The sequence below is a fragment of the Melozone crissalis genome, unplaced genomic scaffold, assembly GCF_028551555.1.
Source record: "Melozone crissalis strain CALT ecotype California unplaced genomic scaffold, PUWL_Pcris_2 ptg000007l_1, whole genome shotgun sequence".
Lineage (NCBI taxonomy): Eukaryota > Metazoa > Chordata > Aves > Passeriformes > Passerellidae > Melozone > Melozone crissalis.
The window spans coordinates 12,194,725-12,338,903 of record NW_026535785.1 but is presented as its reverse complement, the minus strand read 5'-3'; the positions used below and the strand labels follow the sequence as shown (position 1 = coordinate 12,338,903).

At 41.4% G+C, this 144,179-nt stretch overlaps 1 protein-coding gene across 1 annotated transcript; it reads left to right on the top strand.

The window, feature by feature from the left end:
- Positions 1-26,370: 26,370 nt before the first annotated feature.
- On the top strand, positions 26,371-136,695 carry NKD1 (NKD inhibitor of WNT signaling pathway 1). The gene is made up of 10 exons (XM_054269319.1): positions 26,371-26,705; positions 26,846-26,878; positions 27,135-27,292; positions 94,765-94,822; positions 113,597-113,703; positions 116,205-116,300; positions 124,546-124,693; positions 125,680-125,764; positions 129,495-129,625; positions 130,362-136,695. Exons 1-10 carry the CDS (start codon positions 26,681-26,683, stop codon positions 130,934-130,936), a joined length of 1,416 nt encoding a protein of 471 aa, XP_054125294.1. The 5' UTR covers positions 26,371-26,680; the 3' UTR covers positions 130,937-136,695.
- The last annotated feature ends 7,484 nt before the right edge of the window (positions 136,696-144,179 follow it).

Below are 144,179 nucleotides of genomic sequence, written 5' to 3'. Positions count from 1 at the left end.
TGATATTTCAGGCTCCCCCACAATGCAAAACAGGATAAAAAAGAGATTGCTGTTTGAAGAAATTCAGGAATAAAAAGAGTCTCTAAAATAACTATATGAAATACTGTATCCCTTATGTTAATAGTGTTTCTTAACTAACTTTGTCATACCATAATCATGAGTTATCTACTCATCAATAGCCTGTGAAAAAGGTGCATTGTGGTGGCTCCTCTGGGGGCTCATTTCCCATTAAGACCTGCTCCCTTTTATCCATTGCTCTTGCCTTTTACAGTAAGCGTGCCACTAGACGTGCTGAGATATGTAAAGAATATTTGCACTGTATTTGAACTCTGACTTGGGTGTTTAGAGACTAACTTAAGCTTTGTTCTTCTCACTTCTTACAGGGCTTAAACTACAGTATGTGATGTTTTAAATCTGGTCCCTGAGCCAAGTAGTTTCCTCCCTAGAACATGCGTTAGGCATCAGCTCTCGCCCGTCATTTGCTGGGATTGATAATGTGCCAAGTCTTGAAGTCTTAACTCAGTTCTTACTCTGACAAGACTCCCATGGAAATCAATGGAAGTTTTGCCTGATTAAATACTTCTGGAGTCCTCTCCAAAACACTTGGCTTATTTATATCAGGCACGTTTGGAAAAATCCAACATTTTAGCCCCTGTAAAGTAGGTTTATCAAAATCTTGACTGATGGAGGACACACTGAAGGCAAAATACCCAGGGGCCTGTTTTCTGGCAGTGGAGCACTGCTTATGTTTGAAAACCAAACCAAAACAAACCCAATACCTTCTCTAAAAAGCAGTTAAATTTATCTGGGGTTGAACTTCAAAACTTTGTAAGTTAAACTTACAAACTTATTCACATATGAACAGTATGAGATGACAGTGGCCTCTCCCGTAAGTCACTGTGAGGTGATTGATCAATGACTTGTGTCATTCAGAGTTGCTTTAGGATTACCAATGAGACTCTATAAAGTTTTAATCCTTTTTGTGAAAATTAGAAAACTAACTGGGCAATAGATTCATACAGAAAGATGTACTATAGTTTAGCAAACATTTCATTGAAATCAGTTTCAATGAATACCACAAAAATAGTTCAGGATTAACATAATTACCAAAAATAAACAACTACTAACTTTAATGAGCAACTTCTAATGTAGGAGTATAATCCAAATCTTATTTTTTAAACAAGCTTAGGTGTTCATGAAACTTGGCATGCTTTATGTCATCTGTTGCTTTGAAAACAATATGTGTTCTGCATTTGGAGAAATAAGCCATCTGGGAGGTATGGGAAAAAGTAATGTCTATTCATTCTCCATCAGTCTGCAATGGAGTAAATCTACTTATTTTGAGACACACAGAACTTTCATTTCTTGGTGAAAGCAAAGAAGTAAAACACAATTTTGAGACATAGTAGGATATGAAGGAAGATAGGAAGACATTAACAGCATATGAACCTAAATAAGATGTAATTTTAAAATTTATTTTACTAAATCTGTGCCCCACTGTGGAACATGAGAATTCTGATTTCCCCTCAGTCCTGGTGGTAGGAGCATCCCAGTCAAGCTCTGCAGTTCTGTAGGATGATGTGCCTCTGCTGTGTGTTCATTTGGAGCAGGAGTGCACCCTTTATGTGCCCCCAGGTCCCAGTGTAGTGTGCCCTTGTCCTGCAGTGCAGACACAGCATGTTTGCAACAGCTCTGACACTGGGAACCAAGGCCTGATTCCTTGAATTGCTGGAGAGATGCATCAAAGGAGTAGGGCCCTGGATTTCTGAAAGAAAGCACAACATGTTTCTCTCCAAAGTCCTTCTCCAGCTGTCCAGGAACTGCAGAGTGAGATTGTGAGATTATGTCTGCACTGTGACACGAAGAGTTGCTAAAGCCTACTGAACCCTGTGACTCATGCTTGCTTTCCCAATGACTATTAGCCCAGCTGCACTTTTGACTTAGAGCATTCACATATTTGGGGAGAGTTGGCTTGTGCTATCTCTTGGCAGCCTGTTTTGTAGCATGCATGGTTTGCTTTTGTCTGGTTCATCCAGACTTATGAACAATAGCTTGGGTCCATGTTAAAATACCAGGCACATTTTAGCACCTGTAAGGTGTTTGCTGCTCCAAGTCCAGCCTTTTATTTTCCTTTCTTTTAATATCAGACAAAGCTCATGATCTCAGAACTGATTTACTGTTGCTGTGTAATGTGCACAGATGTTAGGGTTTCTTGTGCCTCTCAGAAGTACAGAGTTTGGGCTGAGACAGATTCTTGACATGGGCATGAGGTTTTCACTATGAACTGGTGGCAAGCCAAGCCCTGATAAGAAAGGGCAACAAAGCTGCCTTTTTGGCCTTGTGCTGTGACAGAACATATGGAGGGTAAAAGCAAAACAGAGCTGGATGGGGCAGGGGGAGTATTCTTTGGGATGGGAGTTGCTGAGTTCAGGATGCCACAGGCAAGAGCCCAATGTGCTGCCTGCAGGTCACTGTTCCTGTGCCTACAAGAGCAAGCTGGGAGGGAATCTGCCTCCAGTCACCTTGCAGCTGTGCTTGGAACCAGACTGCACTGCAAGCTATGAATGCATCTTGCTTTAGTTCCTGAATGGTCAATTAATAAGGGGAAGATATGTGTCAGAAGGACAGATGCAACAGTAATGAACTGTTCTCTAGACTCTTAATGTTTCCTTACAAAGAGGGTAGTCCTGAGGTCTCTAAAAATCTGAGTGTGATTGCACCGTGCAGTACGAACAAAGCAACCTTCTTTGAAGCAGGGCAACATATTAAAGTTTTAATTCTATTTTTTACCAGTTCATTTTTCTTTTTACTTTCCTCTGTAATACCTCTGTAGAGCTCTCTACTTTCACAGGGCCCATGGATGCTCCACACAGGCTAGCATCACTCCCAGCCAAAACAGAAAAAGTTAAAAAGCTTTATGCTACTTTCATTCTCTGAATCTCTTGGAGTGAGTCTGTTTTATCTTCTCTGCCTTTCAGTTTGTATGCTCTTTTGGCAGAAGCTGTTGGCCTGATTCTGATCTTATCTGAAGTGTGTAAATCAGAACAAAGCCCAGTGTTTTTGAGTGAAATACTGGAGCAAACACCCTGCTATGGTGTATGCCATTGTGTACCGCCAAGAATTCCAGTCGGATTCGCAGCAAAAGGGAATTCTTAACTAGGTTCAGTTTATACAAAGGGCAGTTTGCTGCTACAAAGGGACTTAAATAGAATGACTCAACACTGAAACAAAAGTGGTGGGTAGGGATCACAGTAGTGAGCTTTAAAGGCATTTATTGGAAAGTCTACAGAAGGAAAAAATTGAAAAAGCTGCTAAGAGACAGTTCAGCACCAGCATGAACAGTCAGTACAGACTCTTTTTTTCTGGAACATACTAAGCTGGTATTACACCTGGTATTTCAACTAAGGTCTAATTATTGTTCTTTCACTGTAACTATACTTGAACTCTTGGGAAGCAATGGACAGATGGTAGCATCAGACTGGAGGGAGGGAAACCACAGCAATAAAGTCAGCATAAGTAAAAGCATCATTTTAAGAGGAGAATTTTTCAATTTTCAGGTTCAGCATTCTGACCAGGAGTGCTTTCAACATTAATATAGAAGAGACCATAGAAGATTTTAAAGTGATTAGTGGTTTGGACTGACATAGCTATGTTTTTCTTGGTAATATCTTTGCAATTTGCCTTTGATCTTACAAGTGGGCAAGAGCTTGTCCTTTAGGGGGAAAATAAATCTCTATTTCCAAGTTTATTTCTTTCTTTGCATTGTTGCAGACAATCTTTATGTACATGTATAGATTTGCCAGTCAATCTATAATATATTATGATATCTATATTGCTGCAAATCCTGGGTGAGCTGGCCTATTTTGGAGTGTCTTAACATGAGAAATTACACTAGAAGTCTAGAGGAGAAACTTCATTGTGATAGTCCTGATGGTAAACTTTATTATGCAGAGAAATTCTCAGATGGTGTTAACATTTGCTATCTCAACAGTTTCCCTGAACTCTAAAGTTGGAAAACATCCTTGAGATTCATTGCCACTGAAATTGCATAAATCATCCAGAGAAGCCATGCATCTTTGTCTCACTTGCTTCCAATAAAATATTGCTAAAACTGGGAGAGCTCGATTTGCTTCACTTCAAGTGAAGAAAGCACTTTTTCATAATTTACAAGTCAACTGCAGCACTTTCCACCATGGAATTTAGTGGAAGCCAAATAGATTCCAGAAATCTATACCTAATTAAGCATCACTGCTGGGCTGCAGACTTGGGCTAAATTTCCACTAGCTGGAATCAGGAAGGATGATGGAGTTAATCTGTACATGCCTGGTTCTTCCCATAGCAGCTTGTAGTTCTTAGAAACATGACACTGAATCATTCACTTGACAAAGTGCTGCAGGCCCTAAATACTCATGAGACTCCTCCTGGAGATGCACAGTGAAAGGCTGTGGTCACAATTTGCACCAAAGGAAATTCTGAACAGATAGAAAAGTTACGGAGGTTTGGACTGGATGATCTCCAGAGTTCCTTCCAATCAAGATTAATAAACAAACCTGTGATTATCAGACAGCAATGAACTTGGCAGTATGTCCAAACCACTGCTATTGCAGGAACTATACCCCTTCTGTCCCTTCAGTGTCTTGCACAAGTTGATGAAATTCCTTCTTTAAAGAAGTTGTTAGGGTCAGTGAAAAAAAAAAATAAAAATCTAGGGAGTTTTCCAGCTCCAGCTTCTGTGCACTGCTCTATTCCTCCCTGGGGTTAGATCCAGACTTTGTAATTGAGATGGCAATTACGTCTCCTGGTTTTGCTCTTTGTGCAGGACTCAGGATCATCAATCCAGAGCCTGTGTCCTTTGACCCACACAGCTGGGGATCCCCCAGCTGAGGAGACGTCTCTGTAACTTATGAGTAATAACGCTTTATGACACTGTATAAATCAAGTGATATCTAACTACATATACTTGCAAAAATAAGACTTCAGTAAGCCTACCAGAAAGAGATTGGGACCTTTTCATTACTTTCCTTGCTTTGTCTCTTCACAAACATTGAAACTAAATTCCTTTTCCTTTCACTATGCCTTCTCTTCCTTGATTACCAAACTGAGGAGCCTGTCCCGCCTGCCAATGCTCCATCCCAGCACTCACTCTTACCTCATTAGGCAGCTGGATGAACTCTGCTTTGCTGAGACCCACAGCTACTCAAGGTTCTGCAAAAATGCAGATCTCAAAACATATTTCTCCATGGGGAGAAACCCTATAAAATAAATAGTATTTTTTGTTTGTTTGTTTTTAGTCTTAAAGCTGCAGTATGGTTTGCAGAACTCAAAATGTTCCCTTAATATTGTTCACCCGGGAAATATTTTACTCTCGAATTATATTTTTTTTCAATTGTCTTTATTCAAGTATTTATAATCTAGGATTATTACAGAGGTGTTTACTTGAAAGGAATGTTTCATTTCAATACAGTCTAAGCATTAGAATTTGTTTTCTTTGACATGGGTCATCACCTTATTGTAGTTCACAAAGTACAGAAATCTATTTGCAGTACTTTAGTTCATAAACTTTTTATTTTGAAAGTCTTAGATACTGCAATCTGTACTTAAATCACCAGAACAACAACATCAGTCTTAATGTGCTACATCTGCTCTGTCCCTCATTGCTGATTTCTGGTTGATTTAATTCTCTTTCCAATGAGCAATTGATCCCTTTGTCCCTCATTTCCTGTGTGAGAAGTGACCCCACTAATGCCCACCCTCCCTGCCCAGCCCGGCAGAGCTGTGCTGTGCACAACTTCTCTCTCACAGAAATTTGCCTTCACAGGAATTTCTCTCATAACCAACATTGGTTGCAAGAGAACAGACTGGGCTCTCCCCTGTGGGTACGGAGCCACTAGTTTTGTTTTCATTTGTTGTTTGGGTTTTTTTGTGTGTCTGTCTTCTACATATTTGGCCTTGTCAACTGTGTTTACTCTAGAGTAGAAAAGGAGAAGCTGGTCAGAAAATGACAAAGCTGAGCAGTTGTCGAACTGCTGGTTGTATCCTTAACGGGGTTATCAGCTCACATTCACAAAGCTGAAACTTGGCATTCCTACTTTAGAGGCACAAGGAGAACTTCTGGTTTGAAGTGTATGTTCTCCATATCTAACTATTTATTTGCCATATGCGTCTTGAGATTTCAAGAGGAGGGTTAAATTGGAGTTTTATTTTGTAGCTGGCTTTAGGCTTTATGTGTGCTGTGCCCACTCACCTTGGCATGGACCTTTCCTGTGCCAGGGAAGGTCCTTGAGCTCTTCCTCCTTGAGCTCTTCCACAGCCCAAGGAGCCAACTCCAGCTTCCAGTGCTCATTGTCAGAGTGCACCAGCATTTCTGCCTCTCTGCCTCTCTCATGTGTGGAAGTTGGTCACTCAGAGAAGGCTGCCAGAGAGTAGAGGACAGCAGAACAGGAAAAATACTGCTCTGAAAATATCATCTTAATGTTGTGCCCTAGTGTTAAAATTCATGTAAGTAGCTGTCAGTGTGTGCAGAGCTGGAGCTGAAGCTGTTTGTGTGCTGTGTAACATAGCAGGGGAGCCTTTTGATTTACTGAGCAGCTTTGTCTAGCTCCATAGCTGCTCCTTTGCATGCTTAATATTATCTTTACAGTTCTAAGAACAGATAAGCTGTTCTGACCCTCAACAGGATCATCAGATAAATCTTCTTAACAGCTATTATACTGATTGTTTTTTAAATAGCAAATGAACTCACAATTTTGCATTAACATTGGGATTATTTTCAAGATACAAACACCCCCAGAAGAGCCTTCAGAGTAGATAGAGCTATTTTCCCAATTTGTTAACTTTATATCATCAAATATAATCTGGCAACAAATTTATTTGCTCTGATCATCCTCTCAAGATCAGTTATTATGCCCCCACAGTTATGGGCTGTCACTGGCTGGGTACACCAGACTCATCTGGAGTGCTTTGTGGGTATCAGCATTTTGCATACTTGCTGCAATGCTTTCAAGCTTGGGGAGTGTCCAGCAATGATAGATGGGTAATTTGTGATTTTATGGAAGCATTTCTCTGGTTAACACTTTGGGCAAGCATGACTAACTTATTTCCCATCACCCATTTAGTGACCTACGTGAGGAGCCTCATTAACCAGAGATCTCTCTCTGTTATGAAAATATCTGCTATCTGATCGTGAGCTAACACTTTCCATTTGTTCAATGGCCCTACTTCGACATGTGACCCTCATGATAAACACCTGGATTCCAGTCAGCATTACTGCTGTGAATCTGTTCATTGCTTCATCCCAAGCATGTTATACCTGAATCCAGTATAGAACCTTCACCCAACACATTCTAGGCTCTTAACTAGCTTAGGCAACTCCTTCCACATAACTTCAGAATTTGTTTAGGCCTGCTTCTGAGTTAGGCTGTTGTACAGTCAACTAAGATTATTTTACAGCACAGTTCATTAGTACAGATGACTCTTTTTTACCGTTTACCTCCAACTGGTTTTCCCTTTCTTTCCATTATGCTCAATGGAAAGATGAACTCATGCTCTATATTTTGCTAGCTGAAGCTATTTGGAATAATTATAAGCAATTCTTTAAGATTAATAGATGTTTTTAAGGAATACAGTTAATGCAGGCAGGGCAAGATGGTATTGTAGCAGGAAAATGAACATTGCATGGGTAGTGTGAACTGTTTTAAAAGGGATTTGTTAGGCTTTAATTCTTTAATTAGGCTTAGCACGTGGGTTTTCTTCCTGTGATGAAAACAGGACCTAAAGAATTGTATCTCTGAATCATTGCTATCACTTCATATGGCTAAAACTTTTGGGAAGGCTTTGAAAATAAGAAGGAAATGGAGGAGGAAAGGGAGGTTACTTGTCTGTAAAGCAAGTGAGGTGTTAGCCCCCTGACAGAGGCCACATATTGTGAGGTGTTAGCCCCTTGACAGAGGCCCCATATCGTAGCAACTTTTTCATGTCTGAACTGTGTAAGTGCTTGTCTTAAAGATACAAAACTGTTAAAGTGTCCTAGAAATGTTTGTTTTAGATATGGGGCTAGCAAATCAGGTGCATTTCCACTCTGCATTTGTTTGTAGAGGTTCAGGATTGACATCTGCTTTCCTTTGTGAAAGGACCCCTTACCTTATATTTGCTGTAGGTGTCTTTGTTTTGTAATCACACAATAGAATGAACAAATGGCTTAAAAAAAAAGATTGCATGAAATATTAATTGTTGGTCATTTAGAAAAATCCATGATCAGGGTTCTGTAAACTAAGACACAACATGGATATTTGTCAGCTTGCAGCTTAGAGACTCATAATAGCAACAGCTTCAGCCAGAGTAATTCTGCCTCTTAAAAGGCCCAGTAGTAACTTGTACATTGTTCCATATCCCACATCTTTATTTCAATTTGAAATACCAGGATTTTCTTCTGTGATGGAAAAAGCATTAAGCATGACTATCTGAAGAAGAGCTGCATGCTGGAGTGGAGTGCTTCATTTACCAGATGATTTCACTGTGACACTCTGTTCCAATACCGCATCCCTCTCAGGTAAGTATTTCAGCACCCTGTAGGCTATTACTGAAAGAACAAATCCATTGTTCCAGTCAATGAAGTGGGAACTTTGTCAGTTGTATAAATTCTGGGTGTACTCATGCTTTTGATGACCCAGTTCTTTCAGGCATATTAACAGGAGTTAACAGAGGCACAAGGGGCCATCTGGTTTTTGTCTAATGTACTTTTGTTTGGATGTCTTTACCTGGTAGTTGCTCTGGTTGGGAGAGCATTTGCTGCTTTTTCAGTACAGTAATAATGGACAAAGCATTATTGCCATCCCTATATGTAAGCCTGTTTGTGTTAAACCTATAAAGCTATGGCAGCAATACGTGGTTTCCCCAGATGATAAATTTGTTCTCTTGAAAATTCAAGTAGAAATGTCCTACTGAACTAAAATCTATAGCCAGGAGGTAGAGCACTATGGAACAAGAGCATTCCCTGTTCCAAAGCACCACTCATAGTTCTGTTACCGGCTCAGCCTCCATCACCGGGCTCTGTAAAAACTTAACTTATGGGCAGACTAGAAAAGGAGCAGTCCTTGTGTGTGCATTATCTTATGTGTGTGGAAGGGATGAATGAACTCCTACAACTTCCCAATTACAGTTTGCTGACCACTATAAGGGTTCTTCCTTCCCATCCAAAGTACGTTGAAGTTTTCACTTTCTGGCAATTTCACAAATCAGCTTCCTACACCTTTTAAACTTCTGTGTGTCTGTGATCATCTGGGGACTTGGCCAGCTCGTTTTAGGAGAAAGCTTTTCATGCCAGGAGGTTTAATTACTTCATTTAATGTTTCAGTTGTTCACATTTACTCTTTTTCTGCCAACTGAATTGATTGCTGTAGAAATTGCACAGAAACATCTCAATACACCTCAGACTTCTGCTTTCCCAGGATCAGGCTCCCACTTGTGCTGTCTCAGCTCACAATTATCAATCAGCTGGCATCTTTTTCAGCTCCAGTTGCCTTCCTGTGAAGTTCACTGCTGAGAGGAAAAGGGAAAGGGTCAGGTTCTATCAGCAAATCCAAAGCCTCCTGGAATGACTGTTGCTTCTTTTCTCCCCTGATCTTGATCTGCAAGTCCAGATGTATCTGAGTGTGTATAAACTGGTTCCTTGCCTGTTTATCCTGGAAGACCTTATGAGTTCTTGAATATGCCAAAAATACAAATTTCCTCATGTCCTTTGCCAGTTCAAGTGGGGTCTTTTTAGTCCCTCCTGACTTGTACATCTTAGTGATGCTGTGGCCAGTTCTGGCCCATGCTGGCTGGTTCCAGCATATCAAGGGCTGCTCCTGGATTGGAATGATTGGAGGGGAAAAAATTTTGGACCATCACTGGTGCTAGATCAGACTAGGTGACTGCTAAACCTTCCTGCCCTTTCTGACCGTCCTGTGAGCCATTCATTTGAGTTTGACATTGAACTGAAAAAATGCCAGAGCTTGCACTTTGGCTGAGCAGGAACAGCAACTTGAAATTTCTGTACTTACACTTCAGATCTCATTGCTAACACCACTAATCTCTTTTTGACCTAAGGGGCTTGCCAATTTTAGCTTGTTTCTGTTAGGAGGAGAAGTTGGCTATGGAGTGAATTGTTTTCTCTGGGACAAATCTGTTTGGTCACAAGGAATATGCAGAGCCCTGTTTCCCTGAGCATAGCTGGGATTAATAACAGCACCCACTGACCCAGGCTTTTGTCCATCCAGCTCTCTGCCCTAAAACTCTTTTTCTTATCTCTTCTCAGATCATGTTGTCTGTTTGCCTTGGGTTTCTTTTCGCTGTCTTCATTTGTTCTTTCACATGTTTGAAAATGCAGCACAAAAATTCAGTACAAACGCCTCTGTGATTGCATTTTTGATTGAAACCACTTCAACTTCTGCCTGCAAGGATCATCTTATTCCAAAATTTCCCAGGACTTCTTTTTCTTTCAACTGTGGCTTAACCAGAGGAAAACTAATGGAAATTATCTCATATTCAGGAGAATTACTTATTTGTCTGATGCCAACCAGGGAATTTTGGAACAAGAGTTCTCCACTGAAATTCACTAGAGAAAACAGACAACAAAAGGAGCCACATTTTTGTGGGCACGTCCTGGAAGCTGGTGTGTCCCCAGAAATATATCCATTCAGGAATTAACTGTGATTTTGGTTTTATTGAGGCAAAAATCCCAGACAAATGCCTGGCAGGGGAAGGAGTATGAATGCATCACTACTGTTCACCTCCCAGGAGAGGACTTGCCTCAGAAATGGGTGCCTGTGACACTGAGCTGGGAGTGCCTCTCTCCGGACTCTGTTTCTGTGCTGGTTTCAGCTGGGGCAGAGTTCATTTTCTTCAGAGAGGCTGGTACAGGGCTGTGTTTTGAATTTGTGCTGAAGAAACTACAGTTTCTCAGCTATCTTTGGGGAAGAAGGTGGAGGAGGATGTTCTTAACAGAGAATGTTGTGTCAAAGATTATGTCCTGCTTTTTTGCATCAGCTGAATTGCAAGTACAAAGTGAGGATGAGCACTGGATTTTCAGCTGTAGTGGATAACCTCTAAAAAGGGGTAGAAAAGAAAATCCTGTGCCCGTTCAGCCTACAGCTCTGGTCATCTTTAGCTAACTTGCAAACTAATCAAATACTTGGTTTGTCTTTAATAATAATTTAAAATAATTTTTGGTGATTTCACACCAGAGAAAGCAACAGGTAGTGGCATCAAGAGCACAATACAATGGTGCTGTTTTAGTGGTTGAAATCATGTTTCATTTGACTTCTCAGTGTGAGCAGTGCTTGTCCTTCCCTCAGTGTAGGGCACTTGCTGGTTCCCATGGTGGAGAGCTGGAGCTGGCACCTGCCAGGCAGCTTCTCTGTGCCTGACCAAACACAGAGTGTCTCACATTCAAATATTACATTTTTATTTTGCTATTTTTGCTATTATTTTTTACATTTTTATTTTGCTATTTTTGCATTCGAAATGCTCTTTTTGGGGAGCTCATAGGAAAGTCAAGGTTCTGCCCATGATAATTCAGAAATGTTGGGGCCTTTAGTAGTTACAATACTCTAGAAAAACATGTTTAGTGAGTAAAAACAATAATGAAGCGTTTAACTGTAGAAACAACAGGAAATGTGCTTTTGATCCTCAAAGAAAATCAACGGAAGGTGAAAAGAGAAAGAATTCTCAGACAAAACTCCATTTTCTCCAGTTTTGTGCTCATATTTTCTAAGTTCTTGACATTTCTCTACTATGAAATTTTAATTTAGGTTGAAATAATCGTGGGGTTTACTCTCTGAAAGATGATTTTTTTTCACTAAGAAGGTTGAATAACAAATGTCAGCCAGCCTCATTTAATATTTTACATATGTAGCTGTGACCTAGGTTGGTCCTGTTCAGCATACATCATGTTTCTGATGCAACCCTAGAGCTTTCAAGGATTTAAATCACTCATTTATAGGAAAAAAAAAAGGAAAATTAAACCTATTTTCTCCTGGGCATGTTGCTATTTAAAAATCAAACTGAGAAGTAGTACACACATTACTTGGGAAGGAGGGACTCTTTCAAAGTGTTTAGGGTTTGGAACAGGTTCACCAGGATGTACCAAAAAGTGCTGTTTGAAAAGTGGTATGAACAAAGGAACAGTTTTTGACGGTCCCCATGATTATTTATTTCAGTACTATTTCTCACTCAGCACTACTTCCCCTGGACTTCTATGTTCTTAATAAACATAAAGCCACTCCTATTTTGGGCAGCAGTATGCTTTTGGCAATCATTGTTATAAAATGTCTGTCAAATTGGTCGGAGAAAAACCTTATTTGAATTAAAATTTAAATTAATTTTTTAAAAATAAAATTTGTGGGGCACCTTTTAAATATTTGATCTGTCCAGCAAGACCAAGGCACATAGCTTTAACCAAATGCTGCTTGGGATGCTTTGAATAAGGATATTCAAATTCTAAATCATAATGGGGCTCATTGTCTTTCACCTTGTCAGTAAAGTGATTAGAATCTACATGAGTAAATAAAGAAAACAAAAGGCAAATATGTTGGGGAACACAACCCTGTCATCTGGAATCCATCCAAACATCTCAAGTACCTGTCCCCTCACTCCTCCTGAGAGACAATTCAGACTTTATCACTGTTTCAGACCTTTGTGAAAACAACCATAAATACATGTATTTGGGTGACAATCATAAATATGTGAAATGTACTGCCTACTTTGAAGTCTGTAGTTCAGTCTCTGGGAAAAATAAAAAAGCTACATGGAAAGAGTTTATAGAAATGTAAGAGCAAGAGAAGGAATTTGTGCTGAAGGCAAAATCTCCAACTCCATAAATGTCTGACCATTTAAACTAGGAGAATCACTGTAAGTGCTTCATGCTCCCTCACACATCCATTCTCATATTGGATGATTTCTGTAGGCCTTTATACCCATTGTGGCAAATTGCCAGAAAAAGGCATATTTTAGCTGCTCCTTATTGAGAACAGCATCTGAGGAAAATTTCTGAGAACTAGACTTTCAGCTGTATTTCTTCTACATTTTCATGTTCTTAAAAAAGAATTTTCATTGCTGCCAAAGGATCTTCAGCACAAATATCTCCGGGTTTGAAAGCAAGAATGGAGAGCATTGTTTACTGATCATTTGTAAAGTTTTGTGTGAATTTTAGAGCACATTTTCTGTGCAGGGAACGTGCACATCTGCCAGCAGAATAAGGGCTCGTGTCTGAACTGCCAACAGCAATAGACTGCGCATGTATCAGGAAGGGTTTGTCAACTGCTCCCTTCTTTTAATTTGCACGGTTAGTGCTGTGAGGTTTATGCAAGGCAGCTCTCAGGGGAGGGGACTGGAAGTTCTTTGAAGTCCTTTGTGGTGGCTGTCTAATCTGGAGAAGAGGATTACTTTCTTTCTGCCAGAAGCACATGACAGTTTGGTAATTAATGAGCATCATAAAGTTCTCTTTTTCTATTAGATACCCATTAGTAAACCTGGGTGGTTGTCATTTTGGACAAAACCATGCATATCCTCATTTTATCCCAACATCAAAGGGGATCTCCTACTGTCTGATGCTGAATGCTCTAATTGTGTTTGTGTTTGGTGGAGTTGGTGCAGAATGCATCTGAAACAAGCCTTGACATAAACTGTGGGTCCTGTGATTGGACACACAGCCTGAGCCTTCCCAGAGCTAACAGCTTAAATGAGTGGTGGGTTTCTCTATTATTTTAAACATACTGCTCTCTTCCTCTCCTGTCTGTCTGTTTATGCTATTTGTTTTCCTTTGAGAATACGGGAATTAACATACTTTCCACATCCATATCGTGCTGAAAAAAGGAAAGCACTGTGTTGGGCTATTTCCCTTTCCCCTTTTGATATAGTATTACAAAAAGTCTTTCTTTAGGATTTAAGAGCATTTCAGGTATTAAAGCTCTCTTGGGTTGTCTTTTTCACATTATTCTGAAAGTACAGAATGGTTTCCTGTTCTTTATATTTGGCTCTTTTATACTGAAACAGTTGAAAAGTCCTAGTCTGTGGACTTTTTCTTTCTGAGAAAATGTCACCCTTTCTTCCAAAGGGTCCAGTTTCTGAATGCAGTGTAGTTTCTTCAACTGCATTTAATCTCCTTTAGAAATAAGAAGAATGGCTAAGCAGCCTGTTTTATATATTCTGAATTTAAGATTTTTTTAAAGGTCAGATACTCATCCTATACTCGAAATCTGTGCCGAATGCAGGCTGGAAAGAACTCAAGGATATGCAGCTGCCTTTTCTATGCACAGGGCTGGACCAGAAAGCTCCACTGTAATGAAATGTGATGGCTTCAGAGGGACTGCTCAGTTGTGAAGCCTAAAGAGGAATATACATACTTAAGATTCCTTTTGCTTTGTTTCTCTTATATTATTTTATCTTTTTAATAGGATTATGTCTGTACTATTTGGAATATCTGACGGGCCCAGAGTTCTTGTTCAGGGTCAGGCTGGATGCTGTATGTTGTGACTGTTAACTCAGGATTAGCAAAACAAAGTATTATTAATTTTTGCATCTCATGTGGTGAAAAAGCCCTGGTGTCCTAACAAAGGAAATGTAAAAATCTGCAGTATAAAAACACATAAAATAAAGCTAACTGGCTTTAACTGGCCCAAATGTTTAGCATAATCAGAGGCACCCTGCAGTACGGCTGTAAAGGAAGCTGACAGAAATAAATGTTCTTCCTTTACAGCAAAACTGAAATAGAGACACTGAATTTCTGAAATGAAAGTGTACCTTCCTCACTAAAATCCCTGGGAAGATGAACCTAGGTCAATAAAGAGTCAGATTAATCAGAATTGGAAAATGGTTTTTTTTTCAGAAGATATCTTAAACCTTTAAAATAAGATTTAAATATATATATTATTACTATATTTGTTATATTTAGGACCTGAATTTTTTGATCATGTTTTTCTGAGTCATCCTTGCTCTTAGAAGATGAAAGGGATAAGTGATACCATTGAAGATACAAAGCAACTTGTAAGCATAGTCTCTGTATTCTTCCACATTTCAAATTGGAACTGGTCAGAAAATTTATCATGGACCTGCTCTTCATTGCAAAATGGCAATCCATATAAATGCTTCACTTTTGACAATGCTCTATGTATTAAAATACTGGAGCAGAATATTTGAATAGACTTGAAACAGAAGTTCTTTATATTTTTGGAAGAGAACATTATGGCCTTGTAAAGTAGATTTTTAGCCCATTGTTTAAAATGAAGAAGACAAACTCTTTTGTAATTAAGAAAAGCCTAAAAATCAGAACCATCAGTTTAAACCTAAAAAGAATGTTGAAAAATGTATGAAAATAAATAAAGAGTTTTTTCCTCATTTAGAATGAAAAAAGAAATTACGGAATTTCCAACATAGCAGAAAACCTACTTTCTACACAGCTCTGATCCCAGCTGTAACCATGAGAAATGCTTGGACCATTGTAACAGTTTGAAACTCTTTTATTTGCTTGTAATATTTACTTTTGTCTAATTTTCTTTAAATTAATACAGAGAATGACATCTGGATTCTTTTAATTACTGAAGTGAAAATTATGGATGGCTGGAATAGTTTGTGCTCCTTGCAAAATCAGTCTCCTGCCAGTTTGTACACAAAAGACCATTCCATGTTTACTTGTGAGGCTGGTACATTGAATTTGAGATTGGCTCTAGACACAAATTTCAGTGTTCCACACTGCAAAGTCCAGCATCCCAGGCAAATGTGGGGTTGGGGTTGGAAAAGTCAGAGCCCAGCTGATGTCTCATTAGGCCAGGCCTGGGAAGGGCAACAGACAGGGGTTCTGCAAGTGTATCACAGGTAAAATGTGGGTCTGCTGCTGAATGAGGAGGGGGCTTGGTGACAAAGGACACAGAGAAGGCCAAGGTGCTCACTGAGCTCTTGAGCTCCTTCTCTCCTGGTAAAACCAGCCTCCAGCTGGTTCCTGGGGCCGGTGAGAAAGCCTGAAGCAGTGAAGACTCACCCTCAGTGAAAAAATGTCAGGTTAGGGGCTGCTCCAAGAAGCTGATTGTACCAGTCCATGGGAACTGATGGGATGCACTCATGGGGGAGCTGGCTGAGATCTCTGAGAGGCCACTCTCAGCTCTCAGTGAAAGGTCACCACTACTGGGAAAGGCTTTCTGAAATAGCAAATGTGACACATATCTTCGAGGAGGACAAAAGGGAGACTCTGAGAGTTACAGACATGTCAGCTTCACCCTGATCCCAGAGAAGGCAATGGAACAAATGCCCTGGGACCCATTTCCAAGCCCACTTAGGACAGAAGGTGACTGGGAGTGCTCAGCATTGATTATGAAGGGGGGAAATGATCCCTGGCAAACCTTTCTGTAAGAAAGGTGGATGTTGCAGAGGACATCTTGACCTCAGTAAAACTTCTGACACTGTCTAACACAGTACCATCCTTGCTGACAGAGGATGGAGGAGGGTCTGGATGGAGGCACAGGCAGCTGGGCTGAACCTTGGCTGAACTGCTGGGCTTGGAGCCTTGTGATCAGCTGGAGGCAGCCCCAGTGCAGTACCCAAGGAGCCAATACAGGAACCAACACTGCTAAACCTCTTTGTTCATGACCAGGGGGGCCGATGTCAGCTTTAGTTGTTAGTCCTGTTTGGCCTGATTTAAGACTGATACACTTAAACTCCTTAACTATTTGCCAGGGTGCCATAATTCTGAGTATGATTCCATTGTGTGGAAGATGAGCTATTAAAATATTAGACGTTATAGTAAAGAGAATATAGAATTTATAAACAAAAGTTCTATTATCTGTCTCACTGGTTTGTGCTACAGAAAAGAATTTGTGGAGAACCATAGGGTATTCAACAATAATCCAACAGCAGGGAAGAGCTGAAGTATATTCTTTTTCCACAGAGATTTATGCTGATTTGTAGAATTTTAAATCCAGTTTTATTAATGCCTTCCCACTCTCAGTAGGAAATACTCAGAACATATGAGGAAACTGTCTTATGAAACAAGATTTTATTTTAATAATGTGGATATTATTGTACAGCTACTCAGACATGAAGAGACTGAATAGTACCTCATGGGTCTCTTGAAATCAGTATGGAGCCTCCAGACCAGCTCGGTGGCTTAGCTGAACTTGGTGCAAGAATTTTCTTCCTCTCTTCTATGGGGACTACACTAATTGAACTTCTTCAGTTGGTCTGAAACACTTATGATCCACTTTATTTTTTTGTGGTAGGCAGATCAAGAATTGCTGAACAGGGCACTGGTCTCTAACAGTGACCAAAAGCAGATGCCTGGGGAAGAATATAATAGGGTTAACATATCATGATATTTCCACTTAATCATCTCTCAGTCTCTCACAACTTGTTATTCAGGGAATTCTCGAGTTCGAAATTATTTCTCTGCATTTAGAAACTGTCACTGGATTTCCCTTATGTTGGTTTGCCCAAACTTTCCTTGATCCTGTGTAAGCCACAGTACTTCCACTGATGAGTTGGCTAGGAGTACCAGAGGAGCAGAGATTGCATAGCTGCTCTTGCATGTGTTTGTCTGTTTCAGCTTGGTGGGAATGGCTGATCTGGTCACAGCCTTTTTCTGGACAGTATCTTTCTACATAAGAGGGGCTGATTAGAGCAAGCCCTAGGACCGAAGCAGTTAGAAACTTTTTGTGCTGACATTCTAACTCCTTGCAGAAACAGAAAACACTCCTTGAAACATTCCAGAGACCCACAACTACACCTACAAGAATGGCCTTAACACACCTGTAACTCACACAGTGACTGTGTTCAGTATGGTGACAGAGTGAGATCTCTCATGCTTTTGTACATCCTAATTGAACCTTGTCCAGCATAGCAGCATTTTGTTCCCTCTGATCTCCTGAGTGTTTTACAGTGCATAGCAAGCAGGAGTAGTCTTTTTGTGTTTAAAAAAAAGGAAAGTCACCTCTCCCTTTGAGACCAGGAGGAAAAAGAACCTTAAAATCTTGCTCCATATGCACAAAGTAGAATGCATCTCAACTTTAGCTATCTACAATATCTTCATTTGATCTGGTCACCTGGTCTCCCCTATAGCCAAGGGAGGGGAATAACCTGTTCATCTGACCTATTTTAAATGTCTATATTAAGATGAGACAAATCATTCCTAATAGGTACTTTTAGAAGATGATTCATTTCAACTTCATAGACATATAAAATAGGTCACATGAATCACCCATTTCTCTCCATTGACTGTAGAGGGAGATAAATTCTACCTAGTATATGTTCAGGAATTTGTATTTTTTAAAATCTAAATTTGGATTAATAAATAAGACACTGTTCTCTTATTGTGTGAATGTGGTATAAGCAGCAGTGACCCAGCCACAGTCCCATACCTGCCTCATGATACTGAAGGAGTCTTATAGGGAAAGATTCTCTTAAGACATTGCAAGAGCCCTCTGTAAGGGAGGCTGTGAGGAAGTACAAGGTGTGTGGTTTATGTGCCTGAGTTCTTTCCCTTGTCTGCCCTTTGGCTGCCAGAAGAGAGGCAAAAGGGAAAGGCTGCTATGATGCACCCTGCCTTTGCAGGACGCTGGCAGAAATGCTGCCTTGGTTAGACGTGGTCTGGCACTAGTTCAAAACCACCATGGCAAAATTATGAATGCCAGCAGAAGAATTGAGGGCTTGTTAGTTTTATGCAAATCCCGGAATTCCTGTAGCTTCTGTCATGTATTTGAAAATGCACAATGTAAAAGGACATAGAAAGTAGAACAGAGCAGCAAAGTGGATCTCCATGGGTTATCTTCATTCAACTAATGCAGCCTATCTGAATGCAATAATTATGTCATTAATACCATAACAAAATGTTGCAGAGGCCATATATTGAGAACACAAATTAAATCAATGTGCAGTGTGTGTTTGGTAGAGTCTTGTAACACTGATAGTTAATGATAAAAGAAAAGCCAAGAAGTGTAAATTAAATGTTCAGAGTTTACTTGGTTGTTTTGTATCTGTCCATCTGCCAGTCCTTCAGAAGTTTCCATGTAGAAGTGAAGTAGACTTTAATTTTAAGTTCATTTAAGATAGTGTCTTATCTATATGAGTCAGTTTTGTGGTTCCTTTGGATGCACCTTGTAAGAAAAAACTTAAGTAAATTTCGAAAACGGAGCTGTTTTCCACAGCAAAGTTTAGAGAATATAAGTAAGCAACAAGGACAATTTAGATCAAGCTGTGTGTGCTGTGCTGGTGGCCTCAATACAGTTGAACTGCTTTAGTGATTTCTGTTTTCCATGCAAGGAATTCCTTGCACACAGGGCTCTGTCCATGTCTCGTCACCCGCAGCCTGCGTGTGTTGTGCTGGGCAGTGCTGACACGCTCTGTGCTCCTGCTGTGTGCCTGCATCTCCCTGGGTCTGGGCCTGAAACGCGTCTGCTTCTGATTCCACAGCCTTGGTAAGCTGCACAAAGGCTGAGCACTGAGCCAGCACCGTGCTCAGCAGTTCACAGCTTGGATCTTTCTGTTGTACTCAGGGTAATTCGTCCCCAAGACGGTCTGTGGGCTACAGGCAGCTGGGCTCTGCTGGGTGCTGCAGAGCAGAAACTCACACAGGGAAATGCAGAAGGGCAGTTTCTGTGCCTCAGCCCCTCACCTGTGCCAGCCCCTGTATTCCTGCTGCATCACAGGCTTTGTACCAACACCACTCCTGGGTGTGCACAGGGTACCTGTGGGGAAAAACAGCAGGAACATGATACATCATTCTCAATGTGTAAACAACATGTAAAAAACCTGATTGCTTGTTCTGCTAAATCTTAACGTTCAAAAGAAGGCATTCTTTTATAGCCAAGTTTCTTTTAGCATGACAAAATACTTGTGGCAACTTACTGGAGCCAGATTTGTACAGTGACATGGTGGTCCAGGCAGTTTTTAAAGTTTTTTTCCCCAGTATGATATGGTTATAAGGGTTTGCCAAAACACTTTGGAATCGTTCTAATTCATGCAGAGTTTAAAAGGTAGTTTTATTAACATTTTTCATCCTTTTCAGATATTTATTAAGTTAACACTTCTTACACTTACTTGTTTGTAAGCACAGCACCAACTGTGTTTACTATAGCAACAGAACTTCAATAAACTTTATGTTTATTTAAAAAAACCCAGCAAAACTAACATAGAAGTGCTGTGCTGAACCACCATACATTGAATTCAAACCTTTCACGTTTCATGAGAGTTTTGCAAATGCTATCATATTGGAAATCAGACCTGGGTAACTGTCAATGTCTGTAGTTTTAAATATGCTGAAAATACTCCAGAGAGGGAACCTAAATACAAAGTATAGGTGCAGATCCTGATTCTTACATTTTCTTCCCAAAGATCATGGATTTGTCAACATGTGACAGTATAAGACTTTACCACCCCATAGCTGTAAATAATGAGACAGTGATCAAGCAACTTTCTCCTTCCTCCACCCCTTGCTGTGGGTTGCCACTTTGTCAGAAGTGACTTCTACACAAGCAGTGTGCTTTGTGTGTAAGGTCTGACTGGTCCCACTTTGTTCCCATGCCAATTGTTTTCCCAGCAATAATTTCTCCTTTTTTCAGAAAGAAAAGCACCAGTGAGTTACAAAATGAAAAATGAAAACAGAAATCCAGCTTCTTACAGTTCAAAAAAACCCCAACAACATTGAGCAAGTAGCAGCAGAGTGGAGGAGCTCAGCTGGCTTATCTGACAGTAGCCATTTGCTTTAATGCAAGACATGTTTCTTTTGTCCATGTGCAGTGAGTATCCTCTAGAATGGATATGAAAAGTAATAGGGAATTGTATGATTTAATGGTGACCCTCGGTGCCATGCTTTGAACAGACCTATGATGTCTGTGTTGTCAGCTGTGGAGTGGGGCTCTCTTCAGTCATCAAAGCGTTTTAGTGCAGTTTACAGTCTGTTGTTTACGTTATTGGCCAGTACTTTACTCTCCTGAATACAGTTTAACTATTCCGCCCCTGTGATGAGTATTCTTTTCGGCAGCAGCAGTCCTCACAGCCTTGGAACATTGTTTTTGGACACAAACATACACAAGTTATTAGAACACAAGATCAAAGGAGGTGTCCCACTGTCTTCCTTTCAATGCTCCCATTGTGTTTGTATGCTGAAGCCTGCTAGAGAGTTAGAACCAGAGAAGGGGGAGAGGGGGGGAGGAAACCTTTGTACAAAGGTACTTGTCACTGAGAGAAGCCCATAAAAGATGATGTGAGAAAAGACACCAGGTGGAGTATAAACCACCCTTATTGTTAAGAAATGCAAATAAAAATCCTCTCCTATATTAAAACTTTTTTACTTGTCATTTCTTAGATGCTAAAGGAAAGATTCTGATTATTGAAGTCATGGCAGTACTTTCTACTTTGTTTTTTTTTCTTTTTATGTCTAGTACACTACACATAATGTGGAAAAAAGTTTTTTTTCCTCTTTCTCTGCATATTGTTACAATTGTTAGCAAATTTCATCTCAGCAAAATATCCACTGGAAAAAGAAAACTCAGAAAAATCACACTTTAAAATATCTCAATGATTCCCTTCTATGGGAGACATCCATAGTTTTTGATTAGTAAATAAAGTGTAAGTTCATTTTATTTGGATAGGAACAGTATTTTCCTTGGGGAAATGATGACAGAAAAAATCCTCCTAATCTTATATGATCTTTGAATTTCTTCTGGAGAATCTGCAATCGGATTCCAAGCAAACAGATTCTAGATCCAACACCCACTAAAATATACTGAAAAAGCCAATTGCTTCTTAATTGCTGAAAAAGCCCTGGCCCAGGTTCCTCAGCTATAGAGAGATACATGGTAGAAGGAGTCTCACTAGTTGTAGGCAGCATCAACTGACTTTTTCACCTTTCTACTTTTCTGGTGAGCTGAAATTTGGATTACTGAGTTAGTTATGCAAAGGTTTTTGAGAGAGAACTTGCAGGACAAAACAGGTGACAATTAGGAATTCACAAATCAAAGCATTTCTAAACTCAGGCCTTCACTGAAGGCAGTTGCTGATGAGGACTTTCAGAGTAAGAGATGGAGAAATCAAAAACTAACCTAGCATTAACCTTTATACTCATCATCGTGGATTCTTCCGTTTTAGGACTTCTAAGACTCATTTTCCTGAATACAATGGAAAGAAGAGGTGGTACCACCTGAAAAGGAGTATTTTAGTGGGGGCAGTACAAACGACAACCAGGTGTCTACTGGTGGTTGTGGAAAACAGCTCATCTACCAAATCAGCACTTGTCACCCTGAACTACCAGCCCTTAAACTCAACATCCATCTCTATCTGATGGTTGTTCTTGGCTCTGAAGAGAAGAGAAAGAGAAATTACTTTAATCATGGAAACTATATCCACTGGAGTATGGAGACACAGTGGTCTTACAGTCTGAGACTACAAAGTTTGCCAGGGTTTTCCCCAATCTTCACAGGCTCTCAGAAGATTTATAGGAGTAATCTTGAAGAAGGCCTGGAAAAATTTCTCATGGTACCTGAGCATGTGCAATATTTGGCAGGTGATATAGTGAATGTGCTCATTTGTGATAGACATCTTTCTGCTGCACAGACACTGTTTGAACTTGCTGATCAGTCTTTCTTCCCCCTCTAGGGTCAGGGCAGTTGCTGACATCCAAGAAAAACCCAAGGAAAACCTGTGAAGCAAGTATGTTTGGAGTTGAAAGGATGCCACAGTGCAGACTCATGCCAAAGCTTTGAGGCAATAAGCAAAGGCTGCAAAGTTGCTAAAGCCAGGAGGTGCTAACATGCCTGATTGCAAAAATGCCTAAGGCAAAAGTGCTGAAAAAACTGCCAAGACCAGAGGTACAAGGACAAAGGCCCAAAAGCTAAAACAGTCTCTTGTGACAGGCATCTGATTTATGTGTTGGGAATGAGCAGGCAAAGCACTCATGTGGTCGCCAAACCAAAATTTAAATGTTCATAAAACGGTTTGTGGCCCTAAATGCATCAGCAGGGTAGTGATTGAGGCAACTGTTGGAGAGGTATCATTGCTGTGGGCAATTCTTTGTTGATGGACTAAAAGGGATTTGGTTGGAACGTGGTTGAAATGGAGGCTGAGTGTGGTTTGTGACCATCTGTGATTCTGAGAGTGATGAGGCTAAAAATTCTGTATCAGCTGGATCCTGGAAATATTAAGAGCTTACATATGATCCATTGTCCCTGTAAATGCTGCTGAGAGTACATATATGTTTTTCCTTCACAGCTGAGCAACATTTTCTTAAAACACTTCTGTTCAATATGGACTTAGATTGTTTAATGTAGAGGAGGAACCACACAGTTTGCACTTTACTGCTTCTGTGTATCTTTTTTTTTTTTTTTTTAAGGATTACTTGGGGCTTTTCAACTTTAAAAAACACGTATCAACCCTCACTTATTCTGGAGGTGGTGTAGCATGACCAGCATGCCACTTCCAGGTGGAAGAGAACAGCACCCACCTGAGACTGTGGGAGGCCAATACCAGCCTTCTTTCATCTCCAGCTGGAGAAAAGGAAGAAAAGGAAGGAGATAAAGCAGAAGAACTGGAAAGCAGTATCTTACCACTACCCAGACAGGAAAATCAGTGTGGTGCTTTCATCTATCAGGTAACTCTTGCTATTGCAAGTATTGTCATTAATTTTGCTATGCTATTGAATATTGACAATGAATTTCTAGAATGGTCTTATTCACTTGCTCCTTAGCTAAGAAGCATTTCATATCATCAACTGCTTTATAGTACAGCAAGGTTCAAAAGGGTTTTCCATCTTCTGAAGAAGTGGAGTGTAGTCAGCCCTAATGAAAGGGCAATGAATAATACTCTATCTCATAGCTTTCGAACTTTAAGAATTCCACTGAGGTCACTGGGTTGGAGATCCTTTAATCATTAGTACTGTTCTGTGAATGGTGTACTTGACTCTCGTATTTTACTAGACGTCACTACTTAACACACTTCTGGCCCCATGGAAGGAAAACCAAAAATCTTTGTATGCCTTGAGGTCCCTGTAGTTTGAGGATCATTATATACTGAGTCAAATCTTGAGGTTCCAGTTTAGTTGTTATACCATGCTGAAAAAATCTCCTGAAATCAACCGGAATTTGATGTCTGAGCAAAACCATGCTAAGAATCGCAAGATTTGTCACTTTGAGAGTGGCTAAAACTTTCTCCCAGGTGGAGGAAGAATTAGCTGCAGTTGTGATTCATACCCAGAGTAACGTCACCAGCTCATTATTGTGTTAGTCCTGTGCCCAAGCAAGTCATGAACCCATTGCACATGGAGTCAGCTACTGACATTTGGGATTCTTTTGTCAGATTTGCTCTCCTGTGTTGGTTCTGCAGGGTATGTCATCGACTGCAATGAGAAAGGGCTTGCTCTAAACTCTAACAAATGTTGCGTCTGCGAAGGCAGTTGTGCACAAGAGTGGCTGTGTTCTGAACACAAGTTCCTCAACACAAGTGGACCTCTGTAATCTGCTGTGAAAGAAAGCCAGGGCTTCTTCCCCTGCCCACTTCAGCAGACCTGCTGAACTTGAGACATTTCTAAGGCCTTGTTTTATTCCCAAGAGCTGAATGTGAGCACCATCTCACAAGATGAATGGATAGGCTCATCCCACTTGGGGTCACTTATGCTAAGCTGTTCTCTATTTCTCACAAACAGTGAAGATAAGTGATATTCCAAATAAAATATTTGCTGATGAAGTTTTAAAGGATACTTGTGTTTATGCCAACCTGAGGTATCAGGATTTAGAACTTCTTCATATGGATCAGAAAATTTTTACAAGTTTTCACAGTTCAAGTGAAGCTCATGCCCCCATGAACCTGCCCCATCTAAATTATTTTCTTCCCCTCTTTGACCTCCCCAAAACAGGAGACAATATTCAGAGGAACAAACATGTCACCAAAATACTCAGTATAAAAAATGGGCCAAACAAATTATTAAAATACATAAAAAAGAAATTCACAAAAAATGCATGTTATTAGCTATTTGACAAGCAATGATGCTGTTGCAATGGCTGCATTTCACAATGCAAGGGTTTTCTTTTCTAGACAGATAAATAGTTGGAATAATGTGAGAAACGACTTTGCAATCATCCAAAGAACAATTTGGGTTGAAATGGTTCATTTAATGGCATTGCATTGGCTGTGCTGTGCAGTTGTTTCATACCAGACCTTCACCACATCCATGTGCTTTGGAATTCCTTCTAAAAATGAGCTCCAAGCCTGACCCTCCTCTCCCGGTCCCAATTCCCTGCAGAAGTGTTACTACATATGCTTTGAATCTTTTTTTCAGATGAGCTCCCAAGTCTAACTCCTTCCTCCCTGTGCTTGAAACATATGGATTTGAAAGCACAGATGTGGCCTTGAAGTTTTTTGGACCAGGCTCATCTGGGTCAAACCCTACATAGTTTGACTAGTAGTTTCTTGAGTTAAATTCTCAGAAGTCTTCATTTTTTCTTGTTCTGAATCTACTACGTACTCCCTTTTATCTCTCCTAGCTGAACTACAAGGATCTCCAGGGAGATGTGATTTTCATAAACAGAAATATAATGACCAGCCAGAGGAAGAAAGCAAATTTTTAATGACTGTGAGAACTATCTTTATGAAACAGCAAGTTTTCTTTTAGTTTATGCTCTATGTAAAACCCACACCATTCATAATTTGGAGAAGCAGGGGAGATTCTTTGTAAATCTCATCTACTTAACTAATAATGAAAAAAAGCTGAGAGAGACTTTGTCCTCCTGCTGCCAGCATTTTGAATCACTGAGAAAGGGTTCCGGACCTGACCCCGAGAGCTGCGTTTTGGCATTAACAGTGACTTCATTAGGACCACTTGTGTGCGAAGGGATGCCCGTGAAAAACAATTTGCACGACTAAGTCAGCAGAACAACTGCTTTTCCAGACACGCTGGCTTCCTCCGCGATCCAGACCGGCGGAGCGGGGAGCGGAGGGGCTCAGCAGCGCGCGGGGTGCGGGAGGCGGCGTGCGGGGTGCCCGGAGCCCCGCAGGCGGCGGCGCGGCCCGAGCGGAGCCCGGGGCCGGCCCGTGCGGGGTCCGGCGGCTGCTCGGGGGCGCGGCCCGCGGGGCTCGGCGGCTGCGGAGGGCGGCGCTGGCGGCGGGGCCGGGCCGGGCCGGGCCGGGGGGCAGCGGGCGCCTTGTCCGCCCGGCGCCCCCGGGGCTGCGCGGAGCGGGGCCGGCCCCGCCGCCCGTGCCTGGCTGGAAGTGAAACGCGCCAACGCGCCCCGGCTGCTCCTTTTTCTTTTTTCTTCTTCTTCTTTTTTTTTTTTTTTTTTCCCTTTTCCTTTTTGAGCCTCCAAAAGGCTCACTCGCCCCTTTCATCTGCCGCCGCGGCCCAATGGGAAGGCGGAGGCTGCCTGCAAGTGGTCTAATCTCAATGAGGTGTCAATCATGTTCCCCGGTGGGTGAAGTAAGGTCTTTTGTAACCGCCTCTGTCTTTGGGAAAGAGAGGAGAGAGGAGGAAGGCTGGAGCGGAGAGGGGGACGCCGGACCGTGCTGCAGGAGAGGAGCTGAGATTTGAGCTCGCTCGTGTGTTAGCAGGGAGAAGCGGAGCACATGGATTTCTAAACACGCTGGGATTTTATATATCTACAAAAAATAACAACAAGCGAACCTGACCCTCCTGAAAACAGTCAAATGAATCGTAATTGCAGATCAATGCAGAGAGATGGGGAAACTTCATTCGAAACATGGTTAGTTCCTTTCACTTGCTACTTCCTTAGCCCCTTCCCTTTATTCGGATTTTACTCGGTTTGTTGCTGTGATTTTATTCTGGTGTCTAACGATCTTCCTTTATTATTTCCCTCACACACTTTCCTCCGGATCTGCCTAGCTGCCGTTTGTAAACCCAGAGAAAGTCCAGAAGGTAGGGATGGCTCCTCACTGTTAGTAACTTTGAACGCCTTCCCCCGGTCCGGCCGGCTGCCCCCGGCCCCCTGCCCTCTCCCCTCAACTTTCCGCCGCGCTTTGCTCTGTGCGCGGCCGCCCCGCTCCCAGCCCCGCTGCCAGCCCCAGCCCCGGTGCCAGTCCCGGCTCCAGCCCCAGCCCCAGCCCGGGATGGCCGCGGGGGTCGGGCGGGCTCTGCGGGCGGCTCAGCGGCGGCATTGTCTCCTCTTTTCTAGGTGATAGTTTTGCGGTGAACGCCTCTCTGGCTCGCAGAGGGCTGGAGGACTGGATGGTGAAGCAGAAATACTCCGGGGGCAGCAGCAGCGGCGGCAGCAGCTCGGGACTCCAGCACGGCTGCCAGCACCGCGCCGTGTGCAGGCTCTCCAGCGCCAGGGTATGTCAGCTTCCTCGCTGCCCCCCCGCCCCTTCCCTTTGAAATACTGAAAGGCAAAAGCTCTTTCTACATCCCTCTTTCCCTCCCAAGGGGCGGTTGTGCAAAGGAAGGTTTTCTTTGCCCTAATGTTGCTCCGAGGCGCTGCCCCGTGGGTGGTTTCCTTCAGTCCTTTGATGAAGTTGGAAGCTGCAGAGCAAACTTGGTGAGGGTACAAAAGCCAGAGGAGTAAGGGAACCTGACTGCTGGTGTCTGGGCAGCAAGATTAGAACAAAATCTTTCACAAACAGGAACAAACAATATTTGGGGAAAGCCCAGCACCCAGCTAGTGTGCGATAGCTTGTGAACCCTGATTAGTGCACAACTTTGCCTGTGACATTTTGGCAGTCAAGGAGAAGTCCCCGAAGAGTTACTGTTATTTATTTGCTCTTTGCTAATAACGTGAGGCTGACTTTCCCCACCAGAGTTACTGTGCCAGTTGCTTGTCCTGGCTGTTTCACTGGTCACTTTCCAGCCCTTCTCTTCCCTTCAGTCCTCCCTGTAAAGCTGGGCTGGAGGAAACATTTCAGTTGCCGTTTTCTTTTATTTATTTTTAATGTTGTCTCTTTAAACAAAGAGGCATGATGGGAGGCAAACAGACTTAACATTACTTAGATATGGTCCTCATAGTGTTTCAGGGTGTGATCCAGAGCTTATTGATGTTTACTGAAAGACTTCCATTGACTTTGGATCAAGCCCTGAAAGTTTCATCACTGGAAAGGTAACCTGAGAGATGGGGAGATTGGAATCTGTGCTTCCCAGCAAGCAGTGTGGCTTTGAAAGCACAAGCAGAGCCAGGGCCACCAAACCTCCTGCAGGCTCTTTGCTTTGTCAGCTACCAGTTGTATTGTCAGAAGCCTGGACTTCTTGTGTCTCAGGAAAAATTCACTTGCAAGTCAAGAATGCTTCATTTTAGGTGGGATGTGAAAGTGAGTAGAAGATGTGTAGTATGGGAAAAGCTAATGATGACATTTCATATTCCACCAGTATTGTATTTTGAGGAACATAAATTGTGTGAGTGTCACTAGAAGTAAAGACAAAGGGGTAAGATATTGATTTGTTGTAACTGATGAATATAATCACCTTCAACTTGCAGGTATGATTGGTTGAAGTGATATTTATTGTGCTTTACTAGGAAACAATATGTTCAAAGAAAGAAGTTCTCATTAACAAGAGTATGTACTATGATACAGAGGCAAAGAGTAAGAGCACCTGTTTTTAATTATTTTCTAATTATCCCAGTTTTTGTAAGTCACGTTTTTTACGTATGTTCTACCTTTCACATGTATGTTTTCTAGAAAAGAAGCCCAACTCATCAAACTAAACAAAGATTTAATATAAAGAGTTAAAGCTGAAAACTTTGACTTTAGTTTGTGAAATGTATTTTCTTCCACAAGGGTGATTTGCTTTCAGAAAAGAAGAAAATATATTTTGTCAGAGGTCCTTTCTCTTCACAACCCTCTTCAGTTGGTGAGGTCTGCTCAGCTGGAATGGCAGTAGAACAGTATTTCCCCTCTTACTCAAGAGGAAGTCCTCCTCTTGATGGCTCAGCAATTAGCAAGCCATTAACTAAATATTAGTCTACAGTTTTAGTACATTATAAAACTGTAAATAGGTTTAAGTGTGTTAAAAAGCACTGTTCCCATGAGGCCTTTTACTGTCATCCTTATTGAGATGTTTCTGAATGTTCAAAAATATTTGCCATTTATTGCCTAATGTGTAGGTAGTATCTGTGTGTATAGCCTGCTTGTTGATTTAGTTTAATTGTCATCCTGTCACAGGCACACTGAGACAGCTACATTTAAGTTCCTTTAAAATACGAACTTTTGGAATATGGAAGGATGCATTTCTAATCCTACATTGGAACCAGATGTGCCATATGTACAGTCATTTTGACAAGGATTACGGAGTCACAGCTATTGACTCCATAACTGAGACTGCATGGCTGCTTCTCTTCTGAGATCTCTTTGATCTCTTGTATAATTATACCAAGATACAAAGGGAATTGTAGCTGAACCTCTTGGTTCTTTGGTCTCCTCAGGATGTACAAATAGTAGTTTCTTCTGCTAATGGTTAGTCACGGAGTCGTGTGGGACAGTGGTGTAGTCCCCAATAGTGTACTAGTGTTGCACTTTAATATACCTTACTGCACTTGAATCTTCTCCTTACTGCTTCAAAATTCATCCTAAAATGTTCAATAAGCTTACAAGGCTCTGTGGAATGGTACGGTTTTATTGTGTCACAGCTGAAGCTGTGACTTCTCAGCAAAACATAGTTTTTCCCCCCAAAATAGATCCCAAGTTACTGTGTTTGTGACTTATGGCAGAAAGAGCTAGATCAGACACTGATGAAAATACCTGCATTCACAGAAACATACATAGTAGGAATTCTTAACCAGAGCTTTGTTGATGATGGTTTTGTTAGAATGTAGGGCCTGAATTTGGTGAAATTCAGTTTACTTTCAAAGAGCTGTTGATGGGAGAGGAGAGCACCTAGCCTGAAGAACTCCCAAGACTGAAAATTAAAAATTTGAATAATTTTAATCAAAACTTGGATGTGATAGTACAGTTTGACTTATTTTACTGTCTGCAAGCCAAAAGTCCTGTCTTGGTTGTAGTTGGAAGTCTGTTTCTCTCAAGAACAGACAGTGAATTGTTCTGCTAAAGTTAGTCATCCAGGGGAGATGACACTGAAGTTCAGGCAATTCATGCAGTATTTTACAAGAGGAATGAGTGACTAATACAGGAAAGCAGTAAAGTTTCATTTGTAGTCCTCTCTAGAGTGATTGAATTTACAATTGTTGTGGAGGGGAGGTCTTTACATCACTTCACTCAAGGGAGAGTTCCATTATACGACACCTTTCCTTCTGAGAGTCTCGGAGAAGACTTCCCTCAGCTGATGTGTTGTCCCTGTCGTGTCCTGTCCATCTGTGTCTCCCCTCCAGTTCACCGATAGAACAGTGATTAGCGTCCGGCTGTTGCCAGAAGTGCTGTGGGAGGGCTCTGCTGGTGGATGGTGGGGTGAAGGCGTGGGCAGGGAGGTGCTGTGGTGGGCGCTGAGCTGGGTGGGAGCTCCGGGCTCATTAAAGCATTGCCACCCGCCCGGTAGGGGCTGCTCTGCCCCAAGGGTTTTCATGACTCTGCTGGCCTGCAGCTTCCACATCGTGGGGGATTAAAGGGAAAAGGAATTCTGTTGCATCCATGAAAAGTATGAGGTCCAGAGTCATCTTCTGGTTTCAAAGCTAATTGAAACCACTGAGGCTGTAAATCTGCTAGCAACTGAATACACTTGTTTTGCTGCTTTATGAATGAGTTAACTTGTATCCAGAAAGGTTTTTCTGATACTGTGGATTATCCTGTATAATTCTTACGCTTAAATTTATTCAGTGTGTTTACTTTTACAAACTATTTTTGGAAATCAACATTGTTTGCAAATATTCATGTATTTATTTATTTAACTGAGAAATGGTTCTATGCTAGAGGGGGGAATATTAAATATGACATTTGCTTAGTTCCATTTACTTTTATCTTCAAAGCCATAAGAAATTTTACTAGGTTCTTGTGCGTCTCATTGACATCTGTGCTTGGGAATGGAAAAAATATCCTATTTTTAATTAGATTTCAAACCAACTCTCAGTGAACCACATTGTAGGTAATCATTTTAGGTAAAATAGAAATGACTTTAGCTTACCACTTCCACTGGGCTTGTTGGTACTAGTGATCCCCATGTTCAACCCTAATTGATATTAATTAGAGTTGAGGATCTGGTTTGGGACTGACACAGTATGAAATTCTGAGGCGCATCAGTCCTTCAGAGGTGGGGCTTGTTCTCCATTTGTTCTGTGCCTGTAACTGCCAGTGACATTAATGGGCATTCCTTGCATGGCTGAGAGGAGACAACACCAGTGTCAACTTCACTGCTTCTCTAGTGTGATCAATCTTAAATTAAAAAAGAAGCCCTTCCCAGTCCCCCACTGTTAAATTGTGTGTGTGTGTGTGTGCATATTAAAAATACATCACCTTACAGAAGACACAGCTCTAGGTCATTCAACCAAAATGAAAATAATAAACAGAAATGAGATTTTTTTTTGGTGTTATGTAAATAGTATGGCTTAAAGGCTGTTGAAATGCAGGATTTAATTGTAGCACTACTTTGGGGTCATTTAGTAGGTAAAGTGACATTTGAAAGTCTGCCTTCTTACTGGTATGGTGACAAGAGCAATGAAGGTTTCCTTGGATGTTATCTTGAGTGGTTGCTTGAAGTGATTTTTTTTAACTGAAATGTTTTCAAGTCCATTAATGTCAGTACTATAGAAATAATTATTTTTGTTGACTCTGAAGATTAAAATAAACAACAGGCCCAGCAGTTCTTGATATTAGTATGACTAAAAAGTATTTTAGTACACAAAAATATTGTCTATGGCATTTAAAATAAAATTACCAAACTTTGTATTGAGGGAGAGAAAAGCAGAATCTTATTTAGTGTTGAAATTTGGTGCCAACAAACCAAGATAATTTAATTAGTGGCGTACATAGTATATCTTGACAGCTCTGGTTTGGGAAAATTATAATATGAATATTAACAATCAAAGAGTCTCTGCAAGTATTAGTGCCATGGTGATGAGATTAGTGAATTGGCCAATACTGTAGCAGAAAGCTGGATTCCAGGGGAATTATCCTTGAATGATACCAGTTGGTGCAATTAAAAGCCACAATTCAGTTGCCATATGGAAAGTGTTAGGCATCCTTACATGGTTTCAAAGCTATGTGCCAGAGGTTAAATTGACATATGAAGAAAAGCATAAATTAAATATTTTGTGTTATGAAATTAAAAGTTGACTTTGCCTGAGCCATATGGAGGAGGTAGATGGAAGACTGTCTGTATTTCATCAGGGCTTGTTTTATAGGTGTTTCAGATTTAATGTGGTGCACTTTTAATTTGGCATGTTGATTGGAAAGCCGAATGGCCCATGAAGTTTCTGCAAACAATCTCATTAAAGGAACTCTTTTTTTGATCTCTAACAACCCTCTTTCTCCCACCCCCCCCCAAAGTGGAATTACTTAGGTTGGTGTTTGTAAGAAGAAAACATATTCTCTGTAGTAGCTGGGTCAAGTCCTCATCTGTGTCTCTTGAGCTCCTGATAGTCCCTGTTGGCTTAGTGAAACTTTAATTCTTCTGAATGAGAAGGCCTTGGTTGTGGAGTGTATTCTCTTCTGTAATCTGGGATGAAAAGTAACAACAGTTCGTTATATTCTTTAGTATCTTAAATGTAAATAATGCAGTCCAGACTTCACGCTAAAACTTTAGTTATAACAAAAAAGAGATGTTTAGAGCACATGATAGTTGACATAGGGGAATGTTCTTTACAGCAGCATTCACTAACAGAAGGGTTTTCTGTAGGTTTTGGGATCTGTAATAAGACCCAGGAGCAGCTCAGTAAGTAGCTATTTGTATGCACCCTTCAGAAGAAGATCTCAGTTGACTTTTATGGTTTCTTTTGAGTTGAGTTATGAACAGAGGAAAGAGAAGTCTCTTGAGTACTGAAACTTTGTAGGAGTTAGTTTTTCCAAAGTTGGGGAAATAATTGTTCGGCGATGATATTTAAATCAGAATGGAACATTGCTCCCAGTGCTGCAGATGTTGGCCTTTATAGAAATCCTTGCAGACGGATTTTGCTTCGTGAATGTCAGCATCAAACCTTGGTTGGAAAGCAAATGGTAGATGTTCAGACATATGAAATACTTGAAGTTGTTTTTTGTTTTTGTTTTTTTAATGGAACTAATTTTTCTTCATATCCCAGTTACTTTGAATACTTGAGAGTTATCTATAAATATCACATAGTTTAAAATCTTTTCATGGAAAATGAGGTAAAGTTTTAGTTAAAAAAATTAATGTGAAGGAAGGGTCAAATATACTCTCTCTGTGAATTTATTTAGTCGTATCTGCCAACATTGGCAGCAAAACTAAGCCTGTATTTACTCCTACAGAGTAACTACAGCTATGGGAGACTGAGTTGGACTGTACTGCGTTCAGGAATTATTAACAAAGTTCCAAATGCAAAATCTTCATTGTGTCTGATTTTTGAGCCAGCAAAGCGTGTTTGTATTGCAATATCTCATGACATTTCTCATTGCAGTGGTGGAAAGCCAGTGGTGTTAGCTGTGGTGAAAGGGCTGTGCTGGCTTTTAGTGTAAGCTAAGAGAAAGGGGAAATGGTTTGTGTACCTTCAATCACTGCTCCCCTGGTCTCTCTGCAAGGGGATCTGTTGTACAGGGCATTCACTTTCTGCAGGCTTCTGGATTTATTGTCATCAGAGCAATATGGCATGTTTTTTGTTGCCTTGTAACTTACTGTCCACTGTTTAATAAGGTGATCCATTGGCTTGCCGTGGGACTTGGCTTTCCAACAGGCTTTTGTCTGTAAGCAAGTGTTCAGCTGGATTCCCAAATCTCTTTGTTTTGTGATGTGTCTCACATCACCTGATAGGTGCCCATCATACCTCAGGAGTACTTGTGGTTTAGCCATACAGAATTTAATTGTTTAAGGAGTGCTGCAGTGTCTTTTGGGCTGGTCCTGTAGCACTTTCAGAAAAGGTGGCTGAGAGGGGGCCTCATCACTCTCTATCAGTATCTGGAGGGAGGGTGTCAAGAGGCTGGAGCCAGGTAGTGCTTGGTAGTGCTAAGTAATAGGAGAAGAAACAACTGGAAGAAACTGATGCACAGAAATTTCCACCTGAACATGAGGAAGAGCTTCTTGTGCAGTGACCAAACCCTGGATCAGCCTGTCCAGGAGGCTGTGGAGTCTCCCTTCACTGGAGAGATTCAAGAACCTTCTGGACACAATCCTGTGGCCTGTGCCCAGGGATGGCCCTGCTGGAGCAGATGACCCAGATGATGTGGTCCTTTCCAGCCTGAACCACTCTGCAATTCTGTGGTTTGGCCTGTTGTAGAGCAATAAATGATCCTATTGTTTTGGTCTGTAAAACTTTTGCTGGTATAAATCTTTTTGCTCCTCTGATGACCTGACAGTGGCCACAGGAGACTGAAATGCTATCAGTGCCTGAGAAGCTCCTCAATGGCCAAGAAGAGACCTGTAAAAATACACCTAAAGGGTCCCAGCAGATACCAACCCCTCAGCAGGGGGAGCAGCAGACCCTGTGGTTCCTTGGTTCAAACCAAGGTCCCTGCCAAACATACATAGAAGGTAGTTGTTCCTTAAGCCTAGGGCTATTGTTAATTAAGTGAACAAGACTTATCAGGCAAGCAGTTTTTCTGCTTTTTGTCAATGTTCCAATAATTTGGTAATTTTGTCCAATAACCCTCCTCAGTCTGAGAATTCAGTGGACTCTGAAACTCATTGAGTTGGCTGATGGGGTGTGGGTGTCTCGATTACACCTTGAAAGGGGACATCTACCACACTTGCTTTCAGTTTGAGTGGGTTTGGATTTAAATGCAGGCTCAGTGGCTCTTGTTTCTTTGTGTCATTTGCAATGAGAATGGCTTGAGAATGTGAGATCCTCCCTTAAATGTTCAGTTATGTTTTGAGCAAAAATTTGCAGCATAGGACATTTCAGGTGTCTGGAATTTTTAGCCATGTATCCTTGGACTTCTGACTAACAAATGCAGGCAGTGTATGTTGCTTTAGCTCAGAGGTGGATTGGCATGTGGTCAGAACAGTCTGTGTACTGTCCACCCAGAGAAATACTTTGTATTTTGCGATTAGGGTGGAATTTAATGCATTTGGGGGCATTACTGTGGCAGCTTTAAAGGGATTAAGTATATTGAGGTTCCTATTAAAGTATAACATTGTGATTCAAGATCTGTGAAAGAAAATCATGCATGGGTGTTTGATCTTGGGGTGCAGCCACACATGCTGTGAGGCATAAAATAAGGGGATAGGCTCAGTAGGGAAGTGACAGAACAAAGTACCGTCTTGCAGGAGAAATGGGATTTGGGAGCAGCCTCGGATCTTTTGATCCACACTCTGATGCGGATGATGAGTGGTACGGAGGTGACAGATTTGTCTTGGGGGAGGAAGGAGAACGGTGGGTAGTGTGTCACATTGCCCTCGGAGATAGTTTGCTGTCTGATTCCCCAAAGGTTTGATAGTGGTAGGTAAGGACTAAGCTGCTTCTTGTCCTATCTTAAAAATCTTTCATACTTCCAGGACAGTTAGTTTCAAGAGAGTTGGGTAAAGAGGGTAGTAGCTGTAAGGCTGAGCCTTGTGCCTTGTGTGAATAGGAAGAACAAATGCCTGTTTGGGGGAGTGGGGATTTTCTCAGAGCAGAGTCCCAGCCCTGAGCTCACAGAATAACAAGCAGTCTCTGTATTGCGTAAGATGCTGCGGTTAAGCCTGTATCAGTGTTGTTGTAATAAACTGCTCTTTTTGAAACAATAAATAATAATTTTGCCTGTGAACTCTCCAAGTCTCTCTCTGTTCGTGTAGTGTACGTGTGTATACACTACGGACACTCATTCCCCTGTAAAGAGAGAACATCACAGTCCAGCAAACAGAATATCTGTCATTCCAGCTGAGCAAAGGTCTAAGGCAATAACCCAAAATATCCTGGAAGAAATTCTAAAAAGCATTGAAGAAATCAATCGTCTGATCCTAGAGGAAGGTCTTTGATGTACTCCTGGTAAGTTTATACTGGGAGCCTGCCTATTTATGGTCAGCCATAGACTTTCTATATGAAAAGTGGATCAAATAATTTCATAAGCTCCTGCTGTAAAAAAAGATGGTTGATAATTTTCTAAAGCGTACACACTGTTTAAATGTAGATTGTGGCTTTTAGCAGAAGGCCAGGTGGGGAGGAAGGGCTTTTCAAAACAAGTACCTACAGGAAAATAAATAATACTTTGATATTTTTTCCCATGGAAAAACTGTGCCTCATTTAGCCATCCTGAATATTTAATTTTATTTTGAGGATAAACTTCATAGGTTATCTCAGTTAAAGCCACTTTTATTTATGCAAAGCTTATGTGCAAGGTCTTGTTCCTGATGTGGATTTATATGTAAAAGGAGTTTTTTCAAATCCCATAAATAAATTACATTTAAATGTATATTTTTAACTAACTAGGTGCAGTCAGGTAAGACTGTTTCTATAATTTTTAAAAATCCTGCATTATTTCTGTGATGCTTTATGCAAAAGTCCTGCTGTAATAGAGGGGAAGCTTCTCATTGGTTTTAGTGGTTTTGTATTGGGTTCTCTGCCTCATCAGTGGAAGACGAGGGAAGGTTCACGAGACTAATATTCTTTTATTCTGGCAGCTACATTGCTGGTGTAATGGCAGTGTATTTTCCCCTGCAGATGCAGTTTATCTGATCATTTTATGACAGGTTCACAAAAGTTTTTCCCAGCTGTACTGCCACTTAAATTCCCATTTGTAATTAGCAATGTAATTTTCCAGATAGGTTTAAAAAGCATGTTTTGAAAGAGGCTATTCCCACAGCACTGCTTAATACCCATTAAAATGCCACATTTTTATTGTATGAAGGTGTTTTTTTATCTAATTAGGTTGGTTTGTTAAAGTATTGAACCACATCTCATTTTTTTTTTCTTCTACTCTAAGGGTGTTTTCAATCATTTATTTATGACTAATAGGAAGCACACAAAATCTTTAACTCTGGACTAATGCACAGCATAAAGAAGTAAATGAGATCTCTTCCTATGAAAGCTATTGTACAGGGCTTTACTTTGAAAGACAGTTGCTCTCAGACTGCAATGTGGTGATGTGTAACAAAAAAGAAAGAAAAAAAACCCATAGCATTTGGAAAGGAAGTATTGTATTCACTGATGCTATATAGACTTCACTGGAATTTGGTCATCAGCCTTACCATGGCACTCTTTTCCAGATGAGTGTTTGGTTTCTTTTTTTTTTTTTTAATGCCATATAGGAAAAAAAAAAAAGTTGTGAGAACTCTGTACTGAAATTCAAAAGTAAGGCACATTGAAGTAGCTCTGTGTCCTTGGGCATTTGCCGCTATCCAGGAGGGACCAGCTAGACTGCAGCATGCAGGTGTTTGTGCTTATTCATTAAACATACACGTGTTCAAATACAGAACAAACCTCTGCTAAAACAATCGGCCCTGAATCTGTGGCCACCTCTGATTTTCCCCATTTTGGAAAGACAGAAAGCAAAGGCACTGCAGTGGGAAGACCCCTAGATTTGTCAGTGATTGAATAACAGACAATGGGTAATGTCCTGTGGGAGAAGCAGAAGGGCCGTGAGGTCCCTTATTAGTGCTGCCAGGGTAATCTGACCCTCCTCATGTGTTTCTGATGGCAGCACTGGCAGTCCTGCCTCCTCAAAAATGAGGGGAATTTCACCACCACTGGGGAAAGTAGGAAAGCTTGTCAAACACAGAAGAGCAGAATGGTTAGATGAGAAAAATGCTAATGATGTGCCTTTAGGGGTATGTTTTAAGGAAGGAAAGAGTCCTGGCCTGGTGTGCAGTCTGAGTGTCTCCTGATAGCAGCAGGAACCCTGTCCAAAGGCAGGGTGAGGCTTGCTCCTTCCACTGTCTCAATGGACATGGGCTCTAGTCAAGCTCATCTGCTACTGCACATCAATTCCAGTATCCAGCAGAGTGAGGATTGGGCAGCCACTGCTGCCTTCAGTTAGACACTCTTCTGAGAGGCACTCCAGCCTGAGAGTGCCAGATCAGGGGGTGGATGTGCTTTAAATTGGGCTGGCACAGCTCACTGCTGCTAGGGGGCGGGGTGCTAGTAGCTGATGGCAGAGCTGGGCAGAGGGAGCTGCCTTTGCTAGAAAAGTCTTCTGATGTTCACTCTTATCTGTGTGTAGGTGGGAGAGGAAAAACCCCTTGTGTTACCTGGACTTAGCCTTCCACAGCCGAGCATCTTCCTTCTCCTGCCAAGGGTGATGAGCAGTGTTCTGTGTCATGCCTGGTGCATTCCTGACTGTGTTGTGCCTTGTGCAGCTCTGCAGGGTGATGCCTTCCCTCTGTGTCAGCACTGCTGTGGCCAGGGACAGTGGCCTTTCTTCTGCTGACCAAGGTCTGCTTGTGGCTGGGTTTCCCCAGACTTCGCTTGCTGGAGCTGCCTGCCTGTGCTGTACAGAGAGGGAAAGGTGCATGCTTTGCCACGCAGTTTGTGACTGTGCTGTTGATAGGAGGGATTTTGGAGCGAGTGATCCTGGTGGAGTAGAAGGGGTTACGTTGTTGAAGTTGCCCAGGCGCCAATCCGCTGGCACACCGCAGGTGATCGCGAGTGAATGTTGTTTAAAGCGCCTGTCCCACGGCTTCACAAATGTGCTCTGACCAGAGGATGTTTTTCTAACTTCAAAGGGCTTCTCAGGCTGGCTCGGTGCCTCACAGACTGAGTCCACAATTCCTCTCTGCTCATGATGTGTTCTAACCATGTGTGATTTTTTTGGTATGTGATGTTTTCTTAAAGAGGCATTGACCTGTGTTCAAGTGAAACTTGCTCTTAAGCTTGTAAACACAAACTTGTCATGTGGGCAGTTTTCATCTTAACTTGATGTGTGTATTTTTATTTTTTTTTTCAAGAGCAAGAATAGATATCAAAAGGAGGGATAATTTATAGGGAAGGAAAAAAAAACCAAGAAATAAACTTGCAGCAGCCTTTTGAGTTGCACCATCCAGAGTCTTTTCCTTGAAGATCAAAGCGTGTGTCCTTTGCTGGCCATAAGGAGAAGAGCGTGTTCCCACCTGGGCACTGTGAGTGTTACAGTGGCTGCTTTGTCTGAAATGTGCCTCTGCACAAGGAGAGTGCAAGGGGGAAAGCAAGGCATACAGGGGTAGAAAGCAGAAAGAACTTAGGACACTTGTGAATGACCTGATTTTTTTTCTTTTCTTCTCTCCTTCTTTAACAATGTTATATTAAATTAAACTTTTAGGAACATGTTTGTATGTTTTTAAATATTTAAGGTTTCTTTTCCTTCTGTAGTACTTTGTAGTGGAGTTTTTTGAGGGGGACCACATTTGTTTTTTAGCAGTGAGAATTAGAAATGGCTGAGATTTTGTAGGCCAAATCCTTTTGCTATTGAAGTTCAGTAACTCTCTGTTAATTCTGCTGAGAGCGGGATTAGGCCCTGAAATATCTTCTGAGGTACACTCTGCTACATTTGCTGTGGTTGTGGATCTGGGAAGGTTTAGTGCTCACCTAAGTTGCACTGGTGGACACTATTTTTTGCAATTTTTTTTGCATTTAGTAAGTCTAGAAGAAGTAGGCTAGTTTGAGGTTTCAAAGTAATAATTCTTAGTTTACCATTACTGCTATTATTGATGTGTTTGAGTTATTTATAAAACCCCAAAACCAACAAAAAACACAGCAGCAAAACAAACTCTTTCTTCAAAGAAACCAATACCTTGTAAGCCAGACCATAATGCTTTCTGTTTGGCAAGGGATTAGGACGTATCATCTGCTGTGGGAGTAAAACATCACACTGTGAATGGCATGCCGTGAACAATATATCTCAGCTGTGCAATGAAGGTTTGCTCCTCTTGAGTAACAGGACTGCACACTAGCACTTAATAATTAATCCAGCTTTCAGATGCAGCTTGATCCCAAAGTCTTCATCCAGATGAAATCCTGGAGAAGTTAGTGATGTGTGGGACCTGAGCCCTGGCAGCAAATAACCTGTGCTGCCCTGCCATCCCATGGCTATCAACAGGAACCATCCCACCACGTTTATTTTGGCTGGTTTTAAAGCAGGTGGCCAGAATGAGTTCCTAGTTTCAAAGTCACAGCTGCTGCTTTGAAATTGTGTAAGAAGGGCTTTGGTTTCTTAACACAAAATAACTGAGCTGCTGTTTAGTATTAGAGCATCATTATTCTGGGAAATGCACTCTTCATTTTAAAAATATCTTCCCTATGGAAGTTGAAAGCTTATACCTCATGATTCTAAGGTCAAAGAGCTGAAATGGTTCCTTGTTTGACTGATGATTGTAAATACTTAAGAATTGCTCAGTGACTTGAAATGAGTGAAGGTAATATTAAAATTGATAGCAGTATTAGAAACACAGAATTCACTCCAGGGATCTCTTCTTTGTTGGCATTAAGTAAATTAGGGGAGGACTGTTTTGTGCAACTATAATTTAAGATTTTTCTCCTTTAACTGGATGTCTTTGTGAGAGTCATCCTCAAAATATTATATGTTCATCATTAAATCAATTAAAAGAGCAAATGGACTTTATACCATCTCAGTAATGATGCAGTGATTAAGTAGAAGGAAATGTTCCATTACAAATCCCCATTTTGTCTCCTTGTAAAATTTTATTTTAAAATGAACCATCTTGGGTGACTTTTTCAGTAGCGTCAGCAACAGTGTCAGCAGAATGGTGAATTTGTGTCGCTGGAAGTATAAAGAGAATTCATGAAGGAGTTTGTGTTAAGCATAGTTTTGTTTTTTATAAAAAAAGGATTCTATTCACTGTGGGTTTTTTTTCTTCTTTTGTATTCCTTGCCACCTTATGATATTATAATGTTTTTTGCCTACTTTCAAAATTTCAAGATATATATTTATAAAAAATATATGTCATGTAAGCCTTTTTCTAGTGTAGGAGAAAGTACATTTTATGCAAGGTACACAGCATGGGGCTTTCTGGGCCTTCAATCTCATTTGATCCTGTCTCACAAGCAATGCATCAAACAGGAAAGAGCAAAATGCAATCCCCTCAGACTGGGTGAAAATGTTCTCCTAACAAAGAAGATGAGAGAGGGCTGGTGAGAGGAAAGGCTTGACCTCTCCTCTGAAGGGAGGCCTGAAAGAAGCAAGTGGACAGAGGAGGGAGTGCATCTTCAACTTATGTAAACAGGCTTGGTAATGGATGGAAAGGCAAAATCAGGATATTGAGGACACAGTTGAAGAAATGAGTTCAATTTGCATGCATATAACATGCAAACAACATGCAAATATAACAAAATCATTGACTTGGTTGTTAAGGGGAGGAGGTGAGAATGGGCACATCAGAAGTACAGCCAGTACAGATGGGATATCTGGGCTGTGCCCCTTTTTGTTTCAATCATAAAATAATTTTTTGTATTTTCTTGGGACTGGAATTTCTAGTAGTTCAGTCTGCTGGGAACTGCATGTTCTAGTGCAGCACTTCTCAGAGTTATCCATTTGCACGTGGAGCTGGACCATGTTTTATATTCAGGTTTGTGTGGCAGAAACATCCCTGGGGTTAAAGCTGTCTTTGGTTCAGACACAGGCTCTGATAACAGCATGGGCCTCTCCTAACTGGGCTGCTGGTGATGCCCCTTGGGTCTCTGCTTAGTGGTTGGGATTTTCATGGCTAGGATGTCAGCCCTGTGGTACTTAAGGAGGTGGGGTAATAGGTTAAACACAGCTTTCTTGAACTCCCTGGATGGCAAGGCAAGTAGGCTTTGAAGTCATCTGAGATTAGCAGGCTGGTCTGGGCTGGGAGGTGTTTGTGATGTGGGTGGCCAGGGATGCATAGCCACTGCTGTGGTGCTGCCTGCTCTCTGAAACTCTGAATTTACGGTTTAGGAGTGAGATCCAGGGGCCATGCATTCTAGTCCAGATCCTAGCTTCAAGTGTCTGTCTTTTCTAAGGTTGCTCATATCTTCACAGGGATACACTCTTCACCCAAAATAGCTAAACACTTGCCACTCCTTTAGTCTCATTTGTCTTCTCTTAGAACCTACTGATTTTATCCACTTTTTCCCACCTTCTCCATCAGAGAAATATTTATAGTTCATTAAGAACTTCAGTGTCAGCTGTACTCTTAATTCATTGCTATGTTTTTATGAACAAGCCGGGTATTTATCACCTACTTTCCTGAGCAAAGTAAGAATGAAAAAGAATGTTTGAATTCTCCTTGAAGTTTATATAATCTCCCCTTGCAAAATAGCCCAACCTCTTACATTGTTTCTTTTGATCTACAGTAATCTTCCTAAAATGTTTCTGAAAGGGGCCTTTCTGAACTGTCCAACTCTTGTTACAATCCCGTGGCTCAAGAAGTCTAATTCTAAAAAGTTTTTCTTAATCAAAGCCGTTCTGACATACAGAGAGAAAAGATATTTTACTTCTCAGTCGTGCTGATGAGACTTTGGACAAGGGAGTAGAAGGTGGTGAGAGGGATGTGTCTTTCATGTATGAGCTGAATCTCCACTCTCATGGAGGCCTGTCCAAGGATTTGTGCATACAAGTGATGTGGACTTCTTGCTTTTTGCTCTACCTTGCTCGTGGTGATGCATATAAAATCAGGGCAAGATTAACAGGAATATAGGGATGGCATGTGTGTCTGTTTATACCTAGAATAGGTATAAAATACAGCATGAGAAGAATGCCCCACTTCCACCACTGTTACTAAATGAAACAGATTACACAGACATAACTAAATTGGGAAGGAAAAGGTTTGTTCAAATTCGAATGAGGACAGGCTCTGATGCACCAGTTCGACTGGAAGCTTTGCAAGGGGATGAAGTTTTTCTGGTGTTTGCTTGAATAATGAAATTACCCTCTCTTGAAGGTTATTCTCTGGAGCAGCAGAGTTTGTACATGAGTGAAATGCATGTCAAAATGTTTACAAAGAACTGAAGTGGGGTGGTGAGTCAAAGCAGTAGGCTTTTCTTTGCACTGGCTTTGTAATGGAGAGCCTTATAATGAGGCTGAACTATGCCTCCAATCCGGCGGCCCTTTGTGCTGTGTGGAGCACAAAGTGGGGCAGGTTTACAGGTTAATTAACACCTCTTCCCTCCTGCTTTGGTGCTGTCTGTGATGCATCACCCACGGTCATGTTCAAAAGGCCTGATGGTGACTGATGGTTAGTGACTGATGGTTAGTGATGGGTACTCCCTAGCTTTTTAGTTGGTCCTGCTAAATTCTCTGCTGCGAATGTGGTTTGTTCTTTTAAACAATAGAGAGCACAGCTAAATATATGGTGCTGAAGAGGCACTCATTGTCCTGGCAGCAGTGAGCACAGCCCCAGAGCTGCATGTTGCAGCCAGGCACATCCCAGTCTGGAGCTTCCCTGCTCCCCACTCCTTGTAAATATGGAGAGAATTCAGGGATATTCTGCCTGTCTAAAGAGGATTTTATGGCATCTCAATCCCTATTATTATGTATTTAAGGATGATTTCTCTGAATATTGAATTGTAAGGATGGTTTTAATCTAGGAGCTCTGTGGTTTTGGAGAATTTGGTCAGTCTGGCTGGAATCAGGATTCTTAGTCTGTGTGTTTTTATTGTTGTTTTCAGGGTTTTTCCCCTCTCCCTTTGGACACTGAAAGCTGTCTTAGCCACCTATGGCTCACAGATCACACTTTCTCAGTCCTTGCCCTGTGCTTCCTTTCCCTCCCAGTTCCTCAGGCCTCAAAATGTGTTAGATGCTTCTATTTTAACAGCTGTTGCCTTTCCTCTAGCTTGATTTAAATGCTACATTCTTCAGAAACTAAGTCTTGGGGGAGAAACAAAGCCACGTGGTGGTCTAACTAGCAGGGTGTGCATTTGGTGTGGAACACCAGGAATCCTTCGCAATCATGTCTTGTCTAGCACACCAAACTACCAAACTAAGGCTCGAGGCAGGTACACACCGTATCTACTGAATAACCACACCTTGCTCTACTGTACAGATGGCTAACATAAAACATGTGTAGCATGTGCATATTTCTGGAGCTTAAAGAATTTCTCCTCAAATCTCCTACTTCCTTACTTGCCTGGTTTTGAGTGGAAAGACAGTGGAGCATAGCCCAGCTCATGAGCAGAATCATTTAGGGAAGAGGACAGTGCAGAGGCAGTGCTGGCTGTGTTACTTGAGGCAGAGTGGAAATTGGAAAGGAAACTGTGATTCAGTGAATCACAGTCATCTCTCAGACAGCCCCAGGCCAGTGCAGCTCTCTGCTGCTGCCTTGCTCACAGTGGATTACAGGGTCATAATACAGCCCACTATGCTGAAGCAGAAAAGCAGTAAATTCATCCTCAGGAGCTGCTTTATGTTGTCTAGAAATGAGGAATTCCTCTGCAAGAATGTAATACTTTTTATCCAACTTCCCAATTCCCATGCTTCAGCAGTATATTTATCTTCACCGTTTTCATGCTGTGAATAGAGGGAGGCCAAGAAACTTGTATAAAGGACTTCCTTTGCAGCTAGTGATATATGCACTGTAGCATCCTATAAAGTTAACAGGGATTAAGGTGAATGACCATGTGAGCAAGGGAGGCATCCCATCAGGAAATATGTCTATTTCTGTGTAGCAACTAAAGCAATACTATCTACAGACTTTGAATCAAAGGTTTGGACAGCTAAACAAAGCTAATCCCCCAAGATGTACTATTAAACTCATTTCCTGTGTATGGAACAAATATTGTAGGAGATTCTAAAAGCATTTTCCAGCCATTGTTAAGAGAGGAGTTGGGGTGTGAGTTATAAAATTCAGATCTGCTTTCAGACTTTCACCATATTTGTGGTTTTTGGTTTGAGCCTGGGTCTAGTTAGCAGGGATATAAACGTTAAAATTCACCCATGTGGCTTGGGAGATGTTCTCTGCTAGTAGTGCAAGTCTCACTTTTTCAGCATGTCTTTGTTTTAGAAAGATTTCTTTCTGCTGCAGTCAGATCCTTTCTTCTACTAGGCAAATTCTGAATATTCAGGCAAAAAAGGACAACTAGTCTTGTAGAGCAGAAAATGTACCATTAATTGTCTGTTAAAAATAGTACTTCTCTCATATATTCTCTTGAAGTGAAAACTTGTATGTTCTTACAGAGAAGAAAGTAAATGTCCTGTCATGCTGTCTTCTTAGGAAAGCTTTTCTTTCTTTGTTTCAGTTTGATAGTCTGATATATTTCATTGCTCAAGTAATTGAAATTCACTGTTACATGGTAAAGGGTTAAACTAAACATGAACATCCTTGGTTTTTGAGAACTTCAAACAGGGAAGAGGAACACTAAGAAACTCTCTAAGCTGCCTGCTCAGATCTGTTAAGCTGGGTCTGACTCAGTGATGTGTTTGTAGAGGGGGAGGTTAGGAATTAAATCAGAATTCTCTTCAGAAGACATGCTTTATGAACGGCAGTGAGAATCACGTACCCAAAAGTGAACAGGACAAATCAGCCAGGCACAGAAGATGCTTTCCCCTGTGCTGTCACCCATTGTGTCTGTAGCCTGGTGTGTGACACTCAGTGTAATTTCAGACTGGCCTTGCTCTGAGCAGAGGCTGATAATGTGTGAACACGTGTGATGGTGCTGGGATGGTGGGCAGAGAGTCCATGGCCCTGCAGGGTATCTGCTTTCAGAGGGGCTTTAGTGCTGACTGCCTAGAGTCAGGCTCTGGCTGTTATAATCATGTAGCAGAGAATATTACAGAACCAGCGATCTCTCAAATGCTTGGCACTTTGTTGCAAATTTAATCTATTTACATATTTCCTGTGCCACTGTACAAACAAACCAGTGGGCAGAGTCCCGAAACCATTTTCTCAGGCCAAGTTCCAATTGATACCAAAGAGGTCAGAATTGAAAGTAATCACTCGTTTAGAAGCATTTGAATGTGACCTTTGGAGAAATCATTTTCCTTTTGTGGACTTTTTGCACCCCCCATTAGGGAATTACTGAAAGTCAGTAGGAAATCTGAATGAGTGCAGGCTACAACCCTGGCTGAGTTGTTACTTGCTGTTCCTTTTGGAGTATGGCAGGGGACATCACTTCTTCAGAAACTGGCATGGATCTAAAGTTAGATCCATGTTACTCTGCCCTCCCCTCGTTCCTTGTGGAGTTTGCAAATGCTCACCTTGGCCCTATGAGATCTGTGGGTGCCAGTGTGTGTGGGGATGCACACTGGGCTGTACTTGAGTGTGGATGCTGAGGCAGTCCAAGGCTGGTAGCGTGCACAGGCAGCGTGCAATTTGTGATCGTCTGCCACCATTGTAATATCTTTTTGTTCCCAGAAAAAAAACAAACCAAAAACCAAAAAGATAATGGGCAAACTTGAAGTAGTTCACAGAAGAGCTAAGGGTGGTTGAACCGAGAAGACTGAAAGGGCAGATTATTTACTGCTTGCTTATGTAGGGAAGCTGATAAGACCCTTTGTTATAGACATAGAATGAAAGAATGAAAAGTGCTTTTATTTGTCAGTAATTAATGTGCTTACTTGTGCAGACTTTTATTGTGATACAGAGTGTTTGCAGAGCAGCTTTTCTGGAATACCTACTGCAATCTGTTTCCATGTGTAAACATGTCAGTAAATACTGAATTAGAGACTGAATGAGAATTTAGTCTATATTGTTTGATGCCTGAAAAAAAGGTTACTCAGATCTGTGAAGGAGAATGATGAGGAATAACAATGGGACTTGGGAAAAATTGGGTGTAAAGACATGGCAGTAGCAGTCTGTTTGAATGTGTAATAATTATTGGAAAGTGGTGCAGATTTTAGTTCCACTCAGAATTGTTAAAACTGCAGTTTACATCTCTTAACTTTCTCAAGTATGTAATAGAAAAGGGTCTTCAAAGTTCAGTTCATTGAACTCTGTCCATTTCTCTTTCTTCTACTGAAAATACAGAATAACTGTGTGTATCTATGCCAACAAAATTGAGATGTATGGGATTTTTTTCCCTTTCAATGAATATATTTTACATGATACCGTTCGACATAGAAGTGTTGTTACTTTAGGCATGGCTTTAGCAGTTTATGCTGACAGCAGTTAGTTATAACTCAGAGCTCTGTCCTTTATAAAGATTAATGATCCTTGAAATAATAAATATATTGGAAATGCCAACCCTGGAAGTTGTTTTCAGTTCATAAATAGAATTGTTTGTGTAGGAGCAGACATCTTTGCCTGCTATTTCCTATCCTAGAGCAGTAAGGTTTCAGTATCTCAAAGGTGCTGTTGGAGAGAAAAGATCCCTTCATGAGGAATATATGTGTTGGGAAGGGCAGGAAGAGGGTGATGACAAGCCATTTTGCAGTATCACATTTGCTTATGGCTTATGGGGAGTGCTGCAAAGAGCTTGACGCTTTTAACACATCTGAGAATTGTTAACTTTTATTCTGGTTGCCATCATTCAGTAGGCAGAAAGCAGCTCAGCAGGAACAGGGACCAACAGCTTGGCTTTTGTGGGTGGGCATTGTTTCGAGGGAGAACCAGTAACTTAAAAATAAGTTTGTTACAATATCGTTCTAACAGTAAATTAATCATGACATTAAGGGGGAGTGTATGCATAGACATTACTTCACAGAGTTGACATAAATTCTGCTCTTGCCATATTTTAATTTCCAAAGCTTTTGAATCTCAGACAAGGTGCTATGGATGTAGTTATTAAATTCTGCAGAAATATTTTTATTGGGTAAGACATTGCTTGATGATGTAGCTGTGAAAGGCAAATTCAGAGACTAGCAAAAGGTTCTTTATCCATGCATTTAGGAGTAAAAATACCATTTTGTAACACTCACTTATTATTGAAATACTTGTTTTAAATTTGCCTTCTTTTTCCGGAATGTGTGCATATATATGTAGTCACAGTCTTGACAATGTGGGGTTTATTCTCTTTGTTACTGGGTCATCAATAACATTGTCACCAATAACACACAAGTGAAAACACAGCTTTGGAAATAGTGAATTTTACTCTTGTGGTGCAGAAGAAAATTCCTACTGTAGAGTCACCTGAGGAGATGTTGCCCTTTTCCAGCTTTTTTGAATACTCTTGAGAGAAGACACTGGTAGGATATAAAAGAAAGAAAATGTTAAAAAGTTTACACAGTGTATTTCTTTCAGTGCAGAAGTGATTGTAGGTGGAGGCTGAGTTAGACTAAATATTGCTGAGAAAAGAATATCTAGTTCCCTGCTTTTCCAAGGTTTTTCCTTTGTGTGCCTTGAAAGGGAAGGCCACGTTCTCTGCACCCTTCTGTACCAAAACACGTTACTAATTATTTGGTTTCTCCTAGGGACTGTTCTTTTGGATGGTGGTTTGCCATGCCCTTTAAGCCTATGGGGACAGCCAGTGTCAGAGGGACCTTAAAATAGGTTGTCTGCACTGAAGATGTTTGGCAACCAGGCAAAGAATGGAATGGTGGTGCTGGGAGAGGTGAAACCCCCTCATCCCCTCTTATCCATGTGGCAAACTGTGCCTGGTTAGGGGGGAGATCTCAGGAGCAAGTGCTTTGGAGGCTGCTCTGAGAGTTTGGTTGCAGTTTTGGGCAGATGGTCTCTGTGTGAGTCAGATGGTGGACACAGCAATAACTGGCTGCTCCATGGAGTTGTGTCTGCATTCCCCTAGACCCCACAGTAAATACAAGGTAATTTGCGGCAGCTTATGCCTTTATTTACCCCAGCAGAAGTGTTGACACGAGCTATTACTGTGGAATGCCTGCCATGTAGCCATACTCTCAGATGTCCTAATGTTGAGAAACTAGCCTGAAGCGCTTTGCTGAGGTCCATCCAGTAAAATTTCATAGCTTAGTCATTTGCTCCATAAACCATGATAGCAGAGTTGTATCAGATGGCAAGGTCCTACAGCTACTAGCTTCAAACAAAATTTAAGAGTTGTTTTGAGTTTAATTTGATGCAATAATAATTTATATAGTGTAAACACACTAGACATATATCCCATTGCTGGGATTAATCAGGCAAAACTCTTGTAAGTAAAATTCTCCTCTTTTAAAAACACAAGCTCACTCATGGTTCCTGTTTGCCAGCACTGGTTAAATGAAGCCTTTTACCACAAAACAGGTGTAAGCCACTGTCCTGCCCTGGCAGCACACCTTGGTCACAGCCTGGGGAGCCAGGGCTTGACCTGTCTGCTCAAGCTGCCAGTTGTGTGTTGAAGGCACTTAACAGAAACTGGAAGTGAAATCCCGATTTCATTCAACATTGGCCACCTGTTGGATAATAGCTTTCAGCCACCATTAGACTGGGCTGACTTTGGAACAGCAGCCTGTTATTGAAAGACACCATTTTCCTTTCTGATCTGCTGAGCCAGCTCGTCCTCCAGAAGCATTTGAAAAAATGTGAAGGGCGGGCAAGAACGTGAAATTTTCCTCCCGCTACAAATGGGTTCGCCTGCGACTCATTCTCACACAAGCTGTTTAAGTCTTCAGTTCACTGTTCAGCCTATAGCTCTCAGGTGCCATTTGGCTTCAATTTCTGTGTAAAGTTTTTGGAAATCAGAGATGATTTGGAAGCGGACAAAGCCCTGGAAGACCCTTCCTGAAGCAGGCAGAACGTTTCCTTTCTTGTGAGGAGCAAGTGCGTGTTCAGAGAGCCAGCTTTGTTCCTCACTCCCTGCTCTCGACACGCACGATCCAGGACACTTCTGCCAAGAGTTTTACTTGCACTTATGTTAGTGGAAATATCCCTGATAAGAAGGAGTTGTTGTTGAAGTCTTGTGGCTTCAACTGTGAAGGATTTTAATTTTTTTTTTGCACGGAGACCGCTGATCCATTTGTTGTTACATAAAAATGTGAGTGAAGGTTTATCTTTTCCTTTGAGATGTATGGCACTAGCTCTGGAATTGCTTCCAAGTTTACAAAATGAGTCTGTGGTTTAGACCTCTCTGATAAACATTTTTTTGTTGTTGCAAAGTTGGATCAGATTTTTGTTGTCATAATGGTTGGTGCACTTGGCAGCTTGCATTTTAAATAATTAGGAGATAAAATTGGACTGTACTGGAAATCCAGCATGTCTGGTATTTTTTTGCTTTACTTAGTGATGTTTCTAATCCCCCTTTTAACTTTGAAGACTAATGTTAGGCAGTTAAGAACTGAAGGTTGATAATTTTTTTGTCATTTTTGAAACCTAGATCCAAGCCAGCTTCTCTTGCAATATTTCAGTTTCAACCTCCCAGGATGCTTTGAGATACATCAGTGTCTTTATCAAGAGATGTAAGCCTTTTGTGGTGGTAGCAGTGTATCATTAAATATTCATTCTAATTTGCAGAGTTGAGACAATTATTTTGAGGTTCCCAACAAAGTTTATTTTTGAATTTGAAGCTTTGAAAATATGCTGCTTGCTTAATTTCAATTACCAGTAGCCAGTGATGGAGTTTAATACTCAGATGTGTCAGAATCGAGATGTTTTGAAAGACATACATTGAGGAGTTGAAGATTTGGTTTTTTGTATTTTTTTCATTTTAACCCTCTTCTTTTTGTTGCCCACAGTGCCATAGGAATGGTGAGGGAGGAAGCAAAAGATAAGGCTAAATTGGGAAACAAGTTTCCACCTTAAAGAGTCTTTCCTGTATGAAAAGTATACGTTGAAAATGTCCTACAGAATTTTGAATTCACATTTAGGAAAAGGATGCTCACTTGCAATATTGTTCTGCACTTTTTTGGAGCTGTTCGTTCCAGTTCTGGCCTACAAGTGGCTTCATCTTAGCAGCTGAAGTAGTAATTCACTGTATCATTAGCATCACATTCTTAAAAAAACAAACAAACCCCCACAAACTTGGTATAACTGGTCATAATTTCACAATTACACTCTGCATTCAACAGAGGATTAACAAGACAAAAGTTGTGTGATATGGCTTAGGCCATATCTGCTATATCCAGGCTTGGGAAAGGAAGTGCAGTTTGGCATTAAGAAATACACACTGCAAGCATCAGTCTAACTCCTATGCAGATAATTTTTCTTTTTTAATTATTGTCTTGATTTTACTGAGTTAGCCTCTTTAGCCCAGAATAAATCATGTGAGGAAGGAGAACTAGAAGCTAGTCCTGGCTGCAAATACTTCCAAGAAAACAATTTTTGTTAACAGTCTACCAGCTATGCCACAGGAGGGCAATTGTGGCACCTGCTCTCATTTCAAATTCCTGTAGTCATCTTCAAACAGAAAGCACAGAAATTGAGGGACTTTGAATTCAACTTGTTTCCTTTGTAGTAATGGTCCCTCAAGTACAGAATTGAACATGGCACCTTGCTCTTGTCTGAGCTGAGCCTGTTCAGAGGATAAATTGACTACTCAATCTGCTTTCTTTCAAAGGGTCTAAATTCACTTTAGTGTTTTTACAGTTGATTTTCTGTAAAGATTAGGCTTCTTGGTTTTTTCCTCTGGGCAGCATATGGGAGGACATCCAGATGCGTGGGCAACTGGCAAAGCAATTTTGTTCTGCTGCTGCTGGTGGCCTTAATTAATTATGTCTAGATTAATTAGCTGATCCATCTGTGAATGCGGTGTTTAGGGAAGAAAGTAACTGGGAGCATTGTGAGCCAAGAGTTATGGCACTTTCTCAAATATGAGTATGAAAACATATTCTAGCTGGTATTCTCAGAGCAAGTGGGCTCCCTCTTCATATTTCCTCTACTTAGAAATACACAGTTTTTAATGGTGAAAATAGAAGCTTAAAAAAAACCTCACTGAAGTTTGAATGGTAAAACTATATACATAAAATCAAGCTGTTTCTTTGTGGAATGTGACTTATGGAGAGGAACACCCAAGTTTTAAACTTCCTCCTTCAAAATTTATGGAAGCCTTAGAAACTTTCCTTTTTCCCCCTTTTTTTTTCCTCCTGTTTTTAATATGTCAGAATCTGTTTTAAGATTTAACTTTTTTTAAAACACATATTCCAAAGTATATTTCACAACTTGATTTAATGTAGCTTCCATGTGTCTTGAATACAATAGTAACTTCTGAAACCAATATTTCTTTAGAGAGCAGTAAAGTTGTTTCTTCATGACACCAGTAAGTAGTTTTCTTGCCAAGAAGTATATTGTAAGATTTATTAGACTCTCCATTGCCCTCCCCCAAGTAACCCAGATTTTAGCTTCAAGTAAAGCAAACATGTTCAAAAAGTGCTCTTTAACTTTAGGCTAGGCGGATACAAAATAAAATCCTCCAGGGGTATATTACAACTAAAAGATTCACAAGCCCTCCAGGGGGTTTAACTTTTTAAGTAGGCATTTCACAAGTATTTGTTGCATAAACCATTATATGCTCCAGGCTGGGGTTCTTGTAGAATTTTATTTTTTAATTTTTTTTTTTTAATATAAGGCATTCAGCAATAAATGTATTTTTGTGAAAAATTATCATCTTATCTTTGCTTAGAAGTGATGTTATGTTCTGTTCTTCAAAGCATGTGTTTGCTTCATTTAATATCAAATCTCTTGGACTGTTATTTTAGTCCATTCAGTACCTTGAGGTGCTGCTGAGTGGAAACGGGGGTCATCCATTCCAGTTTACTCCTTTCACTCATTTTTCAAAACCAATTGCTTTTGGTCTGCTGCAACTCCATCTTTGGCACTTGGAAAAACAGATTTTGGAGACTGCAAAAGTCAAATGACAGTTATTTATGTGTTGGTCTTTAATAATTGAATAGTTCAGATAGGCACAAGTGCCCTGGGAACGAGAATATCAGAGAGAGGAGATAGGGAGCCTTTCAGCTCTAGGAGATCTGGCCTCTCTGTCTTACAGAGACTTCCTTGGAAGCTTGGGCAAGTCTAGTGTCTGTATTTTGCTTGTTCATCCTTCCCACAAAGATAATGATCCTTTCTCTGTTTCTTTCCATCTCTAACTCCTGGGGCAGAGCCCCTCTATTCCAGAGCTGTAATGTGCAAACCTCTTCTGACAGTTTCGTCAGGACCTCTGAGGGCTACTGAAGTGCAAATGACAAAGAAGTACATGAAGAATGGAAAGAAAGTAATGCAAGACACAAAAAGAGTCCTTTTAAGATTGTAACAGGAGCAATATAAGAAGTTTAATCCAACCTTGGGTCTTCCAGAAGTGAATGAGGAGCTGTAATTCAAAGAGATTTTGGAATAGAAGCCCTTGAGTATTATAGGCTAGCAAGTGACAAGGAAATGTAGGAAAAGGAGTCTTGATTATCTTTTTAGACAACTTGTTAACTGAACTGTTGCATTTAAATCAGAACGATGATCAGTTCGGAGTCAAAAGAGTAACAGAAGCACTTGTAAGGAGGGAAATGATGTGTCTGTCAGAACAGTGAGATTCAAATATCAGACATGAAGGATAAAGACAGAATACCAAAAGCTTCAGAAAAACAGAAAGGGAATATAAATCCCAGCAAATTTCTTCCTTTCTAGATCAGAGGCCCTTACAGAAGAAAAAGGAGAGCCCTGATACCTGTAAGAATGTCTCCTTGAAAGAGGGGCCGAGCCTGATGTACTGTGTGCATCAGAGTTGAGAGTCATGGAATAGAAAGGCTCTTTGATAGACTGGAGAGGGGTGGGCAGCCACTGTCATCTTGTATCCAGAGATATTCTGAGATCCAGATGGAGGAGAATAATTGCTAGACGTTTCTGAAGTGAAACAGTACTTGTCTTGAGACTTTAGTGCTGGCAAGGCACTTGAAAACACAAACTCTAAAGTGGTCACTCCCTATACCTCCATTTCCCAGAAAAGCCTAATTCTGCCTGGTTTTTGCAGCAGCATCCTTTTCTCCAACAGGAGCTCATCAAGCTCTGGCAAGAAGACAGATATGTTTGTTTCTGCCAACCACTGCTTTCAGAAATGTAATCCAAGAGCAAGCCTTCCCGCGTAAAGTTCAGTGCTGTATTGTCTGATTGCCCAAGGACTCTGCTTATGCTGTGCCTCACACAGGAATCTGAAATCTGTTCATGAGAGAGCAGATTTACTCAATTATTGATTCATTCCACATGCTGTGTGATTTTTAAGTCATATTTTGCATAAAAGCACTCAGCTGTCACAATCACTGGGACATCAGTAGTTAAACTACCTGGCATCATATCCTCCTGGATTTGTGCACAGCATAAATAAACTGCTCCTGGTGAGGGCATGTGCTGGTTAGGGAGGAAAGAGGTGGCAGTAGAAAGTTACTATTAACTGGTTTTGGGGTTTTTCTTGTAAACAGAGGCATGCTACTTGTGATAATTCTCCTTTTTTCCCCCCCATCCTGACTTCTGGACTCTATTTTGCCTTTCCTGCACTGGAGGAACTAATTGTATTAACAGGCTTGTCCTCATTTATTTTTAAGTGTGTTTCTCTGTAATTTCTGTAAGTATTTTGATGTCTATTGCAGATCCTCTTTGAGGTTTTAGTGCTCTGTCTCTGTCATTTCCATTTGTATTCTTGCATTTGGACCTGACAAATTATACGCATTTCTGTTGTGGTTTTAGCTGATGCTGGTTTTCCATATGGGCCAAATAAGCTTCTTGGATTCATATGTGCAGTCCCCATTTACTTCAATCATCTATATATTTTATTTATAGTATTTTTTTTTTCTCCCTCATGCTCAAGATTTCAGCATGAGAGTAGTATCCAAATGTTGCCACCTCCTGGTCTTGTGTGGCCTAAATAAAGTGAAAATGAGCCAAATATTTTTTCATGTTTACACTTTGAGAGTGAATGTGTGAAAAGGAGAGTTTTGTTTCAGTGTGCCTGAGGCCTTTATGCCTCATCCTTGTTGATACAACTTGTGCAATTTTTGCAAACTCTAGCTGCATTAATTACGAAACAAATATGGTTATTAGGAAGCAGTGCTGCTAGTCAAATAATGTGCGGGAATGAGATGGTTGGCAATAAAAACTGGTATTATTTGAACCGTGTCTCATTGAAAATAACTAAAGTGAAGTCTAAATTGTATAAATAAAACTGCTACAGGGCCTTTGAGGGCATCATTGTAACAGAGCAGCTCATTCATTGTTCACCTGGAATGGACAGGAACATTTGAATTTGAGAGGATTCTGTAATTCAACATGTCTTGCTTCACAAGTAGAAATAAAGCACAGAGACTGTTCTGCATGTTTAGATATGCATTTCTAGTGTCTTAATGACTGTCTAAGAGTTTGTTGGTTTGGTTTTTTTTGCTTGTTTGGTTTTTTTCCCAGATTCTTACTAGAAATAAACGCTCCTGATAAATTCACTTTGCATTTAATTTGTTCATGACAGTTTACAGGGCAAACAGTTCTACAAACTGGAGATTTAGGGCACAAGGTCAGATTTTTTCCATCTGTGGGAAATTCATTGCAAACTTAATATGAAAAGAGGAAAACTACCTTAGGTGTCTTTCTGGGGAATGTCTTCATTTCCGTGAATTACTCTCTGAAACAGAAGGAAGCCAGGGTACATTTGCAGCCAGAGAGGTGCCTGGATGCTGCCCCAGCCTGGGCTCCTGAGAGCTCTGCTCTGCACAGTGCCCTCTTGGCTGGGACAGGCTGTCCTGGCAGTCCATGGAAAATGTAACCCAATTTGAGATTGCATTATCTCTCCTTGGGGACTAAAGAGGATTTGGAATGGAGGCAGGATGATGAACCTCATGAGTTTTCTTTCTCCATGGGTTTCTCTTGCTGGCCATGTGACATGAAGCATTTCCTTACAACTGCAGAGCAGCAGTCACTGCTGTGGCTGCAATGGAAACTCATTTTTGTGTTGCAGATCCAGCTAGACTCCTTTCTACATTTACTTACAGGAGGAAGGGGGAAGATTAACCTCATTTCCCTGCCAGCCTATTACCTTGAACAGTCTGGACTGAAATCTGAACAGTGGCTATGGCTGAATTCTTCCTGGCTGATTTCTATGGAAAGCTTGCATGTCTCGTTTAATTTTTCTTCATTTAAAAAAAAATTTCCCGTTGATTCTTCTTTTTTTAGTCACTTGAAATAGGGAATGTAACTTGAAACTGGAAGTAAAAAAATTGCTTTGAGAGATCAAGAGTCTTTTTAAGTAGCTTACTGGATCAGCAGTTGCAAAGTTATCATGAGGCCTGAACTCTTTCTATGGGTTTAAGGGAGGCAGCACAGTGCAGGAGCAAACATCACAACTCTGTATCCTCGAGGGAAGACTTAGTGCTTTACACATACAAGCAGAACTAAATACTGTACTTTGATGTACTCCTCTCTCTCTTTTTTATTTTGTTATTGGTTTCAACCTGTTGGGAGCAAGTTTTTCTGCACTCCTGGTTAAGATTTCCCTTGATGTTTTGTGGATCTCATGTACATTATATAAAGCTGAAAAGAAGGACACTTCATGTAGATAGTAAGCACCCTAATAGCTATTAGCTATGGATTTGTGTCAATGTGAGCTTTATGCAGTCCCACATGTAAAACAGAGTCACCACGTGACAGAGCTGTTGCAATGTGTAATATTTGATGTTTTCCTGCCGCTCTGAGCAGTGTTTGGTGGAAGCAGAGTGGATGCCCAGTGTCCACTCCACTGGGGTGGGTGAGATGTTCCCTGTGTTGAGTAGACCCAAAGTGTCTGTGGTCAGGTTCGTTACCAGGGCCCAGTTTTCAGACCTGTGTGTGGGTTTCCTACAGCACACTGTGCTTTGTCCCTAGTCAAAGTTTGCTTGTTTGTATTGTATGTCAAATCTGGATGTTGGCAGTGGGCATCACTGCAGCAGAAGAATGTTTGTAGAACTCAGAGGTGTGAGTTGTGTGCTGTCTGAGGGTGGGGGCACAGCAAACACAAGGTGCTGCACAAGGAGCTCCAGCTGTGCCTGGGGGTTGGCCACACAAGGTCAGCCCCAGCCAGGGGTGGCTCTGTCTGGTTTGCCAGATATTCTAAAACCTTCTGTCTCTACCTTGAGTGTCACGTGCGCATTAGAAAAAATGAGGCAAAATCGAGTAATCCTCTGGGTTCTCCAGGTTATGCCGTGTGGTTACAGCCAGCCATATAAGCACATTTATAAACTGACTGAGATCCATTAAAATAAAATAACCCAATAATGCTGCAAGGGTTTGGATTGCTTTGGGGGGCAGGGAAAGAGAAGATTTCCCAGTTTTTCTGTTGGAAAGGTTCCTCTTTTCTTAACCATTGGGTAGCAAACTATGTCTAATTTTAGCCTAAGTTAGTTATCTCGAAAGGTAGAAATACCTTTTTAGCAGGAAAAATAAGGCCTCAGAGAAAGAAAACTAATGACTGGTTGTTGGAAGCATCGGGTTTCAACCACTGAAATGCCCTGGCACAAGAGATCCAAATCCTGGCAATGTCTCTGTCCTTCAAAGGTAAATAAATTAAGCACTGTGGATTTCACTGGCTGGAAATCTGTCACGGGAGTGTAAAATTTCCTTTTGTTCTTTTTCTTTAAGACTGTAGGATAATCTCCTTGATAAATACAAATTGCCCTGCTGTCCCTAAATTCAATTTTCTCTTTCCTATTCTTCACTGTGTAAGGCATGTTGAAAACTTCCATGATGTGGAAATGGTAACAGCTGAAATACAGATGTTTATGTGAAACACAACATAACAAAAAGGTATTTTAACCTTTTTCAGGGTTAGTTTCAAAGGGAAAATTTTATAGGAAAAAACTCTGTGTCTATCCCTTGTGAGGTTCTGCAATATCTGTGGTGCTTCTTCACATGCCAAAATCTGGACTCAACCAAATTTTCTACTGAAATCAGCAATCTTGCTTAAATAATGTTACTAAAGAGAGTGGGATATCCCAGAACTGGTTTGGGATCTTGTGGTGAATTTCATTTCCCAGACAATGTAATCTGTCAAAATAGACAGACTGTGTCACCAAAGTTATTTTTAAAAAATCTGACATTTTATTCAAAATTGCTCAAACATCAGATTTTTACATGCTTGAAACGAATCTTTCCTTCTAATGTTTTTATCCTTCTTTAAGATGTAATTTTTCTGAAGTTTTAAAAGTTCTTGTCCAGCTGTCCAAGTTTTTTGGCTCACATTCCTGTGGGTAAATTGTGGGATCATCACAGAATGGTTTGGGCTTTAAGGGTCTTTAATGACAGTCCAGTTCCAACCCTCTGCCACAGGCAGGGACACCTTCCACTGGACCAGGCTGCTCACAGCCCATGTTTAAAGTTGGCTTTGATCTTTCCTGGTGTATAGGACTGTGTGCTATGACCATTTTATAGTTTGTTTGTTACCCAGGGTAATTGGGACCTGCAGTGACTGAGAGTGCAGCAGCTCTGTAGTGGAACAATGCTGAACTCGCCATGTGCAGCACAAATGTTGCCTCAGATCCAAGGGCTCACGTGACAGCTCCTCAAGAAGGTTTAGCTGCACTTGGCTTTAAAGGGTGTCTTAGCTAATTAGTGTATTAGAACTCATGGGCCACGGCTTGTGAGTTCAGAGCTTCTGCTAATTAAGTTTTGAATGTAATTTTAGTTAAACTATTAAAGCTTTGTCCCAGGGCTGTTCTCATTAAGCAGAACTCCAGCTCTCCTGGATTTTCTTTGTTCAGAGCTCTCTTGCAAGTGCGTGGAGGCACATCTGGTGTTGGCTATGGCATTCACATGGGTCTAAAACTGCTGCAAAAGAAACAATGCAATGAAATTTATCTGGGAAAACAGTGAGATCACAGCATAACATTTCCCTGGAGAAAAGCCTGAACCTTTTTTATGATCTGTCTTAGTACTTAGTACAGCACTTTTAACCATCAAACTTCAGGGCGTATGAAATCCCAAAGGGTGGAAATGGAAATATTTTTTTGTTTAGTGAAGGCTAAGTATACCAAGATAATTATTTCATCTCCTCTTCCAGGAAACATTTAGGGGCACTAAGCTCCAGTGTGTAACATATACAAAAAAGTACAGTACGTAGTTACTGCAAAGGGGTTCACGGACTGTGAACCACCTGTGACTTGAGTTACATTGAAACCTCTCAAAACTGTTATATTTCTGGTTTCATAATATCACTTTGTTTACCAGCTTTGGGCTTTTAATTAAATTTTACAGGATACTTGCCCACAATATGGATTAGGCCCATTATGCTACTTGGGGAAAAAAAAAATATTATCAAGCAAAAGGCTTTAAATTTGGCAGTTGCTCAAATTTATTTTTTCTAAGGCTTAATAGGCATGTCCAAATGAACATGGCAATTTCTTTAGAATAGAAATGAATACTGTGTTTTGTTGTATCTGAGGTCTGTGTAATGGGCTGTGACAGTTCCTGCTGTGATACCAGGTGAAGCCCCCTCTGCAAGGGCCAGCCCCTGGCCATTCCCACCGGGGGCAGCTGCTCCCTGCAGCACCCGGGGTGCAGGTGGCTGAACCCCACACACACAGGGAGAGAAAACTGCCTGCACAGGCAGGGAGAGAGAAACCTGACACAGACAGGGAGAGAAAACTGCCCGGCACAGACAGGGAGAGAGAAACTGCCCCAGACAGGAGAGAGAAAACTGCCCAGCACAGACAGGGAGAGAGAAAACTGACTCAGGAACTTGGAAGCTGATGTGCTGTGCAGGTGAAGGGAAATAGTTAATTCTAAATAGAGGCAAACTTTCCCCCCTTTTTTTCTCTCTAGAGAGCCCTGTGTAGCAGAAGATACTTGTTGCTGTTTGTCTTCCTTTTCAGCTCTTGTGTACTCTAAGGTTTTCATCCCCCTCTGTGCCTTCTGAACTTGTTTTCTTTCCTTGTTGTTGTGCAGTATGTCTTATTCTTGATTATTATTTTTGTTCCCTCTGTATCTGCCTTTCCCCAGATCATTCTTTTCCCCTCTGCTTCTCATTTTTTATTTGTCATCTTTCTGTGTTCTTGTGGAGCGAGAAGCTGCTGGAGTGGCAGCCCAGGGATTGGGTGGCTCTGCTGGGGCTGCAGCTGCTGGTTCATGCAGTGGTTCAGCACCTGCAGGGAGCTGGAGGCAGGCTTCCAGGTGGGAAGTAGACAGGGAAGAGCAGAACCTCACCTCACTTGGTTTGCCACACCAAATGTGTGGCAGCAAATGGTGCCCAGCATCTTTGTGGGGTGATCCCACCCTGGGAAATGCTGAGAGGCCATTGCCTGTCCTGGGGTGTTCACCTGTGTTTCTGTGTGTGTGATGAGTGAGCTTTCTCTCTGTTGTTGAGTTTGGCTTTGAGTCCCTGGACTGAGGGGGAAATGAACTTTAGAAGCTGCTTTCCTAGGAAACCATAGCCATGACTTTGTTTTATCTAAACAGTGGCACCTCTTGGAGAACCTTTGTTCATGTCCAGTGATGATATTAGCCCTTACGCCTGGCTCAAGTGTAACCTGTTACCTCACCTGTTCACTTCCCTCGATGTGAGTCACAGTCCTACCAGTTCTTTTTGAGGCAAGAACTCAGCCCAAGCACCAGCAGCATTTCAGATTCCAGCTCTTTCTTCGTGTTGTTTCTCTGACAGCGCTTGTTGGGACTGTGGCATGTTCTACTCAAATTTTGGTTTTCTTTTTTACCAAGGAGAAACCACACCATTCCCTCAGCTGGCTTGGCAGACTACCACAGGAAGTTAGCAGTCTGAAGCTCTTTGAGGCTTCTGTTACTGCCCAAATTTTGAACCCTTTCAATTATTATGTGTCCGGGAAGAGTTGTTGCTTCTGAGACTGCAGAAAGATAGCTCAGCTCTCATCCTGTGAGCTGATTGTCTGGTTTTGCACATTTGCTTCATCTAAAATGGTAGCATTGAGAAACAATATTGCACATAAAGTTTATCTATTTCACCTTGCATTGTTTTTTCTCTTCACATACCCCAGGTTGAATATCAAAAAGAAGATAATGTCTTGTGGGTTTAATTTGTCATGTAGCAAGTCTGATCTTAACTTAGATCTTTGCTGTTAGTAATATGTGATACTTTTTGGGGGGCAAAGAGGTTTTAAGGATGAGTAGAACTTGGTTAATGTGAGACCAACCACAAGGATAGCACTTGTCCTCTGACAAAAGAGATGTTGGCTTAACAGACGTATTGTTGTATTTATTGGATGTTGCCCTGGGATGAGAATGCAGCACTTGGAGGCAATGAACCTTTCCTCTTGTCCTGTCAAAGATTAGCACCTGATGGATAGCAAAAGCAAATGCACCAACAGATCTATGTTTTATGTAAAATATGGTTATTGAATACTTTACTTTCTCTGATTGTTGATCCTGAGGAGTGTGATGTTCATGTTGAAGCAAAACCTCACATTAATTTGGTGTGAGATTATTACTACTAATAATAATTGTGTCTAAGTGTTATTTGACGTGATAGCCTGAAACTGAGTGGTGTGGATGATTAGAATGGTGTGGATGGTTAGAATGGTGCTGTTGGCAAAGAAGATATTCTTTGAATGGTTATAATTGTGCTCAGAGCAGGTCAGTGTACACCATCAGACTGAGGGGAACTGCCCTTCCATGGGGAGAGAATGAGCTGGAGCTGGGCCTGCTTCCCCAGGCTTTTCATGCTCCTGTTCCCTCCCTGCCCTGCCCTGAGACATTGCCTCCAGCACCGTGTCCAGGTGTTCCCACCTGCTCAGTTCCTGGGAGCCTCCTCATTCCTGACTGCTCCGTGCAGCCTGGTGTATTGGCATGCCACTGATCAATGTGCCAGAGGAAAGGAGAAGCTTCCCTGGAGTTCTCTTGAGAGCCCAGTATTAAGAAGAGCTCTCCTAAAGCCATGGACTAATATTTTGCTTTTGCTTAGCCATATTGAGTCTTTTAATCAATATTTTCATTTTTTGTCTCTCGTCCAGCTCAGCCTCTAACCTCAGCGTGTCTTGGACATTAATTTTTCTCTTCCTCTTCTCTGACTGTTCTTTCTCTCCATGTCTTGGTCTATGTAAAACAGCAAAATTTCTTCTGTGTCCTAGGGCAAAATTTTACCATAAGAGGTTTTTTGCTCCAGCACACCAAAGCTGCACCTGAGTCTGCCTTTTCTCCCTCTTCCTTAGAGGCATGAAATATCCAATATAGAGATGTGGGAAAGAATAAAAATTTCACTTTTCTTTGCATACGGCTAAAACTGCCTGGCATTGTGTCTGTGTCAATTCAAGAAGGATGACAAAGCAAGTATTACATGGAACATTTTATTATACTTCTGTAATTATGTACAGCCTCAGGGCCATCATTCAGGAGATGGGATGGAAGGACTTCCACACTATTTTCAATTCTCTATTGAATCCTTCTGTGACTGGAAATAAGTAGTTTAATTTCCTTTGGATCTTTTTCTCCAGTACAGTGTTTACTTTAATGTCCCTCACCTCCTAAGACTGTGTATGGCAGAATAAATCTTCCACTTGTGTTTATGAGTGAATACTTGGATTTTTAGACATTTCCAAAATGCAACTGGTAATTTCAAAGTTTGCTTAATTGTGTAATCAACTGCATTACTATGGTCATAAAGTTCTCTGGTTTTGGCCATTACAGCTATTCTCAAATCTATCATAGGTTCTATTTTTGAGGAAGTAGACTTCCTTTTGTATATATCAGATTTGTTTAGTGGAATTAATTCTGGTAGGGAGGATGGTTATTTTGATGACTTAATCTCTGTGGAATTTGTTAGAAAATGTAATCTTGTTCTTGCATGTGGCACTTTAGTTATGATCTGCACAGCTGTGAACTGGGTTTCCCTTATTCCTGTTTTACTTCCCCTGCCTCTGTTAATACTAATTTGGCCAAGTGTGGTTTACAGTTCAATTTCATGCTCATTACAGTGTGACATGAATTGGTAGCTGTCTGAAATGGGCATTCAGAGACTTGAGAGTAGGGAGGCTTGCTAGTGCATTCAAAAAATAAACACTGTGAGGAGGTTTCTTCATTAGATGGACCTGGGAGCTATAAACCCTGGGAATTTGAGAATTATCTATGTACCTATCTGAGCACTTAGAGCTAAACCAGGGAAGGTGTGAGATTTCAGCTAAGCCATACCTGTCAAGGGTTAATGGGAGTTGAAGCTGGGCTGCTTCCTTTGCAGCAGTATCCTTTTACACACATGCTTTTCAAAACCTGCTAACCAAATACAAGCTGGCCCTCGTTTAAAAACCCATTCTCACTTTCCTGAGGTTTAACTGGGGCTGACTGTCCAAACCTGCTCATGGACCATCTGATATCACATGAAAGAATCATAACTGCCAGTGCAAGAGGCCACACATTTATCCAAAGGGCAAAGTTTTCCAGGAGTCCATCTCCTAAATGACACCTGAGCTGAGAGCTCAGGATTGTACCTGCTTCATTTCCCTTAAATTTGATGCTTGTATACAAAGTTGCCCCACAGTTTATAAATACATAAGAAAAATATTTTCTTTGGTGTTTTTCAGAATTTGCCTTTAACATATATGGTGTTCTCCTTATTAATTTTTAAGACGTCATCCGATGGCTTGAATGATTGACACAACAAAAAACTCAGATAAAAGAGCTGATAAAAAATGGCTTTTTTATGATTTTGAGTTAGAAAGAACTTCTGCCAAATAGAGGTGTAGATTTGCCTGTTACAGCCTTCTCCCATGACCAAATTTGTCAGAGGAAACTGTTCTCTTTTACATCAGATGCATGAATGAGTACCATGAATGTTAAGGAGAGCTGTCAGCCAGAAGAAATTTGGGCTGAAAGAGTTCCACAGGTTACCAGATGTGTGTGAGTTCACCCTCCTCTGAAAATTCACAGTTTTTAATCCTTTCCCTGGGACTGGTGTAAATGACTGCTCAGATCAGTTTGAGAGATGGATGGGAAAGCCTGTTTAGTTTTAGTTTTTATAGGACATGGTGAATGGTGGAAGCCTCTAAAGTCTGTTTTCCTACTGCAAGCCCAGCATGTGGCAGAAAACATGTAGTGTCTGAACATGTTTCTTACCAGATAGGGGTGAGAGTTATTTTATTTTATTTTGCTTCTATTATTTTTTTTCTTCCTAAATTATAGAACAAATTTTCAATAATCTAGTTAGCTCCAAAAATGGCTCAGTGTTTGTGAAACAGTGAGAGAGTTTGACTCTTGCCTTTAATTTAACCACAGCAGATGCTGCTAACAATACTCTGCTTCCCAATGAAGTTAATTCACCTTGAAGATGAGAAGTAGAAGCACATTGTTTAAACAGCTGACTGGATTGTTCAGAAATGAGGCTGACCAAAATGACTTGATGACTTGTATCTGAGGACTAGGTTATTAAACAAACTAAGCATGCAATAATACCAGCAAGAGCTGTCTGGGGGAATCAGCCCTCATTGCAATGGCGATGTTATGAGCATTTTTTAAGCAAATAAGCATATTGAATCAAGCAGTAATGAAAGTAATGCTGTGATTTGCTTTCAAAATTGCCATTCAAGGTTAGGAATGAGAATAAGTGGGAAAAACAGCAGAGCAAAGAAAGAGGGTACTGAAGGCACGAATGTTGTCTTTAACAACAAATGAGAAAAATGTGCTGCATATGACACAATACAGAAAAGTGTTCTGGATTTGTTACTGACTTGAGCTATGAAGAGTTTTGTGACTTATAACTAAGCTGGGAAAGTTTCAAATCTCAACTCAGCGAAGCTGCAGACAAAATCTGCAGTACCTACTCAGATAAATTGCCATAGTTTTCTTTATTCTTAGACTTTCAGCTTCTACAGATAGGATCTCCATTTCTAATTTGACAATGGTTTTGTCACCTTATTTAAATAAAATGGGCACAGGAAGATGTCCAGATTTTATAGTACTCCCATGCAGAACCTGGTTTAAATCCTGGTTACCCTTTGTCTTTACCAGCACCCCTCATCAGAGCCGCCGGGGCGCTGTGCAGTGCCCTGCACTCCTTGTCATGTCTGGGGCTCAGTCCAGCTCAGCTAACTTTAGATGTCTACAAGGTAAATGTTGACATCTGAGCCAGCCATGCTGTCTCCTTTCATCAGTGGCGAGCAGCAGGAGCTGCAGTGAGGTCAGTGTGGAGCTGGGGCTGTTTCTGGGAAGCCGCGTGAGCAGGGCTGTGTGATGTGCCGGCCGCGCTCCGGCCGCTCCTCGGGCGCTTTTGTATTTATAGACCTGGGGTGAGAATTTTCTTAGAGCATGGAGAACGCTGTTATTTTTGAGTATATAGCAGGAGGTAAGTAAGGTAGGATTAGCTGCTCAGTGTCTAGCTGCTTTGAAATTTTACAGTTAGTTGTGCTATTTTAACCAGAGGAGATAGATCAGGTTTCCATGGGTAGACTCATGTCCACTCTGTGTCCTGCAAGTCACTGTGTCCAAAACTGTCACTGTCTCTCGGGGGAAAAGAAAACCCAACCATGTCCAATAGCTGAGAAGGGAGGAACTTAACAAAAGAAATGCTGTGGTAAAAATCTGGGGGAGGACATGTATATGTATGAATGGAGAGGAGCAGATGACAAAAAAAAAAGGAGAATGGAAAGCTGCTGATTGTCCTTTCTTTATTCATTGCTTTAAGGAAGACCTTTAAGCTGGAGAGCAAATTGGAATGTCAGCAGGCTGACACGAAAACATTAATCTCATCTATCTGAAAAGGGGTAGATTTAGGACCCTTTGCCTGTGAAGCTTGGCCTCTGTTGCACTTTGTTAAGTGTGGTGTTTAAGGGACAGTGTGTTTGTGTGTACACACGTCAGAGGGAGAGAAAACAGAGGACCAAGGACTTATCTTTGCAGAAGCAGAACATGACACCCATTATCAACAGTGGGTGCATCTTTTCTGCAGATAGGGGGGTTTTGTCCATTGATCATCGTGTTCTCTATGTTTTCAGTGTTGGCCTCTGTGTCACAGAACTGAATAAGCACTTGCAGTACTTCTCAACTTTGGGTTAAACTCTGACTTATCCCATATCTCTTTGTATCTGCCTTTTACATTGAACAGACAGAAAGTCCTTGCATTTTCCCCAGCAGCACAGCTCAAAATAACAGCTCCACTGTGTTAGAGGTGAGACGTGTGTATCTGTGTAAATAATAACAATGATAAGCTGTTTTAGTTTGTGGTTTTTGTTTAGGGGTTTTGTTTTTTTTTTTTTTTTAGTTCTCAGAATGGTTGAAAATATTGGATATCTTTTTCACCATATGTATAATTAGCATAAGGAAGAAGTAATAACCCTGTCACTTTGCTGTGGAAGGATTATTGGCTGAAGGTTACAAAGTAGTTGAGGTTATAAGAAATCCTGGGTTCTCTCATTGGTTCTCTCAAATTCTTTAGCTTCTGCATGGCATACTTTATCTCTCGTGAAAATGCCTTAAAGTTTTTCAACCCCCTTGCATTCTGTACCAACCTTTCACTTGCCATCACTGCTCATACCATAGCTACTTCTCTTGCATGTTTTACAAAGTTCTCCCAATGTGTGTAAAGCAGTTTGTAGTTACTTTCAGTCATGGATCTCAATACTTTCTTGGTATCCTCTTGGTGGCAAGGTATTTAGGGACAAAATTTTGTCTGCTGAATAGTTTTCCATTTGAGAGTGAGTAATACCAGTGCTAGAGACTTTCTTGAACAAAAGATGATGTCGGCCTCTTGCAGGAAGGAAGAAGCCTTGCCTGTATTTCAGTGGCAGAGATAAGGGGAGGGGAAAAGAATTCCTTCCCTGAATAGTTGTGCTTGAAGTAGGAGGAGCTCCTATCACTCAGATCTTCAGTTGCTTTATTGTAGCCTGCTCTTCCTCTTTGGTGCCTTTTTTTCCTTTAGAGCCCTGTAGTTAATTAACTCACTTGATTAAAAGCAGAATGTCCAAACTCATGGGTCGCCACACTTGGGGAAGTTTAGATGTCCTGTTTAAAAATAGGCATCAGCACCTGATATGCCTTTTGAAGACAGCAGGAGCCAGTCCTGCATGAGCTGGCTAAATATAGTGGCAGCCCCAGCACTTGCCAGAGAGATTAATAAAGGGAAGAAATTCCACTTGGGCAGGTAGGGTGCAGCGGATCCAGATCTCCCTGCTGCACTGTCTGGTGGTGTGGGCTCTTAGTTAAGAGGAGAATTGCTTTGATTTCTAATTTTTCAGTATAGCAGTGTAGAGAAACTTGTTCTGTCACATGTTGTCAAATTGTGATCAAGAAGGGGTTTAGATCCCTTTTTCTCAGTTATTACTTGGACAGAGCAGAAATACTTGAAGATTGCGTTTTTACTTCACAGCTACTTGCAGAGATCAGCCCTGTGCAACCTTCACTTAGTGAAATAGAAAATTAAATTATCCTAATTGCATGGTGCACCATGACTCCATGTTTCATCTTTCTTTCCTTTTAGTTTTATTTTTGCTACCATTTCACACAGACCTATTTTTCATTTCACTTGTATTACTGCAAATTATTGGTATCAGCTGAAAGGAGGCATGATGAAGATGAAGTTAGACCAACCGGTGTGGTAAATTACTTTAAGTTTAATTCTGCAAATTTATTTCTTGTGTTTCTCAGTTTAGGCACCCATTTTAAGTAAGTGAGTTTTGACATGTAGGAATGTTTTGATGTATGTTGACTTCTGACATAACATAAACATTGACATAAACACAAACTTCCCAACTGTCCAGAAAAAGAAAAGCTGATGTGGTGAGATTTGAAATGAGAGATTAAAAATGTGGGGAAGAGCAGAAATGGGAAAGATTAGCCATAATAAAGATGCAGGAACTTCTGAAGGCTGACAGTTTAGAGTTTTCACTAGGTAACCCATCCTTTGAATTCAAGCTGGAAAAATTACCTTGCACCAGCCCTGAGTGAAGGGGTAGGGGAGTCCTACTGAGGAAGTTTTGATCTCTGTGATCAATACGAAGTTCCTTTGCCTGACTGTACACTTAACCCCGCCTTCCACTTCTGGACAGAGTGCTGCTGAGCAGGATGTCCTCACACCTGCCTTTGTCTGTAGGCAATGCCAGAGCTTCTGGTAGCTTCTGCAGCACTCTTACATTTCAGAAGTGTGAGCAGTTACTGTCCAGGGCAGTTTGGAACAGCATCAAACAATCGCCTGCTGCTTAGGAGAAAATTGTAAATCATTCATGTGTCATGAAAGGTGTAAAATAAACTCATTGTTGGCCTGATTTCAACACAATGCTTTACAACAGTTTGCTGTCATAACCCAAATTCATCAAAGATCAATCAAATGCAGCAAACAAATGCAACATAGGAGGCCCTGAAAAACTGTCAGAGGCAGTGCCCTCCTGTGAGTATGGCACCTTCAGCAACTGAGAAAGAGAAGGTTGATTGTTTACCATAATATTATCTCTGTACAGATATAAAAATAAGTTGATATAATGACATTTGGCCCTATCATTGCATTTGGTGTATAGTGAATAGCTTAGGGGTGACATGTACATAAAGCAAGTCCCTTGGGAAAGAGCTTTACCTGAAAAGAAAACTTTAACCTTGATTTGTAGGGTTACTATTTGAAGTAAGTGATGTGAACAAATCTTTCACCTTTGCATTTGTAGATTATTTCATCTCCAAAAATCTGATATTTAGAAACACACCTACTTACTGTGTGCAGATGTTCTGGTCTGGGGACCCTCTTCAGGTGATAATTCAGCCTCTTTGGAGTTAAAAGCTTTGATTTTCCCCACAGACCACTTGAAGCTGAAACAGATGCCTGCCTGACCAGGAGGGCATGCTGATGAACACCAGACTGTCTAAATACTAGTGAGAGAAGGAAAGAACAGTGATATGAAATGGGTGGGGGGAAACTTGCTATGGCCTCTGGGTACATGGTCAGAATATGCTAAGAATGAATTCAAACACCCATAACACAATGGGGGCACTCCTCTCAGTGAGCTGTGTGCTGTATTTCCTCCCAAGAGATGTGTGATGCAGGCAGGCAGATCCAGCATTTCACATGGGCTTCCCTTTAATTTTTGGGCTCAGATTAATGCACATCAATTTCTCATAGAAAATGTTTAGCAGTACCACCTTCTCATTCCATACTGAAATGTGCTGTTGAAATAATCCCTGTCCAAGAATGTAAAAATAAAGACAATAGAGATATGGAACTACTAAAGGTGGTTGGTTTCCGCAGTTGCATGAGAGAGTTAAGATCCAGATGAGTACTGAAACTGAATGGAAAAGAGGCTGAAAGAAGTATGTATTCCATGGGGACCTTCAAGTAAATTCTTTTCCTTTTCATAAGAAGGAAAACAAAAGCATGTTCCTCAGCTCTGCTACTATTTTGTTAATTCTCTATTTAATTTTTTAGAAGGCAAAATATAGAGAAGCTCTTTCCAACAACCTGTCTGCATTGGGCAAAAAATAAATGTATTTTTGGACTTGAGCTGCTCTGGCTGTGGCTTGTCTTTAGAGAGCCTGGAGTATTCCCCCCTGTGATAATCTAGTGCAGTTGGGGCAGGGTGGTGCTGACTCAGGTGAGATTCCTGTGGGATGCCAAGGAGTCCTTGCACAGGGACAGCCAGGAGCCTGGCCAGCACTCACAGGCTCAGTGCAGTGCTCAGAGTGAGGGGCTCCCTGTGTAGGCATGGCTGCAGTGCCAGTAATTGTGGTTACTGTCACATTTCGGGAGTGAGTAGGCATGGAGGATAAAATGCCATATGAAGTGGAGTTAGATGGAGGCAGCAAGGAAGAGCTTTATGGGCACTATTGAGGAGAGCAGCACATAAAGGATGTCAGGCTCATCTACTTTGAGGGGGTCTTCCTTTGTGCAAAATATTTGTACAGAAGTTAATTCTCTCTATAAAAATCTTCTAATGTTGAAACCTCCTAGACTCTCTTCTTAGAAGTTTTACTTTTGGGAAGATTGAATAGAGGAGAACTCCCTTTCTTTTCAGAGTATGTGCTGGTAACATCTTCTGAATACCCAGCTGCTTAATTTTTTCTTTGTAGTTACACACTTTTCCCTTTTGCAGAAGAGGATTAAATATTTTAAGTGTGTTGTATAATTTTTTTCTTAAAGAAAAAGAACATATGGTTGAAACTATGCAAATTTCAGATTAACCTGGGTGGTGGTTGTTATTCTCCTGAGATGTAGACAGTATTTCTGATGGTAGCTTCATTTTATACAGATATTATTGAAACATGGAAAACTTCAAATCTTCTGAGTTTCTTCAAACTCACATTGTCTTTTTGCCTGTATTTCCCTTAAAAGTAGTCAACTCGGATGTCTCATGAAATTGCCGAAAGTAACTTTTTTCAAAAGACTTTTGTTCTTAAGAAGATATTTTTTCCATTGTCTGTGTTCCTAAAACAGTAATTCCCTTTCTGAACTCTTGAGCTCCTTTTGCTTCTGTTGAAAAACTTGGCCAAATCAGATTTAAGGAAAAGAGAAAGAGGATAGAAGATCAAGAGAGATGGAAAGTATTTAGTGGCATGTTTTTTAAGAAAGTGTTGTATGAAGTGTTGTACAAAGATACTGTAGTATCAGTCTGAGTTCCTGTGTAGTTTCTAAATGTGTATGTTTCATGAGTTTTACAGTAAGGAAATTACATCTTTTTGCAGGAATTGCTTCTTTGGAGCCTCTCCCAACTTTTCTTTGGGTTCCAAAGAAGGTGTATGGAAGGTGTTGGAAATTTGCAGCATTCCCCTATGCAAACTGTGGGACAGATAGGTAAATCCTGATAGACCAAGACAAATTACATGCACTTGCCTGTCTGTAAGAGACAGTAATATACTGGAAAAATATTTCTTTGCCAGCACCTTTCCCGCTTTGATTCATCTCGTTCCAGCAGCTTAATCATGGCCATTTAAATGTGCTATTGCAGATATTAATTCAGTTTGACACATCTATTTTCCATACACGTGGGAAGGAAATATCTTTCTACTGGTTCCCTACTTCAAGACACAAAGCAAAAACAAAATACAAAGGAATGTTATGTGATTGGTACCAGCACCGGATGCTCTATTTGTTTGTAAGTTCTTGTTCTTTTTGAAATAAGCTGCAGTGGCAAGAGAGGCCTTTAGACAATCTGGAGGGGATATAAAGAATGTGCTTTGTTTATACTGAGATAAAATAATTGAGCTTTTCTGTTGCTGCCTGAAAGCCATGTCTCCAGTTTCTGGGACCTGTTTACTGCGTGCTGTGCAGAGCCTGCAGCCCTTCTGGAGCAGATCGGGACTCCCCTGGCCTGTCTGCCGCTTCCTTTTTTATGGCTGGGCTTTTGAGCAGCACTGGTATGCCCCAAACACCTGCCAGATTTGCATATCATTCTTGCTTGGCTTGAGCATCCACTGCAAAGTTGGCACATGAACTGTGGAGAAGCAGGGCTAGTGTTTTGATTGCACGCCAGAGCCTGATACTGAAATAGGCAGTGGGAAGGAATCCAGTAATTGTTGGCCTCTGATCAATGAAAACTGTCGTTAGGCCAGTAAATCGTCGGTATGTGGGCTTAGTTCTATATATCATCTCTGGGCTGGTGTCACCCTGACTCCAGGACGAGAACATTATCAACATGTCATCAAGTCTGCCGGGAGCTTTTTATTACTTTTTCTCCCTTTGATTTATATCCATTCTCAAATTTCACACAGGTCAGGTTCGACAACACACTGGAGGGACGTTGAAGGGATTGTTTCTCTGGCACAGAAATAGATTTGCCAGCCCCATCCAGCAGGAAGCCCCTCTTCCCTGTATAGTCCAAACTGGTCTTCCTCTGGACTGAAGAGCCTTCCTCCCTCATTGCTAGCTGCTGTGGCAGGAAGCAGAGGTTGCCATTATCTCTGCTTAGGCTGTTTGCTGAGATTGTGATGAGACAACACTTGATTAGCTTTGGCCTTGTCCATGCACAACAACTTTAGTTTAAATAAACTGCTACTTTAATTGGGATTGAATGGTGAAGACTCTATTGTGGGCATTAAGGATTCTGGCTATCTTTTTTATTTGGCTTTAAATGATTCAGAATCAATTAAGCCAAATAAAAATAAACCACATGAAATAAATGTCCATGTGGCTTTTTGCACTTGAACTCTGTTTAAAACTAAGCCCCCTGTTTAAATCCAGCAGAGCTTCCTTTTGCAGACAAGCCCATCCACAGTAGTGCTGTGGGAGTAAGGCCAAGCAGCCTCTCTGGAGCGTGCAGATGTACCTGCTCAGGAAAAACTTCCCCGTCTTCCCACTGGGAAAATTAAATCTGTACTGGCTATAAAAACTGCAGCTTCTGTGGCTTGGCTGATGTTTTTTTAAACAGCTAAATGGATGGTCATTGCTATGTGTGTATGTGGGATAATGTAATATTTTGTGAAACAAAGATATTTTCTGCAGTAACACCTGCAAGAAGGCACTGCTAAAGTAATAGCAAAATAATAGGAATTGTGGTAAAGACCTAAACCTGCTTTTAAATGAAATCATGGGTATTCACAGTGTAAAACAAAGGCCTTATCTTTGAGTTGGAGATGGGGAAGTACATGGTATTTCTTCCGTAAATTTTTTCCTTATTCCTAGCAACATTCTGTATTTTCAAGGCCAAGTGAGGCTATTTCTCAGTTGCTGCTCTTGAGAAGGATAAGTGTTTAAAATATGTGGTATATACAATTAGAGCCTATTGTAGCATTAAGGTTTGAATTCAATTCCTTTCGCATGCAAGTAACGACTGAAATCTGGAAAAAATCATAACTGAAAAGAGCTTGGCCAGAAAATATGGGTGTTGCCTGCTGGATTACAGAAGCAAAGCAGCACATTCAGAGTTAAGGCTGAATGCCCAAGTGGCTGTGGTACACCAGGGGATTATGTGCTGCTGCCTTCTACATATAGGCACAGCTAGTCCAGATACAGCTCAGGGTCCAGGCTCTGATTTTTCCCAGATTTAGCTGAACTTGAAATCTTCTGTTTAAAATAACTCTCAGTGGATTCCGCCCTTGAATGAAGGATAGCTTTATTTGAAAGCAAAATTAGATAAAAAGTTGCTGGTTTAGGTGAATGGCTGGCTTTTAACAGGCTGAGTGGCTTTTCTTTTTTTTTCCTAATGAGTAAATCCTCATTAAAGGACACTGTTTAAATCTGATCATGGCCCCATTTCAGCAAAGCACTTAGTGTTTCCTGAAGAATGTGGGAAGTCAGTGAGATTACTTACTTGCTTCAAGTTAAGCAAGTGCAGTACCAAATTGGGATGTGCATGAGCACAAGATTAGTTGCTACACAAATATAGACCTTATTACCCAAAGTTAAATATTTTGAATTCTTTTTTAATCTTCTTAATGGGAAAGTGAGTAGGCTGCCTTGTAACTCCTTTCTTGCCAAATTCCATTTCTTAAATCAAAGCTCGCATTTGAATTACATGACCACAAAAAGCATTATAAACTAATAAACCTCTGAATTTGTTTACAGTTGTGTAAATTGAAAAAGACAAACCAGCTTAAGATTTCTTTGTTCTTATTTTTCCTTTCCCCTTTTTTTTTTTTTTTTTAAGCATTTGCTCTGAGGCTCAGCCTTTGAACCGTGCTCTTTCCTTGGCTGTGTTTCACTCTGGCCTAGGTCGAGCAGGCAGGGAGGGCTGTGACAGCCTGGTTACCCTGCACTCAGACTGCTCAAAGGAGCTGCATCTGCTGGCAGTGCAGTTTCACATGTCCGAGTGACAGACCTGCCTGCCCTGGGCTGTGAGCAGAAGGCTTGAGTGCAGCCCTGGCCGCAGAGTGTCCTGGTGAGGTGACATGCTCTGTGTACACTTGGGAAACTTGTTCTCCTCCAATTCTCCTCCTGCTTCCAAGAGATGGGCAGAATGCACGCTGCCAGGGGAGAGCTCAGGCTCTCTGTGCAAGGGCATAACAAAAATAAACACAGTGACCAAAACCAAAAAAGAGCAGAGGTCTCTAAACAAGGTTTTGTGTGTTACCTCCTGCAAATTTGTAAGAGAATTCACAGCGTGAATCTGTGTATGTATGTGATCAGTGGTATGTGGGCTTTAAAGTCTGGTGCAAATTGTATTTGTTAATATTGTCCCTTGTCCTAAACTCTATCTACAAAGTGAGATTTTGAAGCTATGATAGCTTCCCGCTCCATTTATTTTTTTATTTTTGAACTTTTGAATTTGTTACTCTTTAATGGAAAAGACACTAAAGCAGAGGGGAAGGAGCTTTGCCTATCAAAACAGGCCTATGGAAATAGCCCTAGCTAAAATAAATGGAGCTTTATTGGGTGCATTCAGGATTCAGCGAGGATGCAAAGGAGTACCCAACCCATAACAGGCTCAGAAGCTGCAAAGTTTTCTTTGCAGGCATTGTCTAAGAGGTTCACAAAATTACGTTGTTAACAGGGATTCTGGTGCTGCATTACTATGGATAAGTACTGGGCATGCAGAGTTATTTGCCATAAAAGTAGATCAACTTGAGCTGAAATGCTCTGAGTTTAGTCCTTTTAATTTATGTGAAATCCATATACTGCCAGCCTATGTGAAACACCTCAGCCCATCCTAGGGCAGAAAATTTTTAAACTGGTGTGCCAGAAGTATCCCACAGACTGTGGTTTGTGATCTAAGACAGGTTGTATTCAGGTTTCCCAAAGTCAAAACTTTGTCACATATTAACAGTCTCCCCCAAGGGCTTCCCAGCAGCATTTGAGTCTCCAGTATCCATCGATTCAAATGGACCAGAAAATTGTGTAAAGTTCTATTCCTGTGCTCTCCAAACCCTCTGTATCTTGTTTGCACAGCCTGCAACAGGTGAAGTTTTAGGGACACTCCTCTACCTGAAGCTGCTGGGGTTTCTCCTTTGGCCTGGAGAGCCTGCAAAGACTGTGGGTTTGCCACAAACATCAGAGCAGTTCATTTTTCCATCAACTTGATTTGACTTTCAGGGCCTTTACTTCTATGATACGTGTTTTTCTAGCCTGTCTCTCTGTGCTTTTCCCATTAACCCAGGTCTTTTTTGTTTTCTAGCATCCCTGTTATGGATTATTTTGTTTGAGCTATGTCCCTGGAGACAGTTTCTGCTTTTCTACCACATTCAGGGGTGAGGTCTGTACTGGAACACTGATGTGAGAACAGTTCATGAGGATCTTTGGGGATTGCTTTGACATGGGTGCTCAGGTACTGCTGACAGTGCAGGGCAGCCTGGGTGAGGACCTGCACTGTCAGCTGCCCATGCTGTTAGCAGGGTGACACCCTTGGCAGAAATTTGTTCAGAGAAATTTGACAGAGAATTCATAATTCATCTGCCTCTCTTTCCATAATATAAGGTTGTAGAAGAGCTTTACTGAGAGACATCATCCATGGAATTATTTTCTTCATATACAAATTTTTTTCTGTTGAATTCTTGCTAATTTGTTTTGTTTTTATTTGAAGCAATTTCATGTATGTACTAGGTGTTGATACCTAACCTATATTTTACATATACATGATCTGAGGAAATACCATTTACATGCCACAGAAATTTTTCTCACTGGGGCAGTGTTCTGAGTGCTCTCTGGTGTCAGCCAGCAGCCCATCTCATTTCTGTCAGATGAGCAGTAGAATTTGTTCGTAATTTCTTGGAAATATTAGTCTCCACTGGATATCTGTCTCTGCATTGCACCACATTTTGTCACACTCCCAGCAGTTCATTCTCACTTGGATAAGGCTGTGGCTGTTGGAACCATATTGAAGAAATTTGGAACTCAGAAATGGCTGTGAGCTAATGATCAAACCCTGCAGATGCTCATGTGTGTGCTCATTTTGAAGGGATGCCCCTGCAACTCCAAATATAGGAATATCCTTAAGAGTTAGACCCAGGCTACTGAAATTCACAGTAATGGCCATGGCTTTATTCTTTTCATCAGGTGACAAATGTTTTCAGGTTGTGGCCCTGAATAAATCAGGAATAAATCATCTGGGCTTGTTCTTCATGTACATACATCCCATCTTCCTTCCTGCTGTAGTCCTTGCTGGCTTCCCTTTTTGCTTTAGTCTTTCTGATAATTCCCTTTTCACTGCATGTGCTATTCTATACCTTAGCCTTGTTTCTATCATCACTTCTAAATCTTGCCTATATTATCATTTAGGCTTCTTGAACCACTTTAAAGTTTGTTTCTAATGAGGGATGATTAGGATTAGTGTGATACAGTACTGGTATTCTGATATCTTATATCTCTCTTCCATTTATTTTAAGCATTCATTTTAGATTATTGATCCAACAAATTTAAATTTACTCCTTTAAGGAATCAAGTTGGTTTCAAAAGAGCTATTTGTTTGAGTAAGCTTCAGTGCCTGTGCAAAGGTTTCCATTACTGGGTGCATTTAATTTCTTCTCTGCATCTGTTTTCCAGTCTTCATTTGTTTTTAAGCCTTGCCTCTTAACTTCTTCCATCCTCAATGTCTTTTGTGTTTTTAAAAATAGCAATAATTTTAAAAAACATTTAAATTCTCCTAGATTTCTTACTTTATCTTCTTCTGTTGTCATTATCCTGGGTCTGTGTGGAGCTGCCTTGCTCCTTCAAAAACAGTCAGTTGGTAGTTTCCAGTAGTAACTGTAAGGTGATAGTGGAAGCAAATAAAGGCAGATTGGCAGCAGTTTGTTTGGGATGAAAGACAGTTGTACTCTAAAGTGAGATCTGCAAGGCATGGCATATGGTCTAGGGCATTAACCTGCAGCTGGCCTATGCAAAGCATTGGAAATAAGGTCTCCTTCCATGAAAATCAATGACAAAGCTTCATTTACTTAAATGGGAGATGTTGCAAATCCACAACGTGTATTTTGTATATTTGCACACATCAGAATAGAGTGACTCATACATTGAAATTTCTGTTCTAACATTTTGAGGAATTTTGTATTTTCCAGTGCAATACCCAGGTGAGTTAGTGTGGTAAAATTGTCGGTGTCTCATCTGGGAGAACGTGGAGGTGAGCTGTGAGGTTCCAAGCTATGCTTCTCCTTTTCCAAAGTCCCCAGCTGCCCTCTTACTTCACTCAGTCATTTCTCTTTCTCTCTCTCATAACTTTTTCTTTTAGAAGCAAGAGAGCAAGGCTGGCTTTTATACAAAGCAGGTAAATAGAGCAAAGTCTGTAGAATGCTTAAGGCTGTTGGAGTGAAGAACACTACCTTTGATAGTTCAGATATTGTTCTCTGGCTTTTAGGGCCTGGAAGTGGGATAGATCTAAGGAACAGAGCAGCTGGTTAGGGACAATTGTTGACCAGCTTTGCTTCAGTTATGTCTGTGAGCTCCAGAACAATTCTTCACACTTTGTGCAGCCATGTGCCCTCAAACCAAATTGTGCAATAGAAAATTTGGTAGAAATTGATAATGAAGTAAAAAGTCTGTCATGCAGTCAGAACATCCTCAGACTGTATGGGAAGAATTAACCAGTCCTTGTTCTTCATAGAACACTGAAGGTTGTGCATTTGCAGTATATAATCTTAAATTTTGTGTGAGTCTGAATCAAATCTGCATTTAGTTGAAAATGGCAGTGTATCCTAACTGGAGAACAATAACCTTTCTATAACTGTTGTTGGGATTTATGAGTGAATTTTTATCTTAAGGCAATGCTTTGTTCAGCTATTGTACATGGCTACAGCTCTGGGCAGGGGCACTGTTAGCAGTAGTGCCTGGGACATCTGGAGTAAATTTTAATAGTATCAGGAGGACAGACTGATCAAAGTTTCAGGTCATTTGCAGCCTTGTGCTTCCTTCTTGTGCATCAGGAATTTCTTGCTCACTGCCCTGTTTCTTTTCTGTTTGCAATACTTTCCTTTATGGTTGAAGAGGAACTGTAGCCTCCCAAGAGGTAAAGAAAAAATGAGGAAACTCTTCAGTGACTAACATGAGCAGACAACTGACTCAGTAATGAGGTTCATTAAATATGGTGTAAATAGTGGTGCAAATGCCTTCGTCAGGCACGTGGCCCCCTAGAAGACTTTGGAGCCAGGATATTTCCTTTCATCATCAGGCCTTTGTCGAGGTGCACTGTTGATTAGGAGCACAAATGTCAGGTTGTCAGTGTGCTGAGTTGGGAAAGCATGTCTGAACAGACTCCCAGCAGGAAAATCACTGAGCTACACTTAACAGGTGAAATAAGGGAGGAACTGAGAGAGAAAACCACTGTTAATGGAAGGCAGCTGACTGCGGAAGAGTTGTTGCAAAAATCCTCATTATTATTATTTGTTTTATGATAGATGTCATCCTCTCTCACTGTGTAGTGTCTTCTGAGGAGAGACAGTGCACAGTAAACTGAAGGTGCCTTTTTGCACCGTCACTGAGGCTCTTTACCAGTCACTGTTGCAGACATTTGGGATGCTCTAAGAAAGATCTTTTGCAAGGTGCTTTTCCCCATTATATATTTAAAAGGCAGAATGACTGTCCTTGCAGACAGTAGGGATACTGCCTGGCTACTTAATGAACTTAGACATGAGGATAAGTCCAGAGCAGTGCAAGGGAGTAGGACTTGAAAGTATTTTACAGTAAAGTCAGTAATTTAAAACCAGACCCCTGTTGTATGGCTTTTTGATTGATGTATGTCAAAAAAGAGTGACCCACTAGATGTAAATATTTCTTAAAAGATGAAAAGGTGACACAACTTTTCTAACACAGGGTTGTCACAACACAAACCTCAGCAGAGAGGTGAGGTGGTGTGCCTGATGTCAGTACAACCACTCCTGGTTCTGTTATGGTCTACTTAAATATTGTGAGGCTTATCTGCCCACTGCTGGCAGGGCAGAAGCTCCCACACCAATGCTCACCTATGCTGTCGCATTCATGGGTTACTGTGTCATTTGGAAGTATTGCCTTATGCCTAAAAGCACTTCTGTTCCCTGCAATGCAGTTAGAACTAAAATTTGTCCTTGCAGTTGAGTTAGAAATATAAGCTACTGCAGACCAGACCACAGTGCTGCTTATACTCAGATTTTGAGACCTTTAATACAAATATGTTAATCTCTGCTTGTAGCTTTTGATTTACTTGGTTGTGTTGGCCCCCGAGTGCACTTCTGGCCCTGTCAATTACTGTATTTCCACAGAACAAAACCTCAGGTGCAGACAGCAGTTGGCACCATGAGACCCTGTGTGTGGCAGGAGCATGGCAATGATCCACTTGGAGTGGGGGTGACTTTGGTGTCTTTGTCAGGTCCTGAGAGAGAGCGTGATGCCTGAAAAATCCTTTTGGTTAAATCGCCATCCATGGTCTGTGACACACACGTGGCAGCTGAGATGCTTCCAGTGGCTTCCTGCATCTTCCCAGTGTGTGTTCCTGCCTACACAGAGCCAGCAGCCCGTGCAGCAGAGTATCTGTGTCTGAGCTGTGCCTGTGCTGCTGACAGCTGGGGCACTGCTGGTAGGATGGGCTGCTCCAGGGATGAGGGATTAGACAGCAGCTTGGAGTGGGAGCAATGTAACCGCGTTGGCTTTGTGCATGGTTAATGGAACAACTTCTTCACATGGCTCCTAGCCCTCATTTTAGTGATTTTTAAATAAAAGCTTTCCTTTTATAAAGGATGTTGCTGGTTCTTTTTAATGCACCTATTTGCAGGAATGGTTTTCATTCTCATCTGCCTTCCTCCCTTTTTTTTTGTTGTATGGTTTGTTTCTTTGGGGTTTTTTTTATTTGTTTGTGCTGAGACCTTTTTTCCTTTGCAATTTGATTGATCCTCCTTCTTTCAATTTCACATTGGCTGCTGCATATGGAACCCCGCCTGGCTTTAGCTGAGACAAAATCGACTGCACACAATTTCCCTCTGACAGCTTGTACAAGAGCAAACATTTCCGAAGAGCTGAAAGTCTAGAAATTCAATCAGCGGAAAACCTACTGTGTGGAACAGCTTTGCTAGTGCTACAGCTCCCTGCTGGGTAGAAAAGCAATCCAGTTACAATAAATCCTTAAGAGTGGAGTCATTTGGGTAAAAGGAAAAACAAAAGCTGGTTTATACAAACTGATTGGAGTCAGACGTTTTGACTTCCCATTGAAAAAGGAGTCAAAGCCCAGGCTTTCTTGGTAATTTAAAGGGGAGATTGGCTCCTTTTATCTTTCTTTAGGCCAGAGTTCTTAATATTTTGCTTGTGGGAGAAATATTAAGAGTTTTCAATTTAAGTTAAAATATTTACATTGATGTTGATATTGATGCTATAACTGACTAGAAAACGAGTTGGTCTTTATTGTCCAGTGAAGACACAATTTTATTTCCAGCCTCTCTGATTTTGTTCTGCTGCAGTCACAGAAATGTGAAACTAGGGCAAAACTGGGATCAAAATCAAGGTTTGCATGTCCTGCCAGGACAGCTTGGGCTACAGTTTGTGCTATGTGCTGGTGTGTCATGAGCTCATGAAGCTGTTGATGCAATGTGGGCTGCCTGACAGACTTTTCTGACTGAAATTAAGAGTTGTGCCTAGTGAGAAAGATTTGTTTGTGTTAATTATATTTCATTCTTTAAATACAATCTATTAAAAATTAGCAGCATTAAAAAGCATTTGACATGAAAATAATATCAACTGAGATGCCAGTAATGACTGTGATGGAATATTTCCCTTAATTTATATTTAAAATTTTAAATGAAGGTAGCTTGGGTAGTAAAGTCTCCTTGTTGTTTTCCTTTATTTTCATGATTATTTGCACCACTCCTCTTTTTGTGCCTTTCTTACTGGAGCACATTAAAAGCACCACCAGACTTGAATTGAATCTAAAGTCAAAATGAACTGTCTGGAAATGCTGGGACTTTCTTCTTCCTTTAATGCCTTTCTGGTGTTTACATAAGACTAGGTAAAACTTTTCTGGGTAAATGTGAATTTTAAAATGTTGCTGTCCCTTTATTAGGTGCATGGGGCCAGTCAAGCCTGCTGCTCTTCGTGTAATCTGAATTGGGTTGTCATCCTTCCTCCCTCCCCTCCCAAATGTGTCTGGTCCTCATGGAAAACATTAAAAATTGTAAAAATATTGTAAAGGGCCTTTGTGTTTAAATAAGATGTTATAAATCATAGCAAATGAGTACAAAACCGTGCCACAAAGATGGAGTTAAATTGGTTTAAAAAAGAAGGGTGGGATGGTAACCTGATGAGACTGTTTAAACTCCAGTTTCTGTCACAGTCACATGCTGAGGGCTTTGTGGATTGGTGATGAAACTGAAGTACTGAAAGTACTGAAACTGAAGTTTCTCTTTCAGCTTTCTCCCACCCTCTATGGGAAGAGAAAATGTCTGTTGTGATCCCAAGTGACTCCACTTCTGTCCAGGTGTTTTGTGCTAGTCACAGAGCAGTTTCCTATGCCACCTGTGTAAGGGAGCTCTACCTTTCCAAGGGGAGCTCACTGAGGATTTGCAAGCCCTGCTGATGTGCTCAGAGCATGGAAATGGTGCTCTCATGGCTTTTGAGAACATCCCATATCCTTGGTTTTACTGGCTTCTCACAGTGCTGGCTTTGGCCTCTCCCATTTTGTGTGGGGTCTGATGCCAAGGCCAGCTTTTGTCAGGGACCCCCACTGTGTCTGAAATCACACATAACATTGTGCCTGGGGTCACACCCCTGTCACGGGGGGTTGGTCCTGGAGTACCTGTGAGCCCTGGGCTGAATGACAGAACTTTGCTGCCCAGGACCTGAGCACGCACCTTTCTCTGGGCTTGGTCACTGCAGGAAGCTCGGTGGGATCTGCTCCACTGCAAGCACCTGCAGGAGGTAAAACATAACCCCCCATGTGCCTTTTTGGGTGTGCTCCCCTGGGCTGGGGAGGCTTTGTGTGTCTGTAGCACCATGAGGAACAGGCTGTGCTCCCTGCCAGGGTGTGCTGCTCAAGGGGAATGGCTGAGCAATACAGTGCTGCTAAGTAATACAGTAATTCTTGTTAATGGAAATAGGGGAACAAGGCAAAAAAAGCCTTTGAAAGAGGTCCTATAAATATTACCTCCCTCAGTGCTTCAGCTACCCAGGCTTGGCTGGGTCACTGCAAGTTCAATTCCTTTGTTTGAGGACAAGAACTATCCATAGTTGTGAGGCTCCATTATGTTTTTCTATCAGTGTTTCTTGAGACAAAACTTAGTATTTAGCAAAATTAATCTTTTTTCTATTGTTACAATGCAACAAACAAAACCTACGCTCTCCAACAGACACGATCAGAAAACCACATGTTTTCCCTGAAATGGTGAAAAACAGCCTCAAATGCCCTTCCAGGATCTTTGGACATCTCTGGGCATCATTCTAACCAGCTCAGATGACAAAACCATAGCCACTAAAAGTAACAGATACTAAGTTTTTGGTCTGGGTGAGATATTTTCCTTCTAATTATTAATTGCTATTTTTTTCATCCTAAAGGCCGAATTATTTTGCTGTCACAAAATAGTCATGATAGGGCTGAGCTGAAACTAAAATCAGGCTCAACCAGGAAAATGAAAGCATAACATTTATATTATATTGTATATTTCACGATTCTTGGGGGTTTTTTTCCTCCCTGTGTTCTGGTACACATGGGACAGAAGGAGCATGGAATCAGCCCACACTGAAAAATGCTGTTTGACAGGGGTGAGAGACACAGGCAGTGCACACAGTGTTGTCCAAAGGCAGTTCCTGGCCCAGTGCTGCCCTGGTGGCTCAGAACCCATGGCCTGATGGAGCCAGTGCCACCAGGCAGCCCCACAGCTGAGAGCTCCTGGTGGGGCTGCCCGGCCTCCCCACTGCTCCACAGTCCCCCAGGCCAGAGAGGGTGGGGAGTTCTGAACTAGCTTAGAACCCAGATCCTAGAGGTGCATTGTTTTGAGAGTTCAATAAGAGTTTGAATTTATAGCATAGAATTCCAAATCTTCTGGTTCCCTAAGGGCTCAGTAGTGTTCAGTATTTCTGTGCCATCCCCTGTCTTCTCCTGATGTTTTCCACCTTGGCCCCACTCAGTCACAGACTAGATTTGAGTTACCTGAGCAGCTCTGCTCCCTGCTCTCCTGATGAAGCTTCCTAATGCTCTGCAATGTGGTGGATGACCTCAGTAATACAGAATTTAACTTACAAGGCTTGAGGATGCCTTCCTTCTGACTCCCTGGAGGAAATTACCTATCCCCAAACAGTGAGGCAGGAGAGATAATAAGGAATCATTTTACAAGGAACCACATTTGATCCTCAACAAATCTGATAAAGGACTTTAGTTCTGGCTTTCCTAAGCTGTTTGCCAGTGTGTTTCAGGGATAATTATTTTGCAAAGAAGATGTGAATGGGAGTAGCAGCAGCTAAACTGGGGAGAGTATTGAGCTGCTACAAGGAAAATTTTCATGCAAATGTGAGTGGATGCAGTGTGGTGCTTGCAAGCGAGCAGCAGTGAAAAAGTAATGTTTCACATATTGTGCTTTTGTATTTGAATAGTTCAGAAACAGACCATGGGTTGTTGCTGCTGCAGTAGGGCTGTCTTTGTTTCTCCTCTTCCAACTAAACCCCTGAAAGAAAAACAAGCAGTAGAATACACCTGCTTGTCTACAACCTTTAAAACTCTTTGCTTTCTAGTTGTTAGATGAGAGATGTCAATGTATGCCTCCCCCTGATGTTTTCTTTCCCATTGTTACTTGCTTTGTGTGAAATCTTCAGTACAGTGGCGGGAACTTTATACAGACTTTTATACAGTAACTGCAGTGGTGGATTTTTAGGAGTTTATATATGAGAGGAGAAGGGATTTAACATTGGTGTTATATTTTTGTTTGTTGTGATTTGATATCCATCCCGGTGGAGGGCAGAGAACCGCGGAGAGAGGTGCTGCCAGGTGTGGCTTCCTACTGCTTTTTAATTCTGTGATCACAGAACACGTGATCCTGCAGTCCCCGCACAGACGAGTCTCCCACTGATTTCAATGGGAAATTTGCCTGCATCAGGGATAAAAGAGTGGGCCCCAGGTTGTGTACAATGATGCAATCTGATCCCCCTGCTGTGGAAATTGATGTAATCGCATTCTCGCCCTCCCCCCTTTTCTCAACCCCTCTCACCACCAACCCCTGGTGACTCCTGGGGGGCTTCTCACCAAACAGAGGGGAGGATGCAGCTGTGTGCTGAAGCAGCAGAGGAGAGGAGGAGACCTGCTAGCAAAATTTATGGAGGGTTGTATCCTAGATGTAATCCTAGAAAACAGCTCAGAACCTGCCTGCCCTGAAAAATGCAATCACCTGCTGCTAAATGAGGAGATGTTTCTTGTTTTTAGGTGTGACATTCAGGACACATCCTCCTCATGTGTTTAAGGCTGATTTACAGTGCTCCATGAACTGAGCAATCTCGTTGCCATCTGCATTCATTCCGTGCAGAGGGACAGGGTTAGCTTTTTCTAGGGCTCTCTGTATTGTTATTGGTGACAGTCTCTGCTTTTCAGCAGTGCTTTTGTGCCCTGGCACAGTGCAGGTTGCTTGGGAATAGTGAACCTTGAGAATGCTGCACTTTGTTGTTGGGCCAGCCGGGCGACCTCTCAGATGCTTCCCTGCTTTGCCATTTGTATGGGGTTTGGGCTTATTTTTTTCCTTTGGGAATTCTAGGCTCAGCTGAATTTGTTCTGTGTTTTGCGGAAGAAAGAGCTTGTTAAAGAATTCCCTGATGACTTTGAAGTGAACTATTTATTTTCTCTCAAGGCTTACTCAGTGTAGCCATTTGCCCCCTCTCCTCTGTTTTTTCACCCCAGTGTTTCCTGAGCTACAAGCATTCTTGGAATATATTAGTTGTAATGAGTTATGTGGGCATCAAAAGTTTTCTTTGAAACTATATGGCATCAACATCTGTTAGCTCTTAGAGAACAGAGACACAGACAAAGGGACTGATGGGGGGAGGGAGGAAAAAGATATTAAATTCTGGAGTATGAAGTCTCCGTCTCAAAGACTCAGGGGGAGGGGAAGGGGAAATCTGCTAAACTCCATGCTTTGATGTGGGCCGCTGGCCCTGCCATTCCATTTATGGGAATGTGCGTGGCAGACGGGCCTGCACAGCTGCCTGCCCTGCCTGCTTTGGGCTGCCTGCTCTTACTGTCCTGCCTGTTCTTACTGCCTGCTCTTACTGCCCTGCCGGCTTTGGGCTGCCTGCTTTGGGCTGCCTGCTTTGGGCTGCCTGCTCTGCCCTGTGTGTTCTTACTGCCTGCCCTGCCTGCTCTTTCTGCCCTGACTGTTCTTACTGCCCTGCCTGCTTTGGGCTGCCTGCTCTGCCCTGTGTGTTCTTACTGCCTGCCCTGCCTGCTCTTTCTGCCCTGACTGTTCTTACTGCCTGCTCTGGGCCGCCTGCCTGCCCTAGGCTGCCTGTTCTTACTGCCTATCCTGCTCTTACTGCCTGCTCTGCCTGTCTGCCCTGCCTGCTCTGCCCTGCCTGTTCTTACTGCCCTGCCTGCTTTGGGCTGCCTGCCTGCCCTGCCTGCTCTTACTGCCTTCTCTGCCCTGCCTGCTTTGGGCTGCCTGCTCTTACTGCCTGCTCTGCCCTGCCTTGCTTGTGCTACCTGCCTGCTCTTATTGCCTGCTCTGCCTGCTCTTTCTGTATGCTCGTATTGCCTGCTCTGTCCTGCCTGGTTTGTCCTGCCCGCTCTTACTGCCTGCCCTGCCTGCTCTTACTGCCTGCTTTGCCCTGCCTGCACTTATTCCCTGCCTGCCCTGCCTGCCCTTAATGCCTGCTCTGCCCTGCCTGGTTTGTTCTGCCTGCTCTTATTGCCTGCCCTGCCTGCTTTGGGCTGCCTGCTGTTTCTGCCTGCCCTGCCCGTTGCCTTGCCTGCCCTGCCTGCTGCCTTGCCCTGCCCCACCAGCCCAAGCACTCTCTGTCCAGCCTGCAGCCCAAATCCTGCCCCAGCCCTTGTTGCTACAGTAACATTTTCAAGGAAAATGCCATATGCTCAATTTTTAGCAAGTGAGATAGGGAATTGGAATTTCTAATAATAGAGGCAACTCTTGAGTTAAAAAGAAAATATTTGGAAGGGAACTTTTTATTTGCTTGTAATCCTCCTGACATCTTTGTGAATCAGCATGCAATTGTTCATCTAAATCAGGTTTTTAAATGGTGTGCATCTGTGGCTTTTTATTGCCTGTAATTAAAAAACATGTGTCTGTCTTCATGTATTCAGCATCAGTCACCAGTCAGGCATGGTCACAGATGCTGGACTGCTTACAGGAATGTGTGGAGATAGGTTCTGTTTTTTATTTTATCTTTTTCTCCAGAGCCTCACAGTGCTTGTCCTACATGCCAGGCTGCAGAGGAGAAAAGAAACCTCCATGTCTGTCTTTTCCTCTTGTCGGCTCTGTTTTTAGCCTTAATGTTGATGGCATTGTGCTTTGCTGGGACTTCCTGGCCCATTAAAACCCCAACCAGTTATAAAATGATTAGTTGACATACCTGGGCTCTTGGGACAAAGAGGTGGTTTAAAAAGGAATGTGAACCATCTGTTTTGCCAGCACCTCCTGTTGACAGATTTATGGCTCAACATTAGCATATGTGTCCAGGGTCACACACCTGTGCTTCCTAACAAGGTAATATTATTTAGCAGGGAATGTTTTCATCCTGAGGATTCAGAGCTCTTTGCAAAGGTGGGCATCAAGAATTCCGCTTTACAGTTGAAAAATGAAGGCACAGAGAGATTTAAGTGATTTACCCTACACCACACAGTGAGTCTGTGGTGGAGCAGTTATTGAATCCAGGTTTCCTCCAGCTGCATAAATACACGTCATCCATTAGCAGGAAAAGCCTTAGAGCTATAAACATAATAGAGGAGCATTGATTATCATTCTAGGGGAGCCTTAAGCCCTTGTGCTGTATGAAAACCTGAGCCTTAGAGGAAGACACAGGCTATTCTCACAAGAAAGGCTCAGAATGCAGTATGGTAAAGCTGTAATGACCACTGAACTTGGTGATCACATCTTAAACCAGCAAGTTATTCTGTCCTCAAGCTCTGTAGCCATTTTCTACAAGCCTGCTTCCCAGTGCATGCCTGGATACAATCACCTCAGTGCACTTCAGTCTGTCTCTTAAAGAGTTTTTTGGTAACCAAATCTATTGTGAAAGGAGGTTGAACAGAAAGTCAGATTTATTACATAGCTACACCCATCTGTCTGCTGTGGTAAAAAAGCCCAAAATAAGCAATTCAGAGAAATCATTGAGCTTCTCCAGGCTGGAAGGGAGATGAGGATTTGTCTTCTTTCATTCATGTCCTTTGACATGTTCCTCAGTATAATCTATTTTGAAGATGAGATCTTGGGGACAATTGATTTTCCAATCAGCAAGGAGATTAGAGGATAGTTAGAATGAAGTAAGGTAAATAGCTGAATCTGTGGAGTGAGTTCATTTATTCTTCTGAAGTAGCTTCAAAGTGAATTTTAATATAGCAAAAAGCAGTCATTTCTTGTTTCAGCTCTATTTAATCTCAAAGACTGATGTTCTTTTTTAGTTGAAGATGGCTGGACCCTTCAGTAGGAAAGTAACTGCTGATTCTGTACATCTGTTCTAACAGTTGCTCTCAATTATATGGTCTCTTATCTGGCAGAAGTCCTTGAAAAACTGTGTTTTATCCTGTCACCTTAAAAATTGGAAGCCTTAATAGTTACAGAATTCCAATAATAGCGTTAATGGAAGATGGCACTTTGCAAACACCTAGCAGGGGTTTATAAATATCCATAAAATCCAGCATTAAAACAGCAGAAAAATAGTAATGTTCTGTCTTGAAACTAGAATAATAAACAAATAAAAGTGTACCCTAAATTAATCTTCTGAATGTCTACAGGTCTTAACATACATTGGATAAAAGTTTGTGGTATTTTCAGCTATTATTTCTGGTCTTTTTTTCCCCTATATATTTTGATATAGTTAATGAGTTAATGAGTTAAATGAGTAGGCAGATAGCCTTTGTTGGGTGCAGGCTGCAGTGACTGACTTCTGAAAGAGGATGCTCATTTGCCCACTACAGTAGAGGTGACAAAGATACTTGCAAAGAGCATGTTTCATTGTTGTCACTACCAGATTTCCACAGGCTGGTGAAAAGAAATAGGTTAGAAATATGAAGAAAGGATTTGTGTTCCATCCTGTTGGAAAGCCTGGTCCACGTGTTTGTTTTGGGCAAAAGAGGTTCAGCTGCATGGTGCTAGCAACCTGGAACAAAAAGTACCCTGTTTCCTTTCTCATTGGGGTGGCCACCATGAAGGCTTTTGTGCAAGTGTCCATCTGCTGTCCATGTCCACTTCCTCAACAGCCTCATGTTCACATTCCTATGAATGGGCTCTCCTTAAAAGTGTATCATACAGGAACTGCTCCTGGTACCATGTGAGGGACTGTAACAGGGATATAAAGGTATTGGGGATGTTTTCTGCCTCATAAGCCTCTAATAGTCCATGATCCTTTGTGACTGGAGTTTAACAGTGGGTATTTTTTGCCATCCTGTCTTTATCACCACAGTATTTTAGCAGCAGCTGGAATTGCTCTACAGGTGACTTCTGTGAGCTGAGGCTGCAGGAGTGCCAGTTCTGTCAAATTGGTGGACACAGACGTGTGATTTCACGCAGTGTTGCCATGTTATTGTGGCTGGGAGTTACTGCTCCCAGAGAACAGAGGCAGCCAAACCGAAGGCATTTGTGTTTCACCATTTTATTTTTGGAGCTGGTAGATTAGTGTGAGCTTTATGCTAAGGTCCCAAGGGATTAATTTTGCTATCATCCATTGTGTCTTGCTCTCTGTTAGGAGGACCATAACTTTGGGCACAGAGGCCAACAAGGCAGATAAAGGCAGTAAAATCCTAAGTCACAGCAGTTAAACCCATCCAAGATCATCTGTCACAGATCTTAGAGGAAAAGTCTGTTTTCTTAAGAATTCTACCTGCTGTGGTTATGTTGTGAAGTAATTTTATCTGAGAGAAGCTTCAATGCATGATGAAGGAAGAAAAACCTTTCTGTAATGACAAAGCACAGGTTCTTATTTAAGAGAAAGTAAACATTATAGAAGTTGAGCTTGCTTCTTCTGCTGAACAATCTACATTATTGCAATTGCAATGTGTATTTCAATGTGATCTAAAAAGTAGAGTCACCTTGACTTCTTCATGTGTGAGATGGTTTATGCATTCTCTACAGAATGTTGCATCCTAGTGAATTATCTTTATTATTAAATTATCCAGAATGGCAAACTTCAAAAAAGTAAGACCTCATGATTGCAGAAGAAAAAGGGAAATATGCTGTAGAAGAATAATATTAGGCTTAAAACAAGGCATAAACATGTATTGCTTTATAGTGTTTTTCTGTATGGCATGTGTTTAATTCTTACATGGATTCACCTGGTTTCAATTTTCATTATAGTGAGGTTTGGCATACCTACTTTTATCTGTATAGGGCCCTAGGTTTATAGATTACTTATGAACAGAGAAGGAAAGGAAGCACTTGTCCTAAATAGAATACTGTAATACAGGAGTGTGTGGTTTATTTGAAAAAGCTTATGAGGGGGATCTCCAAGCATTTTTGAAAGAGAATATTACAATGAAGTCTTCATTTGCAAATGCCAAGAGAGCCAGATGCATGCCCAAAACACATTCTTCTCTTTTGCCTGTAAGTAGTGATGCACAAAATTGTGTCCATAAATACCTACTTTCATTATGTTTGACTGCATGGGTACCTGTGCATGGAAGCTGCTGGCCTGGCACAATGTCCTCTCCACATGTCTGACTGTGAGCAGTTTATTTATTTATTTCCTTATTTATTTCATTTTCAAGTTTTAAGCCTGGCTATAAACCTGTATTTAAAGAATGATCACCTCAGGATAACTGAGTATCTGCTTCCACTTACATTAGATAAATAAATAACATAAATAATAAAGTAGTGATAAAGAAACTACACCATTATTTGAGGTGTGAGTAGGCTTCCCAGTGCTGAAGCCTGGCTTGAGCTGATCATATTCACACATGGCTGTGTTTCTAGTCCATGGGAAATTTCAGATATCCAAAGGGAACAAGGTTCCTTCCATCAACTGTTTTTTGAAAGTCGTCTTCTTCTTTCTGTTCAAGTCTGGACTAGACTGAAAGTAAAGTACTACAATAATGCGTGCTTTGGGATTTGGATGGGTTTCCTGAAGCATCTTCAATAGATGAGGTTTTCACATTTTCACAGTCTGCTAAGGACTTGCTGTATGAAAATCAGATTTATTTTGGAAACTCCTGCAAGTGAGATTGAAACATTCAGAACGGCCACTTGGCACCTGGCAGGCCCTCAGTGGTTTGGTTGAAAGGCCAAAGGGCATCCTCATTCTCTTGAGCCTCTATTTCTTGGGATTGTTTTTTCTACATCAAGAATTGAAGTTTGTGCATAGGTGACACAGCATTCTTGTTGGCAATGACTTTAAAACCATTTCAAATCTACACAGCACATTAGAATTACCACAGATCTTGTCTCTTGCAGTCTTGTTGTGAAATGCATTTCTTCAACTTCACTCATTCCAAAACTTTGTTGCATCAATATGAGAATAAAGAGAGAAAACCCCATGTTTCAGTCAGATGGTTAAAAATAGGGGGGAAAGGTTTTTGGTTGATGATTTGTCATTCTGCATGTGTTGTGCAAAAAAAAAAGTATATATGATTCCTCAACAAAAACTTAATTAAGCAGGAAATATGTGCATATTTTCTGCCAAAAATGTGGAAAATTCAGTATCTTAAGGCTAAATCAAGGTATTTTAATGAGGTGTTTGGAGAAGGAGAGAGGTAAAGCGACTTGTTTCAACTTGACAAGAGCAACACCTTTTAGAAAAATGTTAATTAATGCAATATTGACTTGAGATGTAATACAAAAAGGGGGCTCAGGCTTTAAAAATATGCTTGCTATCATGATAACCCTCTTAAATCAAAGGTTATCCTTTGAAATATCTAATACATGTATGGATGTATCTGTCTGTACTTAACACTGGAGCAAAACTGTGTTGAGCACTATGTTAGGTCAGGCGCAGGCTGCTGAAATACACCCTCTGGTTGCTATCAGAGAGACTTTGTCTCTTGTGTGCCATAAATGTGCTGGGTGTTGTGGGGGTGACATGGAAAGGCAGAGCCAGGGCAGGGAGGGGATAATAGTGCAGAGCAGGGTTGGAGCAACCAGTGGATGTAGGGACCAAGAGGCAGGACTGGGGGATGTGACTGCAAATACGCCTGTGCAGAGCCTGGAAGGTGCAGTCAAGCTCAGCTTCAAGGCAGAAGCAGAAAGGGAGCCAGCAAAGGTGATGTAGGCAGAATGAAGGGTCAGTATTTGACATTTGCAGCATTTTCAGATGGCTGGTGAGAAGGATGTCAATAGTTGGAAGCCCCAGAGTGAGTGCCTGGCCTTTGTCTCCAGAGACTTGTATCAGGGAGAAGACTGCATGGGGCAGTTAGGGCTGAAGTTGAGGTTAAAAAAATTAAAATTTCCATCGAGTTAGAATTCATTGATGTCTGATTGTGCAGCACAGGTGGGAAGTGAGTGATGATTGCTGGACTTGTACCCAGCTGAATAGAAGCCCTGGGGTGTGGGAGCTTTTAAAGGTGTTTTTTTTTCCTCATGTATGTATATACTCAGCAACATTTCTGAGGGAGTTGCACTAATTAACTCTTCTTTCCACCCCCACACTCTTAAATCTGAGCTGGGTACAGCAGCGCCTATCAGAGTGGGATGGATGGGGCACAAGGTCCTTTCTAGCCAGGCCAGGCAGCTGTTCTGGGCTGTGAAGCACATGTTTGAGCCTGAATCTTAGTCATTCACTGTGAGCACTGTGGATAGCCAGCAATGGCCAACTTCTTTATCTGGGAAACTCCTGGTGAGGTAGAAACACTTAGTGTAGATGGGTTCCTGTCCAGCAATCCATAGCCATGGCATGCTGGAATAATCCTTCTGTGTAAATGTTTCTTTTCTTTATTCTTTCAAGTGCTCGCTGACCTCATTTGTGTAGTATTTCACAGGGTACATCTGGTTTTGGTTGTTTCATGACTCAGTGTTGCAGTTTGAGAAGGCAGTGCTGTGATTTAAAGCACTGTGTCAGGACAGTGATATACAGCTGCCTGTGACCCAAATGTTGTTGCTGTTTGGGCTCTGCTCCTGCCCTGGTGGGTGCTGAGGGCCCTGTGGCAGAGCCTGGCTGAATGCAGAGCTGTTCCTGCTTTTTCATCTCCTCTAGCCTGTGTCCTCCTTGTGCTTGAACACATTTGATCCGGTGCGTTCCCTGTAGTGATTGCTTCCCACTGGAGCTTCTTGAGCTGTGGGTTCTGTTTTACCCACTGGCCCTTTTCTTTCACTCCAGCCCACGCTATGAATTTGGGTTGCTTGGAGCAGATGCACTGTTTTATCCACTCCGAGAGAATTTGTGTGGGTCACTGGGAGAATATTATTCAGGATGAGCTGCAGTCAGAATTGTTTTCTCTGATATTTGCTCAGCTTTTATGCTTTTCTGTTGTATGAGTTTACATACCCTGCCCAGAAACCTTTTTTCAGGCAGGTGCATTTTGGTGTTTATCCAGGTGAGATAGATGTTTATGCAACATCTCTCTCAGTGGTGCTAAAAGTACTTGGGTAACTCTCTTGCAGTTTTTTTGACAGAAAAGTTAATGATGATAAGATGAATGAGAGAGTATATATTTTTTTTCTCCTGCATTTTTTTCACTGCAAAATCTTAAGAGTTGCCCACACCCTTCTCAGATACATGTCAGTCTATCAAAGATAATACGTGTCAGAATCTTCCACAGAGAAATACCTTTGAATGGGAGCTGAGGAAGTCTGCTTAAAGGTGTCACTAACTGTTCAAACGATGCTCTCATCAGTTTCAGGATGGATTGTCAATTTATGTGCTGTCTAGCAGTTATATTATGGTTCAACAGCATGAAAAACACTTTTTAGAATGTGTTAATTTATAATAATTTGGTTTAAGGCAGAAACACTTAGTGGAAATTTGCTTGCATTAAGTTACTACTTTAACTTAAATAACTAGGAGCTAGAGAAGGAGTGAAACTAGACTGGAATTTAAAACATATTTGCTTAAGACCCATGTAATGATTAAAAGTGAGGAAATAAGGCAGCTAGTGTAATGAATATTAATGCTTCACTCTGCTGTTTTACACTCCCTGTCTTCCACTGTTTTCCTTTGAGTTACTTGATAGTGCATTTTTCATCAACAAATGTATGCTTGTTTTAAAGTGATGTCTTTTGACATATGAAAAATCACAACAATTAATGACTTGTGAGTTTTGTAGAGCGTGAGATTAATGGCATTTTAACAGGCAATGTTTGATATCCAGATGCAATGCTTGCCTAGCTAAAATTTTAGGAGGTGAAAGCTACCATCTGATGGTGTTCTCAGAGATACACCACAAGTACCTACCCATTGCGTAGTTGCTGATCAGAAATACAGAAAATAGTTTTTTTTCCCCCCAAGGAGAGTGGGAATTCCAACACAAGAAAACCCCAAACGAAACAATTATTCAGTATTTAGCATTGTGGGAGAGCAGAGTCACTTCTGTGTGTCATTATCTATGGGAGCAGGCAAGGTATGCTCTCACAGCTTCATGGAAAATTGTGACATGGGGGAATTTGATGAAACAAATAAATGTGTACTAACTTTTAGGTGGTCCTGAAAAGATCATCATCTTGCAGCAATATGCATCATGCCAACATTTTGTGTATTCTTTTCATTGTTTTTTCCTTCCATACTTTTTAAGGTAATGATTGATATTAATCAGCACAAGCCCAGAAAAGAGAGAGTTTTTGTACTGGAACAAAAGTAGGTTTTTTGTGATTTTCTACCTGGAAAGATAAATCCAGAATGTCAGCTTTTATAGCATCATTGTGCTGTGCTGTATCCCAGCATTCAGTCCAGTTTGCCAGCCTTTCTCAGAGACATTTCTCCTGCAAGGTCTAACTTCAGGGGATGTGATTGTGAAGAGGCAGTATTTTCATGGTTCCTGGGCTAGGTATCCCAGTATTGTTAGTGAAATCTAAATTTTAACATGCTGCTGCAGAAACTGATACTGAAGAATTCCTAAGATATGCTTTTGTGGCTTAGTTACTCTGTTATAACTAATCTCAAAGGATAACATTTGGGCATGTGGAAGGTGAAGAACTCTGCCAGCTTTTTCAAGAAAAAGAGGTGAACTGCCTTTATCATGATCAAATTCTTTAACAATAAAGCTAATGAATCCAACCAGACATTAATTTTCACGGGTTACTCCCTTATCCTTATCTTCTGCTAAAAGCTCTCCAAGGTCAGCTTCCATCCCACAGGTTGATGCTGAGAGTTCTGGCTCTGTGCTGCCGGTCTGTTTTTGCAGATGCAGCTGGAATGGCTGTGAGTGCAGCATGCCAGTTTTTTAGGCCCAAATCCTTCTTTGTCACCATAACTTTATCAGAGGCAGAGGGTGTCTGGGGAGACTCCAGGGAGCTGGAGTGCAGTGTAAGGTCGGTGGCACTGGTGCTGCCAAAGCTTGGGAATGGCTGAGAGCAGTCAGGACGTGAGGAAAGCTGCCAGTGCTTGTGATTCAGCTGGGCTGGGTGATGGAGCTGGAAGGGTTTGCTAATAGGAGAGTGAGAATGCTCTTCAGAGTGTTTGTAACTGGGATTAGCTCCATATGCCCCTGATGCCCTTTATAACTGCATCAGCACCACTGGAGAGATGGTTTTTGGGTCTGAGATAAGTCTGTCTGCATATCTATGGCATCTGCTTCTGTATTGTTCTAGACATACTGGGGTTGACAGAATTCCATTAATTTCAGAGCTGAAGGCTCAGGCAGCTTGTCAGAATCTGTTATCTGCTTTTCTTGGGTGACCTCTGGCATATGGAAGTTTTCTGTTTGTTGGTGGAACCAAGTGATGACATTCCTCTGTGGGTAGTGAAGGGCTTATTTCTCCCTTATCATTTCCATTTGGAGTTTTTTTCATGTTACTTGATTGAAAGAGCATTGAAAGACTAAATTTTACTTTCTAAAATTATTTAAATATGATCCTTTTTTTTTCTTTCCTCTGTGTAGTCAATTCATCTTCACTAAATTTTTGTCCAGAAGTATGTCCAGAGCATTGTAAAATAGCAGCAAATGCATTGACTACCACTAATAACGTGATTGACTTTCCTGGAAAACAGTTTCTGTGTTTTCATTCATGTTATAAATTAATTCTGGCAATAATAAATACATATTTTTAACACCTCAACACTTCCTGTGTAGTGTATTTGTAGTTAATTTGTTCTGTTTTGTTTCAAACAGGATTTATCTGGGGAAGGCTACAGAGACACTATTGGTGATGAACACTTTCATCTAGAAGGTATTTAAAGAACTACATTTTTTGGTTAATATAAAGGAGTATTGGAATAAGTTAGTGAATAAATAAGTGTAAGAATGCATATATTTAGTGTGCAGTTCTTGATCTACCGATGTGTCATTTGCCTGAAAAAACTGTTAAGATGGAAGTAGGTATCTGCTACTGTTGTGTTGGTAAAAGTCACCCAGCTGAATCACAGGGACCAAGTGTTTTAATTCAGGGTCTCACCATCATCTCCAGGTACTTCTCCTGACATTGTAGGAGTGATGGATGTCACTGTCCCTGGCAGAGGTGGCAGATGAGTGAAACTGTTAGCTCTGATTGTGTGGGACACTGCACTCCCTTCTGGCTTGCACAAACCACCAGCCTTAGAAACTCCACTCCACGTTAATTTCTAGTAAGGACTGGAGACTCTTACTCAACACATTTTTCTGGAATATGAATGGAATCATTATTGCCTCAGACCGTTTCTCTTCCCATCTCATCTCCTCCTCTGTGGTCAGGCAGTTGAGATGGAATCACTGTTGTGCTGGGAAGGACATTGGTGCCTGCGAGCGTGGATGCTGCGTTCTGCCAGGGAACACATCCAGGGTACCTTGAGCTTCTGGGACAATGGGGGTTCTGAGTGCAGGAGATTAAATTGTTGCTCATTCCTTTCAAGGAAATGACACTTCAGAAACTCTCTAGTGTAGCAAGAGGTTGCATGGGCTGTGTGCTGCATTTATATTATACAGTGCTGGAAACGGTATGCCCAGTTTATTTAGGGCAATGAACCATGTCAAGCTTAAGCTGGAAATTTCTATACTTTTATAATCCAATCATTTGTTTCTGGTATTAGCTTTTGTATAACATGAAAGATTCTCTGTTAGGAATGTCTGCCTTCCAGTTCCTTACCTGTGCAATGTGTTAATGCACTGTGAGTCTTGGATTACAAGTTTCTCTCATCTCTGTAGTTTACAAAGACTGCATGTCTCATATGTGCCATAACAGGAATTTTGGCTGGTGCTTGTAAGCTACTGTTAATCACAAAGGCAAACTATACTTGCCATGATGGAGACAGTGTTTGTTGAGTGGTTTTGTATTTAACTTCACCACAGTTTTCCAATTCTCCCTTACTAGGATATAGGGTAGGATTTTAATTTTAGAATGATAGGAGAAACTACCTCAGACAGGATATTAAATGTCAGCAAGGTGAATAATTCCATTTTCTTTGTCTCATTCTATCTTTCCTCGCCTCTAATTATTTTTCTTTATTGTGTGGCATTATCTTGCATAGCAAACATAATGTTCAATATGTAATATTTTTGAACTAGTCAGCAGCAAGATTCTTTTTATTAGAATGTAAAGCCTTTTAGGTAACTGTAATTTCAGTCTTTCAGCAGTTTCACATGATTGCTTCTGATGAGTCTCCTTTGTTATGAGGTAGCTGGGTAGTGAAGACCAGATTTAGATACCGGCAGTGGTCGATCCTTTGTGTGCTGTCACCATGGAAGAGCTGGTCTGTGGCATCTTTCCAGCTGGGAGGGACATGGCTGTTCCCACCCTGTGCTCAGGCAATGCATGCAAGTTGTCAAAGCTTGCTCCTCATCCCTTCTGCTCTCAGATCTCCGGCTGTGCTTTCCATGCTGGGGACAGTGTTAACCACTTCCTGTTTAATTCAGATATAGAAAGTCTTATAATTATCAAATAACACAACAATCATTGTGTTAAAGCATCCTTTTTGTGTAACTTTGTACTTGCATCATACTTTAATGATTGTGCTAGTACTAGCACAGAATTGTGATATTAGATAAAGTAAAGCTGAAACAGATATGAGATCTTTGATAGGGCACAGATTGAATTCTTAGGTACAAGATGGCAACTGTGGTACCTCTTTTCTGCATAGAAATGTTTCTGTGGGAAAATGTAATTAATATTGTCGAACATAGATTGATCTTTCCATCTAAAGTAGTTGTCCTGCCTCTATTTTGCTGCCTCATGATCTTCATGTATGTACTGATGTAACACATGTGCTTCATGAATATATGCTTGTGTGTCATGAGATAACATCAAAATCACCAACAGCTTCAGAGACAGGGATCTGTAACCCAGGAAATGGTTGGTTAGACTAAGCTCAGAGAGAACGATGGCAAATACCATGCATCAGTGAGCTGTATTCTCTCTTCATAAATACATGGTAGGGATGAAAAGAAAACATTTCTCAGATTTGCAAAAAAAGCACAGCAAGTTCCACAGTTCTTGTTTAGGGGAACGTTAGAGCCTTCTCTCTCAGGAACTTTATTGGAGAATAAATCTGAGTTCTTTAAAAGACTCTCACTGAAAAGGCAAAGTGGCAATAAGAGAAATAATTGAATTCCTTATTTTGTTTTACATAGCCAAGTTCATTACCTTTTTTTTCCTTCCTTCTCCTTTTTTTTCCCTCTCTTAGCTGTCTGAGCAGTACAGATAAAAAGAACTCTCTTTGCTGGATTTAACTTCTGTGTTGTTATGTAAAGCTTGATCAAATCCTTTCGTCTTAACAGACTTAACTGGCCAACAGCAAAAGGCTCGGGATTCTGGGATTAAGATTGTATTTGGTAAGAGGACTGGTGCATTAGTGCTTTCTTTTGAACTATACAAAGAACAAAGTAAACATCAAAAGCATTAAGCCATGAGAGCGGATTGTTGACTCAATGTTGCTGCATGACAAGAGGTTAGAACTCAATAGCAGCAACTCTGTTATTGAGTGCTGTGCAGAGAGAAACGGTTTGACCAGCATTGTCTGTTACAGCCACCACCTGCCTTTGATTCTGCTGCTGGGCAAGTCGCTAAATTGAAATTTCTGGATTTTCTCTTATGTGGTCAGTTGAGAGACTTATTCCTTAGATAAGAGACACCAGTGGAAACCTCAGTCTCATATTACTCTTGCTCTGTTTTCCTTCTTCCTCTTTCATTAATAACACAACAATTGGGCATGCTGGATATAGATTCTTCAGTGGATTTGTTCGCATCTTGCATTCCAGGTGATTTCCAAGTGCATTTCAGAGCCTTCCACTTGGCAGACTTGGAGTGCTTGTGCAATCTGCTGTGGCCGTGTAGGAGTGTCTCGTGCTCAAACTTCCTTTTCCCCCAGTTTCTGCACAGCAAGGAGATGCTTCATCACCCTTCACATATAAAGGAGCTCCCATTTTCCCTTCCTGGTCCCTAGCTAGACTAATGAGTTATCAGAACTGAATGGCTGGGGTTGGCTCTGGAAGAAGTTGCAAAAACTAGCACAGACATTAGGAGATGTTTCCCATTTTGTGTCGATGGAGAAGCTAAAATGGCAGGCAGGAATTGAGTGCAGTGTCAAATGGCAAGTCACTCTTCTGCCATGGAGATAAGCAGGTGGTTCAGAAAGACATCTGCTATTTGAGTGCTCAATAATGACATCCCATTCTCTCTCAACTCTCCTAGGCATAAGTAAGCTTCTAATGAATTGTTCGAGAGTCCTGCTCTTGTTCTCCAGAACTTTTTTCACCTCCTTTCCCTGGACGCTTTTAGAAATTTTTGCAGCTAAAACTTGTAGACCAGGACAGCTTTCTTATCTTGGCCACTCCATGTCTTCCTGAAATGAACTGGGGTTTCTCCATCTTATCACTTGAGCATTTAAAAACTTCAGAAAGTTCAGGTCAGGAAGAAACTCCTGATGCAGTCCTCTGATGCACACTGATTGTACAAAGGGGTGATTTCTTCTTGTCCCAGTACAAGCTCTTTGTAGCCCTGTGGGATACAGCTGCCTTTTGGAGTTCACAGTGAAGGCTTGAGCTTCACCTTGATGCCTAACCTATTGTCCCAGTTATTTATGCAATAATGTGATTTCTCTTGTCACTGTTCTCTTGAAAAGTATGACCTAAGTATTTCTCTTAATCAGAAATCTTGCATCTCTTGAGATCAATCTAGTCCTGTAGCTGTCAGAGGAGCTGCCTCTTACACTGATAGCAAATCTGTTCCCTGTTTCATTTGTCAGCCAAGGGTGATGTCTTGATTATTATTCTCTCAACAGAAGACTGGAGAAGGTCCAAGCCTTCCTGGTGCCTTATCTGAACATGATATCCAAAGCCCTGCTGAAAGTACTGGTAGAGCTTGGCCTGAATCAACAAACCCAAGTTTTTATATATGTTTCCTAAGCCAGATGTATCTAAAGCCCTCGATGCAAGATGTTCTCTGTTCTGGTACCAGAAAGGACAAATTATTCAGGTCATCTTCTTGCCTATTAATATTAGAAAGCCCTCCAACAGAGTTCAAAGCACATGTTGTTGCTGAAAAAAAAACCTAGCAAATCTGTACAAGAGCTACTTGTTGCACTTTTCACATATTTACAAGCTGTTATGTAATTTTTAAACCTGCAATTAAAGCATTTTGTATTCAGCAGAGAAAAAAAAGTTATTCATTATATTCTTAACATTGTTATATGTTTTCCAACATTTTACTGGTGTGTGCAGTCTGTCCTGCACATCTTCCTTCCCAGCATCTGTGGCTGAGTGGGAGCTGAGGTGCGGTTAGCAGTGCTCCAGCATGAGGAGCTGTGTTAGTTTTGACTTTAATAAGAACTGATAAGCAAACAAGAGACCAATAACAAAGAATGAACTGGTTGTTTAAGGCTGCTGATCTTATGCCCAGCTCTGACAGCCTGCCTGGACCCCCCAGCTGCACGTGCTTCCCCCTCCCAACTGATCCCAGACATCCCAGGGATGGGAACACGTTGGCTTCCAGGGGGATGCAGCAGCAGGGGAGGCGTGGGGGAGCATCCCTGCCCAGTGCACCCCACAGTGGGGCTGCTGATGTGTGAGATTACTCCCTTTCCTCTCTCTCCATTCATGAAAGATTTGGTGAAGGCTTTAGTTCTTGGAGTTTTCCCTAAAATTAGTAATTGGAAGAATATTTGTTGGGTTGTCAGCTCAGAGGAAAGATGGTAAGGTATGGTACTTGGGCCCAAATTGTTATAAACTTGTCAGCAAATGAAAACTTGAACAAACATTTTAGTTAGTTTTAGCTGATCTTCTACTTGCCTGGGTGACACTTTTTACCATACTTTGTTAATCTCTTAACTCTAATAAATTAATGTATTGTTCTAAGCTGAGCTGTGAGTAGGTAATAAAAGGCAGCTATTTCAAATGACATTGTTCTCCCTAGTTAATGCTTTCAATTATAATAGTTCTTATTTTTCTAATGCTTAAATAATTTTTTCTATTTGAAATACATGGCATTCCAGTGTATTTATAGAAAAGGCATAGATTGCATCTTGCACACAGGCAAATTTTCTTTATGTTGGCACCACAGTTATTACCTGTATGGTACCATTGATGCAGGCTTGCTGCTTTTTAGAAAATGATGGTCCCTTCCCTCTCAGGTTCTTAAACAGAATACCTATTTATCCCTGACATTGCAAATAGCGTGTTAATAATTCTACCTTAAAAGTGCTCTTGTGGTCAGCCTTCTGGGATGTTAGATGGGAGCTCTGCCTTTTAAGGACTTGCTGCTAATCCTGTGCACTTACCATAGTTTTGCTGTGCCTGAGTACATGCTATGTGATCACCTCAGGCTGCTGATCACTGCCTGTATTTTCTTTCAGCTCCCAAGAGGTTTCTGCTGTATCCTTTCCTAGTACTCAATATGACATGGAACAACTCTGAAAGATGTCTTTGGCCAGGGGGTGACCCGCTGGCAGCAGCCAGCAGTGTGTGACAAGCAGCAGGTCCCTGCTGAGGCTGGCAGCTGTTAAGCTGGGCACTGTGGGCTGGAAGGAGCAGCGAAGGACGTGGGGGTGTGGGGAGGAAGGAGCAGGGGAGAGTGCCAAGAGAAAACTGCTTAGTTTGGCAGTTAGAATAAAAGTCACCAAAGAACATGAGACTGGTAGGATTAGCAGAAGTTTTCCTGTGGTTGTGCACAGATCCAGGAAATTATAAGAAGCAGGTAGGCTGCTTGCCATGAGTGGGAGGAAAATCTTACGGCATGAGGCACTTTTAAGAAAAAATTTAAAAAAATATAAAATTGTACAAGTGTTTCTTAACATTAGCTGTTCCAGTTGAGGGGGGTTGGTATTTGGATCAGAAGCTTTTACTTCTGGAGCTGCTGTTTCAAGTGCAGCCAGGTCAGTAGTGATGAAAGACTGTTGCCATCCAAGGGTTGCCCATGGCCTGTGTGTAATGAGTTAGTGGTCTCCAGGTGTTTCCAAATGAACCTTTGCAGTGTGTCTAACAGCTCCCACCCATGTTGGCAAGCAGAGCACAGAAAGGCAGTGAAAAGTGGGCTGTTAGGACACCTCAGAGGGTGAGCTTTCCTCCTCACTGAGCTGGTGCTGTGGGGAGAGCATGTGCTCTCCTCCCCGTGTTCCCTGCATGGAGCATGTCACTCTCTTTAGCTGACACCCACCAGCTCCTGCTGGTGCTGCCCAACAGCCTGTGATAGATGATGTGTTTTGTCCATGGTTTGAGTGTGTTCTGGGTTAGAATTCTTTGCATTGGGCTGGGAAGATCATAGCAGTTTCACATTGATCTCTGTGTTCAGATCTCTCTACACAGCTGGAAAGTTGTTACATTGAACACAGGCAAGTTGCATGTTTGGGTCAGGAGCACCATAGCAAGGCTAAGAATGAAGCTTGGGATTTTCTGCAACCATGTCGATCCCTTAAAATATGATAGAGAGAGAATTACAAAGTACAGTACTCAAGAAAGCCTTCCAAACTTACAAGTGGTCTATATTGTTTATGATAGCTGAAGAAAGCCAAATGTTAATAGGGAAGTGAACAAGCACCTCAGAAAAAGCAAAGAGTTGATCCTTAATGAATATCTTAAATATGAAAAGCTTTAAAATAATATTATGTGCATAGTATTTATAATAATATTGGTTTTCCATGTTCTTTCCATCTACCTAAGACTGGCAACTTTTCCTTCTGCTGTGGAGCAGCTAATGCTCTTCCTGAATGGTCATTTTAAAATAATCAATTAATAATAAGAATATTCTTTTATTCTCAGCTCTGGGGTAGTCATGAACTAGTTTGGTAGGAGGCAAAAAAATCACTTGTTGGTAAATCTACATCTACAGATCTCTCAAGCTGCTTCTCTTGTAGCATGTGAGCCAGACCACGAGCCTGCGTGTGGGAAGCAGAAGAATGGAGGGCCAAAAGGGTGTAGCTCAGGGAAATGTCATAGAAGGCAGGAGGGCTCTTGGGCTTGCCTTTGGCACCCCAGAGGTGAGCAAGGCATGTTGGTGGGTGTTGGGCTGTCAGCTCCCAGCAGGCTGCTCACTCAGTGAGGGGAGCTCAAGGGAAGGTTCCCGGCAGCAGGGCTGAGAAATGGTGCCAGGGCGGTGGGGCCTGTGGTGTGTCCATAGGGCTGGGGCAGTGGTGTGTCCATAGGGCTGGGCAGTGGTGTGTCCATAGGGCTGGGCAGTGGTGTGTCCATAGGGCTGCGCAGTGCTGTGTCCATGGAGTTGGGCAGTGGTGTGTCCATGGGGCTGGGCAGTGGTGTGTCCATAGGGCAGGGCAGTGCTGTGTCCATAGGGCTGGGGCAATGGTGTGTCCATAGGGCTGGGGCAGTGGTGTGTCCATGGGGCTGGGCAGTGGTGTGTCCATGGAGTTGGGGCAGTGGTGTGTCCATGGGGCTGGGCAGTGGTGTGTCCATAGGGCAGGGCAGTGGTGTGTCCATAGGGCTGGGGCAGTGGTGTGTCCATGGGGCTGGGCAGTGGTGTGTCCATAGGGCAGGGGCAGTGGTGTGTCCATGGGGCTGGGCAGTGGTGTGTCCATGGAGTTGGGCAGTGGTGTGTCCATGGGGCTGGGCAGTGGTGTGTCCATAGGGCAGGGCAGTGGTGTGTCCATAGGGCTGGGGCAGTGGTGTGTCCATAGGGCTGGGCAGTGGTGTGTCCATGGGGCTGGGCAGTGGTGTGTCCATAGGGCTGGGGCAGTGGTGTGTCCATAGGGCTGGGCAGTGGTGTGTCCATGGGGCTGGGCAGTGGTGTGTCCATAGGGCAGGGCAGTGGTGTGTCCATGGAGTTGGGGCAGTGGTGTGTCCATGGGGCTGGGCAGTGGTGTGTCCATAGGGCTGGGGCAGTGGTGTGTCCATAGGGCTGGGCAGTGGTGTGTCCATAGGGCAGGGCAGTGCTGTGTCCATAGGGCAGGGCAGTGGTGTGTCCATAGGGCAGGGCAGTGGTGTGTCCATAGGGCTGGGCAGTGGTGTGTCCATGGAGTTGGGCAGTGGTGTGTCCATGGGGCTGGGCAGTGGTGTGTCCATGGGGCTGGGCAGTGGTGTGTCCATAGGGCAGGGCAGTGGTGTGTCCATAGGGCAGGGCAGTGGTGTGTCCATAGGGCTGGGGCAGTGCTGTGTCCATGGGGCAGGGCAGTGGTGTGTCCATGGGGCTGGGCAGTGGTGTGTCCATAGGGCAGGGCAGTGGTGTGTCCATAGGGCTGGGCAGTGGTGTGTCCATAGGGCAGGGCAGTGGTGTGTCCATGGGGCTGGGCAGTGGTGTGTCCATGCAGCTGGGAAGGGCTGAGCAGTGCTCTGGGCTCACTGGCTGCTGGTCAGGCTGGGCAGGGTCACTGTCACACAGAGGGCAGGGCAGGCTGGGCACAGCTCTGCTCAAGCTGTGGCACAGCTGGCGAACCCTGCCCAGCCCTGCCCAGGCTGTCCTGCCCTCCTGCCCCAGCACTGCTGGGTGAGCTCAGCTGTGCCTGGGGAGAGGCTGCATCTGTCAGAGAGCAGCCCCTGTCTGTGGGCTCAGATAAAGCTGCATTACTGTACATGGCAGCAGTGTAATAATGTACTGCAGCTTTGCCCCAGGACATCCTCCACCAAGAACAAAGAATGAAATATGGGAACAAGTCAGGAGTTTGAAAACAATCTCTCTGGAAACATGATGAATACCAGTGGTTTCATTTATTCTACTTGAACAAAGGTCCTTTTCTACTTTTAATTTCCCAGCAACGATTATTACCAGTTATTTTTCTTGTAGCTTTGACCACAGTTCATGGAGGTTTTATTAAACATATTTTTGAAAAGTGATTCAAAATGCCATTCTTCTCTGATTCTCTTGCGACTCTGTCTTTTCTTTTTTTCTATTTTTTTTAATCCATGTGAAGCCAGTGCATATTTCCAGTCAAAGATTTTGGACTAGATAACACTCTCATGCTGGTGTTCCTAGAATTATTCCAGTTTTTTGCACTTATAATTGAAAGAAGTTTTGGCCTTTGTTATTTCAGAAGACAACATATATGTTTCAGATCCCTTGCCTTTACATGAAACACTGCACTCATTTTTAGAAACCTTGAACACTGCATTTAATAGACAATATGTCCTGCTGCAACTGCCAAATATTCCTGATGTTTTAAGTTTTCCTGTGTTTCACTGACCTGTGGCAGAGCCAGGCAGCTGAGGTTGAGTGCTGCCTTTGCTGGGGTTTGGTAGCTTTCTGCAGAAGGTTTTTGTTTGTGTATGATTTTGTCAAGGCCCTTCTCTCCTGCCCGTAGGGATTTCATGTCTTGGAGTGTCTCACGTGTGGACGCACATTATGACAGGATTGAATGGATTCTTGCATTTCTGGGGCTGAGTTTAGGAGCAGTTGTCCCATCCAGATGGCCTGCCTGATGGATGCAGAGTTAGACAGAGCCTGAGCCCTGTGCTGGGTGAGCTCAGCCCCAGCAATGCTCCGAGCCTTGCAAGCACTGGGCTTGCAGAGCTGTGCGGAGCTGTGCCTTGCAAGCACTGTGGATGCAGAGCTGTGGGGGCCATTGCCATGACAAGCATGTTGCTTTGCCAGTTGCTGTTCCAAATTCAAAGTGTGTATCAGGGTGCTTTTGTGTGTTTCAACTCCACTTCTGCTGCAGTAGCTACAGAAACCCAAAGTTTTACCTCACCAGGCAGAACAAGTGCCCTTTGTTACCTAGACAGATTACAGGTTTTTCTAAAGTCTGCTCTTCATAAAAGCCCAGCTTGAACAGTGGAAATTCTGACTTGCCTCAGATACTGAGGAGACTTTTATAGTTTCAAGTAGCTCCAGGGTTATATTTTAAAAGTTGAATTTCATCACATGTTTCAAGTTTGGTGGAAAAAAAAAGGCATGATATTTTTAGCAGAAAAAAGTCCCCCCACACCTTTTTTCTTAACAGATGTTTCATCTCAATCATATCCAAACCTCAAAGCACAAGTAGCAGTCAACCTTATTCTCCTGTGGAGCAAGAGATAAAATGTCATTTGTTTGGAAGACAAGCTTTTTTTTGTAACCACAACTAGTTTGTGAGTAAAAGCAAATAATAAATGCAGCGCTGTGGGGTTGTGGAAATGAACCTGAAGCAACATTTCTGCTCTTGAAAGAGCTTGGAGTCCAGCTGCTCTTGTTAGATGGAAAGTCCCAACCCCCAGTCTACAAAAAAAAAAAAAAAAAAACAAAAAAGAAACCAACCCAAAACTACCAGCAATCAGTTTTTTCTTGCTTTATAAATCCGATCCAGCAATCCAGGTCCTTTTACCAATAAAATACGTCATCCAGAGTTCTCAACTTTGCACCAAAAAGGATTTAAAACTGTAAAGGTAACAGAAAGAGAGGAAAGGAATAGTAATTGTAGCCTGAAATATCCAGAAGTAAAAGAGCCACTACCCAAGGAATTTTGAGAGGGCCCTGGAGGAGTGGAGAGCATTTCTGTGCCTGGCAGCCAGGGCTGCACTCAGGGCTCCGTGCTGGCACGGGAGCTGCTGGGGGGAGCCAAGGCAGCCCTGGACTCTGTGCATGGAAGATATTTTTAGGAGGGAGTTACAGTCCATCCTAAGGATGTGGAGGCATAAAGCTGAAGTGTGGTGCTGCAGACCCTTGTTTTGGTATTTCAAGGAGGCTTTGAAGAGAGTGGAGCCATCCAGGTGTGGTAGGAGATGGTTGGCAGATGGGGTTCAGACCAATCTGCTCCCTGGGAGCTGCCCTGCAGGGACAGCTGCCAGCCCCTCTAGCACATCTCCCTGCTGCCCAGATTCCAAGATGCTACATCTGAAGGTAAATTCACAGTGACAGTGTCTAGGGGAACATCACAGGATCTTCCACCTGAGGGATGGCTCAGAGTGGGAAGCTGAATCTTGAGTAGCAAAGACTTGGGCTCTCTGGAGCAGCAGGAAGGGCTGGCTCCTCCTGCAAGGGTGTTGCAAATGATGCTCCAAACCATCTCTTTTTCTGTGTTTGAGCAGTATGTGGGCTTCCATCTGTGGCTGAGGTCCTTAGGCTCAGTGGTGAGCAGATTCCTCCCTTTGCTCTGTGGGAATTGTTTCTCTGATGAGATCCTGTGTACTCTTCAGACTTCAGGTGGTTGGGTCAAGCCTTGATAAAATTTATTTCTCTGCATGTTTAGCAGTATGTGATGTATTATCTCAGTACTATTCCTCACCTATGCAGAAATATGAAAAGGGAAAGAGACATGTGCACATGTATATGCTGGACTACTGATATTAATCACAGTAACGCTTTTCTCTTGTTTGTGGATCAGTCTCCATTCTCCTCCCCCCACCTAGAGTAATATGGGAATGGCTGTGAGGATGGGAATACTGAACCTGCTACTGAATTTTAACTATTAACTATTAAAGAGTTGTCAGATCTGTAACAATGCATCAAAACCAAAATAATGTTACAGCCATAGGTCAACAGCACTGCTCTCTGTAACAGGTTAGTGCTGTGAGGGTCAGAGTGACATTCATCCTCATGGGAAGCAATTCTGAGGAATTGAAAATTACAATTCAGATACCTTCAGAGGCCCTGTTATCACAGCAAAGGTGGTGGAAACACATTTTTCTTATTGAGCAACCAAGTTAGATGGGAGCAAGTTAATATCAAAGACTGCATTATTAATAACATTACCTACTCAGTCTTCATTTGAATAAAGGGTTATGCAGGGGCTGGTTCTTTTCTTCTTTTCCTTTCCTTGTGAATCTCAGGGGGAAAAAAATCCAAAGAGACAAAGGCAAAGGAAATGTAAGATAGAAAATTCTATATGAATCTGCATGTCTGCAACTTACAATGAGAATGGATTTTTAAAAAGCAAAATTGTTACCAAGTTCTAACTAAAATCAGTGTAGGACCATCTTTAGAGAAGAGAGGTATTTTTTCTTTTGTTTTAAGTCGCAAGTGATCGGTTGATGTCTCCATCTGTCCATGTTCAGTAGCTGAATTCAACACTTCACAGCCCCATTCAGAGCCCTGGGACACACAGCGCTGTAAGGAAGTGGTAAGTGGTCCATATGACACTGACAGTTTTCACTTAAGGAACACTTACCATGTAAATGATACAACAGATTGCATTCTGTTCATGTGGGTTTGGATATGTCCACTGATCAAACAAAATCTTGCTTCTACAGGTATCATCCTGAGCTATTCTGACCAAAGTTTATGGAGATTCTTCCCTGCTTTCATCATCTTTTTTTTTTTTTTTAACTAGGGGTGGGGAATGAGAAATTATCTTCTTTGATCTCCAATGAGGAAGGAAAAAAAAAGGACTGTTCTGTTCAGGCTTTTGGCTAACACAACAAACAGTGTTTAAAATTTAACTTTGCTTAATTAATTAGTAATTCTGTTTAGTGCTGTCTGATCTTCATCCAAAAGGTATTTTGAAGCTTGAGAACTGAACATGAAAGTGTTTTGGGTGAAGATGGTCAAGTAAGGCATTTAATCTGGCAGTTTCTGTTGATGAAATACAGCAAGTTGGGGAACTAATTGGAAAAGGGAATCATAATCTGGCAAAATTCAGCAAACTCCTTCCTTTCAGCAAACTCACTCCAGATAGAGTGTGGGAAATCTAGGTTTAGTGTTTATGCATGTATGAGTTACACCCTAGCTAGCAGAGAGAAACCATATTGTCTTTTGTATCTGCATCTTTAGTACAAAACCTTTCTTGTAAGGAAATAGTAAAAAATGCACCCCCCTCTCCCCAACATAATAGGGGAAAAAAACCCAAAACACCAAACCAAAAAAGCCAGACTTAGATAGAAACCTGTGAATCTGCATCAATGTTTGGAAGTACTTCTACTTAGAAATGTCAAATTATTGGGATTGGCAAAAGGAATTGAACCTTTAAGGAAGGTGATGTTGCACAGACCTGTGAGTTTGACTACCTATTATTCGGGAGAGAAACTGTTCTCTGAATTTCGGAGTGAATTTCAGTTTAGCCATTCCTCACTGTCCTAGTCGTGTCTTGTCAGTTAGAACCATGCCTGAATATTTAAAACATATTTTGGTTGTCTATTTTTGTTAGGGTTTGGTCTGGTTTGGTTGGGTTTTCTTTTTTACTTTTTTTTTGCAAGCTGCCACAAGGTCTGAGTCACTGTCCCTCTGCTCTGTCTGCTCCTGGTCAGGTGCTGGCAGTAGGTCTTGTGACATTGTGACTTCTTTTCCCTTATGGTTTGCAGTTGAGTCTTTAATTTGTGTTCTGACTGTCAACAAGAAACCATGAAATAGAGCATGGGTTCTCTCCGTATTTTCAGGTTGAAATACCCATCCCACATTGGTAGGAGGCGCTGCTAGTACAGCTCCCTCTGAGTTGGTTTTGACTTGTCCCACTGGACATAAAATGGACAATTAATTTCCCTGCAGTAAGTTTCAGAGAAGGCAGCTTGATCTTTGTTGTTTTGGAGGGTGTGTCTAATTCATCAGCTTCAGCTTTCAGTCAGGGAGAGCTAAATACATGCTTCTGGCACAGCCCCAGGATGAACCTGTTTTTCTATGGGCTTGTTCTGGTGGCTGTGGAGCAGGAATGTTCCTCCCTGATCCCGTTCTCCCTGTGTTCATTTGCCCCTGGAGAAGGGGGCCTCTGCTCAAGCAAAGTTATCTCCATCAGGGGTAAATTTCAATCAAATCAGTGGAATAAAACAAACTGTGCTTAATGATGGGGGTGATGTTTCCTAATCCATGGCCTCCAGGAGAACTTAAAAGTGAAATCTGAATGTGAATGTAATTGTTAATTAAAGGACTTCTCCTCAATTTAGACTTTCAAAGATGGTTGTTATTGCTCTGGTTGTTGTGCAGTCAGTGAGGAATGTCAGTTATGAATGAATGTTTATTATGTTTGCAATGAGAAAAATGTTGGCAGATAACTTAGACATCAGAGACCTCAGATAAAACAATGAAATGAATTCTCTTTCTGTCCCTTTGGTTCTCATAGTCTCTAAGTCTCGCTGCATCTGCTAGGTCTGTAAATTGGAAGGGAAACCCTGACCCTGTTGATGACCATAGGAATTGCACTAATGAACTTGGCCAGCTCTTGGGTGCTCAATCCCACCAGTCAAATTCTGCTGCTGAAGTTCAATTTGACTGTTATAGAAGTACTTATGACTTCCCCTCCTTGTCTTAATATGTAATTTTTTTAATTTTACTTTTATCCTACTCCCCCCCCCCCACTTCTCAGGTTGTAGTGTGTGGTTTTTTGTTCTTTTCCCCATGTACAGATAATTCTGTCCCTTTGCTTCTGGTAGTAGTTTTAAGGAATTGCTCTATATTGCAGCTCTATTTTGGTGCTTTGTTTTTTCTCCCTTATTGTCAGATGCAGGATGGAGGCAAGAGAAAGATTTTGTTTTCTGCCTGAAGCTTACTATTCTGACTTCATTCAATACACAGAGTGCAGCAATCAGTTTACCTCATTTCTGGGATATTTTGGTGATTCCTAAGCAGCATTTTGAATTATTACCCCCTTTCCTTAGGAATGAAAAAAAAAAATCAAAAAAACAAACCCTGAAAAAAAGGCTTAATTCTTCTGGGATGAATCTTAATATCTTTAAACTGGTGCTCATTCTCTTACTCTTTTCCTCCCCCACTTCAATTATGAGCAATTGGGTGGTAGTAATTAACAATTGTAGAGAGAAACATCTGCAAATACACTTAAGCCAGTCAGTTTGTTTTTCGTGAAAGAATGGTATTTCACAATTTTTCCAAGTTAATATTTTTCCTTTATTGTCTTTCCAATTTCAAATATTGTCCAGACCCATTTTTATAGTGTCTTAAGGTTATAGAAGTGAATACAAGACCATTAATAATGAACAAGAAAAGAACATAATAAAGAAAACATATGCAATATTTCAATTCATGAAGCGTTCTGTTAGGGAACATTGTTTTTGAGAGCATATGGTTATTCCCATGAGAAGCAATACATATTTTTTCCCCCTCCAGTTGTGGAGGGGGAAAAACAAGGGTATGTTTCTCTGTGTATTTGTCTATGTAGCATGTTCTTTTTGTCAGGACTTGTTATCTGAGCAGGGAGGTAAGTAAGTATTTTTGCACAGATGATGTATTGTATGCAGACCTATTTCTGATGGCCTAGACTTTGGAAACACAAGTCTATTAATTCTCCACAGTCCTTTGAGATAGCTATCTTGTCTGGTCTGGTTTAATATCATTGGCAGAGCTGAAAGGAAGTTCACATTGTGAATATATCTGAAACCTTGGCATGTGGCTCACTGGTGGATCTCTGTTTACAGGCTGCCAGTTTTAACTGTCCCAAGCAGACATTCTCATTTTATTTATAAGTAGGCTCTGCATGTGTTTGTATCCCTCATGAAATTGAGCACATGTCAATAGTCAAAACTAAGTATAGCAGCAAGATACCAAACACTTCTTCTGTTCTCAGACAAAACAGTATGTATTTTTAAATGTTCATTGTGTTTGGATAAGGCATATGGGGATATATGCACAGACACATTATTTGATCACTTGTTAATATTATTTTAGTATCTCTATATTGCCCTTTAAAATTTCTTCAGTTAGATTTCATTTTTCTTTGCTGAACGAAACTTGACATCAGGATGAGATCACCAGATTTCCCCGTTTCATTTGAGCTCCAAAATGAGTAACTGATTTCAAAGGATAATTCCCTGGAGCAGCAAGGCCAATAAGTTCTTCAGATCAAAGGTCAGTGAGGCTCAAAGAGGATAATTTCTGGCATACAGTATTTAAACTCTCCCAAGGAGTGTACTGCAAGATGTATCCCCTCCTTCTCCAATAGTTGAACCCTTGTTTTTTCAGAAGACTAATTTGTCAGTGCACATTTTTTCCTCTGTTTCATAAATTATACATTAAAGTGAAAGCTTCCTATCTGAACACACAAACTGTACATCCAGGAAGGTTTTTAACCATGCCAGGGGAAGGAAGGGCTGCTCCTTCAGCAGAAGGTGACTCTGCTGGTCCTCTCTGAAGCACCTGCTGGGTGCTCTAATGCCAGTGGCTGCATGGTGCTGTGAAGGAGGGAATGCTTTGTTAGACACTTTGTTTTGACAGAAAACCCAACAAAGGGCCCTGGGGCAGGGAGCAGCCACCTCCTGCAGGATCTGCCTCACAGTGCTGTGCCCAATGCAGTCTGCCATGCCATTGTCATTTGGGATTGTCATGAGGGATGCTGACCCTCAACAGAAAAAAGACAACTGTAGGAGTCTTGTGGCCATCGTGTACTTTTAAACATTTAAAAAATGTGTGATAAAAGGAGTGGATGTTTCACTGTCCCAAAGAAGGCAGGGGTCATACCAGCCCAGCTTTCATTTATTTCACATTCTTTAGAGCAAGACTGGGAGGGATTGCAAAAGCCTCTTTTAGAGAAGTTTTAATCAGGTTATAACTGTGCTTGTGGAAAACCAGTCACTGGTGCAGATGAGGCACTGAACATCTGGGGTTGTGTCTAACAGCTGTGAAGAACCACTGTCAGTGTAACTGTCCTTGTTATGAAGGCCCAGGTTACTTTTTCATTTCTTGTTGATTTTAGAATGTAGCAACAAAGCTGGACTGAAGTAGACAAATAAATGTTGTCTTTTGTTGTATGGGGTCTTTTTGTCACCTTAGCTTTGAACTTCTGGGAACGTAGAGTTGTATTCAAGGGGCAAAGTGAGTATAAAGCAAACAGCACTTTGTCAGATATACTTCAGTTATGTATTGGAAATAATATTTATTTTAACACCTGTCTTACCTGTGATAAACACTATACAAAAGCCTACTAAGAAACAATCCCTGCTCGACCAATAACACCAGCTTAAAAAAATCAGGGAAGAAACTGCTGTGAAGCAGCTTTGTCTTCCTTTGTCTGACCTTCCTACTAGGCTTATGTTTGGTGTAAGGAAACCTAACATGACTTAAAGTAGAAATCAAAGCATATCAACATGTCATTATGTTTACAATAAACACCATCACATTGGTATAATGCAAATTACATGTATTGGGAAGCTGGTGTTAGTATAACCTCAAAACCACCAGTAAGTATCACAAGACAGCAAATTCCCAAGGTCAGCATTTCAAATTTATTCCCTTTTCTTTACTGTGCATCCATCTTATATTGCATACCACAGTTTTGAAAACAAACAAACAAAAGTAATACAATAATGTTAAATTTAAACAAACAAATGTAGTGCAGTGTGACAATGTGAATGTTGGGGCAGAAATCTTCTGGAATTTCTGGGAGTATGAAGCTATGGTAATGGGAGTTGTAAGAGTTTTATTTTGGTTTGTGTTTTGGTGGTTTGCTTTTGGTTTTTTATTGGTGTTGTTGGTTGGTTGGTTTCTTGAAGCTAATTTTTCTATTTTAAACATGAAAGAAAGCCCAGGAAAATGGCTAATGAAGTATCTTAACTTCTAGCATGTTAGTGACTTGCTTTCCTGGAAGAATGGTTGGGAGGCAGCTCAGCAGTGTGGGACATCAGGAGAGCCAATAAACCCAGTCTGAAATGGGTCACCCTGAACTGGAGGGGATCATCATGTCACCTTTTTTGTAAGGAATCTCACTTGGCTGAACTGGCGCTGAATGAGATGCTGCTGCCAAAGGCATCCCCAAGAAACTGTTCCTAACGTGGCATTGGGATAAAGGCTTTGGGTAGATGCAAATACTGCAGTGCAAGGGAAGAAAATGCTGACTTTAGGACCTGTGTTTTTGCAACATTGTTGGGTTTTGGGGAGTTGGAAGGATTGCTGCTATATGTCATGGAGTGAGGGCATAATGTTGGCAGAGGTGTGTGGATGTGTAAAAAATCATGTCTAAAAGTCTGAGGGTAGGGTTAAAAATTTTGTGTATATTTTCATAATGCTAATGAAGATAGGATTAGTTTCCTTCAGATATAGGGTTTCATCATGTGCAAGGCTGAATGCCCCTGCAGAAGCCAAAGGAACAGCTATTAAGTTCTAGACCTTTGTCTTTTAATCCACATGAGAAGAATATATCTTTCTGTTGTATATCTGATATATGTTGTGATAGATATTAATATTGATGCTCTTTATGAGTGCTATTGATTTATGCAAGTGCCTGATGTTTTAACTTGAAACTTGAGTGAAATATGCTATTTCATGCATTGAAAAAAATGCAGCTTAACCTTTTTGGCAGGTAGTGTTGCCTTCTTGGAAGGTACTAAGCTTTGTGTGTGTTTGAAGAGTGAAACAGAATGAGGGCTTTATTTCAGCTTCATTACTTCACTCACTGCTAGTGAATGTGATGGGTTTTTGCAATATGTCAGAAACTTTCAATATTTTGCAAATTATTCAACTTATTTGCAGTAACAGTTCTGCTATTTTATATTCTCATAATACTGTGTTTGAACTTCCTGTGACTCTAGTGATGTTTGTAGGAGAGGCTGTGTACCAAAAGCTGTTGGTAGATTGTCTGCTGAAATTATCCCAGATGTGTAGTGAACACAAAAGCAAATCAAGTATAATGATTCTCTCATACAAGTGTGCTGATACCAATTTCACCCTAAATATAAAGACAGATTTGCAAATATGAGCCTGCTTTGACATTTCCTTATAAGCATTTTTTCTTAAATATGCTTTTCGCAGTGGCTTTGCCTCCAGAGAAGACAGATGGAGTTTGCAGTGGAGATGAAAAGAAAGCAGAAAAAGAAAGTGACACACGCACAAGTTCCAAGAAGCAACTGAAATTTGAAGTAAGTCCTTTTTATTTTAAAGTTTCACTGTACTGACATAATTATGGTAGAAAAATAACCTGTGGACCAAATAGTGTCATCTGATGCATGTTTATTGCTCCCAGTGTTTGTAGTGGTACAGGAGGCAGCAGAAGTGGCACAAATCAGTGCCTTACTGTCAGTGCTCCATGTGAGGTGATTAGTGACACTTATTTCCAGGTTTGGAATGAATCAAATTATGGTTATTTCTCTGCAGGATCTGAAATGCATCGTAAGAGGAAGTTTTCAGTTTAACCCTTTATTTATTAGGCCAGCTACCATATTATCAAATATTTAGATTGACTGTCATGTGCTATTGCACATGGTTAAATCTACCTGATGTAAAAGATGCCTGTGACGGCTTCTGCAGTGATTGATCTTCAGTGCCTAGGTCTCCAAAGTGAAATAACCCTGACATGGGAAACCCATCTGGTCACATGGCAGGAGGAGGAGGGTGATGAGTCCTATGGGCAAATTCCTGGTAGGCTTGCATCTGTAGAACATCATATAACTGTCAGACCTTGTGTGCAGTTGGCAGGTTTTGTTTCTGTAGGGAGTATTTTCATTAATGTGAGTATGGAAACACGCAGTCACCCAGCCAGTGGGTTGTCTGTCTTGGTGAGGAGGAAGATATTCTGGCACCAGCAAAAAATAGCACAAATATTCATCTCTGCACTCCAGCCTTTTGGTGCTGTCAGCCTCTGTGAGTAATGAGCTTTGTGTTTCCTCAGTTGATGTTTCAAAGACCATGCAGGCACCTTGCAGCATGGCTAGAGTGTTCTTTTCCATCTCACTCTGGTACAATTTTATATTTTATTGTTTTAAAGCAGATTAGGGGGAGGTGGGTTTCCCATGGGTAGTACAGGTGTTGCTTTTGTGCCTTCTGGGGAGGTGACTTTTCTTTTTTCTTAGTTGGTTTTTTTTTTTTTTTTTTTCCCCCACAGCTATAACTCTTTTTCCAGGCCTATTTTATATTCTACCTCAAGTAGCAGACATTTGCAGACAGGAAAGGCATGATAAATTGCAATTAGCAGTGCCTTGACATTTGAACGTTGGAGGACACCTGTCAACATGGTTGGTGCCAGAGTAGCTGGAGCTCCACTGTACCAGCAAAGTCTGTGCTTGTTCCCAAGTAGTTCTTGGCATGCCATAAAGGTTAGCACTTGGTTCTAGGCACCGTGACTAATGCACGGAAGGTTTCCATGGCTCTTAACTGAGCAGAGCACATCCTCACATAAAGATGTTATGTTAGGCAATGTGGGACAGGGAAGTATTAATATGTGGCAAGAAACCAAGTATTGATATTTTTTACCCTTGTTCTACAAATGAAAGTTTTCCAGCAGTGTAAGCTGGGAGCTGAGAGACTGGTAAATGCTTCAAAGGTATAAAAGAATCAGAAACGCGGTGTTGCGACAAGGGGTCTAAACCTGAGGTGAAAGTGATTTGGCTTCTAAAGGTGCCAGGAATGTTTATGTAATACAAAACTGTGTTTCCACAGCGGAGTGTGGGGCACTTGGCAGCTCTCAGCCGGGCTTGTTACGACTGAGAGGAGTGAGAGGAGCTGCCTTTGAACTCGGCAGGGGACGAGTGCCCATAGCTGCTGCAGGGAGTTGGTTTCAAGTCAGAAGATCAACCAGGTGTTTTGAGGTCTATCGTGCTGAAGCTATTTGGGGCTGTTTATTTTACTTGCATACAGTGACTTTCATTTTAATTACACTGTAACTTCTCTGTTTTGCCTTTTTGTGGCTCTGGATAATTCTGATTGCACAGGCCTTGAGAAGCAGCAAACGATTTGCACCCAGGTGACTGGAGTCAGTCAAAGTGCATCCTTTGTTCTTGGTTTTGGTTTGGGGATTTTTTCCCCCTTTAACAAATTGATTCTTTCAGGTTTCCACCAATCACACTCTCACTAACAGAAGCATTGTTAAAACAAGGAGCAGGCTCTACTCCCAGGTTGTTCTTGCCAGTTCCAAGGCAGGCTCTGTTTCAGGAGCTTCAGTGATGTTGCACTGCACTAACTCTGACAACCTTTTCCTGTCAAATATCTGTGTTGAGGACAGGTCTCTCTGGTGGGGATCTGTTCCACACTGCATCAATCCTTGCTCCTGGCCCTGTGGTTTGCCACCTCTGCTTCTGTTGTCTTCTTCTTCCTGAGTTAAGTGTAGTTTTCCTTCTCACATTTTAGTGGGGATTCTTACCATGTTTCAAGAGCTTCAGGGAACAGTCTTGTACCTTTTCCTGTTTTCTACAATGTCGTAGAAAGATGTGGAATCTCTGAGGTGTAGCCCAGAGGGTTAGGAGTGTTGTGTGATTATGATGGGACCTCTTTGTTGTGGTGGACAGAGACCTCTCCAGGACATACCCTGGGAGCTTCCTCCCACAAGGGAGGGAAGGAGGAAGGAAGAAAGCAGCATCTCACAGAGCCTCCTGTGCAAACAGGCCTTTTGCTGTAGGTAATCAGCTGCTCTTTGCATGTTTCTTAGGAATTGCAATGTGATGTGTCTGTAGAGGAAGATAACAGGCAAGAATGGACCTTCACTCTGTATGACTTTGATAACAACGGAAGAGTCACACGTGAGGTAAGCAAAGCACAGCTGCCCCTCTATGTGCAGCACTTGCTGACAAGAGAAGTGTTTTATAACAGGAACATTTTTTCTACTATGAAGTAGAGGTGTCCTGCCAACTTAAACAGCAGTTTCCATGGACCCTTCCCTCCCAGGAACAATCCCACCAGTAGTTTGCTGTTTTCAGATCTACTGTACCATTTTTTTAAGCTGGTTGTTGTTTAATACCTGAGATCAGCCTTTAAAAAGTAGTACTGGCATTTGAGAAGGAAAAATATCTGAAACAAGTGAACAGCTAAACACATTGTCAAAATAAACCCCTGCAAATGTATATTGTTCTGCGTTCTCTCCTGCTTTTCAGAGTTAAGCTAACCAAATAACAAGGTTGCTTGCTGACATTCTTTCCAACAGTACTAACTATACTCTTCTATTGTTTTTATGAATATTGGGCTGATCTCTCCCTTTTCCCTCCAAGTATAAATAACACTGATGATGTTCTCTGGAGGACCATAAAGAATGGCTATCAAAGCATACCTGTGTGTATTTTTTATTATCAGGATGTCTTCAAGCCAAATAACAGGATGTATAGATTAGGATATAGTTCTTTCTGAGAACTACTTCAGCCCAAATTGAATAATATTTCTTCTAGAAGAATATATTTTACTTGGGATTTATGCTGTCTGCTGTCACTGATTTTTGTGATGTGTGTTTACTGGCTCCCATGCCTTTAGATAATCAGCTGAAAATCAAAGGCTTTTTTCTCTCTTCGATCTGATGCTGGTGCCTGTGACAATTACTAAAAACTGTTTGAAAGCAATAGGGCAAATACTGAAAGTGTAGTGGCCTTAGACACCAAAAAGTCTAAAGCAAATTTCTTTTGACATTGCCAAAGGTGGTGGTTGTTCAGGGTTTTTAACATGTATTTGAACATCATTACAAAGGTATTTTTATTGTCTCTACTCTATAGAGCTTTGAATAGTCAAGTGAAATCTGTGCCCCTCATGCGCAAGAACAGGCAGATGAAAAGTTGCAGGCTAAGTCCAGAGTTTCAAATAGGAAGATGAGATAGAGAGGGCAGGAAGGATGGGTGAGGTAGTAGCACTGTATTTGTTAATGTTTGTGGAACAGAGACTAGAAAAATGAAATAACTTGCTTGAAGTCTCAGAAGAACCTAGTGGCAGATTGAACCCAGGTCTTTCAAGACCCAAGGCTAAGTCTTCATTACAAGATTATTGTGACTCTCAAAAATAGGGGGAAAACACACAAAACCCAAACCCACACACATGGGTGTCTTTTACATTCAGGCATGGAATTCCCATTAATGTCAGTGGGGGTTCCATGTGCTGAACATAACGAGAATATGCTTTCAAGTACGTATACAATAATTACTTGTGATTTTGTGGTACACCAAAGAGCTTAATTTGACTGTACTTTGAGAATATGTTACAGCCAAATTCTACCTCTCCCTGCTACAAGAGCAGACTACAGCTTAACTGAAACCAAATCTGTGCAGGGATTGAATATTATACTGCTCTCAGGTCTGAAGGTTGCTACATTCAGGCTTGAACCTGTGCCAAAAAAAATTCTTTCAACCAAGGGACCAAATACGTTGATAATTTTCAGCTCTTTACATGTGACCAAAGATAGAAACAACAAGTATGAACCATTCCAAATCTTCCCCTTTATGTCACACACTTCTTTTGCAAATGGTTCCAGGGCCATTTGTATAAGCCATCTCCTTGGTTATCTTCTGTTGAATCCAAGTGCAATTTATGAGGGTTTTTTTAGAGCAAGAATGACCAACAATAGCAGCTCATGGATAATCCTGGCCACAAAAGAGGAATTTTAGTCTCTTAATGTGACATAGAATTTCTTGTTCTCTTGGCCCCTGGAGATGGGCAGACATAGTGTGCCTGATACTGTCCTTTGCTAAGCAGCTCTGCTCCTGTTCCTGCAAATGACTTAACCAGGGGGAACATTAAACATTTGAATAGTTTCAATTAAAATTAATAAGAGACATGTTTTCAGTCAAAAGTATGTGAAGTACATAGCTGGAGCAGGGACAAAATGGGCAGTCTGAGGAAGAGGCAGATCTGTACCAGTGCCCTTTAGTGAGCTGATGAAAATGCATTCAGAACCAGGCAGCTTTTCTTAACAAAGGTCCAGTGTTCTGGTGAGAAAAGCTTAATATGGACCTTTTCTCCTTCTTGGAGAATTTCCCTTTAATGTCTCCTGGATTTATATCTGGATTTAACAGAGAGATTTTTTCAGTTAGTTTTTACCTGAGGACCTGGAGGTGCTTTGCAAAAAGAAGTCAGTAGCATTATTCTTGCTTTTCACCACGTTGTAAAAGTGAGACAGTGGAAAAGAAGTAGCTTGCCCACCCACATCTATTTCATTTGATTCCAAGTCATTGTGTTTAAAACATTGTACCTCATGCCCAGAGAGTTTCTAAAGGAATCTAGTGTTAAATTAAGTTTGTAAGACACACATAGGTGGGGAGCAATTTTACTGATGGATTGAATTGGCTTTTTCATTCAAATGTATAAAAATTGTAAATAAGGTGTGTACTTTGTTGATACAACTTCCCTTGGGTTCTACAGAATGACAGATGACTGCTAAAGCATTCAAATTCCATTTTAGTGAAATTTCTCCTGGATTTAACAACATGTTCAGAACTTAATGTGCTTTGATTTCCTCCTAGAGTCTCCTATAGTCCTTATAATTAGAAATTCACATCTAGTCATGCTTCTTGAAGAGATAGACCCATTATGAAAGCATAATTATTGGGATGGCAAATTGTAAATTAACATTACTGTATGTTATTAAACTTCTGCTTTTTCTGTCATAAAGATGACCAGTTCTCAGTCCTTTTTGGTTTAGTGAGAGATAACTTTTCCTGCTCTAATATGTATATTACAAAACTTGGCTAATACCACTTCCCTTCATTCCATAAGCCATAAGAGGACAATTCATTATGTACAGCAGGCCTTTTTAGAACTGACAGCTGCGCTGTAATTATCTTCACATGAATATTTGTAATCGGACTTGAAACTTGGATAATTGAACTAATGTGTTTTGATCCATGAGGTTTTACATTGAGCTCTCTGAATGTAATTATGCTTCATAAACGCTAGTTTTTTGTTTTTTTTTTTTTTTGTAACCAGTTCTTCCTGGTAATATTGAGTTTCTTTGGTGAGCGACTGCACAGGAATAAGCACAAAAGAAAGTTGCTTGTCAGGACCAAAAAAAAGGAAATGTCTTCTAGAGCAGCTTTTGAGCAGATAGCAAGTGAAGTTCCTTTTGCGTTCCAAATAAGAATGATTCAAAAATGTATGTGATCAAACAGAGCTGATGTTGCAATAAAAACATCCTGCTGTATGTAGAAATCATACTACAAACAAAGTACAAATGAGACATTTGTATTTATGTTTTTCCAAGGGAAAAGTAATGAACCGATATTGATGTTTCTCTTCATGCATTTTTAATGCTAAAATTGTTCTTTGTATCTTACAGTAAATACCCAATTTTTCCTCTTATATTTCCTTTGTGACTTGTTCTTTCCCTTTTTAGATTCTTTTACTCCTATACTCTGATGAATAAAAGGGTTTGAGGTTATATCTGCATCCAGAGCTCAGCACCAAGTCATTGACTTGGGGAAGGATATTGGCTTTTTTGGGGCAACCATGTATTAGCCTGACCCTTATTTTGAAATCTGTTGGTTTTCACTGTGTTTGTGCTGACTCAGGATATAGAAAGAACAATAAAACCAATGGACAGAGCAGCAGTGCCTGTTTGTGTCTGTGGCCATCACTTCAGTCATTAGAAATGATGACTTCACGTCAGATAGAAATATTAAGGAAAAAGATAACTTTCTCCCTTGGTTTTAAGGGGAGTCAAAGAATTCTGTGTCAGGCAAGCTACAAAGACTCAAACTGAATCTTTCTGTTTTATTGAACTCTTTGGTTTTGGGGGTGTTCTCTGGGGGTTTGTTTGTTTGGTATTTTGGTGGTTTTTTTCTGAGGAAAGGCTGGTAGTTTAGGGGTTTTTGGGCATTGTTTGTTGTTTGGCTTTTTTTGGGTACAAATATCTTGTTCTGTTAAATTAATTCTAATGGAAAAATCTATTAGTGTCTTCTATAAAAAACTCTAATTTGCTCACTGGTCTTGTGATGATAATCTATGCTAATATGGGAAAAATAAGGTCATCCCTGTACTACTAATATTCCTTAAAACCAGAAAATAATACTTGGAATAGGGACTTCCTCAGTCTCACGTATGTTCTGTAAGGAATGAGCAATGCTTCCGTGCTCTCATTCTTTTTCAGACCCATTGGTTCCTCTGAATGGTACAAATTTTTCTGAACATTATAAATTACTGTTAATCTCCTACTGGAGATCCATAAAGTATTCTGCAGATGGATGTGTGAGAGCAGCATACATGTGTGGACTTAACAAATGGAAATATTTCAGGCAATATATTAAATTTTCTCTTGTTAATATATTTTGTTGCATTGGCTGCTTGATAAAAAAGGATGGAAAAACCAACTGTTGTGTTCAATAAGCAAAAAACAAATCTGGGTGTGGCATTTGCTGGCTGTTTGGGTACTACTCAATGAGCATTTGTTTTCCTCTCTGTGGAAAAATGTCCTAGTTTCAGTTTTTGTTCTTGATTAACCTAGAGATCCCAGCAGAAATTCTGCATACCAGAAGCCCCTCAGAAGTTAGAATCATGCAGAATACTGCCCTCTAAATATATTCCATTTGCTATGAAGGAGAGAAATATTTTTGTTCATTCTTGTTTCTCCTTACCCATTTAATATAGTAGTCTAAAAATACACTTTTTATGGGGCAAGGGCCAAGCAGTCTAAAGCAAAACAGTTGCAAAATACCATGATTTGTAAAACTCATCATTCATTGTGCATAAAAGTTTGATTCTTTGGTAGGTGGGCTCTGAGTCATGCTGGTTTATGTATCAGACAAGAGGAACATTTAGCTAGGTTTTATTCTTGATCTTTGATGCTAACTTTCTTGAGGATGGTGAAATGCACAGGCTGGGGTGTAAAAGGTACAGCTGTCTCAATGGATTTAGGCAGTTTTTTAATGAATTTAAATACAGATAATGTTCAGTGGGACAGCTTTCAAGGGAAACAAGTCTGCTGGCAGGCTACTGGAAGATGAAAATACTTTTGGGGTAAATATAGATGTAGCTATAAAATACAGAATGTATAACATATACCTTAATGGTCGATTGCTACCAATTTGACAAGAAACCATTACCATATTAGCTGCCAAAACAGGGCTGAGAGAAGGGAATTTTAGTGGCAGTTCAGATTTCATTGCCAAAGGCCATTCTCAGTAGATCAGTGGCTCAGAAATTCATGTGTCATAATTGTGAAACAATAATTGTGAAGCAACAGGAGGCTCAGGCTGCCTTGTGGCTGGTACCTGCTCAGCCAGGACTGTGGTATACATGAGACAGAATGACCCTAGCAGCCTTGTTTGACCAAATCAGAACTGCCAATTTGCTGAAATTCCCAACCCCAAATTAGGACCACAAGTAAATGAATCCTGTAATGAAAAGGTTGTTGTCAGTATTTAGGAGATCAGCATAAGCACTGAGTGGTTGCTCATGGCTGTCCCTAACCTCGATCTTGGAACACATCCAGTGTGAGCACCAGAATGCAGAAACTTCAGGGCTGCATCTCAAACACATAACAAAATGCAGAGGCAGCAGTGTGTCAGTCCACAAGGGTGCTGAGTCCTCTGTGCAGTCATTTCACAGCCTGGACATTAATTTGGGTTAATTTGGGCCTGTTTGGCTGAGACATGCAACTTGTCCTGATGTGACATGCATGTGCACATATTTGTGATTTGCCAAGTATGTGTCACACAAATGCCACATTTTGCCTTCCCTGAAAGCCTTTGGGAGTAGTTTTTAAACTGCTGAGTCAAGCAGCTTGTTGAGAAAGACCCTCACAGAACACAAGGGGCAGATTGTCAGCCAGTTAGCAAGTTAGACCTCAACCCTGAAAAAAATCATGTAAAAGGGCAGTGGGGGATTTTCTGTCTTTGGATTTTGAAGCTAAAATAGACTGGATGTACAAACATCTGGCTTTACAACTGTCTGGCATAGCTGAAAAAAGGAAGAAGGGCAGATTATTGTGAGTGAAAGCATTGATAATAACCTCTTGACAGCAGCCTTGTGTGGAAAGATGACATGTTGGTTAACCAACACTTGTCCAGGAATGTATGGGAAAAGCCCCACTCACCCATGTGCTGAGTGTTTGGAGCCCAGTTAAGAGTAAATACTGTGCTTAAGTGTTTTGCTGAAGGAGAAGGTTTATCAAAGTCTGGGATTTATAGCACAATGCTCCTGGAACATGACTTATGGAGGGTGTATAAAATAACAGATATGGCTTGTTTGTCTATGTGCTTGCCTGGGTTTTTCCTCTTAGTTGAAATAAAAATTCAGGCCTTCAAGCTGGCTGTTGGATGTGGCTCTGTCTGGCCACATTTAGAGATCTGGCTAGGTTTCAAATTAGGGTGGAAATGTGAGAATGGAGACATGTTAAAGAGCTGTGAGGTGTCCACCAGATTGACACAGAGCATTCTGTCCCACACTCAAGCTTTAGACAGGGGTTGTCAAGAGCATGGAAAGCAGCTACTGACATGTAGTAACAGCCTATATAATGACTCTTGCAGCAATGAGACAGAAAATATCAGTGGAAAAATAAACGAGACACTGCAGATTCTGCTCTCTTTTTATGAATATATTATCTTGAACCTACAGGTCTGGAGAAATTCTCCTGAGTGCAGAAAAGTTAGAGAAGTTACATGTTAAGACAAAGTATGGACCCTCTAGGATTTAGTTATTCATTCTTCCTATTGAGCTGGAAAATCACCCATCATAATATCATTGGTCCTGGCCATAAGGTCAATATTTCCCTAAATTCGGTGTGAGTAGAAAATAGTATTTCTATGTCATCAAACTGGTTCCATAATGAGGACTGTGTGGTGTATTGACTTCTAAAGTGGTGGAGGGGCTCCATTAGGGCATACTAAACTTTGAGCTGCCCATGTTACACGTGTGACTCCTGAGCAAAGACAGAGTTGTAGAGGTTTTGAATTTTTATAGACCTGACTCTTAATCCTCAGAACCAGTTATACTTAAAAAACGATGATTCAGGTATTTCCTTTGTTCTTGCAGGCATCTGGAAAGAGCTTAGGTAGTAGGATAGATCAAGGAAAAGGAAGACCAGCGTGAGGAAGTTCTCAGATATGCAATGGGCTCTTCATAGCCTGCAATGATCAGAATGATTTATCAGAATGCTTTGGCCTTAGTTCGGTGCCCAAGACCAGTTTGGGTAAAATCCCTTTGTGGAAAAGCAGTGAGCCAAGAGATCCCTTTTTCATCCTGGCAATTTAAGGTAGTGCCCTGTTTGAGCCTGGCTGGAGTAAATCAATCTGGGAGACCTCTGAGCATCACCAGCTACTAAACAGTGTTTCTCCTGTTAGAAACCATTGCCTTGTTAAAATTGGCTGGTGTTCTTTCCAATATAGCCAGACATGTAAGCCTCTGATCACATCCCATTGCCTTCAAAGAGATCTATGAAGAAGGTTCTGTAATAGGCCTGAGTGGATAATATTTGCAGTTCGAAATGTGTGTTTAAAACCGGTTGAATTTTGCAAAATAAGCTAAACCCCTAAAGACAGATGGTAGGGTGACTTTCAGACAGACGTAATTTCTTTCCAAACCTGAAGTTTACAGTTCTGCCACTTTTCTTACTGATTTTCCTCTAGATAACCAACCATTTAACTATGCCAAGTGAAAAAAAAACCCACCAAAACAAAACCAAACAAATAGGAAGACTGTGATGCCCAAGATTTTCTTCAATCAATGTATTAGCCACATGAACTCAATTTTTAGTGGAGTATGAATGATTGTCCCTGGGTTCTGTGTAAATCAAAGAAAAAAGAAGGCAGAACACCATTTTGCAGATTCAGAGCTTGGGAAAACTGCAGATCTTGTGCTGTTGTTATTGTTTTTATCTGCTTTGCCCCAATTCATAAACCCATTTGATGAAGATTGTAACACTCCTGATTGTAATTGTGCAAGTTGAAGTCTTCTAAATTCAGGGACTTCTGAGGATAACTCAGCATTTAATAGTGCCAAATCCAAAACAATTGTAAGCATTGGAGCTGTGGGTTTCATGCCATTTTCACAGTGCTGTGTTCTTCTGTGTTTCAATCCTTCTCCAGGACATTACCAGCTTGCTTCATACCATCTATGAGGTAGTTGATGCATCAGTAAACCATTCTCCTAGTTCCAGCAAAACTCTGAGAGTGAAACTTACTGTGGCACCAGACAGCAGCCAGAAGAAAAAGAGTATCTTGTTAAATCATACTGGTAAGGATGTGCAATCAGCCATTGGAAAAATACAAAAACCTCCAGAGTCCCTTGAAAATCCATGTCTATGCTTTGTTAATACAAATACATATATACTTAAAGGCAAATAATTATGTGGGTCTTTTAAACCCCATGAGCCTGCTTTGTGATCTTGAGTGTAAAATTACCTGCCCTCCTCTCAGTGTCTCATTAGCAAATGAGGGTTCCCCCTTCTGATGGATGGCTTCTTTTGGAAGCAGCAGTAACCCAAATGTAGCGTAATTGTCTTTGTGCACTGCAAGGCACATCTTGACTTGCACCACTCTATCTCTGCTGATATTGCAGCCCTTGGTTTGTGTGGGAGGAGCTGTAGGGGTATAAAATGTTTCTTGCCAGGGCATAGCTACCAGTGCTGCTGGGTAAAAATAAACAATTAAGCATAACTTAAATAATCTGTGCATAAAAATTGTACATTTTCTGTGCTGGCAGAGTCTGCCATTATAAAAGTGTTTGTACCATGATGGCTCATCTAACTTATCTTCACTGTAATAATAATTGTATCAGCATAATTACTTCAGTAGGTAGAGTAGTACTAAATTGAAATACTTAAAAGTATTTAAAATAATACTTCAATAGAAAATGTAGGCATCAGATCTAAAAGGAGAGCCTGGTTACCTCAATTTTAATAAAATAATCACTCCCTCAGGAGCAGGCACAGGCAAATTCTCACTGCTGGGGAGCTCTGTGGTGCATTAGCACAGCACTGAGCCTTCAGGGCGAGTGTGGCTCCACCTGGGCTGCCCATGGAGTGCCCTGGCTGAGATCCTGCAGTCCAGGCCACCTCTGAAGAGAATCTGTCCTTTGGGCAAAGCAGGACTGGGGAGGTTACAGGGAATGCTGCACCACATCTGATCCACTGACACAAGCAGAGCTGTTTGAATGTGGAATGTTGGTTGTGCTGATCAGCAAGGACAGCAGTGTGACAATAATGTGCTTTCTGCTGGCAGATTTGCAGAGTGCCAGGCACAGAGCTGAGAACAAAGCTAATGAAGAAGCAAGAAGCTCTGAGAAGAAGCAGAGGGCTTCCCTCAGGTAAGGGGAATGAACCCTGGCTCCTGACAGGCGCTTTGAGGAAACCTCGACCATTCCTTCCTTGCTTCCTTGTTTTACTTTTTAAAATTATTTTTAAATAGAAGAATTACAGGAGTTTTCATTGTGGACTTAAGAGTACATTCCATAGCTGGATACTTATATTAAAACAAACAAATAAGAAAAAAAAAATCCTGGAATTTTCTTTTTCTATGAGCCCTTTGGAGGATCTGAATTGTCTTTTTAGATGCCATCTGCAAATAAGTGAGGTTAATAGCAGAGCTTTTTGGCTAAAAGTGTCCTAAAACCTTTTCCACTCCTTAGAGGGCATCTCCTGCCTTTCTCTGTCCTCCTTCCAGCACATCTTTTTCACTCATCAACTCAAATAGTGCCAAGCTTTGCATGGGCTAACTTGGTTACCAGCTCATAACCCAAGCAGAATGCTAACAGGTCATCCTGGTGTGTATTTGATATATTTTAGGATTTTACGTTTCATAACAGAAACTGCTTATAAGGCAGAGGGAGGTGTGTGCTGAAATGTTACAGCAATGACATTGACTCATTAGCTATGTTTGTTTCTTCAGCTGCAAATTTTAAAAAGAAAAAAAAAAACAACTAACTTTTGGCTTTCCTTAGATTTAGGGATATTTGTCTGGATCCATAGCAAATTTATCAGGAGAAGGAGCATTCAGTCTTATTGAAACTGACAAGAGAACAGTACCTCCCTTTCTTGGATGGAGAAAAAATGCTAGTGAGTTATCCCAGTCAGCAAATCCCAGTACAATCAAATTTCAGATTAAAAGAAGAATAAAATTGCTATTAATCTTGTGTCAGCAACTCTGCACAGAATCTTCTATGAACTGAAGAATACTCTGTGGTTTTACTTGCTGGCCTAGATGTGGTGTGCAGATTCCCTCTGCCCATTAGCCAAGTTTTGCCCTGTGTGAATTCAATAGATTGGTTTTGTTTGATAATCTCGTGCAAAAATCCCTTTTCAGCTTGAAGTCCTCTTCTTATCTACCTTGAAGTCCTGGCTCTGCAAATGTAGTGTTTTTATGAACAGCAGGCATTTCCAATTAAATCCACAGTCGTGGAAGCATCAAAAGTTGGGCCAAAATGTTTGTCCTTCTCCTTCCTTTGGTGAGAGGCTTCCTCACAGAAAAATCTGTGTCTTGAGCTGAGCAGATCAGCATCAGACAATGGTCAGCAGCTGCCAGTTTGTGTTGGATCCCACTAGATGTAGACAGGATGAAGAGTGTGCTGTTCACACTGTGTGTGTTTCAGGGATGTTTGTGCACTCTGACCAGGCACACAACCCTCAGGAAAGCTGCTGAGGCTCAGGTCAGAATCTCACAATATTAATGCAGTTGCTTCCCCTTTGAAAGCAGCAATGGGAACTTGTGAGAAGCGCACACATTTGACATGTTCAGTTACTTAGGGAATTCTAGGCAAGATGTGATTAATATTCAAGATAAAATGGATAGAAATGTTTTTGTCCTGAAGGTTGGGAGATAGATGGGTTGGATTTTTCATTTGCTGAAGGCTCCAGGCAGGAGTTTTCACCTGCAGGGCTAATGAGTATCCAGATAAGTAGCTAGATTCATGGCTAGATAGCCTGGCTCTCCCTGGCTGACTTAAACTCTGTGTTCTCAGTGAGTGAGGTTCTCAGGGGATGTCCCTGTGTTTTCTGCCCTGTGCTCCATTCCCCTTTCCTGCTCTGTTGTTGTGTGCCATCAGGATCACACATCAGCGTGGGAATTTTAGAAAGGACTTCCATACACCCCACAAACACTCCAGCAGATGCCCTTTTTTATTAAAACCAGAGCCTTACCAAGCCCAAGCCCAGTAACAGCATTGTATTTTACATAGTCCTTGATGCATGGTTGGTGCCTGCCCAAGGGCTCCCATGTGTTTGCAGGGCAGCACTGAGGGCCTGGGTGCCAGACACTGCAGTTCTCACAAGTACTTGGAGTTCCTTTGACACTGAGCACATCTCTCACCAGTGGATAATTGCTTTGCTGTGTGTATTTGCATGAATATTGCTGAACGTCATCTTGCATGCAAGAAAGTTATTAGAGTGTAGGGCTGTGGCACTACTGGCATAATTTTTTTTTCCTCTGTCTTGATGAGAGATTTAATTTATTACAGTAACAAAATAACAGGTTCCCTGTTAGCTTCATTTCCAAGAGCAATGCTGTATGCAGTGTTGCTTAATTGTGTTGGATCAAACTCAGTGATATTTTTTCTGGGTTAACTGTGAATTGTCTTTAGCACATGGGTTCAAGTCCCAGTGGTTTCTGTAGGTGATTCATGCTTGGCAACTGCAGTTAGGCAAGTTCTATCCCCAGAGATCTTTTATGTTGACATGCTAAAGTGTAACAACATATAAAGTTGTGTCTGATACAGGAAAGGTGCTGAGTTGGTTAGGTATCCAAAATGTAGAGACTATCTGGACATTCCTTTTTTTTAAAATTTTTTTTGAGAGTAGCCCATGTCACTTTTCAAAGCTGACTAGAATCTTTAAACCTTACCTGCTTTCCAGGCAGACTCTCCTCCATTCAGGAGACTCTACCTCTATCAAAGTAGAGCAGAAATGATCTTCCAGTTAGGTCAGGTCTTGTGACTTTGATAAAAGACACTGCAGGCGTGACAGAGACACGAGGGGCCTCAGTTCTGTAATGTCCCTGAACAGTACAAGCTAGACCAGGAAAGCCATTTGTGCCAAAGCTCAGGGGATCAGCAGCCTCTGGAAACTTAGAAATGTGTTAATAGACTAAAAGCAGAGTACTGGGCTCCATACAGGACAGAGCCCATATTTAGCAGCTGGTGTAGGATACAAGGCCAAATTCTGGTGTTGGGCTGACATCAGTGCACTTGCACAGAGAAATAGCAAAGCCAATCTCGTGGTCTTGGAGACTGAATTGTCTGAATGACAAGCAGCAACTTAATCAAGGGTTTTCTGCTTATACAGTTTGTTATATTGAAAATATTGTTCATATTTGCAGACTTCCCATTTAAATTGCTGAATAAAATTGTTTGGCATTATGGACTAATATACTGTAAACTTCTGCCTGATTTTTTTCTGTCTCATAAATGAATGGTATTTCAGATATTCATTCTCAGGAAATAGTTCTGCTATAAATAAAATTGCAAAGCTGAGCAGGAAAAGGAGTTGAGATTCTAAAGCCAGCGTCTGATCTGACCTTATTAATTATATTTTGGAAAGCAGCAGTTACCTCTGAGTGTCCTACCAACACCTTCTCTTCCCACGCTCTCTCTGGTTGCTGCACCTGAGCTGTTGCCTGTCTCTCTGAAGCAGGAGCACATGGACATTGATCTGGATTACCCCAGCACTTCCTCACAGTGGTGGGAATGGTCATGAATCAAAAAGCAGATTTTCTTTGGTGTGTCCTAATTGGAGAATCGGTTGAATGATTTGGCCCTAAGACGGAAAGTAATAAATGCTAGGAGTGGTTTTATTTGCCTTTGCACATGTGATGCAATTGGAAAGCCTCCTTTGCTTTGCAACACCAGGATTGATTTATGTGAGGGGAAGGAGCAGTCATCTGGGCCCATCGTCATAGCAGGTCTGGTCATCCACATTTCAAGCGTTTGTTGTTTCTTTGTGAGCACCTCCTGTCACTTCAAAGGGTCCATGAGTTGTTGGTTTGCAGATGGTGATAAGAACTTTAAAGAAGTTCTGCTGAATGGTAATTTTGCTTCCTGCTGACAGATACCACCAGAGTGAGAACAATCCAGAGCAAAGTGGGTGCTATCGTCATTGTGTTGATGAGAACATTGAAAGGAGAAACCACTATTTGGATCTTGCAGGAATAGAAAACTACACATCAAAGTTTGGGCCAGGTAATTTATGTTGTAACCTCATAATCTTTTGTTCCTTCAGTTGCATGTTCCATGCCAGGGACAGTGAATTGTGAAGCTCTGTGATTTGTCTGTAGTGACTCAGGAATAGGACTGTGAATACTGCAAGATAATTACTGGTGAAGGTGGTATCACTACAGAGTGGGTAATGTGCTGCAAGGCTGCTTTGATGTACTTGTTTGTGTAGCTAAACTTGGAGCTGAGCCTAGGAGAACAATCTTTACATCTAAATTATTAAGTTTAGTCTATGGGTGAGGTAAGGATTGACTTTTGGATGTTGGAGCTTGTTCCCAAGATGAGACCAGCACATATTTTATACTCACTACTGACCCAAAAATAGGAAAATGTGTGTTTTTACCTGGAATTTTGGCTCTAGTCCCCACATCAAAGAGACTTGGATTTCCTTCATTTCCCTGCCCTCTGCCAGGGCTTTACTATTCCCCTGACAGTTAATTTGATGACCAAGAGTTGGTAACATAAAGATTTTTATACACATACACACACACAGAGTGTGTGTTCAGTCTTCTCTAGATAGGTATTCATATTTGTGTATTATTTACTGGCCAGAATTATTAAGTGTAATTAAACTAGACAGCTATAATTGCATTCACTTCCTTAGGAAAAATTTGTTCTGCCGATAATGCTATCCCTGCCAACTGCATGCTACTAATTAGAACTTTGAAATACTAGATGACTAACTCAGCTTGTTATTTCCTAGGATCTCCTCCAGCAGCTCAAAAACATGACCCACCAGGCAGAATTGTGAATCAAACTAGATCCCGTTCTCATGAGCCTGAGACCTTCCATGCTCACCATAGGAAATCCCAAGTGGTGGATCCAAACCACATCAATCTGGCTGAAAGTTCCTATGCCAAGATTGCAGAAATCCAGCAGAGGCTCCGGAACCAGGACTCCAACAAGCACTTTGTGAGGTCTCCCAAAGCCCAGGGCAAAAACGTCGCCCCTGTGCATCCTGGAAGGGCAGTTAGGAATAAACCTTTCCAAGGGGTGCCCTTGCCCATGGCTTCCCCAAGTGCACGGGTGGGCCAGAACCTCCCGTACCTTCCCTTGCAGTCCCAACAGATCCACAAGAAGCATAAGCAGAGGGCAAAGGAGAATCACCAAATGTGCAAAACCTTCCAGTCTCCGGGGACAGTTGTGGAAAAGGAGCACGTGAGAGACCTGCCCACAGTCATTTTATATGAAGGCCAAGTGGGACAGATGATACAAAGACATGAGCACCACCACCACCACGAGCACCACCACCACTACCACCACTTCTACCAGACATAGAAGAGATCCCACCAACACCCTCCAGGAATCATCCCAAATGAAGGAAATGCGTTCTTGTGATACCAGAACTAAGGCATTACTATTATTAATGTTATCATTACTCCATTAATATTCAGCTAGCATATATTTTAGAGGTTATATTGAACTCTTGAAACTCACCCTATTTATATGTTGTGGAACCGCATAGCTTACTCAAACACCTTGTGGATATTTTTTTTTTTGTTTTAAGTGGCTTGTAAAACAGCAAACAGCCATAGCTTTTTGAGCTGTGATTTAACACAGGTCGTCAACGCACTTCTGTACAAGTACTACTTCCAGTGTACTCAGAAAGATACTTCAAACACTCCTGCAGACATCCAGCTTTCCACTCTGCTGTACGCCGGCTGATCGCACACAAGCCTTTCATCAGGGGAGCAATGTTCGAAGGGTTGGACTCCAGAGATGCTCAGATAATGGAAAATACAAACAGCTGCTACCTCTAGTATTATTCAGATTTTATTTTCTTTTTATTGATTGTAATGTGCTACAGGGGGGAATTTTAATATGCTGTGTTCGTGTAGCCTGTTTGTGTTCGCATCCTTTCAAATCATCTTAATTGCAAGGAAATATTAGCTAAACTTGTCAACAGGGCTACATTTGTATGACTTACACTTTATTTTCTTGGAGATTCTTCATTGACACAAGTACAGTCTGTTGTATACTGGGTAATATTTAAATATACTTCTTTTATTTTTGGTTTTTCTTTTGCTTATTCTCCACTCTGTTTGGGATACTATTTGGAAAGAGAAGGATGTGAAATGGGGTTTTCCAAACCAGCACTAGACTTTAGTGCTTGGGCCATAAGTATCATTCATGGGGCTTTGAGAAGGAGAGGGGTCGATTGGGGGGGTTTGTTTTGTTTAAATCCACAGTTCTTTGTTTTGAGAAAGAATTGAGGAAAATATACTTTCTCACTTTAAATGTTGGCAAATATATATAAAATATAAATATAAATATATATATATAAATATGCACACTCTCAGGTACATTTTGTTGTGTTTTAGAAATCTGTGGTTTGAATATTAACATTATATTTGTTTTTTTCCACAACAGTGACTTTTTAGAAACATATGCCATGGCATTTTCTTGGTGCCTCCAGTTTGAATTTCCCAAGCACCTATCAATTTGGGCTTCTCCCATTTTAGAGACATGTATAAAAGTATCATTCACAATCTTCCTGGATTCTGCTACTTTTTCCATATCAAAGGGCTTCCATTCCATGAAGGAGAATCAGACCACACTCTCAACACCTTAATGGTTGCTGAGAAATTTGAAGGTCAAAAGAAAATTGGAAAAGTGAAAAAAAAAAAGTGGGGGGTTCAGTGCATTGACGTTTTGCTTTCTGTGGAGCCCAGATTTAAAATAGATTCAGTTGGGTTTTGTACAGATCACCATTTTGAAGGTAGAAAGTGACTGGAAAACACCTACATTTCTTTTGGAACATTAGAGAACTCCTACATAAAGACATAATTGTTCTATAAATGTATTTGCTTTTGGTTTTAATTATTTTTAATGTTGTGGTATTTTGTCAATAGTATATATTGTAAAATGTAACTATCCGACATTGTTATAAGCCCTTTATGGTTGGGGTATTTTTTGTTTTCTGACCAGAGTTTTGATCAGTCCAAAATGGGGTCTTACCTTACTGCTGACCAGGTTTAGGGGGATGCTGTCCTTTCTGAGAACACAGAGACAGCACCTTGTAAAGAACAGGGAAGGCTTTGCCTTCTCATGGAATTGGAATGGAATCACTGCTTCATGGTAATTAGGTCCGTCTCTTGTCTCCCTGGATCAGCAGATGTTTAGACTTATTGTCCCCTTGAAAAAATCTGGTTTATTTTATTTTACTTTTTTTAGCTGTCAACAGCGTGTTCTGTAAAATCTAGCAAAATGTTTTTAAAATGTGTTTGATCTGTGTGACAACTATACTGTTCTGTTTATTTTAAAATTCCTAAAGTCCAAAAATATTTATATGCAGAATTTTCTGTGTTGAGAATATGAAAAGGCCACAAATTTGGTTAGTTACCACTGAGTTGTTCTAGTCTAAGCCTTTTTTGCTGCTTGTGTATCATTCTTTTTCAATGTATATATAATTATGGACTGCAAAAAGAAAAAAAAAAAGGCATTTATATGTCTAGTAGAAGGAATAAGCTTATTTATATTATAGTGTTAAAAAAGTCTGATGTATTCAAGTGACTTACATTATACCGCATGCAAACACACAGTGTACATTCCATCTCAGAAGGGATGCCATGCTATTTGCTTTGAAGAAGTAATTAAAGCTGTTCTCTTTTCAGTAGAGCATATGCCACAAAGGCTGAGAGGTGGAAATTGTTCTTAGTCAATTTTTTTAAGTGCAGATTGTTACTGAAAACCAGAAAGCATTGTGGAAAACTCGAGTGCTTTCAGAATTGTGGGGTTTTCTACAAAAGGGCGGCAAAGGGGTAAAACTGCTTCTTCACCCAAAGATATTTTGGTGGAAAAGAAAACAGCACCACTACCAAAATCCATCTGAGTGAGAGATGTGCAGTGCTGGCTGTGCCAGGTGGACTCTGATGTGGAACACAACTGACCATTTGTTACTGCCTGGCGTTGCTTTGGTTTGGGTTATTATATTTGAACATTCAGAAGACAAATTCTGCCTTGCTCGCAGTCTGTGAAACACAAATGCATCTTAATAACATGGCATCCCCTTATGAAAACCTTACACCAGCCATGTATGAATATACAGTATCTAAATACTGTGTTGCAGTTGTGTTATGTGCATTATAAGTGTGAATAACATGTAGCACAGTTTCTTTTCACAAAACCTTAAATTTCTGTACCTTTTAAATATGTTTGCTTTTCAGTATTTTGTATAGTAAATATAGATGGTTTTGACTAAATGCTTTATTTATTTAACAGCAAAAACTGTGCCAAGAGAACCCCCTGTTAATTAAAGTTTTACTAGTTCAGAAAGTATATTTCTTTCTTCTTGTTGTGGATTTCAGGGGCCTGTTGCAATTGCTGTCAGTGCTTGCAGATCCCACTGATGAAAGAGCTTGCATTAACATTTTTGGGAACAGGATCAGGAAATTATGTATGGGCTGGGTATGCTTTGGTCTAATATTTAAAATATCAAGTTTCAAAGTTAAATTTCTTGTCCCCTGCTGTTGGACCTGCGTTGTGTAACTGGTATTTCATCTTGCTATTAATTCTGAAAACTTTTCCTTAAAAAAAAATAAAAATATTGGTTTAGGTTGTTCAAAACCATAGCTGAATCAAAATTTGACAGAGTTTAGTTTCTGGTTGATCAAAACATTTACTTCCAAAGAAAAACATACCAGAGTTGAGTATATTGTTAATATTGAAAAGGAAAATGGAGTGGCATTAAGTAATTTCAGATGAAAACTCCAGACTTTTCACTTCCTTCTTCTGTTTTTACATAAGGCAGTTCAGCAAAATGAAGTCAATCTTGAAGTTTGCACTATTTGCTGAAAAAATTAAATTGAAAACTTTTGCTCATCTCTACCAGCTGCAATTCTGGGTAGGGCAGTGTTTTGAAAAGAAGGGTTGCTAATATCTTCCCACAATACAAATTAACCTAAGCTAAGGCTGTGAAGTAAAATCTCTGTCCCAGTGAAGTCTCTGGCAAGGCTGCCAGGTTCCCACTGGCTGCAGGGTGCCTATAATTTCATTCCAGGAAGGTGGGTTTGAAATCTACATAATGTGCAGCCAGTAACTCCAGTATTTATTTTTTTCTGCATCTTACTGCTGATGGGTTTGCTAATAGTAAATGGAAGTTTTGCTGTAAGAGATCAAGCTGGTAAATTAATTAAGATAAGCAGCAAATACTCTTTACACTGATGTCATTGGAAGCCCTCAAGGCACTTCCAAAACTCTTTGAAACAGCCTCATATCATTTAGTCATTGTTAGAAATGGAGACCCAGTTCTGCCCTTGGATGATGAGGTACAGAATCTCCTGGCATACTGGCAGAGCAGCCCCAAATATATCACCAAATACATGACCTCTATTATGGTTTTTCTACTCTAGTCATTGTGAGGATAGAACAGCAATGTTTAGCTGGAGAAGTACTTTAAAGGTGTGTGTTTTGTGTGTGTATATGTGTATATATATATATATGTGTGTGTGTGTGTGTGTGTGTGTGTGTGTCCTCTGGCAGAAGTTAGTGAGTGGAACAAGATGGACTCTGACAGAGGTGATTTTTTCTAAAGGGATGAGCACTGTGTGTGCTCAGCAGCCCACAAGTTGCCACATAAACACCAAGCTCTGATGAATGCATACTGTTCTCCATATGTCATCGTGTACCTCAATTACTGAATGACAGATTTCATTTGTATTCCAATTAACAGGAAAGTTGGGCCCCTTTGGGCCTAGATTATACTTGAGAAAAATTCATCATGCTAGAAAATTTGCAAAAACATTCACCATAATTTTTGCCTGGAGTACAGGCAAGAATGTTCATGTTTGGAAACATGTCAGCTAATCAAGTCTCACCTTTAATTACCTTGATGCAATTCATCAAGATCTGAAAATACATTTTCAAACATGACTTATTCATGGCTTTGCTGGGAACCAAGTCTTATTCAGCATCCTATTAATTGTCAGACTTCTTTGGTTTTGGTTTTGTTTTTTTTTTTTATATATACCAGCAGAAACATGTTTGAAAATCCATAAACTAAAAATTGAACTTAATGTGTTTTCTAAATAGCTTCTGGAAAAAGATATCTTTCCTAATGCACTTACCAGCAAAACCAGCCTCTATTTATGACATAATAATGTATTTTGTTTGCATATTTGAACAGATGTTGAATTGATTTGATTTGGAAGGGTCTGCTTTGGGGTTTTTTGTTGTTCTGTGCACATTTAAAATGTGCTTTAAATGGTCTAAAAGGAACAGATAGAGAAAAACAAATTATATTGAAATTATTCAATATGCATTGAAATGCATCCTATTTGAAGCTTGGATTGTAGTTATTAAATAATGATGTTTTCAATGATGCTTTAATTTGCTTTTATATTTCTATGTATTTCTAGATAACTCAATCCTAAATGAGCTGAAATGATAGGAGTCACAGGGAGGAAGTCTTCTAATTTCTTTGGTTTAACCTACCAGGATTTAAGGGCTATTCAGCAGATTACTGTGAGGGTTAGAGCTGTGGAGAAAGACTGGCAAGGGAAGGATGGAAGGATTTGAGAAGTGTAGGGATAGCACAGAACTGTCCAACAGAGGGGCTGGGGGAGACACACCAGAGGCAGGAAAATCCTGTATGGGGAAATTCTTATTCATACTACTTTTATGAATCTCCTCTGGTACAGTTTTTGCTCATAAAACAGCAGCAGTAGTTTGTAGAATGCTTTTCACTGGGAAAACTTGAAAGACTTTCTTTAAGAGGTGAATCTCCAGCGTGCAGGGGCAGGCACAAGGCAGGAAAGGTGCAGATAATCACTGGGGCTGTGGCAGAATAAGGAAGGATCCCCGGGTCCCTGTCCAAGCTGAGGGAAGTGGTTTTGGAAGCAGAGGTGTTTCTGCAGATGTTTTGAATATTCCTTAGAACACATTTTGAACAGTGACATCAGTTCTTTTTGATTACAAACACACAGAAATTGGTGAAATGTTACCCAAAGTTTCCGTATCTGTCCTGATTTTTCTAAGCACTGAGCATTCACTATGCCTATGAAATCTACTGACACAGGGTGATCTTTATAGCACAAGGAATGACAGGCTTTGTTGGTTGTCTCATCAGGCTGGTGTTCTGGGGTCTGAGAGTCGAAAGTTCCAGAAGATTTTCAAGGATGTTGAAGACAATGTTAAGGGGCTTCATAAATTTGGCAGTGGGCAAACATTAAGAATGGCAGGCATAGTGGTAATGGTGAGCATTGTTCTTTCTGGTTTCTAGGACATGTCTGTGAGGTGGGGTGTGTGTCTTCCTTTGAGTGCCTAGTCCATAGAGACAAAGCTGCCTCTAATGGCTACCAGCTAAGGGATGTATGTACTCCTTTGGTGTTGTGTTTTGTGGGTGAAGATGTGGGGTTCAGATCCTTCTGGTGCTGAGTGCATTTTCTTGCATTTAATCCTTCCCATTCTGTTCTATTCACGAAGTATAGCATGCTGAGGCTTTGTGAATTTTCTAATAAAGCACCTAAAAAACTGGGCCAAATTTGTTTTCAGCTTCATAAATGGAAGCAGAAGAGCCCCATGCATGTCTTGGAATTTGGACCTTACAAATGCAGTTTGCTATGATTCATCATTTTTTCTTGTACTAATTTCAGATATTTGATAAGCTCTTTTTATGGTTTACAAGTTTAAAAAGACAAATAAAACTTTGTAGATTAAAACATTGGTTTGGAGGTTGTATTTTGTCTGCTCTCTGATGATCTGTGAATAGCCTTTTTTCTTTGGGCTTCAGCTTAAACCTACAGAGTGGCTTTGGAGTGGGTGTTTATAGTTCTTTGCTTGCTTGTTCACAGGGTAAGGCTGTTGATAGATGAATAAAGTGCCACTTGAGGTTGTTAACAACCATGACTGGTAATGCTAGTTCGCCTAAGATAAACAGTGAAATGCTACAGCAATTAGCATTAAGGTCTCACTTGGCCAGTGCTGATTTTCAAAGCCAGAGATAGGAGCTGTACAGATACCCAGGGTTGGGAGCTCTGGAGCTGCTCTCATCCCATGGCTGTAGGTCTGGAGCTGCTCTCATCCCATGGCTGTAGGTCTGGAGCTGCTCTCATCCTATGGCTGGAGGTCTGGAGCTGCTCTCATCCCATGGCTGTAGGTCTGGAGCTGCTCTCATCCCATGGCTGTAGGTCTGGAGCTGCTCTCATCCCATGGCTGTAGGTCTGGAGCTGCTCTCATCCTATGGCTGGAGGTCTGGAGCTGCTCTCATCCCATGGCTGTAGGTCTGGAGCTGCTCTCATCCCATGGCTGGAGCTCTGGAGCTGCTCTCATCCCATGGCTGTAGGTCTGGAGCTGCTCTCATCCCATGGCTGGAGCTCTGGAGCTGCTCTCATCCCATGGCTGGAGCTCTGGAGCTGCTCTCATCCCATGGCTGGAGCTCTGGAGCTGCTCTCATCCCATGGCTGGAGCTCTGGAGCTGCTCTCATCCCATGGCTGGAGCTCTGGAGCTGCTCTCATCCCTGCTCCCAGTGCTGGGGCTCCTGGTGGTGTGTGCACTCAGCATCTCTGCGTACTCAATGTGCCAGTAGGAAGCAGGAGTACAAAAGCTGTAATGTTTCAGTCCAAAGCAATTAACCCTCTCACCCTGCGAGGAGTGGAGGGGAGGAAAAGCCCAATTACAGAGACTCTGAGTTTCCAGTAAGTGCAGAAATGTGAAGGGAAGCAATAAGGCAGCACTGTGGGCCTCACATTCCTCTGGTCTCTTTACAGCCTTTTCAGGGAATATTTTTTACTTTTGATGTCTGTAATCATAACTTGCTGTTTGAGTGTGCCATCTGCTAAGGCCACAACCCTCAGTGGCTCTGAGCATGTGACCTCCATAGGTTTCACTGGAAATTTTGTGCAGCTTCACTGGATCAACAGAAGTCCTTCAATTTATACTCTCATATAATCAGGGCCCTGGGACACTCAGAGCTTGCACTGGTCAGGGACAGGTTTTTATTAGAACTTTCCTGGTCTAATAAATGGATGCTAAAATAAATTAATTTAAAGATTACAATCTTGATGTCTTACAAGCCTGAAACATGGAGTCATTTGAGCTGGTAACTGAATTAGAGCAAATCGTGTTTTCAGGAGCAGGGCAAGACTTTAATTCCTTTCTCTGCTAAAAACATCATCATTGCAGCCCCTTTTGCTATAACTGAATCAGGAATTCGGCATTCACAGGATATTATGTGTCTGCTGATCTTTCTAACAATAGTTAATGAAGTTTGTTTTACTTGGAGCCTGTGCTCCTTTGGATATTGCTGCTGTAGCCTGCAAAGGAAATCCCCTGCACAGCAGCTCTCACCAGGAGCGTCCTGCCTGCCCTCCTGCTCACCTCCCCAAGGGTGTGGGGATGGAGCCACTCCAGAGGAATGGTCCAGAATTGCTTCTTCCTGGCACATGAGAGGTATGTTCACTATGTCTGTGACACCCTCAGGGAAAGCTGAGGAGCCAAAGCCATTGAGGCAGTGGCTGCCCCTTGTCCTCAGAAGGGTGTCAGTGCCTGGTGTCTGATCACCCCCTCCGCCCCAGGACTGGGTTCTCTGGAGGCTCTGGCACGTGTGACAAGCAGGTGCAGCAAGCCCTTACATTCCACAGTACTCTTCCATCCCTTTAGTCACTTTAGAAAGATGTCACCATGAAAAGAACTCGAACAAGACAATTTTTTTTTGCTGTTGACTTTCTGTTGTGCCCTTTCATGGGTTTAAAATCCACTTATCTGAAAGTGTGCAGTTACATTTTGTCCTTTTTCATCATTTAAATGCATCTTCTTGATCTGAAGAAATAAAAGCAATTTAAAAATTAGAGATTTTGTTTTCATATGTGCTGCCAAGTCTGATACTGCAAAGTAACTGCTGAATTGGCACAAGCAGTTTGAGAGAGCCAGCAGATTTAGGAAGGGAGAAGATAAACCTTATTATGTTTCTTTGCCAAAGGAGAAAAGAAACGATATTGACTTAAATGTGGGAAATTTAAAAGGGGCCATATGTTCTCACTTTGTGCTTTGTTTCTAATAGATAGACAGAAATCTTTGAAGTGTGGATTGGCACAGTAGGGTGCATGCTTCTGTAGAGAAAAGATGCTAAATGGGGAGGATGTGAGGGGGCACATGAAACTCTATTAGCCATGCAATAGCAAAGAGAGAAAGGCAAATCCAATGATAATGTACATCTGTTTCAGGGAATTTATAAGCTTTGAACATTTTTTATGTGCAGATAAGTGGATCCTTTTCTTACCATAACTTAGAACTTCAAAGCAGATTGTGTGGATAATGCAAATTGCTGAAATATGAGATTTTCCTACAAAGAGGTTTCCAAAAAAGAAAAAAAAAAAGAATTAAGGCTAATTGATGCCACAGTCTTTTATGTACAGTGTAAAAACTCTACAAAAATTGATTTTTATGAACTAAGAAATTGATGAAAAAATATTGAAGTCTGCTCTTTGCATTCAGGGACTGTAGTTTGAAACTGAGTTTCTGTGAATTAAACATTTGTCTCTGACACTACTGCAGCAATATTGTAACATAAATTAAGATATGTAGCCAAGCTGTAATTGTATCAAAGTCTGGCATGTCACAGGAATGTAAAACTCATGAGTGTGGCATGATGTGCAGCACCTGACATTAACATCACTGTCAAGGTAGCAAAGCAGGGATTTCTGAGAATATGAGAAAAAAAAATGATTACAAGAGACAAAAACTAATGGGGGGAGGCAGGAGGTGGAGGATACTGATATGGATAAAGCCCGGGAGGAGATGAATGTGGAACTTCTGAACTGCTCAGAGAAATTAGCTGCTCCCTGAGCTGGGAGGTTACAGCCAGGCCTGGGGATGCCAGCTGCATTCCAGCTGGGAGACAGCAATGTCCCAGTGAAAGGCCAAGGCTGTGGCACCCTGTGCAAGAAATGACATCAGCCAAGGGATTTTGAAGACCTTCATTTATTAGATGCAGAGCACAGGGGCATTCCCTCCCTCCCTGGGCAGACTCGGGCCATAGAGCAGCTTTGTCCTGTGCTGTGAATGGGGGGGCTGAGGCTTAGCTTGATGCTGAACACAGAGGCAACCAGGAGTGGGAGCCCATGCCTCATTCCTGAGTCTTTCCCCAATTTTGGCTTCATTGGCCAGCTGGGAATCTTCAGAAGATATTTTTTCCTGCATTTTAGTATGAATGGATCACCACAATCTCAGCACGATCTCCTGGAGTATTTTTTAAAATTCCTAAATCCTTGCACAATCTTGATCACTGTGTGCCATGGCAGGCTGTTGGTAAAGTGCCATATCCTGAAATAATCTATATCCCTTCATACTTTGTGTCCAGGGCTCATTCTTCTTGCACCTCAGCAGAGGTGGGAAGCAGAACCAGCTCTCCTCACCTCATGCGGACAATGACTCAAAAATGCTTCCCCCTCACCCCAGCAGGTAAGACTGCCCTGAAAAGGGTTGGGTTTTGGGGGTTTTTTTGGCTCTGAAGGGTGGCCCTGTGATGTGATCAGCACCCTGAGACTGTGGGATTCCTCCCCATCCCTGGCCATCTGGGAAAACTCCCATGAGCTAATGAAACCATTTACCTAAAATGTTTTGTTTTAGGCAACCAGCAAGGGCTGGCAGAGGATTAATCTCGAGGCAATCCCTCCTTTCCTGCTCTGGACCCCAAGAGCAGGGCAAGGGCAGCGGCAGCGATGCTGAGCACAGCAGCTGTATGCCATCAGACTAAAGATAGCAGCATGAAGCATGTGGGCTAATTAAGTTCCCAAGTGGCAGCGTACAGAGTGTACAGCCCAAACAGAACAGGGCCTTCTGCTTGTTTTGCTCAGCTCATTTCCTCACTTTGATGACAATAACCGCTTGGTTTGTGCCTGGCTGCCGCGGGAGCGCTCCCAGCCCGGCTCGGGGCTGCCAGCCCTGCACCAGCTCTGCCTGCCCTGCCCTGTGCCCTGCCCTGCCCAAAAGGGACCCTCAGCAGCACCAAGGCTCTGGGGAAAAGCCTGGAAAATGCTCAGAACTTTTGAATTAAGTTCCTCGCTTTATAATTTTTTTTTCCAGTCAAGTATAATATTAGACACTTTCACCCTAAATAGGATGAAGTGGGCATGCTCTGACCAGCTTAGCACAACAGGATGGACTTTAATTTTTTATTTTCCCTCCTCTGATGTCTTTCAGTCATTTCTTTTTTCCTTCAGGGGGCCCAGCAGACTCTTGGTTAGGTCTGTCAGCTTGGCTTCCTAACTGGTTTGTTGCCCTGGTAACTTTTGATGTAGGCTGCACATGAGCCAGAATTCACCACACCCCCCACACCCTCTGCCCCCCTTTTCTTCCTCAGAGCTCTGGGTGGAAAACTACCTTAAGGATAAACATGAGGAGAAAAATTAATCTGAAAATCATCTTCCATGTGTAAAATGAGTTTGTGATGTTTCAAATTCTCTTGTGCTCCAGCAGGAGGCAGAAGGGACACTTTGGGGCAGTGATCCCACCAGCGGCTCCAGCAAATTGCAAGGAAGGCTTGGCTCAAGTGTGGTTTTAGAGCAGGTTGGAAGTTCTAAAGCTTGAGGGGCTGTACCAGGTTTGAATTGTTTGCTTGTAATGGTGCTCAGCTAGAGACTGAAGGATGAAAATGAGGAGAGATGCTCTTTTTTCTAAGTATAATAGTTATGGAGGGATAGAATGTAAGAAAATAAAGATAGTGCAGAAGGTAGTCTCACCCCTGAGGAGTTGCAGCTGTGCTAATCACCAAAGATTAGGAACAGGCCTGCCCTTAACAGGCCACAGCTGTGTCCAATAAGAAGCTGAGTGCTACAAAAGAGTGGGTTAGCTGGTGGCAGAGAGAGTTGGAGTTTGTTGGTTGTGCTGTAAAGAAGGAGGAGTCAGTGCTGTGAGGAGATGCCCATGAGAAATCACCAAGAAGGTATGTAATTTTTGCAATTTGATGATAACAACTAGTCAGCTTTAAGTTTGCCTTGCTAAGCTGCTTCAATTCAATTTATAGGACAGGCTTTCTTTTACTCCAGTACAGCATCCAGTGAACTCTGGAGTTTAAATTTAACTCTATTTTAATTCCAGACTTGATCTCTCAGCTGAAACCTTGAGTTTTTCATTGCTGGCTATACCATGTCTGATCACCAGCAATCCAGTTATGGTGGGATACAAACACTTTCTTTATTGTGACATTTTTTTCCAAGATGTTCCTGATTTGTTCTTCTAACAGTCCCATTTTTCAGTCTTTGGGATCTAAGTGCTCAACCCAAACTTTTTTAGCTACAACCCATGAGCTGCTGACTCCTTGAAGGGACTGTGGGTGAATAAAGCCACATCTTCATGCACAGAAGAGCTGATGTCCTGTAAGCTGTCAGGCCCTGGAAAAAACAAACACATTGTTAGGCTGCTATGCTGGGGATGAATCAAATAAAATATTGCTAGTTTTTTACAGTAAGAGCCTTAATTGCTCATGCATTTTGTTAGACCACCTAAGTCGCTAATAATTTTCTTTGATACTGTAGTACCTCACTTAGCAGTGAGTGTCAGGTCGAACTTGCTGTATTGGCCATTTACAATAGATTGATATTTTTTTTTCCTCTTCCTTGTTTGCTAATTGCTGATGGAGTTCACATGTCTAAGGTCTGTTTCTGAGCTTCTTTGGTAAGGAGACAAGTGTGTAGATGATATTTTTAGATGGATGTGTGTAATAATTCAAAGTCTGGTAACATTTCATGGGTCTTTAAAGACAGGTGAAGTGGTTTTCTCCCAAAATTGCAGGAGTGCAACTGGGGAAAAATAAATGAGAATCTGACATCACAGTGGTGCTATGTTCTAGAGCTGTAATGCCAAGCAAAAACGACAACACAGCCCTTGTTTTGTGGAGGGTTTCACAGAAGTGTTTGGGTCACTGCTGTGTGATGCTCGCTATCTGCCAGCATGGAGGAAATGGACCAGTTTCCAGAGTTTACAGCTACAGGAGATCAGTTCAATTTGCTAGTAAGGAAGGGGTTTAGTTATGAAATTTTCAGAGATCATGATGCAGCATAAAGGTCCTAAATCTGTGCAACCAAATATTGCAAAGAGGCAATGCTAGCCAGTATTTCAGCATAGCAGCACAGTTCTGACAGCAGCCAGTGCTGCATGTGTGTGTGGCATGGGATGGGATGGGATTAAACTCCTGAGTGTTGAGAAGTTTCTTCCCAATGCTTCTCAGCAGCCAGAGGCTGCCTTGGGACAGGGGGCAGAATCTTGGGATTCTGGTGATTCTTTTTGCTCTTATTGACTGTAGACTATTTGGGCTTCTACTTCTGTTTGTGGCTGGTTTAGTCTTCTAGCGCGGGGTGGGATTTCAGAGTGGGTGGGAGGCTTTGCTTTTGCTCTTGGGGAGCTACTGAGCATGGTCAAGCAAGATCCTGGGGCGTCAGAGGGTCCTGGCAGGGCTGCAGGGAGAGCAGGAGCTGCAGTCCCTGCTGGCTGCAGCTCACTAAGTCCTGGGGTTGGCTGAAACCATGCCTGGAAATGTGGTCCTTGCAGGCTGGGGAATTTCCCTGATGCCTGAACACATCAAAA

What these genes read in the sequence shown, in the direction of transcription:
- NKD1 (XM_054269319.1), top strand. Translation starts at nt 26,681, where the DNA reads ATGGGGAAACTTCATTCGAAACATG. An exon ending in GCAGGCTCTCCAGCGCCAGG is followed by an intron (nt 27,293 to 94,764) that starts GTATGTCAGCTT and finishes TGTTTCAAACAG; the next exon opens with GATTTATCTGGGGAAGGCTA. An exon ending in TATCTTGTTAAATCATACTG is followed by an intron (nt 124,694 to 125,679) that starts GTAAGGATGTGC and finishes TTCTGCTGGCAG; the next exon opens with ATTTGCAGAGTGCCAGGCAC.